This window comes from Diadema antillarum, unplaced genomic scaffold (assembly GCF_040938485.1).
Source record: "Diadema antillarum isolate AM-2024a unplaced genomic scaffold, OU_Dant_1.0 scf00000137, whole genome shotgun sequence".
NCBI lineage: Eukaryota > Metazoa > Echinodermata > Echinoidea > Diadematoida > Diadematidae > Diadema > Diadema antillarum.
In genome coordinates this window covers 2,301,703-2,445,881 of record NW_027271026.1, presented here as the reverse complement: position 1 = coordinate 2,445,881, position 144,179 = coordinate 2,301,703, and the positions used below count along the sequence as shown (strand labels likewise).

The window sequence follows — 144,179 nt, the reverse complement described above, 5'->3', positions numbered from 1 at the left end:
CTCTAAAAGAGGGTTTAAGTATTATTTACTGTTCTATGAGCGTAGTGCCATCACCATTAAAACAGATAACAATTATGAATGTATTGGGGCCGATAATACTCTCATTTTTGTCGTTCTCGTTACAGGTGTATTAACTTTAAATATTAGATGATAATACCACGCGAGTCTAATCAAAATTGTTAGTCAGACTGTAGTTGTTGCAGCCAGCTTAAATACGTACAACTATCAAGCACTGAACCTGGAGTTACGATCCCCTTTTCTGGATGAAAAAGACATATACGAACAATGTATAAGATTTTACACTCTCACAAATTTTACAAATAAGTACAATATGCTCGACATCTATTTCTGGTGGTCTGGGCCAGTAGCCATCGCTAGTATCGGGCCTTGCCTTAACCAACCCAACACCCCCCCCCCCCCCCCTCCATCGATCGTCTCTGATATTTTATCAACAGCTGATCAATATTTGTCGAAAAGTATTGGCTACCACATCGCCGTCCCCATTATACTCTGGCTCTTGATGGTTTATATTCGGCTGAGCTCTGGATGACTTAGAGTAATGACCCGCATCTATTTTCTGGGAGTGGTAGTCCTGGGCCAACGGGCCATCTCTAATGTCGAGTCCTGCCTTGCCCCCCCCCCCCCCCCCTCGATCTCTTATCCTCTATACCTCCTTACTACATTGCCTATCCCGTCGCCTTCCTCTTCATATTACATATGGCTCTCTGCTCTGTTGAGCTCTGGATGACTTGAGGACTGACCCGGCAGCTATTTTCTGGTGGCCATGAGCCAGCGGGCCATCGGTAATGTCAAGCCCTGCCTTGTCCCTTCTCCCCCCCCCCCCCCCCCCTCGATCTCTTATCCTCTATACCTCCTTACTACATTGCCTATCCCACCGCCTTCCCCTTGATACTATGGCTCTCTGGCTTCCATTCGGCTGAGCTCTGCGATGACTTGTGCGGAAGCAAGTCATTAGGCGTTCACGGTCTGTTGTTTCTCGTCAACCGCACGAAAGGGGGTCCCGGCAAGATTGGTGAACGGACAGGGCCATCCGGACGGGACGGAACTAGGACTCTATTAACGATTCATTGTTTTAGCAATCAACGTATCAAGGGAACTTTGGCCTGACACAATGCCGTTCTTTCATGTAAACAACATGAATATAACAAAAGAACAGACCCCCCCCCCCCAAAAAAAAAAAAAAATGATGAAAAATATGAGCTGAAGCAGACGAAATCGATCATTTAGAAAATTGTGATGAAGGTACAGTACCCTGAATTTATTTACAGTCAAATACAAGTTATATAAACAGTCACTCATCACGTAAACATTTCCAGAATAACTTTCCGTTGGTATGAGCTCATATAAGTATTATAGCTATTTTATGGTCGGTAATCTTAATATCAAAAAATATTAAATAGGTGCATGAGATATCATGTTTAGAGGTCCCCAATTGAGCTTACAAGCCAGTTCAAATTTTGCCCATGTGCACATCTGTACAAACTGTACAAAATAATGGCCCTTTTTCCTCTCTCTCTCGGCGTTGTTGGTAGGCACTACATTACTGATTTGTTAGCAATTCATAAAGCGTACTCAACCATGTCGACGTTACAATTTATGGAATGCGTAGACCAGGTGACCAGAATGGTTCGGCAATATACGGTTGAAGATCGACATCCACTTTCGTCGCATCCTTGATTGCAGAGGCCAAGTGTGTGTGTGTGTGTGTGTGTGTGTGTGCGCGCGCGTGTGTGTGCGTGTGTGTGCGTGTGTGCGTGTGTGTGTGTGTGTGTGTGTGTGTGTGTGTGTGTGTGTGTGTGTGTGTGTGTTGGGGAGGAGACGGGGGTGAGGGCTGCAGGCGGGGAAAGGGTTTGGGTCAGGGGATCAATGCTAACCCCTCGACAGGAATCTCCGCAAGGAGGCACGTACTCTCGAAAAGTCATGGGTCTCAGTTGCTATTGTTTTCGGCGATTCTGATCCTTGTTTTTGTTTTTATTTTCGATTTTTTTTTCTTTTAGCTGTGGAGGGCTGCAAGCTCCACACCCCCACCCTGGCTCCAATGTACATGTACTAAACTCTATCTATTGACATGGCCAAACTATACTTTGATAACCACTTTGTTAATGCGTGACGGCAAGAGCCAGATATAATATTCTTAGGGTTGAATAATTTCATCACAGATGCTAGATCTCAGTGATTAAGAAAAAACCGCCCCTAAAAACAACAACAAAACCACAACAACAACACGTGCCTGTTAGTTGAAATGATTTACTTCTGCTCATGCGCAAAAGGGTGAAAATATGAACTGGCCTTTTATCTGGGGTGTAAGTTCGGCTGCTGTGTTAGTTTCTATATGTGTGTTTGTCTTTTTTGCATCATTGTTTATATGTTTATTTATTTGGTTGGTTGTTTGATTTTCATCGGTGTTGGCCCAGATATTTTCTTGACGTCCACAGAGTCCGCAAACTCTTTTATCATTCATTTCTTAACGACAGGTGAACGTCAATGGAATACATTTTTATACAAGTGTGAAAATATCTAGGCGAGTTCGACGCAATTCATTTGATTTTTTCCCCTAACATTTTTTGCTCACTCCGCTAGCTGGGTTGATGCGGACCCTCTTCTGTCCTTCCTCCGCCCCCATTCATAACTAGAAATCAAAGTTAACAAGAATATGTCTTTAAGACCTCTGCTCATGCATTTTGATATCCCCTGATCCCTTCGGTGCGTGGAAATGAGTAACAGAATGGTCGAATGCCGTAATGCTTACTTTGAATAGGATTATATCGATTTGCTGAAGATGACCCAATATGGAGAGAGCGGAAGTTAACCCAAAATATGGTACTGAATGGGAGCGTGAATGATAATTATACACAAAATGAAGTTCAATACTTTAATAACGCATTATCTCTCCTCGAGCAGTCCATGACTCGTCTTAGGATCAACCGCCGTTTTGAATCATCCATTACACTTCCACGATATCTTTATCATTCACTTCAACCGTCGGCAAAATTTTGTCATTCAATAGTTCATTATGCCGTAAGGTCATTCGTGATTTGCCGTATTATGCCCAAAATTTCTCATTTCCTCCACAAATATTATCAGATGCATCACATCCATTCCGCTGGGGAGACAATCTCTTTCTAGCTTTTCTATTATACGTGTAACTCCTTTTGAAGTTCAAAGAGCACATCCAGTCATCCGAAATTTTGTCAGAAATGTACTTTTTGCATATGATATTGATCGCGTCAGTCCCCGTTTCGAATTAGCTCAATGCCTATAGCTGACAATATAGGCCTATGTAGATGTCAACAACTCGTAATGTAAACAAAACATAATTGTGTATACAAATTAAACAAACATAATGTGAGCAAAAAGACGAGAACGAAGATAATTGAAGATTCTGTTCTAGATAATTATATGCATGTTATATGTAACTTGAATATTGATGTGAAATCACCTCAAATCCGTTAATGCCGAGCTGCTATAAATAAAGATTTTAATATGATTTCCAATGCATATATACACTGACATTTATAGTATATTCGTAATGATTATGGTGATAATTGTTATGTGTTTTCATGAGATGTCTAATTTTGTTCATTGTGTGTATGTGTGTTGCATGTCATCACATAAAACTGTGCGATGCCTGGGCCAGCCGCACACACATACACACACACACATACACACACACACACACACACACACACACACACACACAAACACACAACGAAAGTCATGTACACATACATACCCATAATACCCGACGACTGTATAACTAAATTATTTCTCCCAAAGAACGAGTATATTATATAGCAGAATAATAATAATCATGTTCCTATACAGCCATTATACAACATGATGATCGCAAGATGATTATGACGCTAAATCGACAGAGTAAACGAGGAGACACGGTATCGTTGAGTCACTCTCCGTACTGACCTTCTAGACGGTATGATTCAGATGATGTGGCGAAAAAGATTATGATTGGTTCTTTATTAGATTAAGATCATGGAATTAAGATGATCTCGAAGAATACACAGTATAAAGAAGAAAACTTCGGATTTGGTTGTAGTCATGCCAAAATCACACGGCGTTTCATAATCTGTCTGTGGCATGATGCTATTAAAAAGAATTGTGGGCCGTTAAAAGAGCACGTGTAAATGACTCGAGCTCATCCAAAATTATTACCACCTATCATACCTATGGACACAGTAGTGATTTGAGACAAGTTATTATTCACTGAGTCAATACCAGTCGTCCATCTTTAGTTTTATGAGAGACGATCTGTTTCGTTTCAGTAAGGAAAAGCGCCCAGAAAACGCCGACAAATAATATACCTCAATGCTTAGATAAATGTGAGTGTTTTTTTCAGTATAGCAAATTCGAGGATCAGATAAATCTTGATCAATCATAATCCGTGTGCCGACTGCGGTCTAAATTATGATAACGAAAGTCATGCAGACAGATAGAAATGGAGACGATGGAACACGCGATGATGCCACACAAGTTTCACTTTTGTCTTCTGGCATTTTTTGGTATTGAGTTTATTCAGCTCGATTACACTGAAGTACGCCATACAGAAGAATAAGCAAGGAAAGTATAAATTACAGACTCGTACAGCGTGGCTCACGGAAGTGATACAACGATGAAACATTATAGCATTACTTAATACAAAACGCATATAGAAATATAGTTTAGTCCAATATTAACGGTGTTGTAAGAAATACACATAATTATATACATTCTGAATTATCCGTTAACATTATATACATTTACATCAACTAGACGCTCCTTCTTTGACTATCAAGTTAAGAAATTATTTCACAATCTGTCTGACAGGCTTCATGACAAGGATATAACTCGGAAAGACAAAATAGGCTTATATCCATGTGCAAGTGAAAATGAATTCCATGATGGTGAAAACAAAAATCCAAATATTTTGGTTTTGATAATGGTATAGAATACTGTACTTGCAAGAGACTGGGGACACTATAAGCTATAGGATATAACTCGGAAAGACAAAATAGGCTTATATCCATGTGCAAGTGAAAATGAATTCCATGATGGTGAAAACAAATATCCAAATATTTGGGTTTTGATAATGGTATAGAATACTGTACTTGCAAGAGACTGGGGACACTATAAGCTATAACTCGGAAAGACAAAATAGGCTTATATCCATGTGTAAGTGAAAATGAATTCCATGGTGGTGAAAACTAAAATCCAAATATTTGGGTTTTGATAATGGTATAGTGTACTTGTAAGAGACTGGGGACACTATAAGCTATAGGATATAACTCGGAAAGACAAAATAGGCTTATATCCATGTGTAAGTGAAAGTGAATTCCATGATGGTGAAAACTAAAATCCAAATATTTGGGTTTTGATAATGGTATAGAATACTGTACTTGCAAGAGACTGGGGACACTATAAACTTTGAGAAATATCACCGTAGAACAAGGGCGAAATAGAATGTGTAGGACAAACCTGATGACACGGCCGCTTGAAGTTGAAGCAAATTGTGTTCGCCGTTATGCAAGAAGCACTGTTGAAATACGATATAAAGTATTTCTAATACAATGTATCCTAATAGATGTTTGAAATGTATTTAATAACCAGTTGTTTATAGGCACCAACCAATGGCGTAAATCCGTACTGAGGAGTTGGGGGGGGGGGATGATCGGCGATAGGGGGGGGGGGGGGAGAGAAGCTTGATGGGGGGCTACCCCCCCCCCACACACACACACACACAAACACACACACTTTACAGGGATCGAATGTTTGCATCCCCCATTCTTTTGCATGAAATATATAAAGTGGAAGGGAAGTGGTAGCAAAAGTACGAAGACTTTTTGTTCTTGTTTTTGTTCGCTTGTTTATTTGTTTTGTTTTGTTTTTTGCTTGTCAGCCAACTTTCGGCGGAAAATCAGACCTTAAAAGTATTAAGACTTTTGTTGTTGTTGTTGTTTCTCTTGCATTTTGATTTCTTTCTTCTTGACTGACAGGCGATTTGGACCCCCCCCCCCTTTCAAAAACGTAGCGTCGCCCTGAATAATGCCCAAATAAAATCGATAAAAAGGTAATATGGATCTCCATTTCTTTGTATGTATGGATGTAGTACATATTTTCTTGTAGCTATTGTATATTTCAAATTTCTTGATTTAAGTCAACAAAGCAATCATTCCCAGGGGTATCGTTCCGTTTTAATGATGGTTGGTGGGGGAGGGACTTGGAGTTGGAATATCTGTGCGAGGGAGCGGAGCAACCGAGCGGGGGGAGTATCCCCCCTCCCATACGAGGAAGATTTTGCATTTTCAGACCTGAAATTCAGCGATCTGGTTCACACTTTTGGTGATTTTTTTTTTCCTGTCAAAAAACAAGTAAGAAAAAAGAAATATTCATAGATAATTGAATGACCAAATCGTGGTATCTCAGCTCTTGCTCCGCCTGTGCGACATCACTGTGTAGGCCTACTAAATAGTGGGGCCTATCACCGGCGTAGCCAGGATTTGATTTTGGAGTTGGGGCGGTTAGATGCGAGGAAGCGAAGCGACCGAGCCCGAGCGAGTGGAGCGAGAGAGGAGGGGGGGGGGGGGGGGGTTAGTAGGGGGTGTGGGAGGGGTTTCCCCCTCCCACGGTGAGAACTTTTTGCATTTTGATGTTGTAAAAGGTGCAATTTGATGCTTTTTTGCGTGTTCTATCGACTTGAAACAGTCCCACATGTTTAAGGTAGCAGTACAATTTGATGTAGATTATTATTGAACAATTTTGCCTATAAGATTGTATCATTTAAATAAGCGTCTTGTATTATTTATTACACTGAAATTATCACGAACGCGACCGAGCCCGAGCGAGCGGAGCGAGCGGGGGGGGGGGGGGTGGGAGGGGGTTGTCCCCCCTCCCACCGTGAGAACTTGTTGCATATTGATGTTGTACATGGTGCAATTTGATGCATTTTTTGCGCGTTTTGTTGACTTGAAACAGTCCCACTTGTTTAAGGTACGTAGCAATATAAATTGATGTCGATTATTATCAAACAATTTGGTTATAAAATGATATCATTTAAAAAAACTTGTTGTATTAATTCTACACTGAATTATTATGAACGTGACAGAACCCGAGCGAGCGGAGCGAGCGGGTGGGGGGGGGGGGGAGTTTGGAAGGGCGTGTCCCCCCTCCCACGGTGAGAATGATTTTGATGTTGTAAATGGTGCAATCTTATGCATGTTTACGTGTTTTATCGATTTGAAACAGTCCCTCTTGTTTAAGGTAGCAGTATGTTTTGATGTAGATTACATTGAACAATTTGCCTATAAAATGGTATCATTTAAATAAACTTTTTGTATTAATTCTTACAATGAATATATCATGAACGCTGTCTGTTAAGCAATCAAACAGAGAAAGCAAGCACACGAGGGTGTAGATAAGAGGCATTTCTCCTCCCACACGAAGGTGATTTGGCATTTTAAGACCTGAAATTCAGTGATCTGGTACAAACTTCTGATTGCATTTAAACGTTTTGGTGCACACATTTTGTGGCATATTTGGAAAACTGTCTATGTTCAAAATGTAGTCTAGATTTTATATTTTCAGACTTGAAATTCAGCCATCATATGGGTGAAATATTTAGACAGTTTTCTATCACAAGAGTAAGAAAATTTCCACATCTCGGGAGTAACGAGGAGGAGCAATTAATGATATGTTTATCCCCAATATTTTTTATAGGGGAACCATCCCCCCCCCCCTTCGACGCCTCTGCATTTGAGGGAACTTTTGTAATTGAAAGCTCTGCTGCACACTCTTTGATAAAATATTAGGAAATACGTCAATCTCAAAAGTGTACAAAGTCTATCGAAAGGGACCCAGTAGTGGAGCTTTTGCAAGTTTATGATAGCAATTCAACGATCTGGTGCATAGTTCTGGCGGTATTTGGACAATTTTCCTTAAAGAAAGTTCGAGATTTGTCCTCATCTCGGAAATTGCTTGGGGGACAAATGATTTTTCTGCCCCCAATATTTCAGTAGGGGCGGGGCAAATGCCCCTTTGCCCCCCCCCCCCCCCCCCCCCCCCCGAGATAGAATCGACGCCCCTGATCATCCCTGTGTATGCCATAGATGTATCCTGACTGAGTCATCAGAGTCATCATCGTTTCAGGAATGATTCAGGTAATGGAGGGGGGTTCAATTATGGCGGTATAGTTTTTTGTTATTGTTCTTTTGGTTGTTTGTTTGTTTGTTTGTTTGTATTCGTACATAATTTGCAGATGGTCCCGAGTTGCTCGCGTCATAGCATGTTTACATGTAGGCCTATACTATTTGACGTTGTCAACGTCTGGACCATACCTTATGTCGATATTACTTTCTTCGCGAGCGAGCGAAGCGAGCGAGCGCTTGAGAAAACTATGTATACATTATCCTATAAGATAGAATACTGTTCAGCTCTGTTACCTCTCTGAAGGCGGGCGTACGAACGTCATGCAATATGCCAAAATTGATACAATCACATTTCTGCTTCCTTCATATTTTTTTCAAATTTCAGGGGGGGGGGGGATTGTACAGGCCATCCCCCCTCCTCCATTTCAGGGGGATGCATCCCCCCCCCCCCCCCGGCATTTACGCCCATGGCACCAATAAAGAGTCAAAGCGAGTGTAAATGGTGTGACTTCACATTATATCCTTACTTGTTGGATTAAAAACAAAAGTTTTGAAGAAGAATCTCATAAGCTTTACAGAAATTCCAGGTGCGGTTTTCTACCGTCATAATCATCTGAACCCTTCTTCATGAATAACCCAGAAAGCCATGAGCATTGGTTGGCGTAAAGGAGGTACTTTACAGATAAGACAGTTCCGTATGATCGTAACTTCTCCAGCATCTAGGCGACTCTGCGACCATTACTGAAAGGGACTTTAAATAATAATGTTGTAATAATAATTATTCATAATAATAATTATTCATGTACTTTATTTCACGGATCCATCAATAAAGGGGACTATTGCTAGCGAGTAGAGTACCAAAGCTTTACGTTCAACTCACAAGTAATTCAGGGCGTTTGAGGACTTTTTTCTGTTCACATAATAGAGAGGACATGCAAAACCAACAATACTCGAAAATACGAGTGATTTCCTATTTATTTATGCAAGTCCGACACTTTCTTATAAAGTGTTAGAATACCACTGAGAATTAAAAAAAACAAAAAGAATTATATTTTTACACTAACATAAATGAGCACCTGTGCGTGATTTTCATAGTGTTGACATTTCCCGTACTTGCAATATAATAACCCTTTCATTATCCCGTCGGTGCACTGGTTCTATCACTTTTATACTTGATAAATAGGCCTACACAACTTCACTCAAGACACAGAAAGGAGTCTGACTTCCCGGGAATCACTTCCACAATAAGAAAACATCTACATTTAGTAAGATCATCTTCACATTAATATCAAATTATGAGGGATTTCAAGCAAATAAGAAATACAATAATAGTACCATTTGCGAATTTAAAAGCTTATGATTGTCATTATTTCCATACGTTTGATGCACCTTACATGGTGGATGACGTCATAAACGACCTCAGTGACAAGACAACCAAGCACGTACCGGATTTCGTAATAGAAATACTGCAGATACTGTAATCTCATTGACGTAACTTTCTCTGTTGTTTTTATCATTTCGAACATTATATACGTGATCAGACTTTGATTTTGTCCATTGTACAAAGTTCACGTTACGAAAATATCTCGTGAGTATCTCAGTATTTTTCATCTATTTCAACCTATTATTTCAAGATATCCTGCACTATCTGGTCTTGTGACGTCATAAAACATCGCCTTTCCGTTGTTCATGCTTCCATTTACTTGCACATGTGCCTTATGCTTTTCTTCCAGTTTATCACAGCCCTGAATATTTGGCGAAACGTAACCGTATGTCTCGCAGCGGGCGATACTTCTCGACGTTCTGATGAAAGGTGATTTTGGCTCAACTTTCTCCCGACACGACCGGGTGACAATCCTTTGCGCGGATGTGCCTGTAAGCCCCCCGTTCATATTGTTGTTCCCAATTCCACCATTCATGGGGTATCCATTTTCTCTCGTCTTGAGCAAAGCGCCGATTGCGTAGGCATTTGTAGTGATCGATTTCGAGTTCGCGATTGGCACCTCCGCGTATGCATACGCGTACGTTTCGTCAGATGGCATTGATTTTCGAGAGATCCTAGCTGCCAGGGATAGTAGTCCATGACCAACCTTAGGCCGAATGTTGACCAAGGGTGCTGATTGCGCCTTCTTTCTCCGGAGCCTGTAGATAACAGCGGCAATAGCTGCGCACACTAATATTATTGCAAAAGTAGTCACGACAGCAACGTAGATCGATGCGTTGCTTTGATGATCGTGATCGAGTTCGTCGTCCACGTTGAGTTGCACAACACTCCAGGAGCTTGAACCATCAATGTTTCGTACCGAGCAGATGTACAACCCAGCATCCTTCTGCTTCACCTGACTGAGGAAAAGAGTTCCATTAGGGAGCAACGTATAACGCCGATCGGACGGAACGGCTCCTTCAGATGACCTAACGGGTGTTGAAGACAGATAAGTGGGCGTTGGCGTGTACCATGCAAGCTGGCTTTCGTTTACTCTAGAAATGGGACAGTCGAACTGAATTTCAGATCCAGAGTCCACTGTGGACTTATGTACTCGCGAAACCAAAGCGTTGACGCAATTTTCCATAATCGTTTTTACGGGCACTGACCAAAGTTCCTGGCCACGAATGGCTTCCGGTGAGTCACACACGATACCCGATTCCGCGATATATGCCGGTCGCTCCTCCATGTAAGCCATTCTCACATTCAGGAGACTGCAGTCGCAATGCCATTCATTCGGACTCAGATTCACTTTTGGAATGCGGCTTAGATGTTGCAACGAAAGCTCATGAAGAGCCGACATAGAATTTTTCGTCAGTGAAACATACCGCACGGAAGGCGGCATGTGAGCAAACACATCCCAATTCATCGTGTCGGAAAACGAATTGCCGTCAAGGTATACCTGTCTTAATCTCGTTAATCCTTTGAAGGCATTCAAGTGCATACTGGTTAAGCCACATCCATCTAGCGTTAGCTTTGTGAGATTTGTGAGGTCACCGAAGACGCCTTCGGCAATATTCGTAATATGATGATTCTCACTCATGTTCAGGTACGACAGTCTATGGAGTCCCTTCAGCAACGTCCGAGGAATACTTTCCAAGTCGCACATACCCATATTCAAAACATTCAGTCTTCTGTTATTGTGGAACACGGCTGGTGGCAAGTTTCGGAGCTGGTTGTCATAGAGGTCTAGTTGTACGAGGGCAGTCAGTGACACAAAGGTCAGTTGATCTACAGTTGTAATCCGGTTTCCCTCCAGCTGCAAATGAGTTAATTGCGAAAGGCCATAAAATGCACCTCTCGCCAACACCTTAATTCGGTTGTACCTCAAATCCAATATCAGAAGTCTGCTGAGCAATAAGAACGTGTTGTCATTTAACACACTGAGTGCATTACGATCAACGTGCAGTTCTTCGAGGGACGTGAGATCGCTGAAATGGTCCTTGTTGAGCACGTGGATAAGGTTTGTGCTGAGACTGAGTACTTTTGAACTAGCTGGAAGATCTGCCGGAAACTCCCAGAGGTTCGACGATGTGCAGTCGACCCTCGCCTGGGAGAGACACCGGCACTGCGACGGACAGGCCGCGCGCGCTGGTACTGTTCTGCATAATAAAATGAAGACTATGCACACGTTTACTGCACAATAACGCGTTGCGTATGATCCTAAGAGGTCCTCCATTTCCGCTCTCGCTGTCTATCATCAGTAGTCAGTTTAGGGACCATGTGATTACTCTGCAGGTGGCGCCTTATACAGCATTGCCCATCATCGTATGCTTCTAGATTGTTCCCTGTGAAACACATAGGCACTGATGATATCGGTATATCCTTGAATCACCTAGTCCTCGGCTCCATACTCCAACAACGAACCTGCAAAACAGATATGAAAATGAGAGTTATTGTTAAGATAATGTATGCGTATTCTTATGATCAACAGAAGAAAAACATAACGTCGAGGTTTTTGAGCCTTTAATCCCTACTCTCCATGATGATGGCATGGGTTCATTCACACCGATTTCCCATTTAGAAAGGCCACTTAAGATACCCAGTCATTTGAGTGCACGGCCCCTGTGAACGAAATTTGATCAGGAAACAAGTTGAAACTGTATGCTTTGTTTTCGTTGCCTTGACAACGAAATCCTGAGTAATGTCCACTGAGTCTGACGAATCTTCCATGAAGACAATACAGTCACAGGTCTATCCCATGATGATAGCTCGAATCCAATGTCTTACTTACAATGAGCTTAAATGAAACTATAAGTGTGACGTCATCCTATCAAGGGAGGAAAGTATCTGACTGACACTGCATGGCATAACGACAATAAAATGGTTCTTATATCTCCATTCTATGATTTGACAATGGCAAACAGTTGTGTGGGGTTTTTTTTTTTTTTGGATAAAGCAGAAGGAGTTTAAGCGCTCAGCTCTAATGGTGAGTCTACACAGAGCAGGAAAGAGATTATATTTCTCCTTGAACGAGAGGAGGCAGTAAACGCTGTACCGCTGCATGACGCTTGAGGGCGTTTTGATTTGGAGTGCATCCAAGTAGGAGGAGGAGGAGGAGGTGTACAGGGGGAGGGGGCTACAGGAGACGAGCGACGTATTCCGCAAACAGGCCATGAAGGCCTTCTCGTTGCATAGTCAGGCAGTTGACAGACTGGATATTAAAGGGGGTGAATCGCTGCCTCCCCAGTCAATTCCAAGAAGTCGAACGTACATCCCCCACAGTTACTTCAGTCAATTCCGAGAAGTCAAACGTACATCCCCCATAGTTATGATAAGATATCAGGTTAGCAGCCAGATAGTATTTAACCTGACATACCTGCGTAGTCCTTTCGGACAGGTGACATTATTCTGTTACAGTATGTATGTATGTATGTATGTATGTATTAATAAATATCATAATATTCATGTATACATTGTGCGTGTGCTTCTGTGTTTAAGAGTGTATTCTTTTAAATATCATTGTTCTTCGTCTTCGACAGGCCAAAAAATGTGTCATATTTTATCTTTAGTCTGCTGAAACCGCTATCTATGATAGGCCTACATTTTGTGCATTTCTTGCCTTCGCTAAAAGTATGACCAGAATCGATGAATCGCTGTTCTGATCATGACAAATGAAGATGACGTGAATGTATGAATATCCGTCGATAGATAGACCAACGAACAATGTGCACTGTAAGCTAGTGCTCTACGTAGACACAGACATCGCTGAAATAGCAGGATACAACGCTAACACTGCGTTTTTGTGACAGTTTCTTGAAGATAAGTCAACCACGGTGAATGACTCGTAGTAAATGGAGAAAAACATGAAAAGTTTGAGAGTGCGATAAGAGATAAACGTCATTTTCAAAGTTTTTTTTTTTCAAAGAAGTTCATCGTCAAATAGAGAACAATTAAATCTTTTCAATTCTGCACTCGACACACAAATATTTTGAAGATATTATTGAAATCATCACATAGATCATATTATTTTGATTACTTTCTTTGATTTTTAGCAGCTTCAATTTCAGATATCTCAACTTGAGAAAATGGATATACACATGTATCGGTTTTTGCATTTAAACTCTTCAAACGTATATGAGCCGAAGGTATCGCTCACTTCTTTTTTCTTTTTCTTGTGACACGTGATAATCTATTTAGATTTGAAATACAGTGCGTTGCTTTCCTTAAACGATTAAAACTTACGTCAAGAGCCAAAACAAACGTTATAACCGTGGTAACCAATTCGTTGCTCATTAATTTCGCCTTCATGAAAAGTTTTCGACGTATCTTCCTGGTTTCCGTTGTAGAAATTCGAATATGGCAAACAGCCCGGAAAAAAATCCTCTCAATACTGCACATCATCACCTACAAAGGATAGGCGTTTGAAACACGTTCACACCATAGAAGATATACAAACAATCTCAAACAAGGGATAAACAAAATTAAAATCGTTAGCTCTTCTCTCAGTAACTGGCGAATTCTTGTTTCATTTTCAAGTACACTCCAACCAGCACAATGACAAGTGTTTCTCTAGCTGTCCAGTCATTCTCTCAAGGGTAGATTATTACTTCAGCTGCAAAACAAGGATTGTCCATGTAACATAGGTAACGTCATGTTTGTAAGCCTGTATTCGACTTCCGTGAATATACTCGCTAACATGAGTACATCAAAGAAGCTATTACTTTCTCTTGATCATGGCATACAAGGTAGGGCCTACTTCAGGCTTCTAACAGTCTAAGTAGGCTATACTCTCCGAACTGCCCATCCAAAGTCTTTTGAAAATAAAAATTCAAGTACATTTGTAATGCAGGAAAGATGTGATTCCAGACACAAACTTTGAATGCTTATACTTCCTCATTGTTCAATGTACAACTGACACAGTTGCATGAACTCACCAGCCGTGACACCGTTTATTAGACCAACGCAGACTTCATGTGCTGTGTAGCAGGTGCGAGAACTCACCAAAATAGCACGATCAATCAGTACACATCCAATAAGTTCTCCTCGGCACAGCTTTGAGTATGTCATGCATTATGTCCAACTAGAATCACTGAAAGTTCTCACCCCTATACGAGATGACACACACGAAACTTCCAACTACCTGTGGTGTTGTACACAAATCCCTGTGCCCTCCATTGGTTAAACTGTTGCTGGGACTGCGTCGACAACGCGCTTATAGTCCTGCGTGTACCCATCGGTGGCGCCTTTACGTGGCTCAATCATACTTCGTATCCTAAGATGTCACATCTCGAGAGACCCGGTTACCTTGTGTGTGTGCTTTATACTTTCTAACGGACGAAATGATCTGCGTGAGGGGGGAGATGAGGCACACGTTTGGACAGCTGTGAATGCACTTCCACAGTCTCTTACACTACTCTTCTCGCCGAAGGCCCACAGTCATAACGGTCCACGGGAGAGACTTCCCTCCTCTCTTTTCCGCACCCCCTTTCCTGTGCGGAGAGAGAACTCGGCAGTACACTCTACCTATAGTAACACGTTATACACACATACACACAAACGCGCACACACATACACACACACGCACATGCTGTGCGTCAGTTTATGAAATGATATTGATATATACGAGTACATCCGATTCTCTTTCTGTTGTTCTTTTTATCACTATGTTTACTTTTTGTAACCAATGGGTCTAGACGTCTAGCCACGAGGTTCACGTGACGAGATTTTGTACCTTTCATCTATATCTACGGTATTTACCTTTTTACATAAATGTTTCTATAATATGAAAGGGTCTCATCTCATTTTTCTGCCCCGCCTTTCCTCCGTCTGAGCTTTTTTCTTAAGTCGTGTTGATTTATTTTGTAGAATAGAAGAAAAGAAAACAAATTCGATGTCTATCACAGTCAGTGAAACGATTCGATAAAACTAGGAACAGTGCCTGTCGTGGGAACATCTGTGCGTGCGTGGTGCATGGATAGCTGCCAATACTTATGGGAGTCCCGCGTTGCGTGCGTTGGAGACTCAGTGTGGGTGGTACGGTGAAGTACGCAGGAAGGCAAGGCGGAAACTGAATTTTTCCTGCCATAGAAATGCCATGTCGGGAAAGTGTCCCCAAAGTTTTGAAAGGCGTCAACCCAAATTTCAAGGAGGTCCGAGATGATCCAGCTTTGCACAAGGTGAATTTGCCAACGTCTGCCCCACTACCATGCAGGCACGTTTAGATAACTGCAGTCTTTGTATGAATTGTAAAGGGTTTATTGCCATGTACTCTGTGACGATAATGGTTAAGATACGGGTATATAATGTTAATTTTTGAAAAATATTTGCTATTCTGAAGGTTCGATAATATTCCGAAACACAAATATTTCGTACACCTATTTAGATGTTCGTCTATCGCTAAACAAACTAATGCTTGAAATTATTATGAATGCATTACGATAAAGAAGATAAGTGCCTTGTATCAAGCATGGTTTGCAACCTGTATGGGAACAGGAATTCATGACTCGTGTATTTTAGGTTACTGTTCGTTATTCCTAAGGTTCGTAAATTCCGAAAATGACATAAGGTTCGTTATTCCCAAGGTCTAGATCGTTATACCGAAACACACAAACTCCGTATACTTAGATGTTCGTTAATCCGAGAATTCGTGGCATTATTCCTAAGGAATGTTTCTGAAGGTTCGTTAATCCGGAAATGAAACATGGTTTCTTTTTTCCAAATTAAGCTTCATTCATCCTAAATGAAACAATTAAGCTTTGTTATTTCGAAGGTTCGTTAACCCGAAAATGAACTTGGGTTCGATATTCCGAAAATGGAAACAAAACAAAACATGAGTGTTGTGTACTAAAGAACCTTCGAAATTAATCAGCTTGTTTCGTTTTCGGATAAACGAAACCTTCGGAATGATGAACCTTATTTCATTTGAGGAATATACGAACCTTCGGTATATCGAACCACTTTAACCTAAAATACACGAGCTTCAATTCATGCTCCCATACAACTTGCAAAGCATGTCTGCTACAAGGAACAGTATTTTCCTCTTCATGGTGCATTCATAATGGATTACATTAATTACTATCATATTATGCTGTGGATCACTGAGTATACCACTAAAGTTTGATATCGGGGATAATATAAAGTTCACTGTTCAAAGCAGTTAATCTTAATCGAGGTAAATATTGAGAAATTACGTTTTAGTGTTAAAATTCGGCACGTAACAGTCATAATTACTTTTCTGTTGCAATATCGTTTGATATACATGATAATGGTCACTCTTAACGTAGAAGACATTTTCTCGCTCCTATCATTTGTCCACCAGTGGACTCGAAGGTAATTTCATTGCGACTTTACATTATGTTATGTGACGAAGATGCTCATGTTTGCATTATTTTGGTAACATTGATAATGATATCATATTCAGTGGTTTTGTGTTCGAACTAACTTCGAGTTATTACCAGACAGCTGCATTAAAACTCAACATTTAAAGCTACCTCTGTTGAAGATGTGCATAATTTAGAAATCGGAAAAATTATTACAGGTCAAAGGATCATTTACTCAACTCCCTGGAAAACATGTTCCATCTGAGGCATGTGTATATCATTATGCACTTTCGTCGCATTTTGTCCCACTTACACGAAATGGGTCTGCTCTAAACTAAACAAGAGATTCGCGTCGATTTGACGCATGGATTCAGCCCAACCCAATTCGAACGTTTGCCGCTCCTTGAAGTTTGAGAGGACAGCCAAAAGTTAAACCGAGACGAGATGAGTCACGACTCCGAAACACTCGGCTGAATGTCAGGCAGCGCCCGACAGCCCTCGCTGCCTGGCTCATGTTTCTAGGAGTGAAATAAGAAATCATTTATTATCGCGGGGTATGTGCTAAAAGCGTGTTGATATGTGCAATCAATGCGAATTATGAAATATGCAAAGCTCTTGGGGCCGGTGCGAAGGAAGTGTGACGGAAGCCATGCTCTGCTGAGGTTTCCTTGCCAACTATGCGATGGAGACTACAAGAAGAAATAATAAGGACAAGGGATCGAGGATCGACGAAATTTGGGTTAAAGCACTGACCCTCACAATTAGCACACTATTTAAATGAAACAGCCTTACGTGCAATGGCTTAATTACCTCGTTTACGTGTAGCTTCTGGTGATCAATATGTTTTTGATCCTCGTTTTAGAATTATATAAAAAGGATAATACAGATGCAAACAAGCGCTAGTTAACCTCATTGATCGCTTGTCTTGATATTCTTGACAGATGAAGTGCAACAGTGCATTACATTGATTACCATTTCACTACTGAAATTATCATTGTTGGCACTCTTACAGACATATATCTCACTTTGAGCATCAGTCTGTAAAATACGTGAGCGGAAGTTTGTTTGTCATACTGATTTGGATAGGTCAACTGCTTTCAACAAATTCTACCTGGTATGGGAATATGTTAGCAGAGAAACAGAAAGTATAAGAGCGGTTAACTTTATTTCCACAGCTAAAATGAAACAACCAAAAAAAAAAAACAAACAAACAAACACATCACTACCGCTTCTCTACAACAGCATTTTATGAGCGCGTGCACACGAACACACATAGACACAAACAAATTGTTCCTTTAATATAAAATTATACTCCCACGTCCATCTTGTGTCGGCATTGATCACAAAAAATAGTATAATCATAGAGCATTATTCATCTTTCGACAAGATTTCGGCATATAAATAATGGTATGTTTTCTTCTTATGCCTTTCACTATACAATGAATAATTGCGAAATTTCGTTATAACTGTGTTCGTTATAACGGGAGTTCACTGTATATTAGTAGCAGCAGCAGTAGTATAGTAGTAGCAATAGTTAACAATAAAAGTAGTAATGGTGCATGTTCGAAGTAGGCAAATTACATGCGGAACAAAACCATATGCAAGAAAGGAAATCAGGCACACACAAAAAGAGGAGGAGGAGGAGGAGGAGGAGGAACAGAGAGATACCGTTGTCAGGGAAGAAGTTGTGACTCACAAAGCTAGCAACGTGTTTCCGGGGACATGTCGGATTCATAGTGTTCATGACTTGGGAGAGATGTAACTTGAAGCGAGACCTATGGGTGGCTCCGGATAGTATGACAACCCTTGGCTGCGTTACTCGATTGCTGCCAGTGATTTGCTTCCTGAGACAACAATGTTTAACTCCTCGTATCAGCTTAGACTGCAAAAATATGCACTTTCATCGATGATTTCGTGAAGACATCTACATTTCAGTAGGTTGAATAACACAAGATTACACGATCATAGATTGATTAATATTCCTGAACTTATGTACTGTTTGTCAGCACACTGGTTATCACGCTGGCGATTATCCAGAAAGACAAGAACACTTGTTTGGTTTAATTTAGCCATTTCAACTCTTTAAAAGGAGTGATAGCAGGGCCGCGTAAAAAGGATAAAACATTACTAGCCAGCATAGGCTGTCCCGTTATAAAAGCAATCTTCGACTTTTGCGTGGGTATACTATGTCGAGAGACATAAAACACGTTCAGGATACATTATGCCAAAAGAGAAATCTAGAAACGCATCTCAGTCACTCATAATACAAATAACACACACTACACGCACGCACATAATTATGCACTCACATAAACTAACAAAAGACACACAAAAATAATCATATCTTCCATTGGTTGGCCTGGCTCAATTCTTCGACATTATTCCTGGAGAGGGAGGTATTCCTTCCAGATAAATGAAGGGGTACTCAAGAGGTAGATTACTCTGTTTCATTTCCTTTCTATTGAGATTCGAGTTCTGTGAAAGAAATACAAATTCTCAAAAGCTGGCAAGGTGAAGTACATAGGTGTACTCTGACTCGGCTGTCTGTATACGCCCTGGCACCAAAGATGCGTGTGTTATACGCTATAGGAGATTTCTTGGAGGTAAAGTGTGAGGCACAATGATGCTGCCAGGTCGTCAAATGTCATTTGGTTCATTTGCAAGAAGAAAGCCCGAGTTTCAATTGTTATCTTGAGTCTGAATTCGAAAAAAAAATCGAGTTACACCGAGGGAAGTGCACTAGGGGAATGCAGACATCCTGTGGCAGTCAGCGCGATGATAGGTAAGTCCTATAATGTCATATAGAAGCATGAATTATTACTCCAATGTCGCTCTGTGCGTTGTGGAGGGGTGTATCAGCAAATCGCCTTGTCATTTGGCAACAAACCGCAGGTTTCCGGATTACAGAGAAGTGCAAAACCCCGCCTCTGGCCCCCCTCTCTCGGGTCATGAACGAACTAAATGATATTAGGGGGCTAAGGTCTATTAGGTACTCTGGACTTGCATTCGACATTTTCCAGTGCCGAGCCGAAATTTACCAGCGAGTTTGGGGGCCCAGGAGAGCTCACGTAAATTTGCGAGGATATCTTCAGGGGATTGGGATTCTTTTCCTTCCTGGACTGCAATGATGTCTCACGACCTAGTCCTTCCTCCCTCTACAGGTGCACATTCCTAGTTGGAGTGGCGGAAAGACTTTCAACTGACTGCCAACTCAACTTTTCTTACAATCCAGACCATTTGTGTATGGTCTTTTTTATCTTCTTCAATTTGGATAGGTTCATTGGCTTGATTCTTTGTTTGTTTGTCTGTTTATTTGCTTGTTTGTATATTTATTTATTTGCTTGTTTGTATGTATGTTTGTTTGTTTGTTTTTTGTTGTATTTTCCGTAAGTCGTGAACAGTACAACTATAAATATATGACATCTGGGAGAAGTGTGTTCAACAGATGAGCAGGGCCTACAATAGCTGACCAATACCGTGCACTTCAAGAAGAATTCCTTACAAGCCGCACACGGAAAGACACACACACACATACACACATATACCCTTATACATACTTAACATTCTTAATAAAAAAAAAGTAAGCAGCAACAGAGCTGCTGCTAACTATAAAGTCAAACTCGATGAGATCTATGTCATCGCAACCAGACTAATACTTTCACCTTCAACGCGCGAGATTACAGGGACTTTAGTTCTGTATCTTTCTTGCCCTCCTCCAAGACAATATGTGTCGTAATGTATTACATCAACCTCAGTAACAAGACAGTATGCAACTACGGTTTTTGTTTCGGCTAAAATGAAAATGTCGCTGTAACGAGAAGCATATAGTCACAGTGATGGAAATAAGATGTGATCGTTTATCGATGACTTCTCCGCGTTCAAATTCACGTGGTGACTTTGGGAATTGTTTTTTCGAACAATGCCGTCATCTGCGTTTGAACACAATCGTGATTGCGCGTCTTGTTTGCGTCACTTTGTACATGTTGTACTAAAACATTACGTACGTGACATAGACATAAAGATCTTCGGCAAATCTTCCTTGAGCCGCTGTTTCCTGCGCCTGACCTGTGCACAACGCAGAATCTGGGGGCGAGGTCATCGATGGCTATGACGTCAGAGTGAATAGAGCAATCGCAGTGGACCTATAGGGGGAGCAGTCGATTAACTTTCATGTTGCTTGTGCCTTACGACATACCTGTATCTGAATTGGTGTAGAAATTCTCTGGAGAATAAACAGAAATTAAACTGAAATTTGTGCTAATTTCAATAAATTACTATAATCTCTGATTAAGAGAAGCGTAGCATATCACACGGAATGACATGATCAAAGCTGCACCTGCTCACAATTATTTATTTGACTTATGCTGATGTCAAAATGTGTTTAAGTTCTGAGATGTGCAATAGTTATATTTGAGGTTAACAAAGATGAGTGACAGAATTTTGGTTAGGTGCTCGATTTTTTCATGCATAGTATCTTGTATGTTACCTTTCAAATGATTTGTGGTATAATTTTGAGATTTGTGATTATACCATTTGAATGTTTTATGTAGGCAATGAATTTCCTTATTGACAATAATTAAAGTGGAAATTAGAATTTTAAAATTGGCCGTAAAAGAATAAACCTCATAATGAAACCTTCAAATTTTGTTTTGGAGTTATGATTGTATAGATCTAAGGCGATCAAAACGCAAATTTTCGATATGATATTGTACTCGTGAGGTATGTTTATTCATTGAGAAACTTCACGCACATTTAAAAGGGTCACTTGATTTGATGATTCTTTTTAAATAAAAACGGTTTTCTGCATTTAATTGTTGTTATATTTGTATTGATTAATAATCACATTATCTAATTTTGATTTGTCCAAGTTCGTTAGATAAGGGTAGACCGTGGGCTTTTTTGTTAGCCACTGGTAGCGTTTAAACCAGTTTATGAATTACCTCTCGTAGTATATTTAAGTGCGACAGGTGTGGTTCAGGTTTTTATTGGTCGGTTGACAATATGCTTTTAATGGTGACATAAAGTGTTGCCCCCATATAGACGAAACTAAGCATGGACATTTCGAGTAGAATTATGAAGTCAACCTATACTTAGGATCTAGTTGAGGAAAATTAATTCAATATTCAAAATTCATAATTTAAAAAAAAAATCAATACTTTGTCTCCCCCCCCCCCCCATTCCATATAATTGATATTTCGTTACAATTTCATTTCATTGTTTTTATGAACTTCTGCCCTTGCGGGCTTACCTTGTTCATGTTTGATAAACGATGCTAAGATTAAAATCTTTACACGGCTGATAGCGAAATAAACTACGTACATAGTGGAAGAGCAAGTATAGATTGATACTGGCTATCACGTCTTTCTCTAAAGGAATTAGTTGCATGATAAATTAAGTGAAATTAGATGCATTATGTTACTTTGATATTCTTCATCGGTATACTTATTCGTCATAAAACAACAAGTATGGGTTAGTATTCCTATCGGCTATTACATGAGAAAACAGGTAAACACAAAGTTTTCACAAAACAGAGCAAACATTTCCAAAATTGACAAATAAACGTAAAATGGTACAAAACAATAAAATTCAACAAGATTATATACAAAATATAATTTAATTAGATACATTGATATCTGTATATTTCGAAATATCACCAGGGATGATGGATTTTAGGTAGAAATGAGGTTTTGAAGGCTGAATCATTCAGCCATTGTTCATGACCTGATTGAATTAATTACTTTCATTCTGCCGTAGAATGTAGATGTCTAAAGCTTGATCTTCTGTTCAAAGGCTGACCCTATACCGCGTGATTGCTCATTCAGTCGAACGCGTCTTTGAACAAATCTTGTTTTTGATAAATACCATTGCTGCCCAAGGTTCAAAGACACTTCTGTGAAACAATTTTAATACAACATTTAGTTCGCCATCATTATGTTAGCTTACTATCAACCCGATTAATCGGTGGCTGCGTATTTTGGAGAATAAACAACTCTCGAGCACTGAGGAACAGAAAAAAAACCCATCAATGTACCACCATAAACACACACACACACACACACACACACACACACACACACACATATATATATATATATATATTTATATTTATATATATATACATATATATATATATATATATATATATATATATATAACAAAACTTTGTTTCGTCGGCAAACATCCATGTTGATTCAGATGGAGTCATGCACACAGACTTAATATCTAAAGTGGGTTTCTTAGATGGCATTGGTTGAAATTGTGGGGGACTACACAAAGAAGCACTGCCTACATAACTGCCGGCAACATCACAGACGCGCGACCCATGTTTCGTGAGTTGATAGATTTTCTCCTTATCCGATTTCTGCAGCCGGGATTTTATATAGCATCGTTTTAGGTTATCACCTCCATTTGAAGATTAGGGGATACTTTCGAGGACTTATTTGATACGATCCCTTTGCTATTTTTAGTCATGAATATTGATACACCTATCAGTTAAAGGTAGATGACTTCATGTTGGGCCATTCAGAAGCGTAATCAAAAGAAATGTTTTCTTAAAAAAAAACTTGATAGACACATTTACCCAATATTTCGCTTTGAAACTTTGGTATGTTTAAGGTTTATATTAGTTTTATGAGAACTTCTCGAGGCAAGAAACAATTTGCATAAGCCGGAATGATATACACAACGACAGATTCTAAATAATAATTAGGCGTACCTTAGGCCAAGCTTGATTAGCATTTCAGAAAACTAAAACTCAGTATACTTGCAACTGTGATAGTTATTATGTTTGAAGAGCAGTTAACCACTGAGACAGAAATTTACAAGTCCTGTTTATACATAACAAAAACTTGGAAATATTATAAATATTCGGTGATGCGAGCATTGTGCGTTAGTTATGTACATTGTACAGCGCGTGTGTGAATGGTGAGTACAATATGTGTTCTACGGAGACCTACGTGCTTTTGTGCACCCTATACACTATGTCGGATCCAAAAGCATACTGACAGTATACCTGTTTGATATACCATGGACCTAGGTTTCATGCTTGGTTCAAGAACCCCGGTACACTGTATTTCTAAGCGATAATATTATGTCCATACATATACCCCCACACACACATGCAGCTAAAAATTCATGCACTCACATGAACGCAATCTCAGTATGAAGCATGCATATCTCAGACCCTTATTCTATTTATTTCTTTGTGAACGTTGCCAACTCGTAGCACCACGTCTAGCAAGGTGCCAAGTGATGCTTTTCACCAAGGAGTTAACAGGCAAGCAAAAACTGTTTGGTTTCACTGGCAAGGTAGGACAAAAACAACAGCGGAATGCACAGATTGCCAGAGATAACCGTCGCAACAGCAACGACAACAAGGGAACTATCTGTCATCTCGCGGAGGGTGATGTCCGTTTCGTCGTTTGTCGCTCAAATGAATTCTTCCTACCGTGACGAATATCCTTCCGAGGAGGGTGGTGAAAAGGATTGTTAAGTGGCAAGTATTTCAAAAGACTTCTTCAAGTTATAAAAACATAGTCTAAAGTTTGATCGGCAGTCTCGATAAATAAACCCAACAGCAGTGCCCCGTCTTAAAGTTCGTTTGCTTAGCACATCATTTCAAAGCTTATCATTGCAATATGTACCGCAACGGAATAAATAGATACTATGAATTACTATGAACATGGCATTAAATGCTTCCTCTCTTGTCACCATGTTCTTATCTTTTTCCCCTGAATTGATTAAGAGAAAAACAAACTCTCTTGACTATTTTTATGAATGAATAATACAATTCAAGCATAAGTGTCTTTAAAAATTAATAGAGGGATCATTTCATCGCCTACGTTCACCAGAAATGAATCGTCGGTAACTATGAAATTTAAGCGCAATATCACGAGGAAAATGGGCCTGAGGAATCCGGCAGATCGAGAAGCAGGGATCTGGGCACCGTTTCACGAAAGTTGTCTGCCCTGACAAGTTGTCAATCTCTGACAATTTCAGTAAAATCCTCGATTTCGATTGGCTAAGAAGCTCTGGTCACTGACTGTATAATACTCCAGTGCTTCCAGCGCATATCACTACCGATGTGTCTCTATGCGCTTTAAGGGAGAGGGCTGAAAATTGAAATGTACTGTATGTAACGTAGATGTTGCAGTTTGCAAGACCAAAACTCATTCAAAATACTTTTTGAACAGAAATGTCTTGAGAAGGGTTTTGAACTGTAACACTGTGGAAGCTTCCTTGCTACAATATGGTGATTATCAGAGACTGACGACTGGTCAGGGGCTGACAACTTTCATGAAACGGTGTCTAAAAGTACCAAGACGGATCGACTTCATCTAAAAAAGATCTATACAGCTTTCACCCTGATCCCAATGTACTGATAATTAAATCTGAAAGTCACGACTGGCAAGCTGACTTTTCCAGTAGACAAGACCATCTTAAACATGTGAGCCTTCGCAGCGGCAGCCGGGTAAAATAAAAATGATGATGATGATGATAATGATGATGATGATGATAATAATAATAATAATGATAATGATAATACTGATAATAATAATAATAATAATAATAACAATAATAATAATAATTTTACATATTTTTGACAATACATTCAAGTAACCAGTAACTTTTGATATCAAGATTTGGGGTTTTTGTGTTGAGGACAAAATATCGCATTCTTCTTCGACTTGTGCAATATTTCACGCCGTCAGAACAATCATGTCAGCTCATCTGATATTTCTTATCACCTGTTGTCAAAATACAGAACTAGAAACTTAAAGAGGGGTGGATAATGTCACACGGCAAAGCAAAATAAATGACTGCTAAATGTATGCGAACGAAATAGGGGAGGGGGGAGGTGCTGTAGCCGTATCATGTTCCTTGGTTTGTTTGTTTGTTTGTTTGTTTGTGTGTGTGTGTGTGTGTGTATGTGTGTATGTTTATAAATTTGTTTGCTTCTATCTTTAAAGTGTTTGATAATTTGTTTTTATTTTTCTGTGTTTTTTTTTTGTTTTGTTAGTCAGTTAATCGCTTGGATGGTTTAAACGTTTAGTATAAATGTGAAAGTAAACAGAGAACACGGATGGCGCGGTTATCTATAGCGTGCTATTGCCATTCATGGTTGCGGTGCTGGTACTGATGGGGGAAATCACTCTAACACTGTTCCAAAGTGAAATGAGCCAAAGAGTTGAATTAGATTGTACTTTGAGAGATCATCGCCAGATGTTGAGCAAAAGGATGGGAAGGATTGAATTATACCTGTGCCACGACGCGACTGTTCAAACCCAATACGCCTGTTCAGCTCTAAGTGGTTTGGACAATTGAATGATCAAGCACTCCATTGTTGAACCCACAGGAGGAAGGATGAGTTGACATGGTTTCTGTGCTCGCACCACAATGCCTCAGCTGGATAGTTTGGAGCTGTGTGAAGTTAAAGGAGACCTCCGGAAGATTTTCAGGATTTTTCATTTGAATAACTATAAATTAGTTATACCGAGTACAGAGTTTCAGAATTTATAGTGATTGGGTTTAGGAATAAGAATGTTTTCAAAATTAAAAACAAATTGCAATGAACGAGGATGATGACATGACAGCCTCACCATAAGAATGCATGAGTTGGGGCTCAAGGAAGCAGAACAAAAGAAGATGGCGTGCATACATTCTACACAGGTGATCTTGTTAAGCAAGTGGTATTGTAATGGATTACACTTCTGAAATATGTGAGGCTCTATGTCAGCAACACTGTTCAGTATAATTTGCTTAAGATTTTTCAGAGTATTGTTTCTCTGCTCAATGACCACAATGAATTCCACAAATCTTCACATGGAGCTGTCGATTTATGTGCTACATGATGTGAAATTATGAAAATTGTCTGGAATGCCCCTTTAACGACTCGTCATTTTCCCACCACGGTCAATTCTTTTATCAAAGGTGGAAAATTATCTCCTTCGACATCGTTCGAGTTGGGTTGTAACTACCTTGACTTTATAGGGACGTTAGTAAACATCCAAATTTAATCTAGAATGGGCATACTCTGTCATGAGCCGGATGATCAAGGACTAATTTAAATTGGTCCAGAGCGAATATGAGTGGCGTATAAATTCCGCTTCACAATGATTGCGCTGTGGATGGGAGTAATAATTGGCACGAAACAGAATATCGCTTGTTGGGAACGCCTTTTAAAGGGGCATTCCAGACGATTTTCATAATTTCACATCATGTAATTCATAAATCGACAGCTCCATGTATAGATTTGTGGAATTTATTGTGACCTTGAGCAGAAAAACCAATACTCTAATAAATCTTAAACAAATTACACTGAACAGTTCTTATGGTGAGGCAGCCATGTCATCGTCCTTGTTCATTGCAATTTATTATAAATTTTGAATACATTCTTGTTCCTTATCCCAATGACTGTAAAATCTGAAACTCTGTACTCAGTATAAGTAATAATTGTTCAAATGTAAAAATCTGAAAATTATTCGGAGGTCTCCTTTAAAGTATCACGAATTTTTGCCGTCCGCGTGTTTATACAGGACTAAACAAGACACACGCAATTATGTTCATCAAGTTTAGTTTCCGTTATAAATTCATAAAACCACTGTTAAACAAGACAAACGAAAATGGGAAAATTCGTCCGGCAGGCAGATGCGACAGATCTACAAAGAAGAATAAGTGGTCTGATTGTGCTATATAAAATTGCGTGTGTCGAAATGTGTTTTTGTAATGAAACAAGGCCATGCGCAATTGCTGTCTGTATATAGTGGAGTGTGAATTCTGCATCACTAACCCTTAAAAAAGAAACATTCTCAGAATATCAAACTCCATCGATTTTCCTTCCCACGCCCGACTTAAACATCACCCCCTTTCAAGGTTGCAGTTACGGTCTCTTAGTACATGGTACATCTCGTCTTCCTTAGAACCACACACCTATACCCATAATATGAGCAAGCCATTGCCAGCTTGGTTTGTCCCCGCCGTCTGTGATGGGGGGTAAAACGCCCACGAAGCATGACGGAACTGTCCCGTCTCCCTTCGATCTTCCACCGAAACTGTCGTTGATTCCTGCTGAAGGAAAGGAATAGTTGAACCGACTCTGCCAGGACAAAATGTCATTCCCCCCATTAAACAAGAATATGCCTTGCTCGTGATCTGAACATGTTATCACATGTCTTGGTTCCTCTTTGTTTCCAAGGTTGCTGTTTGTTTGTTTGTTTGTATCTTTGTTTATTTGTTTGGGGTGAGAGTGATTATCAGAGAAGATAACGTACTTCTCAGTTTTGGCATGTGCATGATGTGTACTTATCGATATGTGCTTGAGTGTTTTAACCATGATTCCTATAAGCAAAATGTAACCATGGCAACAACCTAAAGATTATCTCCTCCTCCCCCCCCCCCTTGAAGATCAATGATATAAAGTCATAGTTCTGAAATTATGCTGCATTTTGGTAGAATGTGGTACAGTGGACTACCGTTATAACGAAGTTTTCGGGACCAGCAAATTTCTTTCGTTTTATCGAAATGTCGTTATAACCGAACAAAAAATAAAAATCAAAGAGCGGGTACGGTTGCAGCCCGAATTTTTACTTCGCTTTAACCGGAATTTCGTTATAAACGTGTTCGTTATAACGGGAGTGCACCGTATATAGGGGAAGACGTACTTCACGGTTTACTTGCTTTGCTGACTCGACTTCTTTCCCGTAATTGTCTTTCAATGCGATGTCGTTTTTGTTTTTATTTCTGCGTTTTGTAGCGGAGTGATCTACCAAACTATCTACCTGTGATGCACCTATACCGCTAAAGGGAAGTAAATGGTTAAGTCAAAGCCCTACACACTGCGGAAGATACAGAGCTGATGGGATTCTGCATGGTCCTTGGTCGAAGCTGATTAACTTATTCATGCTAGGTCTTTGTTCTACGGGATTACTGACGATGCAAAAGCGTGGTTTAATGAAGTGATCTGCCTCAGGCCGCCAGACAATCTAAAACATGGCGTGTATGAGTAATCCTTTGTTTAAACCCTCTTGACTATATAGGCAACTCTGGCTTGATGTTGCTTTGTTTGAGCCCGTTTTTTCAGACCGCTATTATTAACGTTGAAATGCAAACGGAACTACAATCTAAAGCGTGCCAAAGCCCGAGGGTACCCTTGTTCTTGTTTAATTCCTGTTCCATCTTGTTGACTAACATTGTTATGCAATTTACTTATGTTTCTCTAGGGTGACATCGGAAGAACTTTCTCAGGTTAGATTTCATCTCACTCACTGAGAAGATTTTGAAGAATTTTTGGAGAAGCGCTTGTCAGAAACTTTCGAAATGGAAAGACAATATTGTACGTAAAGTCACATTTAGTAACGCGATGAACCAACTGTTTACTGTATGCATCAGTAAAATTGCTATATTCAAAAGTTCGTTTGGACACCTCATAATATTAGGGACAGTTATCATATGATTTTTTTTAGGAACCTTTGTGACATTCATCTCGAGGTGTTTGTTTTTTCCGGGGGGGGGGGAGGTACATGAATTATATATTTTTTTCTTTCTCTTTTGTCTGCCATATAGAGTGAATGTTCAAGTCGTTCCTTACGGCATCCTCAAATTCCCGTCGACTTTGTACAACCCCCACCAATGTTCAATATGCAATTTGTCAAATTTCAAATTACCACATATTATTCATAATTTGACAGAGGCAAAAGTGAGTCGATCCCTTCACACAAGGGAAGGGCAGAACGCTTTTTGTGTATCCATGTAGGCCTATAATATCATGAGCATTTTCAAAATAGTGACGTTACAATCACGTGATCAGAATGGATATTTCGGCATGCTTCTATGATGAGCTACAGACACTGAAACTGATCTTGGCTTTCTTCGTATTGTCATACTTTGAATATCTTAGCATCTAGTTGGTGTTCCACGTGTATTATATTTACTCCGATCTCGGCGATTCCAATATTCAGAAAACGTTTAGCACAAGTCGTCGAAAAATTTTGTTTTGCTCTTTGCAGTGATGTGATGATAGGAGGGTTTATAAGGGATATTAACAATGTCTCGAAAAAAAAAGATGACAACATTGTACAGTTCCTTTAGACATGCGGGTCTATATCATTCACGGTCTGTGGAATCACTGTCACAGGGGGTCTGCGGCGGCGCCGTACTCTCTGACTTTCGTTCGCTATCCCGCGTTTCCGGATTGAAGAGATAACGCTTGGAAAAGGTGCGGGGAATTATACGTGGATTAGCAATGGCGGGACCGAGCGGCGGGAGAACCCTCCGGCAGATGTCGGCAGACGATCAAGTCTTTCGTTCACGCTAAGACATGTAAGACAATGAGGAACGATGCCGCATAACAATGGATGAAGCAACAGCTGCACTATAAGCTGTATTGATGCAATGCGACTATGACTTGCGGCAGAAAATATTTGTATAAGTTGCGATGGAAACATTACTTTATGAAAGAGTAGACCATTAAAATGTATGCGTAAAAAGTATATAATGTCGAATTTTGTGGGCATAGTATGATATTAGAGGCATGTCTTACCGCAGGAGTAGCAGAAGATGCGAGTAATGCATTTTAATGGTAGCAAAATGTCTTCTTCTGAAGACTAAATGTGAATGTACGTGGGGAAAGTAGGATCTATATTATTATTATACGCTGCAAAGCATAAAACCATTACTCATGCTTCAACATGTAAAACAAAATCAATCATTGTATTCAAAGATCCGCGTCATGAAGGTATCAGAACCCTGTAATTCATTTGGGCAACACATTCTCATTCTTTGACGCACACACACACACACACACACACACACACACAAAGTATTATAAGAATAAGTTCTTGGAAGGAGAGATTTGAAGTTATGTAGTAAATTGTCCATTATGTCTTAACACAAATAGAGACGTTCCTATACTATCTTTTCTTCTATTTTGTCATTTGTTGTACTACAAAGCTTTTCATGAATTATCTCCATTGGATTGCCGCTCTCCATACAGGAAATAAACAAAAGCGCAAATAAGGTGGGGGAGGAAGTCACGAAAATGCGCTCAATCTTATCGTCGCGCTCAGGTCTGTCGGAAGTTTTAAAGAAATAATCCATCGTGTTACGAAAATATTGCATGAGTAATGCAGATGCATCGTTGAGCAATGCTGCTATTTTGGTTCATCTGAACGCAACCAGTGATGCTGTACGCTGTATCATACCCGCAATGTCGTAAAAATAGAATGATTTTGGTCATGTAACAAAAACAAGCTAATACTGTATCTTTCTCCAATCTCAGTGGTATAGAGTGCCAACTGGCGAGAGAGCAAAAGTAGCGGCATGACAACGTGTAAAAATTTGTCCAAACGAAAATTCGGGAAAGTCTGATACTTCTCAGTGCTTTTTAGCTTCAGTCAATATGTTATATGCACACATAGTGAAATCAAAACAACGACACACAGGAACATTGAATTCCGCAAGTCACTTTCTTATGGATTGTTCAGTGTAACACGCAGTTACTCGATGATGTCTAGACATTCAATTTCGCAGGAACTATCGATCGGAAATACAGTTTCGAAAAGTGCTCGTTTGTTAAAAAGCTGTATTTAAGGGTCCTGGTGTAACCATTGCATGAATTTTTCGTTGTTTTGGTACAAGACGGGCGAATGCTCTCCCGTCAAACTAAACTGCAATCTAGGGAATATATCAGGGAACGCCGTTGCTTCTGAGTTTTGTGAAGGGTTGAAGCAAGTGTCTCAGTTTAACGTACTTACACTATAAAGTACGGCGGATCTAAACATTCTTAAGACGTCGTGATGTCGATCCCTGTTCCGTTCTTACCTCTTTTGGCAAGATTTTTTAAAAACAAACAAATTGCAATTCCTCTTCACTTTCCACTCATAAGTCCTAATTCATAGCCCTGATATTTGAATGAAAAGACTACCACCACACGGTGGAACCGCAAATCTTCGACATTCACGATTATAGATTCTGATCTCTGTAAGTAACAATCGTTTAACTGAGTTATAAACCCTTTTTTGTCTGCAAAGTAGTCATGAGATTCGTTACAACGCAACAGCTGTACTCTCACCGTAAAGGTTCATGACGCTGTTGTGGGTCTTGTTATAGTAACCATGGTAACCTAATAAAACACTATGGGGAAAACACGACGGATGGGTTGGTGCATGAAAACGGTAGAACTCGAAGGACATGCCCTTCCTCGGAAATCGACTGTTTAGTTCAAAATATCTCATACTATACGTAATTTCACTATGAAGGCCTTTTCCGGTAATGTTACTTTTAGGAAAGTAAAATGGACCTGACTGTTTCCAATTTCTTTGACTTCAGACTAGCTCATTAATTGCGTGTTTGTGTGTGAGGGTGTGTGTGCGTGTGTGAAATTATAGAAATCAAATAAAGATTGAAGAAAAACAAAAATAGTGTGTGTGCTTGCTTGTGTGTGTGTGTGTGTGCGCGTGCGTGCGCATGAATGATACTATCAACCAAGATATCAAAATAAGCAGTCTTCATTGTGACACGATTACGTTGTGATAATAAAGTATGAACCGTCCATCGCAATACATGGCGCGTATGGCGTATGTCCCTTTGTACAGGTAGAAAATGAAGAAGTCATAACAGAGCATCAATTAGTCAGGCGTTGTTAAGACAAGATCAATATATCACGCTTTTTTCTGTAAAGGTAAACCGTAATGTTTACTTTTTGACAGCAGAGTTTGCAAACGTAAAAATCTGTTACGAGCCTATATGGGCCTAGTTGAACAAAACTCTGTTCTTTACCAACAACATACATCAGTGTACATGACTGCCTTGGGCGCTTGGATCAGAGAGCCAACGCCCTCTCTGCTCAATCCCGTGGCAGCCAAAAAGTTGATACGGAATTGGTGGTGAGCATTTTCCTACTCCTCAATTTGTCACCCTGAGTTGACTGTCTGCGTGGTCTAGTGGCCAGAAGAGGCTTTTCATCGCTCAAATTAGACCGGGTCGTTTGATAAATCGACTAAACAACTACAAACCAACAACTCATGTTGTGGCGAGCGAAGCTGCATCCATCTTGAATCTCATAATCCCTGAACACGGAAATTATAGGGAAATATAAACACTTGGTGTACAACGTATAACCCATAGGAAAGTTACTCATCAATACAAGACAAAGGCAGTATAGATTAGTGCAAAACCACACGTGTTTTTAACAGAACTTCCCATCCTATACTTTATAAACAAGACTCGAAGACATAAAATCTGACCTTTAGTGAAGAGAAGGCGACGCATATACGGGTGGTTTACAAGACGTCTGTCTGTCTGTTGGTCATCGGTGGGGACACTGACCACTCACTCACTCATAACACCCATCTTACCACAAATCCTGCATCCAGGGACTAAGAACAGACAACGGACTCGAGTTTACCACCGTAGCATGAAGGACGGAGTCCGAGCCGCGACCCGCCCTTATGACGCAAGACGCTCCACCAAGTCCCCCTTACATCTTGCACTGCCCTACTCAAACCATCGTCACTAAGGTCTTCTCGAAGAGAAGGGACCCGGGGAAATTATAGAGATCGTTAGAATCATCATGATTTGGGAACCGCCGACAGCCATCTAGTCAAATTCACACAATAAATGCCTAAACCCTTTACTTTCGATTGCAAGCTAAGAGTTTGTGATTTAACCCCCGACAGTTTTTTGTTTGGTTTTTGTTTTAATTTGTTGTTGTTTTTTGTTATCTCTTTTTTTTATGTGTTTCGGGGTTGTTTTTTCTTGTTTGTTTGTTTGTTTGTTGTGCTTGACATGTTGATCTTTTGATTCACGGTATAGATATTCACTTGTACCCACTAGCCAAACACAACAGTGGTTTTTAATATATTATTGCCTACCCACTATAGGTCGTTCACTGCTCCTGCTCGTCAAGTTAAAGAAGACGGGTTAACTGTCTTAATTCAATAAGGATCTGGTTTGTTACGATATTACGTGGTAATTATCGTCCAGTTACCGTCTGCCTCGCTCCCACGGAATATATTATAACGAGCTCGCAAAGGTAACTTTCTTTCTCTCTCCTTCTTCTCTCGTTATCTCTCTCTTTCTCTCTCTCTCTCTCTCTCCTTATCAATCAATCAATCTATCTATCTATCTATCAATCAATCAATTTATCTATCTATATATCTATCTACCTATCTATCTATCTATCAATCAATCAATTTATCTATCTATATATCTATCTACCTATCTATCTATCTACATATCTATCTATCTATCTATCTATGTATCTATCCATCTGTCTACCTATCTACCTATACCTACCTATCTATCTATCTATCCATGTACCCCTGTTAAGTACTGGATCTGTACTGGGATACACCTTCCATTAGGTCTTTCAGGCAGGAAGTAAGCAGGAACCCGAAACAGGTGTAGATGTGTGCCAGGGGGAGAAGGCCGGACAACAAACGCGACGGTCAGTTTAGCGGTCATAATAGCGGACTATCACAGTGGACTGACCCAATCCACCTGATGACCAACAGGTCTCAAGGCACGTCTATAGATTACCAGGGGCTTTACACCATGTATGATATACGAATAGAGGGACCCAAGTGACAAAATGCCTGCAAAGGGTGATAATATAGGATGAACGGATGAGCGTGTATAGCTTTAGCAAAACTACAACTGATACCGCTACTGATGACGACAATAGGAATGACAATTTAGGAATATTGATTATAATGATTATGATGATGATGATGATGATGATGATGATCATCATCATCATCATCATCATCATCATCTTTATCCAGGGTAGAGTCTTTAGCGTTGACAGTTATATTTGCAAGCGTACTACTATACATCTTTGGAGGCTTTATGTCAAAATATTGAAAGTCGAAGGCTATGCTTAACAACAGGTTGACTCGTCATTCGATAATACAACCTATTTTTTTTGGGGGGGGGGGGGGGTGGGGGAGGGGGAGGAGGAGGGGGACAGAAATCGCGAAGAGGTCAGCGCGACACCAATTTCTACAGATACATCTGGCATGCTGGCCTTGACCGCAATGGCAGTGATGCGGTATAGAAGCTAATGCGCAGGTGCCTCAGAGGATGACAACAAGAATTACCGAGTGAAATAAAAATAAGAAAATAATTGAATCACAGCGTAAATCTTTGTCAATACTGCGAGTATATTAAAGCTATAAGCGAACATTCCACGTATTCTAGCCTGCCGTGTTATAATTTAATGTGGAAAATGTCTACGAGTGTCAGCAGGCTTTGAATGAAGATGTGATGAGGGAGTCGCACAAGGATGATGAGATCAGCTTGTGTGCACATACTTACAGGTTTTAGGTGGTACACGACCTTTTACTTCCCCAGCACAATCTTCGATATGGTTTGAAATGGGAGGGATTGATACACAGGTAGCGTTGTGTGTTTACGCTCACTCTTAATATAGTGGGAGGGAGGTATTTTCCAGCGGTACCAACTGTGTAACAGAAATTGCATGAGTCCTTGGTTCAGTAAAAACCTATCCATGTCACTACGAATATTTTGAGGAACAATCAATTTGTTTTCATACTACGTAATGCTCTCCAACGATAGAGGTAAAAAGAAAGAGAAACACGAACCTGATAATGAAAAAAAAAATCTTGAAGTTACTTGAACGAACGAGTTATTACTGTTTTAGGAATAAAACCGCGCTCACTTTGGAAGAAGACGAGTGAAACTGACAGTGTATATTTTGGATGCGTGTCTTCTTCTGTTATTGTTAGTAATTGAGTTGATGTTGAAGTGTTATAGTTTGTCTAGTTTTCAACCTTGCGCGTCCGCTTTGCTTTCCATCAAACTGAGTGATGTGCATGATGTGAGTTGATGCAGCATCATGCGTAGATCGGAAGTTAGTTATTAACGCAAGCCAGTGGAATAACAGGTACGGACTGTGGGAGTAGGCCATGAAAAATATACCTTTCAACGTGAACAAAGACTTATAAGTAATAGTGCCGATATGACGGAGCAAATTCATTAAGAAAAGATGGATTCATATCACCAGATCGAGGAGAAAATCGAATATTTTCATTTCATCCAAATAGTGCATGTTGCCATGGCAGCATAAAGTGAGACCGTCGCGATGTGAAATTGCGTGTATCCTGTGCGGGGCCCCGCGGGCTGGCCAGTCTCCCAGCATCACACACTATTTTGTATTTCGCCTGAGCAAAGCGCGTATGTATTATGGCACTGAGATTCGGCTGGTCCAATTTACTTTCAGACTTACAAAATCACTACTCGATTAGAATGAAATGAGTTTCTTATTTCTTTTGCCGGTATGAAGGGGGCAATGATTAGTAGCATTTTGTAGAGCAACTATTCCGCTTCCTGTGCATTAAGACATGCATGCACTCCATGAAAAGATTTAGCGAACCTACAAATTCTACTTAGAATCACTTATGAGAATCATGAAATTGGCACATCTTAATGAGATGGTATAATAAAAGTTGAAGTGAGAATTCAGCTTTTAACTTTCTTCGAGATATACTTAAAAACCACCGTATGAATTCTAAGAGGAATTCAAAGATACTTTGATGAAAATCGGTTTTGAGATATCCAAAAACAAAGTAAAACAAAGCCACACTAATAAAAGGTGGGTTCCACCTTTTATCAGGATCGCCTTGTTTTAGATTTCTGAGCCATTTCAAAAACAATTTTCATCAAATAAACTTTGAATTCCTCTCAGAATTATAATGCTCTTTCATATTTCTTAAGAGGGTTCTGATTATCTCCAAAAATCATCATAAAAAAGTTCAAAACCTCAAACCCATCTCAACCGAAACTCTACCATCCCTTTCTATAAGTTCACATACCTCTCGAACTTTTGTCAAAGGCGGCTGGTCTGCACTTTTTGGTTTTTGTTGTTTTTTAATGAATACAGTGAACGACAGTAATTAGCAATGGAAGAGACGACGAACATATACATGTAGGGGTATGACTATAACGGGATTTTTTTCTTTAATGCGTGCGTGTGTGTGTGTGTGTGTGGGGGGGGGGATGGAATGGTCAAGGGTATAGGTTCGTAGCTGAGTCACAGGTCGATGCCCCCCCCCCCGGGTCGGAGTGAATGGCACGTCGTTTCGAAAGCCCTACACTGTACTATTATGTTGTTTTTCACCATGTGCAGAATAATAATAAATAATAATAAATAATTTTGCATTAGTGATACCGTTCCTGGAGTCGCATGAGTTTTTATTATTTTTTTAGCACAGACAGAAGATAGCTAAAGGTATTTTTTTACTATGTGCAAAATCTGTTATCTAAGTCATCCTGTAGAAAAGGAAGTTAATGTTGTGTGCTGTCATTCTCTACATACATACTGTAACATTACCAATAATTATCTATAACATTAAAAATGATATTTTATTGCCAAAAGCCCTGCGCCACAGGACGTGATTCGTTACAAGCAATTAGCGTGAAGGTAAACTGTTTTAAGGACAAGTTCACCCAAATACATGACTGTGTGCATGGATTGATTGAATGCAGCTATATTAGTTGAACGCATCAGTGAAAGTTTGAGGAAATTGGACAATCTGTTCAAAAGTTATGAATTTTTTAATTTTCTGTACAGCCATCGATCGCTGGACGAGAAGACTCCTACTGTTTTTAATGTCACGAATGTGCAACGATATAAAGAAAAACACAACAACAAAGAGAATTCAACATAATTATGTTCATATTTCTAGCAAAATGAAAGAGCGCTTGAACAGTGGGAATAAAATTACCCTTAACATGTGTCAGAATACAAGTTGAGAAAATGTGTACTTTTCCTAAGAAATTGAATTTTGTGGAACTCTCTTTATATTTTCTTTTAAACTTTAAGAATTCATAACTTTCGAACGGATTGTCCGATTTTCCTCAAAAACTTTTACTGATGTGTTCTACTGTTATTGCTTTATTCACAATCCATGCACATGATATTAGATGCACTTGTCCTGTAAGAGCATAATACTTCAGAATGTATAAAAATCAACTAGACTGCTGTGAGTCTTAGTATACTTGCAAGTAGTTTGAATGATAATCATGTCCCATCTTCATGCATGTGCATGGTGTACATGTCTTATACCACTGTATGATTATAAATCTAGAATGATGTACTGAAATCATAGGGGATTCAGTGATCCACAAACTGCCATGAATGCCTTGCGAAATGCAGGGGAGTCTGCAAAGTCTGCAACTAAATCGTAAGGTTTTAAATAAAATGTTCTATTGTATAGATACCTGTTTTAGGCTTGCCATCTATACATGTACTGTAGTAACTTTGGGCAGCGCTACGCAGTATATGCAGGATGTGCGAGCAACATAAATTATGACGGAGATTGGCTGTGAGAAAAGTTCATCACGATCAGAGATTATCCTATTAAAATGTGGTGTTCACTTCCTTCCCCGCATGAGACTAGGAGGAAAAAGATTGTTTTTTTATTTTATCTTCTCAATAAAAAAGAGAAAATGGCAAGAAATTGCGATAAGACCATGTTATCCAGCTTCCGTGAAATGGAAATCACATTTTAGTTTTTGTGCTGGTAAGAAACCTTTCCCCATGCAGTCATCACCCCCCTCCCTACTCCAGCGGGGGAACAGGGCTGCATGCAGCAGGCCTTGGCGAGTGGCCAAATTCATGTTCCTTCTCCGTGCTTTCGCCTCACAACAGAATGTTTTGTCAATGGGGTGCAACTTGAACAGTTTCCTCGTCGGCAATCGAGGAGGCCCTTCTAAATTAATTTCCGGTGCATCCAACTTAACTGGCTTCGAACACACACAATACACACACGCAGAGAGGAGGCCATAGCATGCCTGTCTATAGTCAACTGTGTTCGTTTCATGCAATCGGTATATGAAATAAAGGCCGCGACAGAAATAATTATGATGTATAGGTCGACACAGCTAATGTGTGCTTCTTCCTTACTTATTTGCGTTTTCTGTCTCGTAAATGACTTCAAATTAACCCACTACAGACAAAAACCTTGTGGATTGTGCGCAAATTCCAAGACGATTTCCTTAATAGAAAATATTGAAGGTCATTTTCAGTTACATTGCTATCATGTCTTGGTGTTCAGCCAGTCTGCGGCGTACTGAGCTATTCCATGTGCACTGCTTTGAGGGGCCAGTCAGAATCGATTTTTTTTTTTAAATCTTTTCTCATGGGCCTGCCCTGGTGGTTGATGGTCAAGCATAAAGTAAGTGTCCATCACCTCTTAATTTAGTTCTATCTGGTCGATTATGAGTTCAGCAAAAAGGCCATGAATTAATAGTAGGTTCTCGAGATAACGTAGGGCGGGCCTAATACATGTACATCTTATTCAGAAAGCTTGGGTGTACGAGCAAGACTGTTTAATCAAGTAGTTTTGAAGTAGAGAAAAGCTGTCTGAAATGAAAAACGTAAAGCGAAGTTTGATGTCTATGGATATAGCGAGTCGATGTACAGTTGTTGTCGATGCTCACTATCAGTTCAAACAGTGCACAGGTATATAGGAAATGAGAGGTTTGCATCCGAACATGGCAGAAATATCCGAGCAATAGAGGACATTCATGTCGTAAGAGAATCTCCACGAAGAGGATCACCTATTGCCTCATGTTTGCCAAGTTCAAGTCCAGTTTGGTCGAGTTATGATTTAATTCCTCTCTGACATCGAGAAAGATGGGCGTCCCTCGGTGACAGGCCTAATCAAATTCCGCCCTTAGTCACTGCCGTTTTAGCGGAGGCTCTGTTTGCGGAAACTTCGGGATCAAACAGAGTGATAACGTAAACACACGCACATTCATATTTACGCACACACGCATAGGCTATGTTCGATGCTCAATCAGAACATGCAGCTTGCTGTTCAACATGGCGCTAAGATTTTCTTTTTTAATTTGGCTGTGGTGAGCAACGTCTAGGGGATTGTCAAACCATGACCGAATCTGGGAATTGCTCAAGAATATATTAGGGACCTAAATTTCCTACGAGGAGCGTAATAGGAAGACCCTAACTACAACGCGACTTTCACCCTGGCGCCAAACAAAAATAAATGTCAAAAGTGCTTAAATGAGTAAGCCTATGCGCAAACTCCGCTTAAATTCGTCCTGCCCAGAGCAGTGGCCATGTATCCATGTATACAGGGACCATTTCCCCAGTGCAAAGTTCACTTTACACGATATTTTCCTATCTGTAGCGTTTGCAAAGAAATTTCACGGCACGTTATTTCGTCGAGAATTTTGTCTCATTGATAATGAGTAAACATAAATCTTGCTAGACAACAAGATGGAGTGATGAATTTGACCAGATTTCAGTTTAGCAGCAGCGTTAACGTTATCAGTAATATGTCCTTGTCGAAAATGTCAGTCCTAATTGTACGTCATTTCAAATCGTTTGTAGCTCCACTTTGGCAATTTAAAGATATCAGAATAAAGACAAGCATAGCCTCTTGCGATCTGCCGATAGCAAAATCAGGCGTTTCTCAGCGTGCTCTTTGTCACCAACAGTAACAACTGGAATTTCTTTTACCGGGGATGTTTGTGACTTTAATGTTGTGGCGTAAAGAGCAATGAGCACCAATTTCTTGGTGAAGACTTTGCATAACGTAAACGTGGCAGGGCTTTACAGGTAATAGTACCATACGTCAATGTCTTGCCATCGCAAGGTCTGTCTGAATATGTGTTGCAGATTTTCAGTGCGTTGCGCCATTGCTACATCCGCTGGACCTTAACCGGACAGTGACCAATGGACAATGAAAGTAGATAAAAAAATTTTTCCTTGAAGAATGTCAAAAGGACATCAGCCCTAAGGGAGAATACGACCTATGACTAACAATTGAGCAAAAGTCACGAATATGCACACTACATGTTTATGAGTCACATGTTATGACATAATTAAAAATTTCTACACCTCAAAATAGAATGTTTGTGAGGTAAATTGTGTCGTCACTTGCGTCAAATAATTATGTAAACCTCACTGCGTTTCTTTCGTATGTACCTGTGCTATAAGATATCACTAAATCAAACATCTCCCAAGAGATAAACCAGTGCCCTTGCAAATACTGGAGAAGATTCATTCTTTTTCAAAACAAAAAAGGACATCCTCGAAACACAAACATAATTTGCACTGTCACGTGACTTCAGGGGCCTCCCTATAATAGATGACATAGTTATGTATCAAAATCTCGAGTTTTTACTATTCCTTTTTTATATGGGTTTGATATCGTTCGGCACTTCTGATTCGATATTAACTATTAATGAAGCACAACAATTTTCTCTTAGAGCTGCACTTTCCGTTATTTTTTTATTTTCATTTGTTTATCATTGAGTTTTGTTTGTTTGTTTGTTTGTTTGTTTGTTTGTGTCTTTTTATGTCTTATATTCTATTTTGCATGTGTCTTTGCTGCCGTTTCTGCTATACTCTCTAAAAAAAATCGAGTGAAAATATTCACTCTTAAAGGAGTAAATTAAAAAAAGAGTGAATATAGAGTGAAATTGGAGTGAATTTTGAGTGAAAATGTTCATTTTCACTCATTTTGGAGTGACCTCAAGGATCACTCGAAGATTTTGGAGTGATCCCTGAGGTCACTCTAGAACTAAAAAATCACTCCAATTTCACTCTATATTCACTCTTTTTTTTTAATTCACTCCCTCAAGAGTGAATATTTTCACTAAATTTTTTTAGAGAGTACTGCTGCTGCTGCTGTTGAGGCGTTGGTATAAATATATCGATGCGCCGCTGTTGCTGCAATCGTTCCCCTTTGTTGCGAATAATATTCTTTAAAGACAATTGTTCAATTTGGCGCCATTTTATGATTTCTCTGCCAACTTAACAGACTGTGCATATTCGCGGCCAACAGTTGGGGCCAGAAGAGTCTTCGCAATTCTTTCCGACTCACGTCTAACTTATGGTACTTTGAATTTCACAATAATCATATTACCTGTTTCTGCGCGAGGAGAAAACGCAGGGATTATTCATTCCTTTGTGGATGAAGAGCCAAGAAATTGTCGCTGTCAATCCGACCATTTCGAAGTCTGAACTGTTGTGCGTAGGGGTACCCCTAGCGTAATATACATATTACGCGGCCATTCCTCTTGAGAATATTTCGGCAGGAAGTTTGGGGGTACACGCATACTGGCTTGGAATTTTCAGGGCCTTTTCCCCTTTGGCAGAGGACATGTGGTCGCAATTCACACAAAATGAATGCAGTGTGTCGTTCGGTCCCGAGTGATTACCATGTAACCACAGAATACTTTATCTCCTAAACTGAAATCTCGCATGCAGAGTTTAGGATACTTGTATGCAATGTTAAGATGGCCGTAAATAGAGATGATTGGAGCTTGCTCTGATCTGAAAGTGTATTAAAAGAGTCAAACCCAAAACACTCTTACACATGGTTAAAAAAAATAGTGAATATCAAAACACAATGGAAATCTGTGCAGACAGAGGACAACGGTTTAGGAGAAAAATTAACGGTATTCATACTGATTATAGTATATGATACTGACATTAAACACCAATTAAAGCGTCACATAACATATCCTGGAGAAAAAATAGCAAATCGCATTAAATTCCATTCTCGCATTAATCTTTGATTTTGAGTTGACTTGATTCATCTTCCAATCCCCTTCTCTTAAAGTACGTACACAGTGATATCCCATGTAAGTACACTATAGGCGCATATATATATATAATATATATATATATATATATATATATATATATATATATATATATATATCGGGGACACATCAGATGCTCTGATAGCATTTCAGAATGTCATTGATGTCTATCATAGTAGATCTATGTAGTGTTCAAAGAACCACCTTGATGTATTCTCTTTTCAAATTAAAGTACGAGTTATCAAAAATGATAATCCATTTCTCGGTAGGACCTCTCTTGGCTCTCTCAGCAAATCTTATTGTGTATAGATCACCCATAACATAATATACGAGCTTACAAGTTCATTAAAGAGATTCAAAATTACAGTTAGAATATCGATAATCCTTTTTCGTTTTAATTACTTATTGAAAATAGAATTTAAATACAAATTCTTTCATATCATGCAACATAACAGACTCGATAAAATCGAAATACGCGTTGAGTTTAACAAGATTTTAGTTCCTTACCTGGAGTTTGAAGTGAGGGATTTCACATTTTACTTTCTTTACACAATCCTCTGATTTGGGTTGACATGGAATAAACAGTGGTTGCGAACCAAATCCTTAATGACGCAGTGGTGACTCTTATGTCCAGTTACAGAGAGGGAGAGGGTGCTTCCTTAATGTGGAAGGTCTCGCGCCGTCTAGCGATGCATTATCGGCTGGCTAGCAAAGCTAAAATGGCATTGTCTTCGCCCAAAACAATCACAAACAGACCTGCCCAGACTCGGGCGCAGTGTTGCTAACGTTCCCGCTTACCATGCTCATGCACTCTCAGTTACTGCGTGCCCATCCGCGTTTTAAGTGAGCGCTTCCCATGCATACTTGGACAAGTTGCGCCGTTTGACGTGTACGACTGACTATCCTATACATATCCGTGAGAAGGGATGGGAGTTGGGAAGGGGGGGGGGGGTTCTGTATCAGAAAGCCTCTTTCCCCTAACCCATAGCTTTGTGCAGGGATCGGCTTGGATTCCACCATAAAGTGCAGTTGGCAAAACATCGCTTCACGAATACTGATCACATCAGCAATTAAGAGTAGTTTTTTGAGTTGACAAAGTGAAGCCAAAACAGCTCCTAATTTCGATATGATATATGGGACAGCATATTTCAAATTAGTCCCTGAAACATAAACCGCATCCAATAATCTGAATGATAAACTTGACTAGGATAATGATGATGATGGGTGACGACATGATGATATTACATAATATAAGTAACACAAAGTTTTGATTATGATTGGGATTGCTTATATGTTTATATCATTATTACTGTACAATGCCCTAATTTTGACAAGAATGACAACACCCGTGATAATGATAAAAAATACCATCAAAAATCAATATTTTCAAACTCATTATCATCAGCATCAGCATCGTGTTTCCGAAACAAACACAAGAAAATAAATCTGAAATAAGCGGGGTTATACATAGGCATGCGTACCTCGGTTGACTTGACTCGACGAGCTTTGTTATCATTTATGGCACATCATTTAATCAAACCACTTGTATGAATCGTAACATGGAAGTTCCCTTCAGGTCTAGACTGTGTGATTCATGGGACTTTTTCGCTAACCACATAGTTTTCTGCCTGATTTTGATGTTGACGTCCGGATTTTTAAGGACCTGAGGCGCAGGAAGAATTTCTGTGATTTTGTTCACCAATCTCCATTTAACAACATTATACGGCGTATCATGATACGAAACCCTGAAACTTTTTTGAAGACAAGCCGTATAGTGTTCTGATGTGTTATGTGCTAAATTCTTGTATTTTGAGGGGAAATGAATACTCTTATTTGTTATATTAATTCCTGCTGCCTCGATCACACAATTTACTATTGGTTACTTGTACATTTTAGAAGATTGAAAGTGACTGTAAAGTTCCGACAAGGTGAACAAACTCCCGACGGTTTTTACTAATCATCCAATCAAGGAAAGCCTAAAGCCCACCGCACACTATACGACTCACGACTATACGACTGATAGACATTGGATCCGAAATAAATGACAATAGCCTCAGAATAAACACGCTTATTTATTTCACATCCAAAATCTGTGAGTCGTATAGTTGTGAGTCGTTTAATGTGCGGCTGGAAACCGGAGAAAGCTTCCAACATTTTGGCCGGGCTGGAAAAAAAAATCGTATACGTATTCGGCGGAAATGACTGTTGTGTTGTACTTTGAGGCAAGAAATTCTTATCGCATTGCGATCTCAAGCCATGTCTCTCCAAGCTTGCCAAGTTTTGCATGCTTTTATCCTCGTCATCATTGATGCCGCCAGCGTCATCAATGTTGCAACGAGCCCGAAGATACACACGCCTCCCGGGGGCGGGAACGTCTCTACCTCAAGAACAGGCATGCTCCTATAATACAGCCGGGTCGGGGCCTGGAGTGGGATCGGCGGAGTATGCAGGAAGTGCGCCAGTCCCTGGCTACCTTAAACCTGTGGAGATACGTGGTGAGTCACACCTTGTGCTCTCGGCACACTCACTTCAAGGCGCGAGGGACGGTCACCCTGGTCGTGGCTTGATGGCCCATAACACCACAGTCAAGTCAGTGACTCGCAGGTCAGTGGGAATAGCCCGTCCAGGGGTGTACACTGATGTCACATAAACATTCCCGCATAGTTCTTAGTCAAAACCTTTTAAGGAGACACGGGATTCTGCCACAAAATTGCAGAGAGAATAGTGAAGGAAAAGAAATGTTACCAAGAGGATTAAGAGACGAAGTGATAAGAGATGGGACTATAGATGACGAGTTTCTTTTTTCCAATTCGATCGTTGTAATGTTGTGGTAGAGGAATGCGGGTGATGTAGCTAATATGCAATTCGTTGCAACTTTGTGCCACATTAAAGTCTAAAAATACGTTGACGTAAAGTGATTCATTATCAACAGTGTAGCTCAACAGGATATACAATGTGTCTTATGATTAATAGTATGATAAAGAATCAAATGAAATGCAGTAGCATATTCATTCTGATTACTTTGATTATGATGATGTCATTACATAACGTCAAAACTGAACTAAATATATTTCAATGAAATAATAGGCATTAATGTCACAGGAGACATAGTAATATGGTATTTTTGTTTTGTTTTGTGTTTTGTCGTGATGACAATGCTTCTACAGTACTCGATTTTCTGTCATTTTCAAACATTTACCAACTGCTAAAACAGATTTGCCTTCACAGTTAGTTAAAAACAGGAAACAAAGCGTTAATCCGATCACAGAGGTGCAAATTCAATTGGAAGAGTATCACTTTGCATCCAGAGCGTACTACTTTCTCCACTAAATTCTTGAAGATTAAGGTATATATAAAATATATACATGTTTTTTTCATGTGAAATACCCGTAAGAATCTGTATTTTTGCGTGTTTGATACTCGATAAAAGCAAGTTATTTTAGCTCACATCGTACCTCAGTCCTTTTGGTGAAATAATTCAGAGTTATGTTTATCACCACCCCTCCCCCCCCCCCCCCCCCCCCGATTCCCTACCTGGCTACGGTCACAACTCAGAGTGGCAACCGTCCGATATGTAGCCTGCTCGGTCGCCGCTGAAATTTGGCACCGCCCAGCAGTTTTTAGAGATGTCGAGCAGGCTATAAAACCTCAGCGATGCCCGAGCGATGCCCTGTCGATTTCCCGTCGGTCATCGGTCGATTTTAGGTTAAAATTTGCAAAATAAGAAGTATGGGGATCTTCTCCGCGCAGAGACTGAGCAGTCACCGAGCGATGCCCCATTGGCAACTGGACGACGTCCCACCGGCCACCGGCCGATTCTTACGAAATCTCTCAGCGGTCGACGGGTGATCGATAGGTCATCTACCGCTGTCCCGTAGGCGTAACTGCAGCCGCCCGCCGGTCTCTGCCGGAAATTTTTCACGAGCTACCTGGGTTTATTCATGTACCCATATATGTGATTTGTGATGTGATAAACAATTAATTAAATAAGATAAAACTCGAGGCTAAAAGAGATAAATTACCAACTACCAAACCTCATTTATGTGAAGCCACAGATAACTAGAATCAGGAAATCAAACAAAAGGGAGGAAAACCCAAGATGAAACGAAGATTAGAATAGATTAGAATTTTCCAAAATATCTCGGTTTGCTTCTATATTTAACAGTATTTTTCTATTCTTATTTAATTTCATATTTTCATTTCCCCATCTCTTGTGATTCGAGACTTCTTCATTCAATAGGCCTTAAATGAATAATAAGATAACCAAACCACATGTTACTAACTATATTACACTAACTTTTAGCTTTCATCTCTTTTGCCCCAAAGCGGCTGTCCCTATTTTCCATGTCGCTCATGTTGGTTGCCGTGATGTTGAGATGCTGAGATGTTGGTGGGGTTTCCTTACCTCTATCTCCTCCTCTGCTTCTTCCACGTTGCCCTGGCTTCTCTTCCCCATCTAGTCCCTGGTTTCCTTCAGTGCTTCTGTCATTTTTATCTTTATCATTTTTAGTCCCTAAATTGCTCGACGGCGACCGCTCGATCGATTCCCTTGGTTTTCTTCTGTGCTTTTGTCATTTTTGTCTCTATTATTTTTGTTCCCTAAATGGCTCGGCGGCGACCGCTCGATTAGGTCAGTGCCTGGGCGGTTGCCGCTCGGACACCGAGCGTATTTTGGGCAGCGAGTGAAACTGGTCGGTCGGCCGCTGAAATTTTAACTCCGCGTTCAAACTTCAGCGGCGACCGACCGATGCCCTAAGAATCAGTGGTGCCTGGTCGGTCACTAGTCGATCACCGGTCGTCCTCCGACCGAAATTGGCTAAAAATTCGTAGTTTAAGAGACTACTCGGCATTTTGCAGACAATGATTTGGTTAGGTGTGAGAAGCACCGTATGTAATCCTTTGAAAAAACTAAAAGACCAATACTCTGAAACGGTCAGGAAAACGTTTGGCATGATACCAAGGATCCCAGCCTCGATTTCTTGACAAAGCTACTATTAGCTCGCATCCAAGTCTTCACTAAATCCCTCCTATTCTTTTACGTGACTTTGAAGAGAAGAAATCTAATCCTTCGCACCAAAATATTGAACAAGATTTGTATATGGCAGAAAGATCAGTACATAATGATGGCTTTTCATATGGGGATTATAAATACTAGTTTTGCTCACAAGAATGACGTAAAGGTATTTCCATGCAAAGAAAGCAATAAATGTGATGCAGTAACCTCATCAGCTAGTTAACTTTGCATCCTACATGTGACTGTGACCAAAATCATCCTGCGCCATTGAAAATATTTGTGTAATATTGGAAAACAAAAACAAAACAAAAACAAAAGACACATTTACTATCTTGTTTGTTTGACGTGAATGCTGAAAGAGTTCACTTCAATCTATTAATTGCTCTGTCTCTTTGCACTTCAAAAATGAATGAATATGTACAATGTGAGCATTTGATAAATGAAACTGAAAATTCTGAGGAGATTATGTCTCTGAATACCAGAAGAAAAGAAAATGTGACCGAATGATTATCAGGGCATTATACTCATTCGTAACATTTGATGTTGTCCATTTTGTTGTCTTTGTCTCATACAGTGTCATATCATTGCCGATGAGTTGTAAAATGAACCGATCCTATAATTACGATACCATTCAAGGATTCCTGTGATTGTGTTAGAATGATTTATTTTAGTCATTTGTACATTTCTCTACAACCACATGACACGTTTACAACACGTGGCCGGGGGTTACGTCCAACAAGATAAACTCGTTTTCAAGCACTGTCATTCACTTGATGACAATGAGTATAATGACTGAATATACTTATTAACGAAACTAAAATGACTTATCCGCCTCTTACCAATCTTCAGGTAATGGCATCCGCCACAAGCCGTGATCGCTGGGAAGACCACCAAACACACTTAATGCCAAAGAGGTACTAGTATTACATGTGTGTGATTCTTTTACATCCCTGCTCGTGCTAAACACAACAGGAAACAGCAACGCGTGCGCCATTCTAGAGAGGTACATACGCGACAGACTCAAAAGCAAGCACAAACAGAAACAAATGCGGTGGCGTTAGATCAATACAAAACACAATTTTGGAAATAATCCAACTCATTACAAACAATCCACGCCAATCCGTAACAGCACAACACATTGGATAAATATCTAAAAAAATAAATGTATTATATCATTTTATGGTATACTGGTACCTTTGGATACGTTTTCCTCATGTTACCGTAAATCACAACTATGGCTGGGTTGCCGACGTAAATAGGTATCTAAAGTGTACAGGAAAACATCATATTTAAAATCATAAATTTTGTTGCAGACTTCGTGTTCCCCTTTACCCAGTAACGTGGGAGACACTTATCAGTTTGCATCACGATTGAAGAGACAGCCAGCCTGTTCCAACCAAAGTTGAATTACTGACACCCGATGACGCCATATACGCCCATGCCATTGATGGCGCAATTAAGCCGAGGCCACACCTGTCTGAGGCTAAGAATCCATGTTTGTCTGCTCTCCGTCCTCTGAACCAGAATTAGCCTCTCGTTATTTTGACGAGCATCCAACAGTTTAGCTAACTACTTTCGTCAAAAACGAGATGATAAAGAGACCTGTTTTAAGGGACCCACCCCCCCCCCACAGCGTCAGAGAACCCTATATGCATAAGCACACACACAATTTCAATATATGCCCACATCACCTACACACGTGCGTGCTCTCACACACACACGCACACACACATAGTAATAGCGGAAACAGTCTGTTTTCGTCAGAATAAAAGTAAAAATACAGTGATTATAAAAATTTCACATCAGTGAAATGCAGGCTTACTGAACAGTCTGGAAGTATCTCTAGGAAAATGATATATGTATATAATTAAACTGTATAATTATTATGTTCATATCAAACAAAATTTGATACACTGGTATTACATGTATTCGGATGTGTTCAGGTCTACTGAGTGTGTAATTTGTTGTTCTTTGTCTTTTTCTACTGTGGCTGGAGTTTCCAAAGAAATCTGACTTTTCATCGGTGTCTTCCTTAACTTGGTGGTATTTTTACCGCACCTTATATTCCCCCGTATATCATATGAGAAGAGGAGGCCATCAACCGAAGAACTTTTGTGAAAATAATGAGTGTAATGCTACACCACCGATACATTGTACAGTGATAGGAAAAAAAGACCCAAATAAACAAACAAAGCAAAACAATATAATACAATACAAAACAAATCTATGAAATATTTGTTTAAAAACACTACGACAAGAGCGTCTATGGTCACCGTATAATAGGAAAGAAAAAAACCCGCACCACTCTTTGATGTCTATACATTCATCAAAGGAAACGACTTCATGGCTATAGATTACTGTAGACGACTGGAATGGCGCCGAATATGGCCGGGTCACGTGATCCCAAAAAGTACTCGCGTTTTGGCAGACTTGCCTGAGAAATAGAAACTCCACGAGCAGACTAGCATTAGGCATGACATTGAAACATTGTTCACTCCATGTCCTTCCCCTTGTTATCCTCCTCCTCCACCTCTTCCCCCGCTTGACTTCCTCCTATTCTCCTCCCTTCCTTAACGTCACTCTCAATTTCTTTTGCTCTTCTCCCTACACCGTTCCGTCTTCTTTTTTCCTTGCATTTCTTCTCCCTCGTCTTCCAGTACAGCTGATTGGACTGGTCGTTATAGAGCGAGCCATTTTATAGCGAGGGGAAGAAAGCTGGATAGAATGTCATGATAATCAGGTCGCACTGAGAAAGTGCTTGGCAAATGCCATGCCCCTTGAGTGAGCTTGCTGAGGTTTAGTGACGCAAAGCTGCAGTTACGGATACACGTATTCTAGCATTCATCCTCAGAAATTTGTCGTCATGGCAACGATGTTTAATGGAAAATAAATGATTGGGAGTTCATAAAGTGGGGCTGCCGCGGGTATTAGGTAAACGTACGTTATTATTAGACATTTATCAACAATTATGTTCTGGCACTATCGACATGGTAAGTGTTCTGAGAATATAAGTTGTTTTTGACTAATCATCCATTAGATGGGTGGATGAATGCAAAATGCAAGGAAAGAATAAACCTCGGTGCTGACTAAATTAAGATAAGCTGTTGCAGATTTACCTCCTGAAAGCTGCTGATATTCTTACTATGATACAATTTAGATGGGTCAAGAATCAAAAGATGATTGACTTCATTTTTTTTTCAGACCAAGCTTGTCATTCAATGCGTACTTCTTTCTTTTGTTAACAAGAGAAAACTGGTTATATTGGAAATGAAATCGAACCAAGAAACAAAAACTTACTTTTAAGCCCTGAATGAAGACAGCATATACGTCGTGTAGAAGAGTGACACCTCGATGGAAAGTTTGTCATTGATGATGGTGCTTATTGCAAGCTTTCCATGATAGTGAGTGTTATAAAGAACATTTTATACGGTAACACACAGCGTTATTCTCTATCTAAAAATTTCACTGTCTTGAGAGATAATCAGAAAATTTATAACCCGTTTATTTCCTTCATTCATTCCACTTATTTCCTTTCCAACAAAAATGCAATTCCTAAAACATTGGAATACATATTACAGTGTATTATATACACAAAATCATAACAACTTTTATAGTCAAAGAAAATATTATGAATTGAAATGTTCTTAATGTTATTAGGTCTTGAATGACAAATACAAAATCAAAATGGATCTTGTAACGATTTATAGCTCCTTATTCTCTCCACCACCCCCCAAAAAAGTAAATACATCGTGTTATAGTATCATATACATTTAGATATGCAAGTAGTCATTACATCAAGTTTCCACGATTTTCATAAAATGAAAACAATTTACAATCGTATATCGCTTCAAGATCATTATTTGTATGCGGAGTCGGTAAGTCAGAACAAAATAGTTTGCATAGTCCTTTTTTCATATAAACTATATGAAAAATTCATACTCTATGAGAAAGTTTTATCCGAATTTACCACCTACTTGGGCTCTCGTTTAGGAATGCGACTGCTCAACTACTGGCAGTAATGTAAGTTGCAATATTCACATGCAGTTCTTATGGTAACATGATGTATGTATATATATATATATATATATATATATATATATATATATGTGTGTGTGTGTGTGTGTGTGTGTGTATGAAATAATATAACTTAATACTAAAATTAATAATATGCAACAGGTAATCAGTAATGTGAGGGCATATAAGTTTTTTTAAGCATAAGATCTGCTGTTAGATAAATATTTTAGTGAACGAGCTTCACGATAAATAGTGAGACCCTGACGCTATTTCTTTTTACTGTCAACATTACGTCGAATTTCATTGGAGGGGAAAAATGTTCAAAATCGCAAGAAGACAGCCTTCGCACTTTTTGAACAGTAGAACAGCTTTTGACTTTGGCTATAATATAAGAATTATAATAATTAGTTATTTCCGGAAATAATCTCTCTATCCGCAACTATCTTTTCATGAATATTATACGCAAGACATTTGTCACTTTCTTTTTCATAACTCACGATGGTGAAAGCGATTTTTCTTTTAAAAAGAAAAAGAGAGAAGATATACCTCATTTTCTGCCCTTGATGAGGATTTCCAGGCTTGGCTGCTAGGTTTCAAAACATTGCCAAAGTTTCTGACCTCGTTTTACTCATTGAGTGTGTTGTTATATATTTCTCTCCAAACTCGCCTGTATAGGTGTGATACAGTGGTTGTGGCGTGAAAGTCGCACCCAGTGCCAAGATAAGAAACGCGAACAGACGTCGCTGCATTGGCATATACACTCATTTAGCTAAACAATGATGCTGCGAAGGGGGAAGGGGGTAACGCTGTCCTTATTCTCACAAGGGGGGAAAATATCCTGAAAGACACCTGTCAAAGACAAACAAAGCAAATGGAGGACGAAGGCAAATCCCACGACACGCAACAGCAGTAATTGTAATTACGTTGAGTGATTAATGGTAGGATTGAATCGTGCGTCATTTTCGATTGTCTCGAGATTAAAGTAAGTGTTCAACGTTTCACTGGTGCAGGAACAACGCGGAAAATGTAGGCCTACAATCCAAGTGGAATCTCGCTCTAAAAGATGAAATAATATATTTAAATCAACATTGCCTTGCAAATGTTGTTGTATACTACTCCAACATATTTGTATATCTTAAATGTTAAGTTTAGGCCTAACACTCAAAATGTTGGATTTACCCGGCCATTCCTGAAATGGTAAGTTCAACATTTCAAGTGTTGATTTTCATAATTTAACTAAAGGTTGGAGGAGTGAAAATGTTTAAAATGTGGATTTACCTTCTTCTTTTTTTTTTTCATTTTTAAAGTGTTGAATCAGTGTTCACCCTGGTTAGTGTGAACGTAGTTAAGACGTCGCATTGTTATCTGCGTTCGTTTTCCTTGGCGGACATTGCAAACTTTTCGAATTTAGGCCTATAGTCCTTTGATCGTCTGTTCCACATATCAAGACTGCTAAAAATGTCCAAATTGAAATAAGCCTACTTGACTATCATGACATTCGGAATAATTACGTTCTGTTAGACCTCTCTAAAGCCCCCGTTCCACTATGCCGTTCTCGCTACGATTTGACAATTTTCTCAGGTCGGGAAGGATCGGGTAAAACCTGAGCCGATCTGGACACAGTACGATGTTAGAACGCTCTAAGTACGCTGCAGTTACGACTACCAAGTGCTTGCTTCGCTCTTACTACGATGATCGGGAATTAGACATAGCGATCTCTGCCGCTGCCGGTACGCTTTAGAACGATGTAGCTACGCTGTTAGTGCGATGTTGCCGATGTTATCCGATCAATGCACGCTGTATCTACGCTCTGAACGATCTATACGATCTTATCACGCTCTTACCCCGTTCAGAGAGCTGAAAAGTGCCCGATGTGCCCCGATGTACCCCGATTCGACTGTGGGTCAGCAGTCAGTCAACTTATTAGCATGCAGAACCGAAGAAATATACTGTGGACCTCGAAGATTCATTCTTCTTTTTTTACTTTTGATTTTCAAAGTTGTTGTTGCTTCCTTATTCTCACTACTCTTTCTTCATCAGTGAGCCCGTGCTTCTGTGCCTCCAGTGCCCGGGTTATGACCCACCATTTCCCTCTCCTCTCCCCTCCCCCCTTGTCCACCTCGGACTTACTACCTTCTTCACTACTATATCTTTCTATCCTCTCATCAATTTTTTCCTTACAAGAGAGCCGCCATGTGTTTGTTAATGTGCGTCCGTATGTGTGCATGTATGTGTGTATTACTCTGTCTGTCTTTTTTTTACTACCGCTTAGGGAAATTTGTTGCTGTTGTTTTTTGCAATTATGTATATTTCTCTATGAGGGGACTGCATTCTGATACTACAAGCTCTGCTTTTTAGCAGTCCCCTCCATTTCCAGCAATATTTTGTATGCATTTACCACAGTGACGTAACTGTTATTTGTATCTCTGTTGATGATTTGCCTGTATCTCTTTTACAATGTTATTCTGTTCATCGCATTGTGGTACTGATTTCATGACGTCTGTGTATATGAGTGTTTCTTTGTATTTTTTATTATTTGTTTGTTGGAAGACGTGAAGTGAAATAAATCAACTTGAACTTGAACTTGAAGAGCCTCCTCAACTCACGGTTCTTTTGCAGCAATGCATTGTATAAACAAAGACGTGCTGATTTTTCGAAGGATTTTTCTTGATGTCCTTGCTTTTATAGTCCGTCTTCCTCCAGTTGTAGATGATTTCATATTCTTCAAAATTCTGCTATGTCCTCTTCCTCCTCTTTCAGCATCACGTGCAGTCTCTCTTTCTTCGCCTTTTGGGTAGCTGCTTCGCTGCTTTCTTCTCTTCTTTTTCTTCATCTCTTCTTCTTCTTCGAAAATTACAGCTAAAATTGCTTCCCGTTCTTGTGCCGATGTTACTACGCTCAGAAAGACCTTGTTACGCTCTTCCCGCTGCGTTTACGTCGTCATTACGCTCTCCCCGCTGCGTTTACGCTGTCACTACGCTCTCCCCGCTTGCCGTACGATTAAAAATATGTCAATTTTGATCGGGGAGATCGGGAAGAAATTTTGAACCGGTTCAAAATTTCTTCCCGATCTGAAAAACTGCCCGCTCCAACCCCGACCTCCACACGCTGCTGCTACGATGCTTCCGATCCCCGTACGCTTTTGCCGCTCTCTCCCGATCTGCTAGATCGGGACAGATCGGGGTCCAAATCGTGATAGTGGAACGGGGGCTTTACACATTCAATTTAGCCTACAAAGGTGTAGCCTATAGGCCCTAATAGTCCCCCCCCCCCCCCAAGTACTGCTGTTAAATACAAATCAACGAACAGACAATAAATATCTCGATGTTGCAATCTCACCAAGTTTTATAGGCCTATTGATTGTTGATTTCCCAGGACCGTACCAACACAATTATCAGCCATACACAATTTTTCACTGACTAGAATGAAGCAGATACATCATTGTTAGTCCATGGGCCGAGACCCGAAAAATGGGTTGTTGGTACCATCTGAGGTGGCACAACCTTTTTGGTGTCATTTTGTTTGTCGGGCATAGATATGCTTATCAAGCTATGATAGCATTTCCAAATGAGTAGCTTAGTCATAATAAATGAATTTTTAACCAATTTGGTCTCGTATTTATATCCCTATACTTCTGAATCGAAACTAAACCGCTATACAAAGAAGAGCACTGCCTTCTGTATGTCCACAGGTGTTCTGTTGTAAACGCGGTGCGCTTAGTCTTTATTCAAGGCAGCGAAGGGAATATCCAAAGGGTTATGATGTCCACAGCTGTCACGCAGTGCGCTTAGTTCTTTATCTAGACCAATGTACCGTTATCATATCTAAAGTTCCTCATAAAAGGGATTATCTATACTGTTTTTATACTACCCTATCAACAAATACATCAGTTTTAAACAAAAATCACTCTGTTCATTTACAATATCATTCATTATAATGTATCGTAGTGTACCGGTACATTGTTTTTGCATTATCTTATATTGTTGGAGGGAAATAAAGCGACATTGGCGTGGTATCAGCATTTTCACCGTAGCGTTTTCACAGGAAAATGATAAATGATTGAAAAATACGGTAAAATTCACTAGGAATTGCTTTTGTTGTTGTTGTTGTTTTTAGATAAAAGGATATACACTGTATCATACGCTTTGGATATTCCCTTCGCCGTCTAGAATAAGGACTAAGCGCTGTGGACATCATAACCTTTGGATATTCCCTTCGCCGTCTAGAATAAGGACTAAGCGCTGTGGACATCATAACCTTTGGATATTCCCTTCGCTGCCTTGAATAAAGACTAAGCGCACCGCGTTTACAACAGAACACCTGTGAACATACCGTAGAGCTGCATTTTACAGCTCTATGGAACATACAGAAGACTGTGCTCTTCTTTGTATGGCGGTTAGTTTCGATTCAGAAGTATAGGGATATAACAACGAAACCAAATTGGTTAAAAATTCATTTACTATGACTAAGCTACTCATTTGGAAATGCTATCATAGCTTGATAAGCATATCTATGCCCGACAAACAAAATGACACCAAAAAGGTTTTGCCACCTCAGATGGTACCAATATCTGGCCTGGCCCATGGACTATGTAGCCGAGGCCTAGAATCTCCTTAGAAATTGGATAGAGCATGCAATTTAGTGAATGCATTTTTCATGCCATGTAGGGCCTTATATGTTCAGGTCTGAAGAATTACACAGCTTCAAACTTTTTGCAACTAGATTTTAATCTTTTTTGTGTATTGATTTATTTATTTCTTTTTGGTATGGCACCGTATGATATGTCAGTATTCTTGGAATTGTCGATAGGGTCTGAATAACCTTGTTTGACAATCGGTGATCACCGTAATTTTCTTCAGCTGTTCCCCCATAATTAAAGGGCTAGCTAGAAAGTACGAACGATGGAACAAGGGTTTTTTAATTGTAAGAGGCTGCTTATTTTACACTCTTTGTAGAATTTATTTGACGTTTGTACAGAAGTGTGTTATTCCGTGTTTATTGTTAACATATGTTGTTACTGTTGTTGTTGTTGTTGTTGTTGTTGTTGTTGATGTTGTTTTGCTTTGTTTTGTTTTTTGTTTTGTTTTGTTTTTTTTTTATCTTCGAATTTACGAGTAATCACGCACTTTCTGATCCTCTGAAATGCAGTTTGGTCATGTACACAGCTTAGATAATTGATAAGCAACACTTCGGCATTCCATACTTACGGTAACTCTTTCATGGGACCGTGACCTGGGACTGCGACCGAGGGATACTTGGTCTTCACCGGTATGTTTTCAGTGTTCGTAATTTATTCATAAGGATAATTATTCCACTCCCGTAGCTATCTAAGTATCGGGTAAGTATCTTTCAACGCAAAATAATGAAAATGTGCTGTGATGGGGGAACAGTTCATGCGATCAGTCGAGTCCATTTTGACAACGTGTAATCTGCTCCCATAACCGGGCGGATATTGGTCGACATCCCTGCCGAGGTGTCCGGGCGGGCGGCGCGGGCAAGCCAGTACTGTTCGACAGGTGGTTACTGCTTCGTAGAAGAGGGAGCTAGTTTAGCTCTCATTGAGTTTATAGCTATGGGAGGTTACGTTAACACGTTTATTACGCGTAAGATAGCTAGACTTTCGATATTTTGATTTGTAATAATCGAAGCGAATGATTACTAGTAAAATAGGAATCAGTGAACGCGAGGGGCATATAGGCCTATATAGCCGCATAGGGGATCTAACAGTTCGATTGGTCTATTTATTCTAGTTACTTTGTAGAAGTTAGAACCTAGTGTAGTAGTAGCAGGATCTAATTGTTAGTTCAACTGTAAATTTGATAACTTCCTGAAACTCAGTGGGCAATTAAGGGACTGACGTTCTAACGTTAGACTAGTTGCAGGAGAAATATTGGGCAAAGTATCACAAGTTTACATCTGATTTGCTTAATTGCTGCTTTATAGATATGTGAGAAGACTCAAAGAGAAATAGGTAAGATATTAAAAGCAGAATGGCATTATTAAACATCCATTATGGCATTTGATTATTCAAAACATCCAAACTGCCTGTAGGGGTGAGAGTGATGATTTAAATCTCTTTGTAATTTCCCCCAATGTAGATCGTGTTGAATGGAACCCACTTGCTGAGAGTGCACAAATGCAGCACCAAGGAGTAGAAGAAGAAGGCAGCCTGGAAGGCTGTCCTTCTGAAAGTGTAAGTAATGATTATGATTAACTAGATCTTATAAATGCTTAGCCCCGGAGACCCGCCGCTCTGCGGCGGGGTTCTGGCGGCTACCTCGCAGTTTCGTTAAAGTGAGAATCACGAACAACTCCCTATTGCCACATATACGGCAACTTCACAAATAAACCATGGCTAAATTTCTATCATAAAAACAGTGACAATAAAAAATGAAATATAAACTACCCCATTGCCGTGGTTCTTCTCACCAATTTATCTGGAAACTGCAAAATTTTCCACATTTTTAGGAGTAAGCGGCCTGCCCTAGTGGGGAGCTTTGCTGCTATTTTGAACGTGTATACCCATTAGTACGCATCTACGCATGTGTGATCAATGACGTCACCGTTACGAATGCTCAAGAATATGAATAATGCATCATCGCATGGTGCATATAAGGTAAAATGAATTTAATGCATCATGTAGCGAGCAATACAGCTGTCAATGGACTGCACTGAATGCATGCTGTACGCATGTGCAAGTGATTGTGAGTTTTAGTGAGCATCGTTGAGCTGAAGATATTTGCCCTATAAGACAGCATTTTCTGCATCATAAGCAATGAAATGCATCAAACAGTCACTGATGTGAATCATTTAGGTTTAATCTACCCATGTAAGTATTCCTAGTAGTTTTTGTTGAAAAATTAAGGAAATATAGCGCCGGAACGGCACCCATTTTGTACAACATTAAAATCTGAATGCGAAAACGGCGCAGCCCCAACACTGCGTGTTGGGGCTGGTCGCAGTTAATAAATGCTGAGATTGCTCCACACATTTGAGAAGTGGAAGTAGTATTAATTCTTGTCATAATACTTCCATGATATAACCCAGTATACTGATACAGGTTGTATACAATATTTATTTTTAGCTTGTATAATAATATGTTTTGCCAGTTTACAGAAATGCAATTTCATTTTAATAGGGTACACTACTGAAGTAAACTTTATGACTTAACTCATATACCTGACACATATGGCATTGCCAAATGTAATTGCTATGAGATTTAGAGCCAAAGGAATATTATATAGTTTATTTCTTTTTAATTCAGAGCATGAACATTTTCTAGTATTATCTATTCAATTCAATTCAATTCAGTTCAATTCAATTCAATTCAATTCATGGTTTATTCAATCATCTTTGCAACTGAGTAGCTGAATTGCAATTTTGTGTATACATACTAAAATGACATAAGAATAACAATTTCTTCAATTAAAACACAACATATAGAACATAAATATTGTACTATTCAAATACTACGTTGTTTTAAATATAAGATATAATGAATTCATATTGCATTTGTAGTAACAACCACAAAGTCAACAAATTTCAAAAGAACACAGCCCAAAACAGTGCTGGCAGCCTGTTAGGCGCTCAACCACAATTTCCTAGCTTCGTCATCTATGAAAACATTAGACTGTATTGGAGAGTTTGTATATGGAAAGTTTCAAAAATGCATTTACATGTTTTCTAGTGGAGTGTATGTTGAGATAGCATTCGCTTCTTGCACACAGGCCATGGCTGGGAGAGCATCAGTGTGTGAAGGATGTCCAGGGCAGGCTTTGTGTCAACAGCAAGGTCAGCTCAAATAATGCCTCCATCATGTTTAATCAAAGCATTGGACTTGTAACATAATGAGAAAACAGAAGTGGTGTGAATAAAAATAATGTGTGTGTGTGTGGGAGGGGGTCCCGAGGGAGTTTATAAGCACAAATCCATACCATTCAAACTCTCTATAATACCTTGGTACGTTTTACAGTATGTTGGCTGAATACAACTTAATTTGATACTAGCTAATCAGTAATATTTTTATGTCAATGTGTGTTCTTGCATTTAAGTATGTGAAGTTCTCTTACAGAAGGCTCAAATGCTCTCTGATGTGCACATCCATTGTCAGATAGATGTCTGTTTAATCTAATGGTTTGTAAAGAGCAGTATCTTTTGTGCTTGTGTATCCTGTAACCATTTATATTTCATGATCCAAATTTTTAGTTGTGCATATGTTTGTTTGTGTGTGTGTGTGTGTGTTTGGTTTTTTTTTTTAATGAGCATTTACCTTCTGTAGTACTGTGATATGTGGACCCAATCTTGGCTAGTGTGAAAATTCAGTCATCATTGAGGGCCATTGAATGACTGTCATAACGCAGTGTGCCAAGTCAAACTGCGAAAGTAAAAATAACATCTACTCATCAGCCAGAGGTACTTTAAAAAAAAACCCAAACAAACAAAAACAAAAACAAAACAAAACAAAAGTGTCAAGAAAGGATCAGTGTCTTTGCAACTAGGCATGGTGACATGATTAGTTAGATAAAGTGTCTGCCCTTTTTCTGACCACCAGGGGCTGTGGATCCCGACCAGGAATCCATTGATGTGAGGATGGGAGCAATCAGGCACAAACTACTGGTGGTATCTGGGAAAGGAGGTACGGTTTTGCCACATCATTCCACTACAGACACCCTCACAAGCCATGAAAGTTGATGATGTCATGCTCTCACAATTTCTTATTCATTTCGTATACAGAAATGACAAAAATCTCCTATTTCAGCTGTATAAATATAAAACCTGTCTTATAACCACCCAAAATATAAAAAAGAAATGTCAATGTTAACGCTGATATATCTTGGTATAGGACATACTTTCACTTGTATGAGCTAAAAATAGAAATTTTACTGAATTTCATATATAACATACATGAAAAATTGTGAGGGTATGACATTAACTCAAAACTCATTTGAATTAACTCACTCATTTGAATATTCATAAGGATTGGTCAAGAAATCTTTTCTGAAAAAATGTGAAATTTCAAAATGTTATTTCTTCCTTTATTCCTTATCCCATTTTTGTCATTTTTGTATCATTCTGCAGGGAATATTTTTCTCTTTCTTTTGAAGTTTCACTTATGTTGGGGGGCAGATTTCTTCTTCAAGAATGCAATGCTGGTGAACTGAGTATTCTGTAGGCTTCGTTGAGTTGCCTGTGATACATTGTGCAGCTGTTCTCTGAATCGTTTGATTAATTGCTGTTTTGGATGAGTTCTTGTGTTCGTTTTTGTAGTGAGGAGGATCTGCTGTGTCCTTCCATCAATTAGTGACACAAAGTGAAGATGGGATGTGCTGCTTCAGTTGATTCATCCCTTACCCATGTAGAAGTGTGCATATATTTCCTGATGTCCCTCTTTCCAGAAAAAGCAGTGTAAAACAGCTTTAAACACGTGATATATTTGGCAACAAGTTTCAAACATATGTATTCAACATGATATAGGCCCTACAAGTATGACAAACATGCTGTGTATTGAGTTAATAACTTTGTCACCAGTAATTAACTTGGCAATTGGATGATAAGATTGAACCATTTATTGTGGCCCATATTGTATGTAGGTCATACTGATTGGCTTTAACTCATACAGCATTGTATGCATTTTTTCAACAGGAGTGGGAAAATCAACTGTGACTGCCACACTGGCCATGGCACTAGCAAGGCAGGATAAGAAGGTAACATGGAATCTGCTGCCAAGAGTTAAATCAGAAATCAAGACTTATTTGTCAAGCCATCTGATTCAATTCCTTTGCCATGTAGTTGTGACTGAGTCATTAGACTGACCAGTTTTATTTTTTAGTTTTTTTGTACATTTTCTTTTGTGGGTTTCTCCTGCTCATGTAATACCTAAGATTTTAGATTTGTTTGTTTGTTTGTTTGTTTGTTGGGGGGGGGGGGGGGGGGGGAGGGGGTTATAGGCCAAAGAGCAGAGGGTCAATTTTTTTTTATGTGTGAGTCACAGCCGTTACAGTTTCTTCTCTAAGCTGGAGAATTACATAAAATGGATTGGATGGAACTTCAAGCTTATGTGACATTGTGTAGTGAGGGAAGGTGACAGTGTACAGTGCACTCCGGTTATTACAAACACAGTTATAACTACATTCTGGTTACAATGAAGTAAAAATTCAGGCCATAACATTATCCACTCTATGTTTTTATTGTTTATTTGTTCAGTTACAACGAAATTTTGATAAAACGAAAGAAAAGTGCCGGTCCCCGAGGACTTTGTTATAATGGGAGTCCACTGTAACTATCAAAGTAATTACATCTTATGTATTTCAGTTTACACGTTAAAGTTAGAATATTTGTTACTTGCTAGCAACTGTAAAATGTAGAGCCAAACATCTACATACATGCATCACTAGAGATGTGTCTTTCATTCATTTTTTTTTTCACTAACAAGAAGTAGAGCAGGCATTTTGCTGACCAACAGAAACAGATCATGTATGCTATTTCATAGTACACAATTAGTTTTCTTTGAGATTTGTATTCTATGAGACCTACTTACAGTATGACTATAAATGATAAATCGTAACTAACCTTTGTACAATGTATTTAGTGTAACTAAAAGTTTTTCACAATTACTAACAATTACCTTCTCTAACTTATAAATAGATTAGTTCAGTCAAAATATTCAAAGATGTTATCTGGAAGACTGGACAGTTTTATACCAATGATTGAATTCTGTAAGTTTAGTACAAACTTCATTTGGGCTTTTTTTTTTAAATTCGTCATTGCATCATCATCATTCATCATCATCATCATCATCATCATCATCATCATCATCATCATCATCTACAGATTTTTTATCTCATTCTCCACTCTATCTTCCCTACCTCCTTCTCTCCTTCTGGAAACAGGTTGGTGTCTTGGATGTCGATATCTGTGGTCCTAGCATTCCCCAGCTGCTGGCAGTCCAAGATGGCAAGGTCATCAGCACCCAGTGGGGATGGAAGCCCCTCCAGTAAGAGTGACATCCTTTATAGGCTCCACTATTTTTCTTTGACTATAATCACAATGTAGTGCAGTTTGAACCAATCTTCCTCCCTCCCTGATGTAAGGCAGTATTCCTGAAAAGATATCTACCAAACATCATATTGACACAACGACCAGTACTTTTACTATTCTCCTCCCGCTAAATGGACATCACATTCTTTACATTTGCCCACGTGACACCATAATGGCACATATCAGGACTACATATTAATATACAATGTATCTTTCTTACTACCTTACCTCCACTTGTAAAGCAGAGTGCTAAAACTCCATTGATCAATTAAAAAAGGCCCCACACTTTGAATGTTCAAATTTGTCATGAGAAACAATTTGTCACAATCTTACATGCCACTCCCCATCTTTGGTCCATGTTTGTGGTTTGATATCATACATGTATTGTAATATAACATTCATGTATATCATCTTGTAGCAAAGAATTTATGCCCAGCAAGGTTCACCTGTTATTAAATACCAAGTTTATAGAAGTTTGCTGCCTTTTCATACCAATGCCATCCATCTGTATCTAGGTCCAGTCACAGGGGTATTAAGGTGATGTCTGTTGCCTCACTACTGGACCAGGCTGACAGCGCTGTTGTGTGGAGAGGTCCGAGGAAGACACAGCTCATCAAACAGTTCCTGAAGAACACTTTCTGGGGAAAACTGGATTATCTAATTATAGGTACAATAAAGTTATTGTAGATACAATGATAGTCATTATTTGGATGATGATTAAGGTGATGCTGATGTTAAATATGATTGTGATTATGTTTGTGATGATAGCTGTGATTTTACTTTTGATTATGATTATGGTTATGGTAATGATTATGATTATGACTATGACTATGACTATGGCTATAACTATGACTGTGACTATGACTGACTATGACTGATTGTGAGTGCGACTGTAACTATGACTATGATGATGACTATGACTATGGCTATGACTGTGACTGTGACTATGACTGTGATTGTGACTATGACTATGACTATGACTATGACTATGACTATGACTATAACTATCACTATCACTATGACTACAAATAATGTACAATGTATGAACATGAACATATTTTTGGAATGGCAAATTCCACAATTTGCATGTCACTGAAAGTAAAACAACTGTTTCAAACAGCCAGCACTGTTATATCAACAAATCAAAGCATTTTGTGTCAAGTGATATTTTAATGGTCTCTTCCCAACAGATACTCCTCCAGGTACAAGCGATGAGCACCTGACAGTCCTCAAGGTGCTGAAGAATGCCAAGCCTGATGGCGCCCTCATCGTCACCACGCCCCAGCAGGTTGCCATGGACACCATCCGCAAGGAGGTCAGCTTCTGCCGCAAGATGGGGCTGCCCATCCTCGGCCTGGTGGAGAACATGAGTGGATTTGTTTGTCCTTGTTGCCAGGTGAGTCTCATCTCCCAATTGAGAGTAAGGTTAGGAGAACAGCAAGGAGGAGTTGGGACCTCTTTACAAGCCTAACTGACAAGTTTTGGCTATCATACTATGTTCACCATTTTATGAATTCTGGGTCCTGTTTCATAAATTTGTTCGTAAAGTTACTCAGGACTTTCCAAACGACTTGAATATGAAGTGTCAATGTGTGTGCCCATTTTTTTTCTTACGTTTCAACAAAGTACAACTGTATGTCAATGCTTCATTTACATTGGGGCAAAAATACACTTTCAACTAAAAATGTGTGTTAAATGTAAGAATAATCATTATCACATGCAAATTTCAACTTTAGCTATTGAATTTAACAGTACAGTTGAACCTCTCGTATCCGGACAAGTCGGGACCGGGGCTCATCCGGATAAGGGATTTGGCCGGATACGGGAGACTCAATGCTTTATACATGTACATATACATACACATGTACTGATGTAGCCCATTGTAGTACCATTTGTGGTAATGTGTATACTGCAACCTTTTCATTGTTACATTTGGGGATGTTTCGGGATGTTGAAATGTCTGAAAGTAAGCAATTTGGAAGGAAATTTGATGCAATGTATGTTAATCATATTGGAAGTAATATGTAATTCATGTGTGTTTGGGTAGGAGTTCTCAAGGAGTTGGGAATCCCCCTTTCTTCCCGTAATTATTTTAAAAAAATCACGGCGAGATTGCGTCCGGATAATAGAGAGATCCGGATAAAGGGAGGCCGGATAATAGAGGTTCAACTGTAATTTAGAAACCCACTTGGCTTGCCATATGTAAGTTGTTTGTAAAATCATGCATAACTTTATGAACAACTTTATGAAACAGAGCCCTGGACTTTTCAGGGAAAGCCAGTCCCACTACATTTCTTCTTTCTTTTTTTTTTCCAAACCCAAATTTGTTGTGCAGGAGTTACTATGTATGGATTCTCTGTACCCTTAAAAGCCAGCGTTCTCACATCTGATAATGTGATTATTATGCACATAGTAGTAGCTGTATCACAGAATGTTTCAAGGATGTGTCATGAAATCTATGATGAAGTAAGAACAAAAAGATAGTTGTCACAAAACTATAACTTTAAAACTTAGAGAATGATCAACAGAATGATACAGAAAACTGAAGATGCACTATCAGTCATTTGTTGCAAACATGAATTGACTGACTTCAAAAAAATTTTGTTCTTAGTTAAAAATGCATTTGTGTTACTTTACTGTCAGTTGTACAGAAAAAGAGCTTTCATCAATGCGCACATTTCTGTGGAATGACATTCTTGGTGCATTATGTGTCTCGGCATGTCCAATCTTGTCCAACTTTGCAGGAGGTGACAGATTTATTCCCCGGAGAAGGAGCAGAAAAGATGGCAGAGGACTGCAGTCTACAGATTGTGGGAAAACTCCCCATTGATCAGGTGTGTTTATGGGTGTGTGAAAGTCATTAATGATCTTTCATTGGCATCATCAGTTCTGTCTGCCTGTTGTACATGTAGCAAATTTTGCTTGTTCACACATCACGATTACCCTTAACATTAAACAGGCGGGGCTTTGTTGTTGTTGGTTTTTTGTTTTTTGTTTTTTTTTGGGGGGGGGGGAGGGGGGTAGAGGGGTGTAGGGGCTGACTTGATTTTTCTTTGTAATTATAAATTTCTAATTTTTATCAATTAATTATGCAAATTAAGTCCAACATCTTATTTCGAACTGTAGAACACTAATCAAAAGCACTGAGAGTCCATTTTTCCTTTGTATATCTGTTTTAACATATTCAACAATTGTACATCAGAAAATTTCCAAAAGTCATTTAAATTCTTATGTATGTTATTGTTTTCAAAATTTTTAATGTATTTCCTGTTTTTCTTTAAACTTTTTTTTCTTTGATTGTCTTGATTGAGAAATGGTAGTACTACACACTTTGTCCGCTATTGTTTTCACATGTCACTGAAAGACAGGGAAATGCATATAACTCACATTATATCCCTGAGCCACATGTGATATTAATTTCTTGTGAAAAAGTAAATAAAAAGAATATATAAAACAAATATGATGTGATATACAATGTGTACCATGTCAGAGATGCCAGTGTATCATGTTGATGTAACCATTATTTACCCAATTGCCCAATGTTGCTGCATATGGGCAACCAGATGTGCACCGCATTCTTTTTTATTCTTTAAATTGATACAGATGTATGAATTTGCTGTACCCCTCACCCGTCAGATGTTTCTGTAAAGATTACAGGTGTATGCACAAGGATGACTAGAAATAGACAAGAAATACATTTTTAAATGTACATGAAGTTTGACAAGTCACTTTACTCCTAGTCCCCACAAACAGGCATGGTCCGGTCAACACTAAACTATCATATTTTCCTCCTTTCTTTGTTCGTCACCTCTATCAATTCTCTGACATCAGGCCCTGACATTATGCTGTGAGGAAGGAGAAGACATCTTTGCACGCCTTCCCGAATCCAAAACTGTTGAGTCTTTCACAAACCTAGCTTTGGAGATTCTGAAGCTTCCCCGGAGGTGACAGTTGTGCAGGCTTTGAAGGTGGCAACAGAGGTCGTTTCCGACCAAAATGGCAAATGAGTGAGGTACGCAGCTAAGGATGCTGCAAGAATGGGATGTGGACTTACAGCACAGATGTGTTAACATTGTTGTGTGTTGACTAAGTGTGATCAAGTTGGTCATGCATGAACACTTGCCACTGAGTCCAAACCAGGTCAGCAAAGTATCTTGGTGCATTTCTTTGTAGACATACACACACAAGAAAGTTATGAACTGTTATAGTTTAGAGAGCAAGACAACTTGGTAACTCTGTGGTATGTAGATGTTAAGCAACCCTCTATTTGGCTTGTACACAAAAAGTCACAAATTTTCACTCTTCTCACAAGAAAAATTTTCTTTGAATCTGTTCTTGATATGTAATAAGAGTAATACGATTTTGTATGTAAGCCTCAGCGGATAAGTTCTGCCTGTGACAAAATATATGAAAAAAAAAGAAGAAAAGTAATGAAATTTTGTGTCCAATTTGGAAAAAAAAAATGGAGAGCTGCTCAACACCAATGTCATAGAGAGTTGCCAATTTTCAGTTCATGACTTTTTTTTTCTGACTTTTCTGTTTTCATACAAAGCAATATAATGTCAAGATAGACTTTTCCTTCAATGAAGTACATGTACTGTGATTCTGAATGATAGATCAGTCTCATGGATGCATGTGTTATGAAGAGAGATAAACAATATTTGTAGCAGTGATATATTTTACCATGTCCTAACTCCATTAAATTTTCAAGTTTTTTTTCCTTATTGTTTCAGAAGACTTTAGTGTACCATGCATACCCGTAGTTTGTATTTGATAAAACATCTTTATATGATACATATTCTTGTAGATTAAGAATTTGTACAAAGATAAAATGCCTATGATTTCATACAGTGTGCAAATATTTTGAGATAACCAAAGTATATTGATCATGTCATGCAATACATTGATGCGCAGTGAGCAAGGATATTGTGATGAATATTAATAGGCGTTAATCTACCTCAAGGCATTGTCAGTCAGTCTGCAGCACCCGATAATTCGCTCGTATTTATTCAACTCGTATGCAAGCCCGCTCGAGGCTCGCATATGTAATGAGCTGCGTAAGGGGATTTTGTCCTTTGGCTTTTGGCAACAAAAATATACTTCATATTCACAAATTTGGTATCAAATTCAAGGAAAATATGTAAACTATCGTCACATGTTACTCAAATTATTGTAAATGAAAAATATCATAGCGTAATATGATCTTGAAAAATGATGAAAAAAGTAATTCGTGCAGTACACGTTCAAGACGTCAAAAGAATACCAAATTCACCTTGCGTCTCAATGAAAATGCTGTATTTGGTAGTCCATCTCCTAATCTTTGTATCCATGTAAATATCTTGACAATTTGTTGCTTAATCCGGTCAGGAACCAGTAAAATATACATCAATGTCAGTGCTGATCAGCTTGAAACCGTGCAATCTCAAGAATAAGCTCTCTCATTGGACAGCGCTTGCATTCAGCGCTTGCATTACGTCATTACGCTGCCACATAACGGTTTCATTCCACTTGCGGTTTCTTGGCACGCGTGTAGTTCAAGCGCTGAATGCAAGCACTGTCCAATGAGAGAGCTCTTTCGCGCCACTGTACACTTTGTGTGGAGCATACTTCCGGCATAGGAGTGAATTTTACAGACATTTCAAAACGGAAAAACTAGTATAAATCATGCTTGCGTCTCCTTGACTCCAATATATGATGAGCATCTAAGTTTCCTCTCTACGAAAAAGCCAAAATCAGAAACAACAGTTTCTTAATCCGGTCAGGAATCAAAAACGAACTTTAGACAACAAAATCTTTCGTGAAAAGCAGGTAAAATTTACGCATATTCAACTGATTATATAGTCATGATAAGATCCGATATTATACGCAAATTTAGTATCAAAGTAAAGATCAAAGTCTGGAGAGCAATTTACCGTGACTTGTAGCCATGACGAATGTATGTACAAGTCGCTACACTGTGAAAACCATAGCCCTATCAAAGTCTCGCAAAATCTCGCACGACGAGACACCTTTCGAACGCAAAGATCATCAACGAGAGTGCTGAATAAATCTTGCCGGATCGGCTCATTGGCATACGTGCTGCGGACTGACTGTTGTGCACTTCATTGCTAACCTTAGGCAAGATTGCGTATGGAGCACATACAATATTTAAACTTGTGTCAAAATGCATTCCAATTGTTCTTTGCATGAGACTATAGTATCATTTTGTCTGTTAAATACGTAGTTTTGGCAAAGATGTACACATCTTGTCATATATACAGTAATGCAATATCTGTTTCCATTCCATTGCATTACTCCTAGTATGGTTTATAGAGACATGTAGACAGACATAGATATAAATAGATTTTTTTTTCTTTTCCAGTTGGTACATATTGATATTTCCATGTATGAAAATCACTAGAAAATTTTGAATTCCTGTTTTTTTTTTTAACCTTAATATCATCCCTGATATAAACTACTTTGTAAATATTCCTGTCAAAAATAACATGTGAAATGGATATATCATCCTTTACATTTGCGGTGTTATTGTTTTAACAGGAATGCAGGTACTTCCTTCCAGTTTTTCTTAACCATTCCATAATATGTGAAGATGAAAGATGATAACATTATTCTATGCAAGATACTTACCTCTATATATTCAATGATACATTACATAAGTCATGTTTGCAAATACCATATTTGGATATATATTTTTGGAATAAAAGAATTAAATCGGAAAAAGAATTAGTCTACTAGTGTTCCCTTTACTATCCTGTGATGAAGACAGAAATCTTCAGTACAGTGGAAACTCGATATGAAGAGATCTGATATAACAAATTACCTAATACACTGTATAACAAACTAATTACTCCGTGCCCAACGAATTTATTTCCTTTGTTTTGTATTATTCATTGACCTCCGATATAACAAAATATCTGATATAAAGAACAAATTGTCTTGGTCCCAAAGATCTCGCTATACTGAGTTTCCACTGTAGTACATTTCAGGGGCCATAGAATGTTTTTCCAGGCAATTTGGGGGTGGGGATGGGGCCAAGGTTAACCCCCACTTAGACAGGGAGAATGAAACCTTTGGAAATTCATCCCCCCAGTGTCAGTACATGTATAATAAAGCAAAATGAAGCTCATGCATAACCACCGCATACACACACACACACACACACACACACACACACACATACAAACAACAGACTTTACTACTGGAGTACAAATTTTGACATTAGTGTATTCAGTGGACACTGGTCAACAGAGGCATTACAAAAGGCAGCTCATGATAACTACACAATTCACACACTGGAAGAGAACTTTATGCTGATCACACCATCTATGGTAGGCATACTACGTGTATTGGTAGATCTATATTGTACACTGCAAAGGTGACTTTTGTGTGCTGATTTAATTTGTATTTTAACTTTTATACCATACATATTGTTGACAAAAACAACATTGAAGGTGTTTTAAGTGTATGTTGAGGACCCCTTTGAAAATATGCCCTAGCTATAACCCAATACGTTTGAAAGGGCACTCTGTCCCTTCAGTGGAGAATATATGAATATAAATAAAGATTCTTATTCAAGATCCAAGATTCAAATTTATACTTAAATTGCATGCCCAGATAGCACTCAGTTATGTCTACAATGTGGCATATATAGTATTCTTATGTCAGATGTTCATCTTGATAAAATTTTCGTGTTTGCAAGATCATTTGTTGACTTTCGCGATGTAGTATGTCAACGTAGGCGTATGCAAGGTTTACAATACCAATATTCCTGGAAAATTGCGACTTCGGGTCTATATTTTCAATGTTGACAGTTCTGGAGCAGTATACTCTTCTTTTTTTCTTTTTTTCTTTTTTTATTTCGTCCAGCCTAGCCTATCAGCATGCAGTTATATACCATGCAACTGGTATATTTTCTTTTGTCTTTGTATAAACTGCACATTTTGATACTGTTCGGTGCCGCCATCAGAAAATTAGGCCCTGCTCATCATTAGAAATCATGAAATAAAATCTAGCAGATATGCATTCTCTTGGCATAAAGGTGGTCATAGAATGGCCGACATTCATTCACACATTGTAGCCAGGCATCAGGTAATATGTCTTCTAATGTGTCAGCCTGACATGACGGTGCTTGAACTCCAGTGCTGCTAAGAGCTCTCTCATAGCTACCCACATCTTGGGTTTGCTTCTTAAGAATCACAGAGGCATGCCATTCCTCTGGAATGGTTTGCCGACTCTCCCACTTCAACATCGTGTCTCGAAATTTGATTTTGGTCTCGAAGCAGTATTGCCTCAGGATGGTTTCGGGCGACGTCGCGAAGTCGTCTGCGTCGATGACGAGTAAAGGTCGATTGTCCTCAGAGGCAGAGAAGAAGTCGTAGAGAGCGCACTGCTGTCTGAAGCTGTTCGATAATTTGTGCCTCAATTCTGCGCGGTACCTGTCATCAAAGGCACACCTGTTTAAGAGTTTGAGGTACGACCGCACCACCTTGGCGGGCGAACGTATCAGGAAAGTATGATGGAAAGTTGCAGGAATTTCCGCAAATCTTCCTTCCACCGCATATGCCATATCCTTGAGAAACACTGCTTCTTTGGTCCCGTAACTGCTGCGGAGCATCGCACCGACATTCTCGAACGTGAAGTCGTCGTCGATCTCATAGTTGCGACTCTCCCTGGCATGCTGGGGGCCATAACGGAAGGCGGCCAGGTAGACTTCATGAAAGACCTCCACGCCACCACCAGCCGCTACACACCTCTCAAAGAGTGTCGAAAGCGATCTCTGGCAGCACCACAGGGCAACACGCACACATGGAACTGGTAGGAGACATTCAAGGTTTGTACATGTATCTCCATGTTGTATTTCTAAAGACATGATCCTAGAGTCGAGAGTTAGTACCACTAAGGCTTGGGAATAGATCTGCTATTTCGAGCGGAGCTGGTGTTTGGCTTGGAGGTCCTTTACTATGTACAAGTCGGTTCTTCTATTGCCAGCTACATGTATAATGAGTGATCCTAACAGACATGCTCTTTGGACTTTGTACAGTACCGTGAAATCCAGTGGACTCAATGCTTCACCTATTCATTAAGTCAGAGTGATGGTTCTCAAGCTTGTGCAATTCAGTTATATGCCCTAAAAATCATGATGTAGGTCTCAGTGTAAATAATGGAGGGCAATATGGTATACCGGTCATTGTAAACACTTAATATACAAATGCAAAGTAAAGGGTATGGTGGAAAAAATAGAGTAGTGTGCAAACAATGTACAGATAAAATTATGGCACCTGAACTCCCACTACTCCTTAAAGTTCAGTCACCTCACAGCCCTAAAAAAAAAGAAGAAGAATCAAATTGTGGATATAATCATTGGTGCATAATACTGAATACCTGTACAACTGTATCGGAAATCTCACCAGGGAGAAATAAATCATATTCAACTGTAGGCCTACTGTACAATGTATTTGAATCTGAAGCCTTTTTTTTAAACACATACAACGTGTACTAAATCTTGTCATGATTGTGAATGCTCTTAAGTCATTATAATGTATTATGTCCATGGAACACATGAAAACCAACTAAAAACATTTCCTTCAGCTAATTCTGCATTAGGATGTTTAGCTTTGAAAAATAAAAATGAAAAGGAAACTTTGATTTTAAAACAATGTAAATTGTATTTTATGCTTATATTGTCCAGTACCCCTTTTTGGCATTTACAGTAATCATACATGCAACCACACTCAAAAGAAATACAGTACATGTACAGTAAGCACAGAAGAACAGACTAGTGCTGACTTACCCTTATAAATTTAATCTTGAATAAAATACATTGGACTTTGACAGTACATAATTGACTTGCTTTGAAAAGACAAAGTATGACAGTTGTCAAAATAAGGTATTGAAACTTTTCGTTCAGAAACATACAAATCAAAGCACTATACAAGCTACAGATATACAAAGAAAAATACTGTCTACACCTGTATGTGACATCTACTCTCAACAGAAATGAATTGCACATTAACTTCTACTCTAATCTCCAAAAGCCATAAAATATGTATGACTGGTATTGGATAAACCATAGGTCAGTTCATATATGGACGTACATAATTGACTATAATGTGTAGTGTGAAAGCTGTCAATGGCTCATAGCAAAATTACACATTTAGATATCACATACACGAATTGATCTCCATATCTCCACATGAGATATTGTACATAGTGTCTTGTAAAGGCAGCTCATTATTGATGAAAGTAAGTAAAGTGTACAGTATATCATAGATTATCAATTCCTCTTCTCAAGGAAAAGCTTTACTTCAGGGCCCTGTTCCATGAAACTTGTTGTCAATAACAAGTTACGATAGCTGTTACAAGCTACTGAAATCCTTGCATCTAATTAGCTGAGAGCAAATTTGTCATGGAAATGTGGCAGTCATTTCTGATAACAAGTTTTATGAAATGGGACCCAGATCTCTTTGCACAGCATCCAGTCAACCAAGTAAAACACTGAATCCTGTTTCAATGAAGAACACAAGTCCAGAATGAAGTAAATTTTGGCCAGTAGTGCTTGCTTGCATCACATATTGTACTACCGTACTGATTTAAAGCGCAGAGCACACTCCGCACTCTATGGCATATCTGACTATGCACCTGACGGCAGGCAAGTCCACACATCCAAGGCTATGTATGTATCTGAACTGTATGTAACAAAGATGAAATGTTGTATCCTTTTCAATGATAGACTCTAGCTTTTAATAAGGCAGTTTAGTTGAAGGTCGAATGACAGGCAGTTTCGGTGTTAGAGAAAGAACCAGATGTAACATTCAGTATATATTTCAGCAAGAACATTTTCCTTTAGTGGACTGTACATAGAGAGCTACCTGAAATTGTGTTCTTATGCTATTGGTTAGACTACTGGTAATCAAGATCTTGTGTCTACTCCACTCACAGAACCTCTGACTTCATGATTAGCTGCAGGCATAAGTTACCATGCTCAAATGGATTTTGAACTGCACAAAGAATATTGTGTAGGATGTTTTGGAAAACCCAAATGTGCTTCATTCTAAAGAATGAGGGGAGCGAGGGATTGTGCATGATTTACAGTCTTATAAAATACATCTATATCTTTATTTACTATTTAAAGACATGGAAACCAACAGGATGCAATGATAAATGCCCACAAGAATTCTTGATCCTGACTTTTCATCACTGGTTTAACAAGCATATAACATGCCAAAATGACAATGAGTGTATACAAGCACCTAAAAGTCTTAAGTGGGATACCCATCCCCTCAGGTATCAGCTATGACCTGATTTAGTTACCTCATAAGCAGGTGGATAAGACTGCACCCTTGTGTGAAAAAAAAAAAAACAGAAAGAGAGATGAAAACTCCATGTATCTCATACACAAGCATGGACTTACAGACTTATCTTGACTTGAAATCATACCACTGGCAGTCAATCATCAAATCGCAGAAGACCCTTGGCCCTCCAAGGTAGCCATCTAACCTATTCCATACTGGATTTTGAAATGCCCAAAGACTTAATATGCAGGCCACTAGGTTTCCGTATGGAACGGGTGAAGTATAAATGCACCAAAGAGTCTGCTCGTGTCTTTTGCTGGACTGCATTTGTACTTACTAATAAACTCAACTGCACACTATATTCTGCCATACTAGCTCAACAATATAACACTAGTATTTTAAATACTACAGTACAGAGAATTAGAGTCTGCCGTGAAACTGCAATCTCCTATGCCAATTACTGGCTCAAAACAAAACTGTACAGGTAGTCAAGTTATTTCTCTTCAAAGCAACAGGTAAACATGAACAAAGCAGAGAGTTTTCAGTATATATGAAAATACAGAATTTTGGTATGATTGATCTCCATTATTAACGACTTTCACATTAATATCACTTTTTACACATGCAAGACGAAAACTTTGGTCATTCTTGATCTCGCTCCCTTATAAATACACGTATCTCTCCCTCATTTTGCAGATGACGCCACTACAAAAATATGATTCCAAATTTACTGTCTCAAAAACAGACATTATATCATCCATAACTGTCTCTGCTGGAAAAGAAAAGAAAAATCAAAATATCTACAGATTACTAACACTGGCTAGATAACATGAAGCACACTGCTGGCTCACAAATAGATACATCGCAGATTTGCAGAGTTATTCAGTATTTATTCAACAATGTTTTGACTCCAAAAGTGGAGTTAAGATGTGACGAGATTTCAAACCTACTCGCATACTCACACACGTGTGCCACATCCCATCAGAGTCAACCGAAGTTCTTATTTCTCATGTAGTGCAATATCCTTTTATGCAGCATGTATAACAAACGTTATGCATCTAAATCACTTGACAAGCATTGGGCTACGTGGGAATAATTAATACGACAATATCACAGCAGCTGAAGGAGCAACAAAAGATATTATTGATAATAACGAATAAAGAGAAAAGAAAGGAATTAAGTACTCTGATATTTTTCCCACAAGAAAGTGGGTGTTTCTTTTAACCAACCAGGAAATAAAGGCTACTGGCAAGTGTTATTCTGTAGTGGTATTGTATATTTATGATGAAAATGTTGTGGCAGTCTAGTGATTTGCCACAAAGAGTGAGAAAGAGATCTTGATTGGAAGTGAATTTGCACACATAAGTCATAAAACATATGTTCATTTCATGAACTGCAAAATACTATTTTGTAGGCATGCATCTTTTCAAGTTTGACTATGTATCACTGCACTTTCTATTGTAACTGACAGCAACTACTGGTTTCTGCAAAACTGAGACTATATTGGAAGTAATTATTATAATATGTTAACCCACCACAAGATAATGTATTGACTTTATAATAACTTTTTCTAACATTGTAGAGAACGCTGATTATTACTGTTTTCCCTTTCACATTCTAGGAGTGCACTTATTTCCCCTAAAGCTAGGATTTCTATAAATGATAATGAAATCTTCACTTTAATTTACTCAGTTACTGAGAGTTGCTTTCAAATGATATCATTTTTTCTATCATGTATAATCATATATATGTGGATATATTTTACACTTTATTTACATCACATTAACCGAGAGAGAGACACACACACAATTTTTTTTTCTTCAAAATATTCAATTTCAGCATACAGTGTGCAACTAACTATCACTTCCAACTTACAGAGAAAAAGAGAAGTATTTCTTTGTTTCACAAAGGCACAATAGAAAGAAGAAAAAGTCTAATTACACTTTAAGTACAGATTGCCTGAGTCAAACTAACTCCCTAATCAATAAAATGTACCAGGTACATTGTTTCTAATGCATGGACAGTAAATGAAATGCCCTTTATCATTTGTACCTGCTGAAGAACAGTATTTCTTTATAAAAAATATATAAGAAATGTCATAGTTGGCAGCAAATTGTGTCAGATATGCAGAGAGCACTTTGCACACCAGGAAATTTGAAATAAAAACACAAATCAACTCTAGAAGAATCTCATAGTCATTAGGCAACACACATAATCTCAATTTGCTCTGTAAAGCAATTGCATATTTGTGCACTTTAAGTACAATCACCTACAAACAAATCAAAGTCTATAAATACAATCTGCTGTCAGAAACAGTGTCAACAAGACATCTCTTTTTAACAAGGAACCTATTCAAATATCTCCCTGAAATCACCTTTCCAACTTGCAACTTTTTGCACCATTCTGTTTTGATAAATTATCTCCCTTTTCTATGAGACTGCACCTCCTAACTCTCTCATTCCAGTCACTTTTTGAATGGGTTAGGATAGTCCAATTTTAACAAGTTGAATATAATTTTCAAGCTTAGAGCTTACTCTTTTAAACTATATAGTAAAGCAGAAATTCGTTTTGGCCTACTTTATGTGAGTTTAAGCTGAGCAGTCACATTTATCTTCAGCACAAAATACAAAGAATATAGGACAGTATTGATACCAAAAAACAACAACAGCAACAAGGATTGTTTTTATTACAAAAAAGAGAAAGTACCATGCTTCCTATTTTGACCAAGGACTGGTGATAACACGGAATAAAAAAAATTCATCAAGCTTGTGATTCCTTCCCTGTGGTTCCGCCCAAAGTCAGTACGATGTTTTGTGGAAAGTCTGCTGTCTGGCCGTCGTTGAGGCTAAGTCCACACACAGAGGGTACACCTTCGTTATCCAGTGAGATCGGGGGCGGGGGGCCCGTGTGAGTTGGTTGAGAAGATTCTACATCTGTTGACTCTGATGGCAGGCTACTATCATTGCTGTTTATAATGTCCTGAATGATGGATGGAGGATCAGAAGATGACATGTTGAAACAAAATATTTAATCAGGGTGGGGAGACAAGACAGAATGAAGAGAATTACAGGCTTTCAGAGTTTAGCATGCAATGAAGACATAATTTCACAATTTGAATTTTGGCTCCGAAAAAACTTGTACATCAGATTCCACAATCTCCTGTTCTATTTTCTCATTAAATCAAAAACAATTATTTCCCAACTTTTGTTCCTGTGAAATGGTTAACATTACATCCACCTGTAACATTAACAGTGTTATTTGCTTCTATAAAAAATTTACCTCGCGGTGTAATTCAAAGTCAGTTTAAAAATTGTAAAATAATAACAAAGCTGTATCAAGGCCTATCATCCCACAGCAAAGAATATGATTGTTTTGCTTTTACTTTTCATTATCAAAAAGATTTAGAACATAATCCCTCAAATACCTGACATTACAAAGGTTTAAAATCTAATCTCAGCTCAATGGAACTTGAAACAAGGACTTAAAATGATAATTACATCCTGGCAAAACTTGTAATATACGTATATAATCTCATATTTGAACTACACGACAGAATAAAGAGAAAATTTGGAGGCACACTAGTTGTCCTATTGCTGAACTATATAGGAAGCTGTTTGTTAGAAGATTTGAGAATTAATTTTTCATTTATCACTGTCTTGACGCTAAAGGCCTTCTACAGATATTTTCTAAACCAAAGTTTGGCTAAAGCGGGTTTTCATTTTTTAAGAACAAGAAGAGTGGTGCAAAAGTGTTTTAAAAAATGATAAAGCAGTCAACTTTAAGGGGAAAATACACAAATCATCTTTTGTAGGACATCTTGCAAGAATGCAGTGTAAAGTGATGCAAGACATGACTCCGCACAAAACAAGACAACAAAAATGAAAGAAAAGATGCAAAATTGGCAAAGAATAATCTTTAAAGGGACTGTACAGTACTGGTTGAGGTGGGGATTCATGCTTTGAACATTCCTCAGTGATATAATGAGAAATCTCCTATGAAATATGAAAGAGCATGCAATTTTAAGAAGAATTCAACATTTATTTGATGAAAATTGGTTTTCAAATGGCTGAGATATCAAAAAAAGTGATAATAATAAAAGGCCACAGGCCACGCCTTTTATTAGGATCTCTTTGTTTCACTTTGTTTTTGGATATCTTAGCCATTTCAAAACCGATTTTCATCAAATAAACTTTTGATACCCCTTAAAATTGCATGCTCTTTGACATCTCATCGAGTGGTTTCTGAATATCTCGCAAAATGTTAAAAGCTAAATCCTCACCTCAACCAGAACTGTAAACACCCTTTAAGAATTCATCAATATGCAGACGCCTTTTGGAAAGCTTAACCTAGTGTTTTATTGCTTCAGATGTTCTTTTTTTTAACAGTGGTGACTTAATAAATTTGCGGTACCCATTGTAGCAGCTAGTTACAATCAATAAACATGCTAGGGTAGCTGCGATTTTGTGAATCTGTTTAGAAATATTACCCTTATCAATTATGATAGATACGCTTTAATATTATGGATAGCCCTTTAGACCTTCGTGAAAAACCCATGGCATCTCACAATGCTCATAAAAGTTCTCTTTTCATAAAGAAAAAGGTACTCATGACCCGCTGAGATGATGATGGGACATAGGAATTGAAAAGAAAACAGAAACGTCTCAGAAACTGAAATGCGAAGAGAGATAAACCAACCCTACAGGTGATGAAAGCATATGGGATGTTTTGTGTAGAAAATAACAAATGAGCTTTCTGGAGCATTTCTTTTAAAGGCAATCAAAAGTTTTTCATTCATTTCCACAAAATCAAGAAAATTTCTGTCCTCTACCTCTACAGAGATAGGTATAAAATTTCTCCTATCTATCTCAAGCTATCTCTACATGTTGTACATGCAACCATCAGGTCGTAGCTAAGCCAGGTTCAGAAGAATGTGGGTTTGATCACTCAAAGCGCTACATGGTCAGTGAGTTCCTGCTGTGGCAGAGAAGTTCTTTCATGAGAAGTTCTTTCATGAGAATGTAAAAAACGAGGAATGACTTCAGAGCAGACGTTTGAGTCCCGTCACCATCTCTCAGACTGCCTGTCTGAGATGACCGCACATGACTGAGCAGGAGATGACCACTGGCCTTACAAGGAAACCCACTCCATGTCTGAGTTGACTTCCACGAGTAAAATCAGGCAAACAGTGCAGTAAAAGTTCATTTGCACAAGATATAAGATCACAAGTGCAAAACATATGAGATGATGGTGTTATAAGCCTTTAAGAAACACACTGGCTTTCACACACAAATCTGCGGTATGATATTTCCATTCTTAACCCGCTGAGGACGAGTCCCGAGTACACTCGGACAGGTGTCTATGGGAAATGTGCGTTGTTGTGACAAAATCAGCCCGTTCTCAATGGGTTAAAGGAATTTAGAAGAAGAAATTACAGCCTCTGCACCATATCATTTTGGGGAGCTGAAATGAAGTTGGTGCTGCCAAATAGCTGCCAAATACAACATCTATGAAATTTATCTGCACATATGTAGTGAAAAATGATTCTGCTTTTCATAAGAAGCTTCAAAATTTCATGTTTTCACCTTTTGTGGGAGTTTCCTGAAACCTTCAAAGTTAGTGTTCAATTTCTTTCTGTTCTCTTCAATTCGAGCATGGACTGAATTTCCTCTTTAAGCTATGATTCATATGGTTCAGGACCTACTTTCATAATGGTGCATTGAAATTTATGACATGCTCCAACACTCCAGGATTAACAAGAGCCAAAATTCTGATGACCCAAAATGGAAAGATGAACTTTTTGACATGCAGATGGGATGTAGAAACATCTTATGTGACATGTGTTGCTCGCCACAGCACACTACTTACACAAAATGTGTATATGTTTTTGTTTTGTTTTTCAATGAGTTGTTATGAATTGTGACTGAAAGTGTAGCAATAGAGGTGCATCTTCAGTGCTCATTCTTTGAGCATACAGTCCAACCTTGGCCAATTGGATAGTAAGATTTCTCACTGAAAATGTATGAAAATGCAATGACAATTGTGTGCTTGACAACTGAGGTCCGCTGACTTCACCTCCTTAACCTGTTGAGGACGAGTCCTGAGTATACTCCAGCAGGTGTCTATGGGAAATGTGTGTTATAGCAAAATCTGTCCATCCTCAACGGGTTAAAAGTGGTACCTCGGTGACACAAAGCTTGTTGTAACAGGGATCCCTAACACTTTCTGGAACTATCACTAATTTCGGCTTTGCACTTCTATACAATTTGGGAACACACTATACTGCAACCAAACGGCAGAAGATCAACATGTCAGAGAATTTTCCCTATTTAACAAATATATAAGAAAAATGGGTGTCTTTTCAATGGCTGTGTCATATCATATCTCAATAATCACTAAATACACATAATAACTCCGACTCAAAGTAATTTTTTTGAACTGCTTCAATAATTGACAAAGTAATTTGTGTTTCTAGACCTTTCACTTGTATAGAAAAAAAAAAGACAAGTCTATCTATTTAGCACTTGTGACAAAGAGAAAGCAAAAAGTATTTTGCTTAACAGTAATTCAATGCTAGCTCAAGACTTCTGCTATATGATAGCTACTGAATTGATATGTTGCTAAAACAGTGCAGTAGTACTAGCACATGGCTATGCACTCTGGAGTTGGAGTGTCAGTCCTTATCATCCCAATACGTGGTTTCCCTTCACATCGACTCTACTCTCACACCAAGTCCAAACCCCCGCCACCACCCCTCCCTGAAAAAGAGACAAAATGATGTATATAACTATGTGTTTCTTAAATCTCTACTGCATCTGCTGCAAGAAGATACAATATTAACAGTCATGTCTTCATTGCCTAGGTAACTTAATCTGCCACTGAGTGACTTTACTGCAGCACACAATGTCTCCATAACTTAGGGGGAAAATCAGTTCACCTTGACTTCAGCTCTTAACGTTGATACCTTGGTCAGGGTTTGGTCTTACCCAAAGTAAAACAAATAGAAGGTTGAAGGAATGAAACAAAAGGAGATTATAACTGAAGGATACAAACAATGCATACATAACCATACCAAAGGATCCATGTTTCAAGACGATGCTATTTACAAGTACATGCGAGCACAACATGGCTTTCTCACTAATGCAGATATGAGTTTTGATCATACCATTTGAAGAAATACGTAAAAATATTGAACATAGTCCTAAGTCTCCAATTCAATATGTTTTGATTCCAATATCTTTTACAATAAATGCTATAGTACATTTTCAGTTTGGCACAATGGGTAGAAATTGGACTTCCATCCAGATAATAAAATGATTACACACTGCATATTCAACATGGTTTTCATTCCCACAACTTGAAAGACAGAAGTAATAATGAACTCAAATCACTCTCAAGAGATGTCCTGTCCCCTGTACCTATATGATAATGCCATTATCAATGGACATGGAAGGACAATGATCAAAATTCAACACTGACCAGATCAGAAAGCCAACCAAACTTCACATTAAAATCAACGCTGTTGCGGTGAGTGCATCTCATTCGCAAAGCAATGCTGGAAGTTTCAAAAGGAAAACAAATGCTGTGCGACAGTGTATTAAAAGAAAATGACCTTCTTGACATAGATTCCACTTTCATAAATCAGTGGTCAATCCGTTGTGGCAATATCAAAGAATTTACATCTGCACTCTATAAAAGCACCTAAAAGACATCAGAAACATTAAGAGAAAGGTGTCCCCTATGTCTGCATTTCCCTCTGGTAGACAGACCACTAGTTTCATCTGTAATGTGGCACGTGCCCTTTAAATGTCAAACAACAATTGAAAGTCAAGTTTGGAAGATGGGTGTGCTTTTATTGGAAGGTTATCTATCATCTTTGACACCATTTAACAGTTTGGGATATCAAAAAACAAATTATGGCATAAAACACTCATTTGATTATCTCTATTTTCACTGTAATACCGTATTTATCAAGGCACACACTTGTGCACATGTACATATCAAGAAAAATATTGATACAAAACAGGTACTTCTAACAACCAATTTCCAACAACATACCTCTCTTCAACAAAAGATGATAGAACAGGAGTCAAACATATCTACTTGAATTAATTTTCTTACACTTAACAGTTTCTTGCAAATATTTCTTAGCTACATATTTATTGGTAAATGATCAGGACAAAGAAATTTGGAAAGTGCAATCATTCTCGATAAAGATGAGCTGAGTTTTTTCATGATAATTTTAGATAACAAACCCAGACTGAGGCCTTAAAGGTCGTATATCCCTTTTGCAAACATCACCAAATTTTGCACGGTTGCAGAATGTCTCCCAACATCGTTTATGAAATCTTACAGTTAGACACCCCAGAGTTTGTGTTTTTTTCAGTGAAAAACTAACCCCATTTTACTAAGGAATACGCTCCCCTCTTGTACCAAGAATATCAGCGGGAATATTTCCTAGGTCCACATAACTTTACTGGCAATCTATAGTATTGTTTCCCCCTCCACCAGAAAGGAGTTTTCAGTCCTATCATTCTGAAAAAAAGGACTGAATAACCTACACTTACAATATACCAGCTTATGAAAGCAATCTAAATTTAAGGGTTGCAAAAGGGATACACAAACTTAAAAGAACATTTTGTCGGCCTCATGCCAGAAGGGCCTTAACACCATAGACTTTGTACACTGTTAGGGCCCTTCTGGCATGAGGCCGACGATTTGTGAACATGAATTTTAAAAGAAATGAAAAACAGTGCTAACACGAGGCATCAAAATACAGACATGAAAATCAAATGTGTGAGAAGAGATGCACGACATGCTTACTAATTTGATCTAGCTTGCTCGGCACACTCATGCAGGCAATGCACAAGAAAAAGGAGGAAGAGGGAAGGAGGCAGCAGGAACCCGTCATGAGGCAAAGTAACCGTAACCACCGGCTACCTGACCGGTAGGCACACTCCCGGCACCACCACCACCGCCCCCACCACCCACCAAAGCGCCCCCTCCGCCGCTCCCGGCTCCGGCTCCGTCGACCACGCCCGTTCTGATCTTCAGCATCGCCTGGAAGGAGATCTCGGCTGCCAGGCTCAGCGACTGGCAGATCTCCTCGGCGGCGATGTCTGTCTCAAAGACGTGGCAGGTGTAGGTTGGGCGCCCCGAGCTGTCTGAAGGGCGGGAGATGGTGATGAATGCCAGTAACCTGATGAGATTGAAAGGAGGATGAGTTTCTAATTCACTGACAGTACAATAATAAACTTTTTTAGTGATTTATAGAAAGAAACATGAACATTTTAGAAGACAATCACCGAACCAGTAAAAATTATGTGCATTGTTTGTCTACACATAGCACCATACAAGCAGTCTTCATAGAAACAACCTGCATCACATGCAATCAAGGAGCAATTTATGAACATAAAATCAACACTTAGCATTAGCCAGCACAGAATTAAAATCAACAAATAAACAAATAATACTTTCAACACTTCACTGTACTGAGCACAGAATAGGGAGTTTTCGATTGGGTGAACGAGAAGGACGTGCCGCCCGAGCGCAACCGTTCGTCAAGGCGGCACGTCTGTACGTTGACCCGCTGCTAAAACACATTTCGATTTCGGGCGTCACGTCTCGTAGCGTGTGCAGGAGGCAACCTGTGCCTTGGGTGCATATACGCGGAATTTGTGACTTGTTTCTGTACTTGTAATATTTATTTTGTCTTTGACTAGATGCCGAAGAAGTATCCTGGGATGGATTTTGTGGATTTTAAAACATGATGCATGGTAAGACTACAAGGTAAATGCACTGCACCAGCCTATAAGCACCGAGATGTGATTGCGTACAACATTACATGTAAATGCATGTGTGGGACTACGGTATGCAGTTGCAAAGTGCGAAACAGTGAAAGCGGGCAAATGAATTGGGTAACAGAGGCTGTAGTTTGTATGTCAGCGCTGCTGATGTGACGTATCAAGATCATACGCTTTCATGTAATTAGGATATCCATATTCTCTCGAAAGAAAAAGGAAAACAGGCGAACTGAGCACGGATTTCCAGAGAGTCATCGTGCTCTTTCGTATGATTTTCGTCTATCGCGAGAGGAGTGTGACGTCATAGACAAGGTGGGTTGAGCGCGGCACAACCGATTTGTGCGATAAGCCGAGGGTCAACACTTGCGCATGCGCAGTACGTAAAAAACTACGTCATAACAGGGTGACGCCCGGCTCAACGTGCAAATCGAAAAGTCCCTAATAACTGCTCTGAGTATCCTTACACTGAAGTTCAGTGTTATACATGAAACATAAAGTAGACTCTGCATAAGTAAAAGTCACATACCAGCTAGGGTAAATATTGCCTAAGTTGAACATATTTTCCAAGACCCATTCCTCTACCATATTTTCTTTATGTTTTTCATCCTGCATAAGTCGAGCTTTCTCTAAGTCTAAAATTTTTCTTCATTCCCAGGAGATTCAACTTAAGCAGAGTTAACTGTATGTTGAAGTAATATAAAGTTTTCTGTCTACTTAATCCCCTTGTTATAACACAACATGTACACAACATTTAAAAAGTTTATCAAAGATATACAGATTTAAAGTGATCGTACAGTTTTGGTTGAGACCTAATTCCAGGTTTCTAAAATTTTTTGTTGAAATAATGAGAAACCTCTTATGAAATATGAAAGACCATGTAATTCTATGAGGAATTCAACGTTTATTTTATGAAAATTGGTTTTGAAATAGCTGAGATATCCAATAAAGAGCGATTCTAATAAAGTGTGGAACTCACACTTTATTACGATTGCTTTGTCTTACTTTGTTTTTGGATGATTCAGTCATTCGAAACCCAATTTTCATCAAATAAACTTTGAATTCCTCTAAAATGGTATGCTCTGTACTATATCTTAAGTATTTTCTTGGTATCTCGCCAAAAAGTTAAAAGTCCAATTCTCATCTCCACCAATACTGTACCATCCCTTTAATGCCTTTTGTGAGGTTTGGGTAATGACGTGTGAATCTCAGTTCCAGCAAAGAAAGTTGGTGATTGCAATATTCAGTCACTTATTCTACCTCTTGTTTTCTTGATGAGCAGCCCAAAACGAAATGTTCTTCAACTGGAAGTACGCCCTCAGGGTGTTGCTGCCTGGATCTTCAAGTCTACAAAAATAGCAGACAAACTAAAACTATCCAGCTGTGCATCAAATGAATTTGCTATCAACATGACAATATAAGGGAAAGATTGCATTTGAGATTGAAGTTATGTCATAGACATCAAAAGATTGAATTTTTCAACAATTTATAGGCTAATCCATGTAACTGTCAATTGATGTACAACTGCTTGCGAAACAAGTCATGTTAAGTTGCAAAAACAAAACATGCTAGGGTTCACAGAGACAGAAAAACCACACAGCGGCAACATCAAATATATGATAATCAGTAATTCAAATATCTATGACCCATGTGATCAATTAGCCTGATCTGTTGCTCTATTCTAGAAAGAACATAGAAGGCTGCACACAGTACATCTGTACAAATTGCAGAAGTCAAGATATAGCAATCAAGGAGCATTATTAATATTCTGCACCTTTGAGGTTGTATTAGCATCTGACATGGATTAAGATAAAAACAAAAACATATTGACTTCACCCTCAGATCAGCCACAACTTTCATTTTAAAAAAAATAGAAAAGGTCAAAAGTGTTTGTGAATCATAAAGAGTAATCAAGTAATAAATGAGGAATGGTAAACTAGGCATATTAAGTTGATGATGTATGAGAGAAAATGTACTGCAATTAAAGAAACGAGAATGTTTTCACTTTGCCCTTTCCCCTGACCTTATACTATCGCTTGTGATGATGAGGTTACACTCCGTCATTCTGAATACGTTGTGTATCGCCCTGGCAGCCATGATGTGTCGAATCGTCTGCATGATGATCTCCAGGCCCTTGTCGCGGTTGACCTCCATTGACCCAAGGAAGCGAACGTCATACTGCTGCATGAAGCCGGGAATATGGGACTTGCCTGAGCAATCAAGAACATACAATCATTACATTTGACTCTGTGTTTCTCTAATGAACATTAAGGCCCTGTCTGACTAGAAACTTTTGCCTTCATGTAAGGTAAAATGATTGCACTATACATAGTAGCAACTATTGAAATGCTCACTGCTGACTTATAACTGCCATAATGTTGCCACAGTGACTGAAATTATGTATTGTATTTAAACATGTAATATTAGCACACCTGTTTATGACAAGGGCCATGCACTGAAGTTCATTGGAATGCACATGTCATCCCACGCATATTTTGGCAATGCAATTCTACATTTCCTCTGGAAGTGTCCAATATTTGTTCTGCAGAGCTCATCACCCAGTAAATGTAAATATCTGTACATTTCAAACTGGACTGAAAACAATGGCTAAATTTGTAAAGGGCTGGTCTGGTCAGACTGGTCTGGCCAAGTGACCGGTACCCACTCACTCTGCTCCACTCTGATCTGTCCAGCTGGCTCACTGAACGGATTTATCCGCCTAGGTGGGGCGTCTCTCTGGGTGGGGCTAGCCTTGACGTGGGAGGTGGGAGGGGGCACCTCCCCCGGCGATATCATATCAAAGGAGATGGGAGTGTCTGGCAGCATGCTCTCAAACGGTGATGGGGGAGGGGTGGCTGGAACATCTTTGCTCCCCGATCGTGGTCTGTGGCCGTCCATTCCACTCATACCCTTGGAGCTACGTTGTGAAGTAATTCAAATGGAGACAGTATAAAGCATTGCTGAATTATACACACAGACATTTTCCCACATTCACAACTTTTTTGAAAACCGGATGAATGCAGTACAGTGGACTACTGTTATAACGAAGTCCTCGGGACTGGCAGTTTTCTTTCGTTATATCGAAATTTTATTATAACGGAACAAATAAACAATAGAAATACACAGAGCGGACAATATTGCGGCCTGAATTTTTACTTCGTTGTAACCGGAATTTCGTTATAACCATGTTCATTATAACAGGAGTGCACTGTATGGTGGTAGAAATGTTGAGTAATTTATGTTAGGAAAAAACAAAACAAACTGCATTCATGTATCTTTATCACAAAAACAAAAGGACCAGAAAATAAAATGTTTTAAAAGTGTAATGATAGACAAGATATACACTGATCAATAACTGCTTTCAGAACAGTGAAGTCAGTAAGACATTTATACTTGTTAAGTGATGTTGGTCTCTGGGCCTGTCCTGACTGCTTGGGTTTGGTCCCAGCAAAGCTGCCTGACGGGGAGCTACTTCCAGAGCCCGCTGTCTGGCCTGAGGCTGAGTCCTCACTGACGATGCTTCCCTGCACAGAAAAGAAACAAAGAAATATTCATCTGTTAAGATCTCTTTGTTAAGGACTTTCTATGGCCTGGCAGCTGATTGCATTTCTACTAACCAGCAATGACTATACAATTATGAATGGCAATAGATATAGCTTTACTACAGTGCTGCCAATTTTAGAGCAATTTGCTCCTTACATTTGCCATGGGAAAAGGTATGGCAGGTGTCAATTTAGACAAGCCTCAGGAGTGGAAAAGCTTTCTAAGTCCTTAGTTATTATCAGTCAATACAGAGCACCTCACATTTTCCTAAGACAGAGTATGATTCAAAATTTCAGGGCGCATTAAGTAAGCCAGAAAATTTGATAAACATTTTCAACTTCAAATTGCAGAGCAATCAAAATGAAAAATGCTGCCATCATGCACAGCCTTCAGCTTTCCTATCCACAGTCTTGACACAGCAGTGTATTTGACTGGCATGACGCAGTACTTCATTCTTTTCTACGTGCATGGAAGCAAGTACTAGAAGCAGCCACATAACATGCATATATGTAGACTTAACCAGCAGCACCCAAACACATTTAATAGGTGGTAGGACACAGAGATCCGGTCTTTTATATGATACATGTGTGTTCACTCACCCGATTACTTCCTGACCCACTGTAGTCTGAGTAGATGTTCCTGATGGTACAAATCCATTCCTCACGGTCCAGGGTACTCATGGCTTGCAGGATTACTATCCTGGGTTGGAAAATAAAACCAGACAAAGCAAAACAAAAACAGAACACACATTTAATGCAGTAGTGTACAAGCTGAAATTTTAGGATACAGATACATGTATTTTTTGCATGTTGTTTATTTTGTGGTTGCCAGGGGTTTAGTAATCATCTACCTTATCTTTCACAAAATTAACAGGAAATTGATAACAAGCAATGATACTCGTACTGAATGTTTTTACTCTGTGATTCCCTGTACACAAACAAGTAGTGTGCACCCAACATCATAGCCCTACAACATGTTAGACCTACAGTAGTTACAAGTCACTTTTGATCCCATGCAGGCATGGCCTGAATTTTTTGTTAAGATATTATATTTTTGCACATTGTTGTTTTATGGGGTGTTTTAATATTAGTGCATTGTTATTTTTCAAAGCTGATTCGTTAAATTTGCAAAAATAAAACCACCACAAAAATTTCAGCTCGTACATTACGTTTGATTACCTCTAAAGTCCTTATGAACAATGTTGTCTAATACTCATACTAAAAAAACAAAAACAAAACACACACATGACCTTGATGTTAGATGCCATCAAAAGTTGTTAACATTGTTACATATAACCTTCAATAATATTATATAGGAAGTCTGCTTTGAATTGGAAATATAAAAAACAGAAAAAAAAGCATGGTTCTCAAAAACAACATTGAAAGGTACTGCACTTCATACCATCCTATTTTCATATGCACACAAAAGAAAAGATCACTGGCAGTTTTGAAGAATAATGTAAATGGTTTAAAAGGATGGTACAGTATTGGTGGAGATGAGAATTGGGCTTTTAACTTTTTGCGAGATACCAAGAAAACACTTATGATATAGTACAGAGCATACCATTTTAAGAGGAATTCAAAGTTTATTTGATGAAAATCGGGTTTGGAATGACTGAAACATCCAAAAACAAAGTAAAACAAAGCGATTGTAATAAAGTGTGGGTCCCACACTTTGTTAGAATCGCTCTTTTTGAATATCTCAGCCATTTCAAAACCAATTTTCATCAAATAAACGTTGACTTCCTCATAGAATTACATGCTCTTTCATATTTTATAAGAGGTTTCTCATTATCTCACCAAAAAATGTTAGAAACCTGAAATTAGTTCTCAACCAAAACTATACAATCCCTTTAAAGCCCTGATACGGCATGAATGCTATGAATATGTCACAAACATGTTAGCTATCAGTGATGGATAAAAACAAAAACAAAAACTCAAAAATGTACTTTACATTTTGTTTCATGAATAACAAAAAAAAACAAACTCTACAATGAGCAGACTTTGTTCCTACCAAAGTAAATTCTGATGCACCTTGCTAAAGCCTGATAAAGACAATGAATGGGATGATAGATGAAAGCCACTCTCTTCATCAAGGAGTAGGAGAACTCACTTTTTGCTGTCCTTGATGTGTTGTATCTGGAAGACAAACCTTCTGTCATCGACATCAGCTGCCTGAACCATGCACCCTTCTAGGTCAACAACAAGACTTCCACCAATCTGTGCAAACAGACAGAAAAAAAAAGAAGCCAAATTTTACACAAAATCACAGAGCTTGATTTCCTAGCACCACCAAGTACCAAGATAAGACACACAAGAAACTCAAAACATGACAAAACTTCCAGCAATTTATGACCCCCAAATCATTGTGACATTCATCATTGCTGGTTCATTATTCCATTTTGTTGATAAAGCCATCAGCATATTTTGTCTGGAGCATTACTAATGGTTAAACCTGTTCCCTTCCTAAGATTGAAATAGACTTTGCCTGGGACTCATCAGATCCCTACTGGCAATGACTTAGATCTCCTCTCGTCCTATCAATCCAGAGTACACAGGAATACTCAGTGACCATGATCATCCATTCAATGCACAATTTGGATTCTGGTATTCTCTTCTCTGAAAAGCCACTGTCTTATGACTAAAGCTTCTATCCTGTGCATTTAATGAGTGGAAAGAAATTCACACTAACGTGTCATGGCTCATTAAATTGGATGCTTAACTTTTAACCTGAAAGTTACAAATTAAAGTTTATAGAAAGATTTTTTCCCTTTCTTGATATTATCATTCAGCAGATAATGGATCTTAATCCCTGACCTCTAACCAGGAATAGAAATTGGTACTAGAAAGATTACCAAGAATGTTTTATGAATACATGGGATGCTCTCCATGCAGAGAAACATTTTGTACGATGATTAGAGTACTCAAACTGTAGTCAATAACTAAACTAATTTTTCACTAAAGAAGAAACCCACAAAAAAAAAAAAAAACACAATACATCAGGTCCTTTAAATGTACATTACCAACATTATAACTGACCACACATCGATAATCAGATGAGGAATGTGTATTACACTATCATCAGAAAATAGAAAACAGTACAGACCACACCAACAGCTGGATCTAATTCACTGAAAGAGTCACTCAAAGGTTACCAAATAGTTTAAACATTGCGCCAAAGACGAACCACAGCGTCAAAACTTGAAGTGCTAATGGTTGGAAATGTAGACCAGAAATTAAACACAGCCTGTAACACACAACTATGTTTACTAAGCAACTTCACAGATGCACATTCAATATCAATGGTACCATGAAAAAGTTCAACTGCCAATGCAAGTAGTACATAATATACTCTCACTGCTCAGAGTAATGTATTCACTCACCAAAGAGTACACAGGCACACACAAAGCAGTCAAACTGATCAGATCAAACTGACGCACCACCAAACGTATGAGCAAGAAACAGGCATACCTGTCTGTGCCAGAAATGAACTCCAGTCTGCTGATTAAGTTTTCACTAACACCCACTTGGCACATCACATCCGTGTGAAACATCAGCAAAAAAAAACGTGCACTGCCTAACTCAAAACATCAACAGTCACTTTTTTTTTCTTTCTCTTTTTTTTTTCTTTTTGCAGCGTTCTAGTCTATTTACCATAAAATGGTCACCCCGACGGGTTCATGCCCTTGCCTTTGCATCCCCTCGACACCCGCTACTGGAAGTGGTTTCTGTGATTAGTGAGAGACGGGAGTTGGGAGCTCCGTCACTGCGGGGCGGTTGCCAGGGGTGACAGGAAGCGGGGATTAGCAGGATATCCACATTACGAAGGCCACGCTTCACGGTGATGTAAACACACACTGGTCACTTGTCACCTAGCCTCTCTCTCTCTCTATCTATCTATCTATCTATCTATCTATCTATCTCTTCCTCTTTTTCTCTCTTCATCTGCATGTATCTATCTTTCTATCTTTTTCTCTCTCTCCTCTCTTTCTCTATCTATCCATCTTTCAACTTTTTTCTTCATCTTTTTGTTATGCTTCTTAGCTTTTTTTATAGCCGATTCAGTTCCTCTTCTCTAATGAAGCATTTGAAAAGCTGGGTTAGTCAAAACTGCCACATTAAAAAAAATGATTCATACAATCACATTCAAATTCCACAAAGTCAGCAACCCATGAATAGGTAACTGACAAATACCTGTCAACATTCCACAGAAGTCCTGAGTATTTGTTTTCCTAGTCAGCAGCGAGTTTCTCAGAAATTGAATTCACACATGTCGGTGTACTTTTGCACCAAATCGTGGATAAACACACAATTTTAATACGCAGAACATGTGATTATACTGAGATGTCTCAACAGTATTGATACATCAGAAATCCAATAAGTGAAGTTACAGAAATCCAATAAGTGAAGAAAATGGCGAAAAGGGATGACATTTTAGAGCGCTTTGTATCCAGTGGAAAAGGCACTTTAAAAATATCAACTATTAATATTATTATTATTATCATTACATGAATACACCAGGGAGACTTCCATGGTTGTTTCAGTTGTAGTCATGTGCTTTGGCAGTTTGAATGCATGCATTCATGATACCTCTGGTAGTATTGTAATGATGACAAGGTGCCCTTTTTGGTATCGAGACCCTTCCTAAATTAATTTCCCAGCTATGACTGAAGGGTTGATTGCGACAAGAACTGACATACCACTGGATCTCCCAAGAACTGTAACTCCATACATACAGGGGCAAGGGTCACAAACACACACCATCAACACACACACACAGACACATCAATACATACACAATACAAACACAAAAGCAAGAACACATCATGCTTGCAAACATCAGAAAGAAAGAAAAGCATAAAAAGGTTTGATAATACTAACATCAGTTTTAGCCTGGCTCATCAAGTTGCTCCCTTGGATGAAAAAGTACTGTCTGTCCCATTTATGTGTCAGGCCCGATTTCCTAGAAATCAAAAACAGGGAAAAAAGGGAAAAGGTACAATGGGCCTAAAGTAGGAAAAATACTAGTAACTCATCCAAAACCATATCAAACCATTGTTCCTTTCTCCTTACTTTCCACTGCTGTATGCACAAAACTTGGCCCATGCTCTATTCTTTGCTTTCTTCCATGTTTTTCGACAAAGTAAAAACAAATACAACAAAAGGTAATGAAAACATACTAAAACATTTCAGAAAATGGTATAATTATCGGAGGTGTAAAGGCTTTTCCCACGTTCTGTATCACATAAAAAGATTGCATGGAAAGTAAGAGAAAAACAGTACAGCAGATGGTGAACAGTAAAAGAGGGAGTATGCAACAAGGTAGGCGAGTATTCTTTTGTAAAAGAGTACTAAAGATTTTAGCTCGTATTGCAGCAAGAAAAAAAAACAAAAACAAAAACAAACAAAAACACACACATACATGTACATACATGTACACAGACACTCAAACAAAGAGAACCCCTTCCAATGAGAGCTATTTAAGGGATTTGCATTCATACGTTCTGATCCACAGGTATCCACCAATCTGGTGCCGTCGCCTGTTGATGATGCGTGGAGGCATCTGGAGGTCGGGGGTTGGCTCGGGTACATAGTAGTGTGGGTTGTTGGCGTCCAGCTCTCGTACCCGCTCTCGTGCCCTCTCGCATGTGACGCCCATTTCTGTCATCACTCTTTAGGGAGATGGGACGGAAGAGAACAGGGCTGCACATAAACCAAGCTGCAACATCCAATCCCTCTTCCAAAACAATTTGGTTTAAGATGAAAACTACCGGGTAACTGTGCACAACTGAAGATGAAATTTACTATTATTACAGTTAATGTATAGCTTTCAATTATTTTGCTTCACACATTAGTATTCGAGAGCAGGAACACTCATTAAGACAGTTCCTAGCAACCTAGCAAAGTGTACAACGTAGGTTTCTTCAATTATGCAATACAATGCGTCTGTTGTATTTTCAGAAGTTTGGAGCCTTGTAATGTCAATACTCTGCTCTTTTAAGCTTAAAGAACAAAATCTTTCAACAAAATGTAAAATACCATGATACGTTTCAAACAATCAACCACAAACTACAGTGTATGTCCAGCAAATGTTATAAATGCTTACAGAAGACAACAGAGGGCAGCATACAGCAATATTGCCAGTCAGTGATCAACAAAGAGGTTATATACTCACAAGCTACAGAGGGCAGACTATGTAAAATGTCTGTGATCACATGGAGGGTTGGCGTGCCCTTGGTGGACTTTGCTCAGCACGCATTTGCCCCGCGCACTCACAGAACAGTTGTACCGGGAAAACTGAAACCTTTGAAATGCCATGCAACTTGCAAGTCCACATTCCTTGGTTGCTCCTTGGATGCTAGAATGCTAGCAAGGAGTACTGTCCATCATGAGGAACTAGCCTAGCATCTTGCTCCACCCACTCACAGAGCAATCATAAAGGGCATATTGCGAGTATGCACTCAAGTACTGTAAAACATTATATACTCTCGGCATGAGATTTTCATGAATTGGAGCCGATGGCCTTTTTCATGGCATAAAAATTTCACGAGTTGCCTCTAGCATTCAGTGCATATAGTGTAGATGAGAACTTTTGTGTGCATTTTAATTTCGTGAATCCTAACCCTCGCGAAATTCACGGAATTAAAATGCATGCCACATTCCTTGTTTTACAGTGCCCTACTCATATACAACCTCTTTGGTGATTAACCACTTGATTTCATCTTCACACACACACTACGGCACGTTTATTTCGTAAGAGCAATGCGTATGATGGCAAGTTTGGGTTTATTACCCCTGAACGCTGATGTTGATGTCAGAGAGGTACTCCTCCGTCTGCCGGGTGAACATCTGGGGTCCCATCTTGACGAAGGCCATGTGGGCCTGTAGGTAACCAATCATGGGCTCCAGCAGGCCCGTGGTCCGCTTGTATTGCAGCAGGTTGAGTGCCGTGTAGTAGTTCATTGCCGTCTATGGTGTGAGTTCCAAAATGCGCATATAATCATGAATATTCCATGCACAGTCTGCTCATGAAGTTCACTACCAATAATAGCGAAGCCTACCATTGGATTGCCTAACATGACAACACTACAGTACAAAAATGCACAGCCATCAATTAAGCGTAACGACCCGAAGGACTGGAAGCCTGAAGAACCCTTTGGACTTGATGAACAAACATCTGATAGATTTGAGTCTAAGACTGCACATCCATATTTTTCTAATGCGGTATATAAATCCCACTTTATCCATATAATGTAAGCCAACAAAGCAACTCGGAGTTTAATTGAAAACATAACTGATTGCTACTTACCATTACCTAGAAATGAATGCATACATGTCTAAAAATCTTATCATATTCCAAACTAAACAGCAATAGTTATATTTGAGGCCATCCTGAAAAAGAAACAAAAGTTAAACCATCAGGAAAAACGTGCACATCTTGCGCTCTCATTAAGAAAGCCTCTGGGCTTGATAAGATGCAGGTCTGGAACCAAGGCTAGAGTGAGTTGGCTTTGAGTAACGCTCTATAGTATCCCTGTATGCATTAGTCATAGCATGTCATTCAGACACAAGGGCACTATGCTTCCAGACTTGTGGGATTAATTTGCATGACGAGTGAAAGCCACAAGCAAACAATAGGTTTTGTGTCATGATTAAATATAAACAAACGAGATATGAAACTCGTCACGCTGACGAGTTAGGTGATACGCTTGGGGTCATCAGGTGTCCGTCATCTGTGATCGACAAAGAAAAGAATGTGATATAGGCACCTTGAAGTTATATTGAGCGTGCATGCAAAACCGTTTCTCTAACCACTCGGCCACGGGACATCCCCGGAAATGGTAAGGCAAAAAAGAAATGTATAGATATTACAGGGGGAAAAAGTCAATGCCCACTCAACAATCGTGGCCGCGTGAACATGTATTGCATTGCTAGACGGAAAAGCGGCCTTGTAACGACTGAGGTCGCTATGCCATTTCTGGCAACTTGGGAAAAATACGTCCCGCAGACATAAAACCTATAATCGGCTGGTTTTGATACCTTGCCTTTAATCACAATTTTCAGTGTAATGACGTCATCAAATTACAAAACAATGACATCGTCTTGAAAGACAATTGTTCAAAGTACAACACCTCAGTCGTCGTCATTACATACTATGATCGGTTTGACAAAGTCAACCTGCAAAATTTGCTGCAGTCGAAGCAATGTGGTCTCCAACACACAAAAAAAGAGGGATATGGCGTGTGTGTGTGTCTGTGTGTGTGTATAGGTGCGTTTATATACGAACGTGATTTCTACATGGACGAATATGTAATACAAAATTGAAGAAAAAAAACAGTAAAGTAGCTAAGTATTTTGTTTCGTGATCTTGTGGGGTTCGAACCCGCAACCTCACGTCTCTGAGACGTCGCCTTTAACTACTCGGCCACACGTCTCGACGGGAAAATATGAGGAACGTTATGGACTTGAAAGACAGTTGTTCAATGTATAACACATTCATCGTACGTTGTCAGTTTGCTATTGACATGACAATCTATCACACGAATATGAGGCAGGCATTAGTACCTGTATGAAATTATTATAGGCATGGTTATCAAATTGCCCTAAAATTTCCTTATAGTTGCCTTATTTTTACACACAGTTATGCTATCCCTTTAAACTCGTCACAGTTTAATTAGAATCATTAACATCATACATTAGTACCATATTCAATTCCATAGCTGATAACGTTTGCTAATCAATTAAGATTAATTGTCTAGAATGTGTCATATGGCCAACCTGTATACACACGTATATATACACACACAATGCTAAATGTATGTATCAAACATCTGTAACACAACTTTGAACTAACTGTAGGAAGTATCGCTGCACTTATCATCCATACTTTTTATCACTATCTGAAACTCCACAAAAACCACTAATTGACAAATAATCATCAATACAGAAGACTGAATACCTTTTTTACAATGTATAGCTTGTTACATGTATAAATCAGCACAAAGTAACCACGACTACATTGTGTTACTGAATTGATATGAACAAATTTCATTTTATTACAATATACTATATCAGTTTGAAAGCCCAGCCTGCAAAGTTTTGCAGCAGTCGAAGTAATGCAGTCTCCAACGCAAAACAAAGGTATACTGTGTGAGTGTGTGCGTATAGGTGTGTTTACATGCAAACGTGATTTCTACATGGACGAAGGTGTGGTACTCCATTGAAGAAAAAAAGTAAAAATAAAAATTATATTCTTTCGTGCTCTTGTGAGGATCGAACCCGTACGTGTGCAACCTCACGTTTCTAAGACGACGCCTCTAACCACTCGGCCATACGTCTCGACGAGAAAATTAGAGGAACGTAAACTTATGTACGTGAAAGATGAATCAGGAATCGTTTGGTCCGCATTCCATTCTCATTTTCAGTTTTAAATTGCAAAATTGTCAACCTCATGAGGAGATTTCAAAGAATAAAATGCATGATTACTGCAGCTTATTGTCACATCTACAACATACTTAAGTTTCAAAGGAAATGAAGCAAAATCAGCTGAGATAAAGGTGCTTAAACGTTGTCAAGTCAATGCATGGTTTCTAAAAAAATCACCTCCCATAGACATAACACGTAAACTTGTACGATTTTGCATCTTTACCTTTAAACACAATTTAAAGCATGATGACGTCATCAAATTTCAAAACTATGACATGGACTTGAAAGGCAAATGTTCAAAGTACAACATATCTGAATTTGGGATAATATTTAGCTTAAACAACAGAGATACGAGCAAATGAATCTCAGAAACAGTACCTTAAAAAAATTAATTCCACTTTTTTGATTTCAGATGACGATGTGATGACGTCATAATGTTTTATGGAAATAATGATACTTGAAACGTTATGTCCAATTTATATGCTTTTGTAATATGCAATAAAAACATAGGGTAACCAGACGTTTTAAAGAGCTATGGCGAAATAAACAAAGACATGTTTTTTCACTATATTTGCACATAGACGCGCAGGCGAAATTTGAACTTTGACGCAAGTGCAATGCTTTGTTATTTGTCAGAAACGATCAGAAATCAATGGATATTGTTACTCAAAGTATCAGGAATCCAAATCAGTCAAAAAAAGTGCATTTTCATGTTACTGACGCGCTGTGCACGCGAAAACGCGCGGACGGACGCGCACGCGCAAAATCGTTTGAAACGCTTAAATTTGTCTGAAACTTCGAGATTTCCCACTGGAAAGTTGTTTTGAGCCTTTTAAAAGTTTGACGCGCGCTTACGCGTCCTAGATGACGTCCTAGGTAATTAGGATCAGAGAAAGAAAGATAGAACGTGACCTGAACTTTATGTCCACCGAAAATGATACAGAAATGACCTTTAGTTATGAAGTTATGATCGATCATGTAACATGGTCCGAAAATCACAAAATGGCGCCTAGATGACGTCATAGATATGTTACTGTCATGAAAACCTTATTGTGGCTAGATATTGTCATGAGACATGTTCCCTGAAAATGTCATGTTATTCCGTAATGTCATTCTTGAGATATTGATGACACAAAATTGTCCAGAAAGAAAGAAGAATAAAAAGAAATAAAGAGAGATTTTGACAATCACAATAGGTGATACGCTGATAGCGTATCACCTAATAATACACATCAGTGGGGGCATTAGCAAAAAAAAAAAAATGCTTACACAAGGTACCTTTGGAAGAGTCTAACCCGCTTGCAGCGATAGCTGAGGGTGTTTGAGGATGTTGCTCTTTACTGAGTGCAGATAATTATACTAATGTCGGAACAAAATGTGTATCATTGTATATACCAATAAATCATTTGTTTTATAGAATCATGAAGCAAATCGTTGTGATTTGATAAATCACCCTCATCTTTCAAAAAAAGGTCAATATGTTACTAGATCTACATCTAACTTAGATCTATCATTAATGACCAGTCATTAGACTCTACTTATGACTGCTCAGAAGCAAAATTTAACGTGTTTAATAGGCAAATGTCTGGTCAGGTGTATGCTCTGACATAATCATTTGATTAGGATTTGCTTAATCACTTCATATATCTTACTAGTTGTATGTGTAAATAGCCCTTGCAAAGTATGTTGTTGCTGTGTGATGTTCTCTTTCGTTAATACATACATGGCAAAAATATGACAAAAAGTGAAAGTTTGGGCATTGCGCACAATGCCACGCTAAACTACATACCTGTTGAAGCTTCTTCCGACATGAGTAGAGTTCGTCGTTGACTTCAATACACTGTTTTGTGTCATGCTCCCTCTTCTTAGAAACTTTACTGTACTTTGATAGAACATTTTCATGATCTGCAATGTAGGAGAGAGAAAGGGATGTGGCAACAGACTATGACTGCAAAGTAAGTTTCAAGGCATACTCTGCTTCCCTGTTATCCTGCATACCCAATATATTTTGCAAGTATATATCTAGTGAATTGGAACTTGGTGGATGACGTCGTGAGTGGTGGAACTTGTGATCAAACCACTTGACAGAATGAGAAAGAAGTTAATCACTTTCTACGAGGAAAAGTAGGGATTTCCTATGATGCAGATGATATGAAATACACTTCTGTTACATGGAGTGATACATTGTAATTTTTCAACTTGTTAATGTCACCAATATCTGTCCACATGTGAAATTTGCAAAAACAAGAACCCTATGAAATACACCATGTATACAGTATCTCCAGCATAGTGTAAGACCAAGAGCATCAGTAATTCCTGGTGTACAATTCACCCATCTTCATTTTTTCGTGTTTAATTTTTGTTTTTATATAACCAGCACAAAGCAATTTAAGTTGCTAAAGGAAGTCTTCTCATTCCTTTTCAACACTTCTTGCTGGAACAGACCCTGTACGTGTGTTCTGACTTGGAAAAAAAATCCAACTTGAAAGAACTGTTGGTGAACATGTCATAATTGTAAAAGTTACTTCTGACATATTCAATTTAAAGTTGTAAGATTTGGTCATTTCTAATTTGTATTACACAAGTTATCAAATTTTGCTGTCTGTTTCATGATTTTTCATCCTACTAAAGTCCATTAACACATAACTTATCTATACCTGGGGTGATATCTCAGAAGTTTTCATCAAATTTTCAATAATATGAAATTCTTACAGTTACATGTACATGTACCTATAAGTATATACACTTCTTCACATCCAGAACTGCAATATTACCCCTGCAAGTTTGCTTACAGACATACACACATTATCAAGGCATTTCACCCTTCTTAAATATCATTGGAAAGCATCAAGAGATCAAAACAAAATACTGTGTCAGTAATCCATCTCACATAGAGCCCCACATACTGTATATTGACCCATGTGCAAGCATTTAGTGGGTCTTCTAAAATATCAGGCCTCACACACAATCTCTAAATATGCTAGTACAGTATTTGCCCTTCTGCTGGCAAACCTGAGCAAATATCAGCCAAAAAAAAAAAGGAAAGAAAAAAAAATCTTGTTAACACGAAGTTATTTTTCCTTCCTGATGTGACATCCCTTGAATTCAAAATAGCACTTCCTTTCACCAGAAATCTCGGGATATAAGGATTTGCAGTGAAACTTTGCATTCATATTTCATTGAATTTGACTGGGCAGTTCAGTTGACACAGTCCAACATTTCTTCCAAAAGACACACCATGCACATTTTGCCACAAATGCTACAAAGGTGACTGGCTGAATCATTGCAGTATCATTGGCTGAGTGATCAAGATATGTTGCAAACAAGACTGGAAAGTTTATAATAACCCTCATAATAGATACTCAAAAGAGATATCCAAAAACTCTCGAGTATATGAAGTAAATACAGATCCTAACAATGACGGCATTAAACTTGTTGCATAAAAAAATGAAATCACTGTCCCTGGTATAACAATGATCTGCATGAACAGAGAAATGTGAATCACAATTTCAATAGTTGCGGACATGATCTCTTTGTATTACTGGACAAGATGTCCAAGACAGATCCTTTCATGTAGAAAACAATTTATAAGCTCTATATTCTAGACATGAATGAAATTTTGGTGGATATGTATCCATATGTCTGGGCTTTCGTGTGGACTTGTATCCGTATGTCTGTGGGCCCACATAGTCTGTGCGAGTGTCTTCTAGGTGTGGAGATGACATTATATTATTCATTATTTTATATATCTATTAGTCAGTATGAACCCTTGGAGTTCATATCAAAGGTCTATTTGACTTTGAATTCTTTATCAGTAACACAGTGTCCATATTCGTGTAATTACAACCTACACATATGTTTGGGTTTCCTTTTTTTTTTTTTTCTGGCACCCGTTATCAAACCAATTCATCACAATGTCAATACTTCACGTGGTATTTTGAAACTCTCTCAGTCTTGTCTAGACAAATACAGACTGGACCCACTCTTTTATGACGGCAATTCCCTGAAAGTTGTTCTACATTGTATTTATACTTATTTAAGCAGTTAATATGAAATAGTAATAAAAATTGGGACAGGCATTCAAGAGGTTACATCTTGAATGCCTACAATGCACAGTGAGTCATCAGCCAACAAAAAAGCACACCATTACATAAATGATTATTCTTTAAACTATCTTACTAATGATGAAGTTGTGAGGTGTTTTTTTTTTCACACATCTTGATTGAATTGGCACAGCAGTGTGCTTCTCAAACATTGGAACCAAAGGGACACTGAGAATTTCTCCATTTGTGTAGAACTGGACCAAAACATTCTAACTTTATACAGTCTTTTAAAAAAAAATGACATCAAGAGAATTGACATAACTCTGGCAGTGTGAGCTACAAAAGTACCTGTGTGATTGTAGGGTTCAAGGTCTGGAAGGGAGATAAAACTTAATTTCTAGCCATATGACTAGCAGTAAAAGTTTATTACCTCCGCCAAGGGAGGAGGTTATGTTTTCATTATCGTTGGTTTGTTAATTTGTTTGTCTGTGTGCAAAATAACTCAAAAAGCTGTGCATGGATTTTTAGATCAAACTTGCAGGAAAGGTTGAGAATGACACAAGGAACAGATGATTAAAATTTGGTAGTGATCAAGAAGTTTTAAATGGATTTTATGAAGGGTTTTCTATATTTGGGCAGGTAGGGTCAATGAACTTGGGAGTTCAAGTCGCGCATTTTTAGGTTTTTAAACGCACACTAAAAAGCGTGCTCTAGTTTCTGTTAGGGTGAGGTGTGCGGCACAGCTGAAGGTTGATGACGTAACAAAAGTCTTCTATACTGGGAAATGGGGCGATTTTCAGCATGCATACGTATGGGTGGAAATCACTGATCTCTATAGGAGAACAAGATCTTTGGTGGAAATTGATATAGCTGCTTGGCAGAGGTCTGTGCTCTCAGAGTGCTTCTCTAGTTATGCATGCAAATACCAACATAAAGTCAAAATAGTTAACTTTGACCACCACAGGATCAATTCTGTTTTCTTTCTCTTTTTTTGAAAGTCAACCATTTTGCTGCTTCTTTACCATACAAAGTGAATATTGCAGCAAGCCATTTTCTTCCAATTTTCTTTTATTCTTTATTTCTTTCTTTCTTTCTTTTTAAAGCCAGGCTTACCTTGTTCATTGGCCTTATACAGGGCCTGCATGCTCATAATTTCGGCCAGGTCTCCGTTGACAAACCTGGACAGTGGCTGGAGCAATGTGTCTTCCAGTGAACTGGCCAAAGTTGTGTGCATGGTGCTGACCTGGATTTCAGCAAGCCAACAAAGGAAATAAATTCAAGGTTGACTTACCTTGGTAGTTACAGGACCTGAAACACTGGGAATGCCCATTCAGAACAGGGTCATATGTTACAGCTCGATCAAAGTAAAACATTAACAGTTGTTCTTTAGGCTGGCAATATCATGTTTTCTTGAATAATCTAGACCTGAATGATCCAGACTTGAATAATTCTGACTGCATTCATTCTTTGTTCCCAACTTTGTAATATGCCATGGAACTAATTAGAGCACTGAGATGTTCTAGTGAGTATCCAATAATTCCCCCATATTCTACATAAGATTCTACTAGTTTTTTTTTTCAAATTTATGTTTAGATGATTAATTCTTGATGTCAGAATGTATCATTTTCATAGTTATGTTTATCTGTCTCTACATGAAAAGAATAGTATTGAAAATAGAAAGTCTACATGAAATTCAACATCAAGTAAATATATCCAATGATATCACATATTTGGAACAAAGGCCTTTTGGGCCATTCATACAAGGCCTTGATTAGATAATTTACTAAGCCTCATATCATCATGTAACATAACTTTCTTAGTATCAATCCACCTCTCAAAAATTTCAACAAGTCTGCTCTTGAGTTTGGTTGCTGTTATTGTTATGTTCTCTCTCTCTCTCTCTTCTTTCTTTCATTCTTTTTTTTTTTTTTTTTTTTTTTTTGGGGGGGGGGGGGGAGTTGTGGAACTTCAAAGTATCTCCAGTTGTGGACGATTCATTCCTGACACTTTGAACTTCACACCTGAATAGCAATGCATTTTGTGTATCAAATATGAACAGAACTCTGTATTGAAACATGACCAGTATCTATACCTGATCGACGTTGCCTGCAAACTGCCTGAGGGTGGACACCAGGATGCTGTCATCTCTTCCAAGCTCAAACCTCTGAACAAAAAAAAAAGAAAGATACACCCAAAGAATGAAAAGAAGGCAGGGCATTATGGAAGATATTTCCCTTTACAAAACGCTAACATTGAGAATACAAGAATGAATTGAAAAGCATTTGTAGTTGACACATCATAAATTGTTAAAGGATTGCCGGCTTGACAGGTCTTGACATGACAGGTGAAAAGGAATACCTACAGAAAGAATTTACCTAAAGACCTATTATTTAAGAATCATATCTCTGACATGCAATGTTCGCACAGCATGTTTAAATGACGATATGGAGAGATTCTCAATCACTAATCTTTGCCAGACGATGACGGATGAATCCAATCATTACTGCACATGCAGTCATCACTGATTTCTAGATACATCTTGTATGTCATTTTGATCATTTTCAAAGACTTTGAAGTGTTCATAATAGTCTGAATATGCAACCCAAAATGAATGTGAGCATTTGTACTCACTCTGAATAATCAATTCACCTTCATCAGGGCTGCACACTAACTCATTTTTTTTTCTCCTACTGGTCCAAACTGTCTGTCAGACCAGTAATTACCCTGTTTTTCCAGTTCTCACTGGTCCATTCCTGAAAAAGTTACTGGTCCGACAGTGATTTGTACTGGTCCTGGACCGTTGGACCAGTGCTAGTGTGCAGCATTGCCTACATGTAAAGGTTGTGGAAATGACTTTCTCACACAGCTCCACATCACCATTATGACAATAGAAGCTCATTACTAAAAACAAAAAGAGAAGGGGGGGGGGGGACAGGTGTAGATACAAGAAAACCATCCCCACCCCTACCCCCTGAGTGCTAGGCAACCGCCTTATGATGACACAGCCAGACACATACTAGTCACCGCAGCCTGCCTTGCCTGTTCAAATACTTCAATAAAAAACATCAATACATTCCTCTCTGCCACACATTGCTAAACCCTCTTTTAAAATCGACTGCGCTTCATGCACTGCATGGCACATACACTTGTACAATGTAAATTATGCCACTTACTGCTTTCCTCGCCAAGTGACAAATACAATTATCTTGAAATTAACTGTTCATGAAAATAGATTATCTAATTCCCCCAATCCCTATTGCGTGACCATGGCCTTCCTGTTGGACAGAGGGCAGTGTTACACCCAAATGGGCTGGCTACATGTACCTAACAAGAAGGTCAGGTTTGAGTGGTGAATTAACTATCAAACGCTAATAAAAATGCTCTGCCAGTTGCAACTACCTTGTAGACTACAGTTGTATCATGTGCCTAGGCATGTAAAGGATTACGGTTGCAATACTTGCATCCATAAAGTAGTATTAGAACTTGGACAATTTTACAATCTTTGTTATTCCTGGCACTTTCTTCCATGTATGTAATGTCATGAGCTACACCATCAAACAATATCTTTAGGAAATGCTTTGTGTACAATCTGTATGTCTGTGGATGAATTGGAAGTATTCCTGATAATCTCAGATTATCAGGAATACTTCCATAAGGCTTATGACTTTATGACAAGAAATTGTTTCATATGTTGACACTAAGAATCTAAAGCTAAGACATCATTGTCTGACTACAAAAATATAATTTTAATGTGATACACTAGGTTTCATTATAAAATTTTATACAAAACAGCAAAACTACTTCCACGAAAAAAAAAAAAAGGAGCGGAATGCTCATCTCCTTACAAATTTATCTGTATGCACTAAATACACTCTTTAAGACTATTCTAGTACAATTGTAAATTAGAGAAAATTGGACACAGAGCTATTAGTCAGGCAGCTTAATACATTCTTGAGAATTCTCTTAATCTCTGCTCCCCATTTGGGGTGTAAATGTACCCATTATCAATTACAACAGCATCCTATCTGCTCAGGTTCATTTCAGCTCCTCTCAAACCCTGGTATGACATAGATACACTGGGCCTCATTTCACTCAGCACATAAATAGCAACAGCTCCATTCCTTGCAGAAGATACACCAAATGACAAAGTCTGCAGGCACAGTTTAAAGTGATCACACACTTTCCTTGAAATTCCCAGTTTGTAGTATCCTACAGTTTCACTTCGTCAAAGGATCTGTAGTACACATTATACCTTGAATATAAGAACAAACAGGGGATACTTGATAACAACAAAGGAAGTACTGTAAAACGATAAATTTTCGCGAATTTCGCGAGCGGCAAGATTCGCGAAATTAAAATGCACGCGAAAGTTCTTGTCTACGCTATATGCATTGAATGCCAGTGGCAGTTCGCGAAAATTTCATGCCGCAAAAAAGGTCATCGGCTCCAATTCGCGAAAAATTCATGCCGCGAATATATCATGTTTTACAGTATACACTACTTTACAAATGTAGCAGCCACACTATATTACATCTACAACTATTTCCACTTCATAAAATCTGTGCTTAATAATTTCTTATCTTTTTCCCTGCACAAATTTTTTTACCTACAGTGTACATGTAATTTTCATTTTCACATTATGATGGGTGATGACAAATATTGTATGTATAATAGATCTTCATTTCACACAAAGTAATCAAAGCAAAAATTTGTGTGATTGTTGGTGATTTTCAACAAACATCACAGAGATTTCACAGCCATTCACTGCATATCCACTCATCCAAGGAGCTGTAATCCCACAAAGGGGTTCTATGTCTCCCTGTGCATTTGGCTAATCCCCCGTGTGACTACTGCATTCTTTACAGAACACACTTCATACCCATGTGGTCTGAGATTAAGCCACAAGATGCTTGTTAGGACTTAACACTAACCCTGCACCAGTTGACAGAAGTGAGACAGATTACATATTACTCAATTGTGCATATAGGGTTTTTACGTTTTATAATTTAAAAAAAAAAGAGCCTAACAAAAATGAATATGGAGGCTACTACACACTGATGATCAAGTAAAACACACACACACACACACAAACACACAAAGGAAAGACAGAAAATACAACCACGGCCTACACGGAATCATATATGTTTCCAGATTTTAAACACTAATATCTGATTCATGTTAAAATACACATGTACAATCTTTCAAACTTGGAAAGTTACAGATAAGAGTAGCATGCAACTTCTTTTGTCATTTCACACACTCAGGAGCTTTACATGGGCTGAAATATTCTCTGATTGAAACATTTTTGATTATCATTTTTCCATTAATGTCTTAACATCTTAAAGGAAAATAAAACAGAAATGCAACATTTGTCACTGATGCTTTTGTGATATGAATTTATTTTTGTTTTTAATCTAAATGATAAAAAAACACTTTTATTCACTACCAATGAGCAGTACTTATTTCCTGGGTATGTTATTCATATGCTCTTGTGATTTTCTATCACTTCTTTTATAATTGGTTTGTTTGGCAATCTCTACAAAGTTAATCCCTACAATTCTTCACCACTCCCAACCTTCCCTCACTATGATGGATGTAGATGATAAAAGTATTGCACAGCAATGCGTAACATTTTTCTTTCTTTGCAAGAATGTGATGTGAAGTGTGCAGCACTTTGGCACTGTAAAATACCTTGAATCGACCTATATCGTAAAAGTCTGCATGTGTATCCAAAAGGAACTATACAACAAATAATTGGTAGTTCTGCCGTGTTGCCAATAATTAAGCTGAATGCAAGTATCATGTGGAAATATCACACACCACTTACCCAATTTTCAAACTCTCCAAGTTTCTCTGAAAGAGATTGTGTAGCTTTTGTCAGTGCATTCTGTGGAACAGAGAAGGGACAAAAAACACATTCAATGATTACCAGTGATTAAAAATTTACCACATAACTACATGTATTTTACATTTATGTCTGAACTGGTATAAAAGTACATTGCTTATGAAAATAATCAGACCATCCATCAATTCTCAACTACTCACTGAGTCAATCAATCAATCCATATATCCGTCTTGCACATATCTAACCTAATATGAGTTCAAATATGCTGCAGTAATGGATTTTTGTAGTCTTGCTTTACAGAAAAATAAAAGAAATACAGTACAGAAGTATTGGAGAACCTCATTTTTTACATTAATGTGTCAATTCTGTTCCCTAAATACATTCATATGTCCTTGGTAGGTGACATGCTAAATACTCTTGATATTGGTGAATGGGACAATCTGTTCTTTTCTTTCTTTCTTTCTTTCTTTCTTTTTTGGAGGAGGGTGGCAAGTTAGGCATGGACTTGGCATCCACTGGTTATACATTACATTGTGCATCAATAATTCAAAGAAAGCTTTGATATGATTTTAAAAATGAATGTTATACAAGTGATAATTCCTTTTCCTTAATTTTCCTGTATCAATCATGTTCTATTAAAACAAGTTTGACATTTTCGAAGTGCATACAAGGCATTTGAATGGGTAAGAATTTCATAAAAGTGCAATGATTATTATGGTGGCATAAGGGACCATGTTCAACAATTCTGTTGTGTGTCTATTAAGTCACAAACCCCAAAGTTATCTTTGATATAACAGTACTCAGACCATTGTACAGCTTACCTCACAGTCAACAACATTCTTGCAGACTTCTAGAAGACTCTGCATGTACTTGTTTAGCTGGAGAGCATCTGTTTCAAAAATATTCAGCAGAGATCTTGCCTGAAAAAAAAAAAAGAAACAAATATTGAAACAGAAATATCAGGTAAGCGTGGTTGTCCATATTATACCGCATGTCAAAAAAAAACCAAAACACAAAAAATACAATGGGAACCATTGCAATGATAACTTTAAAAATAGAAAATCAATCTGAATAAAATTTCAGGGTATTTAACTACATTGTATAACTTATTACCCACATCTTACATGAAGTTTAGGACACGTATGTACACGAATCAATAAGTACCAGTTCCTTACAGTATACAGCAAACAACATCAAAGGCATAATTTACCATTTGCAGATGAAACAAAAACTCAGCATTAGTGCTTTAAAATAGTTCTAAAATGTGAGTTAGGGGTAGAAACAACCACTGTGAAAATTTGAATTACTACAATGGATGCTAAGTATTGTTAAGTATAGAAAATGTGAACAATAGCTATAATAAAAAATGTTTCCAGATTAAACCGTATACTGCTACGGTTTATAGAGAAAAATACTGACATCTCGTGATATCTTAGGCTTTATTGCAAAACTTTTATATGGGAGGGTGTTTTGTGGTACAACAGACCTACACATATGCATGAAAGGCGATATCTTGAACATTCTTCAAATGACTGAAAGTCCCAAAGGTAAACTGGACCTTTAAAGCAGGTATTCATAGTAAAGCTCAGTTCTAACCTCAAACATGGTCAAACACCTGACTATGATAAAGACAACATGTACTTTACCCCGAGTACAGAAAGAACCGACCCACAACTTTCCCCTATAATAAGATTCCAACTATTTTTGGTTACCTTTACCAGCAAAGAATTATACGACTACATGGATCTGAATATTATACAGGTATACATGTACATGTAAGCATTTATTGTAACTTGAATATTAAAGGGTGTGTACAGTTCTGGTCGGGGTGAGGATTTAGCTTTTAACGTTTTGTGAGATATTCAGAAACCACTCTATGAGATGTCAAAGAGCATGCAATTCTAGGGGTATCGAAAGTTTATTTGATGAAAATCGGTTTTGAAATGTCTGAGATATCCAAAAACAAGGTGAAACAAAGAGATCCTAATAAAGGTGGGGCATGTCGCCTTTTATCATTATCACTTTTAGGGATATCTCAGCCATTTGAAAAAAAAATTTTCGTCAAATAAACGTTGAATTCGTCTTAAAATCACATGCTCTTTCATATTTCATAAGAGGTTTCTCATTATCTCACTTAGGAATGTTCAAAACATGAATCCCCACCTCAACCACTAATTCTATAGTACCTTTAAGCTACATCATTGTAACTTCATAGTTAATAGTGCAGGTCTGTTTCACATACGGGATGGATGCCCTGTGGTTCAATAACCAACAAGATGCACCAAACTACTGCATTTAAAAACATTCTTATCCTACATGTATGTCTTTCACATGGGGCATCAAAAAGATGTCCTACTTATGGGAGATACAACATCCTACACTATTCTGATTCATACAATTTACCACTACACCTTCTTCTAAAAGCAGAGTATTAACTCAACAGAAATGGTCATTCTAACATTTATTGATACAAAGATGCTTCCCTCAGACTGGCTACAGTGAACACAGTTGAGCTCAATAGAGCAAAATCTAACTGGGCAGTATCAACAGGCCCAGTTTGCTGGTTTAGTAGACCCCTATTAACTGCAATTGTACAATATGTTTGTAATCATTGCAAGTTGAAGGTATTGTGGCAACATTATCAATAAACTTTAGATTTTTACAAAAATACAAAAAGAAAGATAAAATTACATTCAACAGTTTTAAGGACACACACACAAGGGGCAGATATTATCCAAAGAAATATGCCACAGAGCAAAGCCCTTCTACTCCAGCCTCCTTTTTTGTGTTTGTGTCAATCATGAGGAGCTATACAATAAAGCAATGGTCAGCGGGTGCTAAGAGTGCTCACTGCTATAGTCAAATAGTACACCTTTACAGCTTTAGTAATCAGCGTTCTACCAATAATCCCACATACAGAATGTATGACGTGTGCCTGTACACTACTGTGATGTGTCTAGGAAGACATTTTGCAGGTGAAATACATATACAGGTAAAGGATTTATACCATCTTTCACTGAAGAAGAGAAGTATCATGTGTACGCTCAATAAAACATTCAAACCTTCTTGCTTGAAAAGTGGCTAAAGAAAGTGATTCATCATTACTTAGACCTGGAATTTTATAATTATTCCACTTTGTCTAACGTGTGGTGTCTGTAACCATAAGGGGAAGAGTTATTCAGCTTTGGGACTTGTTTTATACTTATATACAAATTATACACTCTTGAGGCTATCATAGAGTACACTTCCCATGCACCCATCATCTTTCTTAATTGATCCTGACTTATTAAACATATAAATATGATAAAGCCTGTTAATCTACATGTATGATGAAAAAAAGAAACATACCTTCATATGAGGCATAATGAATCTTCTCATGTCATGATCTCTTTTAAAATTGAAAATAGAAGGAAATCCCAGAAGGTATGAAACAAACATGGCCCATACTTGCTTATAATATAAATTGGATTGGTTGGCACCATCATTTAATGAATAGTACTCACTAAGGGAATATAAAAACAAAGTACAAAAAAAAAACAACTTACAAGCTGGAATTGCACTATCAAATCTACAATATACAATAAACAATACAACTAGAGAAGCGCTCTGAGAGCGCAGACCTCCGCCAAGCATGCAAATCATTTTCACCACTGATCTTGTTCTTCCATAGAGATGCAGTGATTTCCACTCATAAATAGCATTGTGTGCTGAAAGTAGCCCAATTCCCCAATATAGAAGCCTTTGTTACGTCATAAACCCTCAGCTGCGGGGTGCGCCTCGCCCTAGCAGAATTAGAGCACGCACTTTAGTGCGCGCATGCAAACCTCAAATACGCGCAGCCTGAACTTCCAAGTTCATTGACCCTACCTGCCAGAATATAAAAAATCCTTCATAAGTTCCCCCAAAATTCTTGGATCACCACCAAAAGTTAATCGTTTGTTACTTGTGTCATTTTCAACCTTTCCTGCAAGTTTCATCACGATCTGTTAACTATTTTTTTAGTTATTTTGCACACGGACATACAGTCTGTACAAACAAGCAAACGAACAAACAATCACACAAACCAACGGTAACGAAAACATAACCTCCTCCCTTGGTGGAGGTAATAAACACAATAAAAATCGTCACAACACAGTACAACACACAAACAAATGAACCTAACCTATTCATTCATGAACAAAGAATTCCCTGATGGCACTTACAAAGTAAATAGTAATAAACAACCTTTGATAAATACATTGGACTCACCAGCTGTTTGACATATCAAAAATTTTGATAATTTTCATGGAAAGACACAGCTACCAGCTTGTTGACATGCTATTGTATGCTGGTGATAACTGATCACCGATAAATGCAGCCATTAATAGGCAATTACATTGTTTCTGTGCTACAACAGCATCGCATTTATCAGAGCCTTCAGTCTGTATAGGAAAGGGATTCCATGAAGACATAGATAGTCTCTATAGATAGAACATATCCCTGGCTATAAAATACAGACTGATCTTTCAGTCTCAAATTTACTGTTAGTATGTCATTAGACTGCTGGTGAAAATGTCAAAAACTGTGTTGTGAAAGCGATAGAAAAAAAAAATTGGAAAAATAATATTAATGCTGCACGCATAAAAATGTTCAAGAAACTTGAACATTTTTTTGGTTTGGACATTGGTGTGAAGCCAGATAACAGGTATTATATGCTAGCATTTGCAAGTCAAACTCATACATCACTGACATATGGAATGGATGGACCCCCGGCCTGTGGCTGCCGGCTGTGCGCTACATATGTATGTGCCATGCGTGCATAGATGCCAAGTTCAAAACATTTTTATGAGTAAGATTTTCATGACTCAGCATCCCGGCGCGCGCGCATGTGTGTGAGCGAGGGAGCGAAGCGACTGAGCGAGGGGAGGGTGTGGGAGTTGGGTGTCCGCCCTCCCACGGTAGGGAGCTTTTTCAATTTTTAGCTCTTAATGGTGCAAGCTGGTGCATGTACTTAAGTACCCATAACTATTTATTACTTATTTTGAAAGACAAAAGGGAAATACGCCTTCAATTTTAACTCTCACTTTAATCCTTTAAGCTATGCTCCTAATGCGTGAGAAAAATGGGTGTCATGTGTGAGATCGTGAGACAGACCCTAAATGCTTGAGTCTCACTCACAATGTGTGAGACTTGGTAGCTCTGTGCGTGGTTGGCAGTGTGGGGGTACGCATGAACACGCACAAAGACTAAATGTCTTAATGAACTGATAATGATATAAAGCAAGCCGCCCATGATTCAACCATAAATATAATGGCATCCAAAATTCAATTGCCTGCTACATTATGTATTAAAAAAACGTAAAGTAGTATGATGGGGGGTTGTGTACCCAGTTACAGCTCGTTATTCCGAATGTTCGTTATTCCGAAGGCTCTTTAGTCCGAAGATTCGTTATTCCGAAGGTTCATTGTTCCGAATTTCATTTTCAGATTAACGATTCTTCGGAATAACGAACCTTCGGAATAACGCCACAAATGTTCGGATTAACGAACCTCTAGGTACAGGGAATTTGTGTGTTTCGGATTAACGACCCTTCGGAATAACGACCCTTCGGAATAGCGAACCTTCGGAATAACGAACAGCACCCGTGTACCCGGACACTTAAGAAGTTGAGATTTAGATGAATTTTTCACATTGCCATTCTCAATAAAAATATTCCAATACACAATGATGAGGTTCTGAAAATGATACTTAAAGATAATGTAAAGTTTTGGTACCTCAAAAGTTTCCCTGAATTTCCTTGTCTTAGTTTGTGTTTCAGGTTAAAGTACCTTTCATATAACTAACACTGTGAGACTAAGGCTGTGTTTATCTAACTTTAGAGAGAGAATCAAGTTTTAACTTTAGAGAGAGAATCAAGTTTCCAAACGCATTTGGAAAGGTGTTTGCAAACGTGGTTTGAAACGCGATTCTCGGGGTGCCGTGTTTATCTAACCATCATACAATCGCGATTCAAGTGTTGTCACTGGGCAGCTACTTTGTGCCGTTCGACCCAGGAAGTAAAGGTCAACTGCATACCACCAAACCTGCCTCATCAGTCACACACAAATAATGGGTTGAGAGCACAACCGGAAACAGCTGGGATTTGACCTTGAGATATAAACGCGTTTCAAAACGGCATTGCGTTTATCTACTCACAGAACGGCGATCGTGGTCTCAAACGTGTTTCAAAACGCCCTTTGAAAGGCGTTTCAAAACGGCGTTCCTAAATGCGTTTGAAAACACGGTTGCCTTTATCTAACCCTGAAAATTCCCCAAATGCGTTTAGGATCGTGATTCTGCCTCAGAAAATTTTTAGATAAACGCAGCCTTACTCGCCCCAAAGTGCTCTCATGTCTTAGTAATCATGCAATAATGGTTTCGTACCAGAGCCGCCGCTGTTCGACGGCGAGGTAGTACACGTATTGTACGAAACCATTATTGCATGATAACTGCGACCAGCAGCGTGCAGCCCCATACGCATAGCTAACTGCGACCAGCAGCCCAATACGCATAGCGTAATGGGGCTTCGCATTGTAGCATTCAGGATCATGACAGATTTATTATCGTGGGTAAATATCCCCAATACTACGGCCAGCGCATGCGCACACAAACATCTTATCCGTTCATGGATTTGAAATTTGTGCGCATGTGATGTGTGCACATGCGCTGGCCGTAGTATTCAGTGTATGTAGCTCTCCCAAGGTCCTCTCGACCGAGTCACATTCAGTCATCAATTCGAACAGAAAGGGACTATTGGCAGAACCAAACGTTGCCCGAAGCCTGTTTTCAATACTTCAACCTAATTGGTAAGTCTTCAAAGTGAAGAAATTTTTGAATTTTAAGTTGATATTTACCCGCGATACTAAATCTGTCATGATCCTGAAAGCTACAATGCGAAGCCCCATTACGTTATGCGTATGGGGCTGCTGGTCGCAGTTAATTGCATGATTACTAAGACATGAGAGCACTTTGGGGCGAGTAAGTCTCACAGTGTTAGTTACAAGCTGTATATGAAAGGGTTCCATGACATTTGCTCCCGCGACAAATGCTCCCACGAAGTATCTGCACGTTAAGCCAAACATAAAACCTACCCACAAATATAACTCTTACCATAATCCTAATCCTAACATCAAACTAGACCTACAAAATAAGACAGGAGCAATTTTCACAGGAGCAAATGTCATGTCACCATATGAAAGGTACTTTAACCTGAAACACAAACTAAGAGAAGGAAATTCAGGGAAACTTTTGAGGTACCAAAACTTTATATTATCTTTAACAGTTCTTCCAAAGCAAAGCGAACAAAATCAATTTATGTCATAATTAGAGAACATAACTGAAACCCTTGCAAATATATTTTGAACGTTGTAGCCAGCCTCCGTGTATTGTCTATGGGAATGGATTACTGGTAACACTGAAGTTTGTTGTTTCTGACTTAAACACGCGCACAAGTTTCACATCGCCCGGCGCGTGTGATAGAATATTGCGCACTTCTTCTGGTTGACAAATCGTGAAACAAATTGCCGAATTCTGCTTTGAGAAGTAACCTCAAAAATTGGTATAAAATATTTATTCAAAAGCCATTGTATTTTATGCTTATTTTATGGGATTTTATTGTGGTTGTGGAAGAAATTTTTTAGTCCGGTCCCACAACTTGTCCAGTCCAACCACGTACGGCATTACTAACTGTTTAGTGTGGTTTAGTAGCCCAACCAGACGATGTTAGTACGCTGTGCAACTGGGCTGCCTAGTTACATGTAGGCCCTACCTATCCGTATCCTAGCTTGTTCGATGCATTTGCGTGTGGTCAAATTTTGGCATGGGAGGTCTAACCTTGGCACTTTAGTTCTATAGTTTTGCTTTCAATAGTTAACAACTGTCTCAGAGAATTTCATTGTGTGTGACTGTGAACCATCAATGCAATGCAATGTAAGCAGCTTCAACATCTGAACCTCATTGGATCTGATGAAATCTGCAGACATTGCGATTGGTCTGTGCATTGACAACTGCACTCCCGCTCGCGTGTTTTTTTTAGACGGCACAGATTGGGGAAACTACAAATTTATCGGGGACCCTATGCCTAAACCTAACCCTAATCCTAATCCTAACCCTAACCATCAAACCCTAACCCTAACCCTAACCCTAACCCCAACCCTAACCCTAACCCTAACCCTAACCATAACCAAAAACCCTAACCCAACGTTTTTCCCATAGGTTTAACACGCGCCATGCCCCAATCTGTGCCGTCTTTAAAAAAAACGCCTCCCGCTCCCAGAGTTTAAGCAGTACCAACTAACAAATGTTTCAATGCATGGGCCTACAAGTAGGAAGCACCAACACTCTTGTAAATTCTTCTAGCACGTATCTACACAGTACAGCAGTTAGTAGCAAGGAACAACAGTCAAGGCAAAACAACACTCCAGTTGTAAACAACCCCGATTAATTTTACACTGGTATCGTTGACTGTCACTCACCTGAGGGGAGTCATCTTGGGCGTCTTCTAAGCGAAGAAGCTGAATTCCCGGCATTTTTGTCCCCTTCGATCCACTATCTTCCAAATGGCGAGTTGATAGTCTAAACACTACTGAGACGCGACGTCAACTCTGGTGACTGTGTCATTCATCGGCCACTCCTCCCTGCCTTCGAGCTTCCAATCCGTTCCGATGGCTTCATCAACGAACACCACCGCGGCGAGTTAGGCCTAGATCTAGTGTAGAACAAACGGTGCTGATTAACCGATCCCACTGCGTGTGTGGAGTGAACTAAACACCATTTGACATTCCCCCGAGTTTTGTTTGCTTGAGTGTTGGTTTCGTGTAGTGCACTTGAAATGTTATGGCACTTACGTACATTTACTGGGTGTGTGTGTGGGTATGTTCGTGTATATCATAAGCACTCACTGAAAAGTTCGTTCCTATCTCCTACTGGTGTAATCAGTGTAATCGATGATAGACTCGATCGGGTACGGGTAGGTACAGGTGCAAGCGCTCGCAGTACAGTGTGTACCGGAGTCAGTGGTCCTTTTTAGGTACACACACACACACAGGGTACTGTACCTGTAACAGTTAAGGGCCGTTCACATTGGAGCGGTTTTGCGGCAGCGGCAGCGGCGGCGGTTTGCCGCTAAACTCTGCCGCAGCGGCACGCTGTGCACACTGGAGCGGTTTGCCGCGCGTAATATGCAAATTAGATTGTTGCCCTTGGGCACCTGCAGTTTACTAGTAATCAATTACATAATTATCATGCACATGGATACCGTGAATACATTCCCCGTGGATCTGAGAATTTACAAAATCACTTTTCCAAAACGAAACAAACAATAAAGGAAATCAAGGATGCGTAACATGAAAGGAGACTATTGGACAATCAGTACTGGAATCTCAGCTTTTCAACTTTTTGCTTAAAAAAAAAAAAAACACTTTCAACACAGACTGTTCAATGAAACTGCAAAATATTCCTTGTGTTACTGGTATTTGTATGCACGCAGAAATTGTTGCATCGGACCACTGCCATATATACTGAGAAGGCGGTACATACAATGTGTACATCTAGCACCCCAATATCTCAAATATGATCTGCGGATGTCACATTTTCCTTGTTTTTGTTTTATTGTTTGTTGTTTTTTTGTGTGTTTTTTTACAAAATTAGTCAGCATCCAAAGTAATGATATCTTATCTTGTTTCATGTTAATAAGAAAATGACTAGTATTTTGTTTTTTCTGTTGTCGGCAAAGTAGTCAATTGTATGAAAGATGAGCTCTTTAAAAAAAAAGAAAAACCAGCAACATACTTCTTTACTTGTCATTCCAATCTTTTACTATAGAATAGTATACCGGTATTATGATATATATATATATATATATATATATATATATATATATATATATATATATATATATATAAATCATCATGACTGTGTCATTCATTTTCATGTGCATGTTTGTGTAATGATTTTTGTACTTCATAACTCACTTTTCCTACTGCGCCTTGAGTACGTTAGTCATGTGGAATTGGCACATTAAATGTATACTGTATTATTATTATTATTTACGATGAACTCTATATGGATGAAATGTAATGTTTGATTTGATTTCTGTCACAGTTCACGCTCTTTCTGGAAGTGTAATTAAAAAGGTGAGGGGATGTTTTAGGGAATATGCCTACCATTCACTCGCCTACTCAAATCTACTAGATCTACGTATGTAGAGTATAATGTAATCCAAAGGCCCATAATAAACTCACTCACATACTGTACTCCCAGCTATGGAAAAACAAGAGTAGCATTTTCACTCTCCACAACATGTGTTTTATATCATGCATGGGGAAGAAATTAATGGCAGCTTTGCATCCTCTTAGAAAAAGCAAACAAACAAACAAACAAAAACAAAAACTACACACAAACACACACACACGCACGATCTCAGTTTGGATTTCAAATTCATACATCTGTATTACACCATCAAATCTACGCTTTCAGAAATCTGGATAGCATTTTAACAGACAGTCGATTTCCAGGTGAACCACACAACTGTTGAGTAAAGTGATTATCAAAAGCCAACTGAGGTCGGTTTTATCTTAAGCAAGTTTTGTGGAATTGCACTAAATCTTTTCTTTGAAATTTAACCACCGAATGAAAATATTAGTTAACAGGAATTTTAACCAACTTATGTCGGTAAATGACAAACATCACTCGAAATACACATCAAGCAATGTACATACACTAATACAAACCACACATGTCAAATTTAGCACTTGAGACACTAATTCAGGACAATTGTTGAAACATACAATCTCATTTGATGTGATCTAATATGGCAGTCTGTTGCAGAAATAAAGTACAGTGTATACATATACTGTTAACATTTGCGAAGGGAAGTAATATAGCACATTCACATGTACATGTAAAATGAAAATTCACGAGATCTGACACTGTATGAGCAACTTTTAAATCTGAATGGATAGACATGAGTTGTCAAAACAATACAGTAATGGTAGTATGGTACTGGATTTTATGAATGATTGAAGTACATGTATGATAATTAACACCAATTTAATTTGTATCTTGGACCAATTTTCTATAAGCATATTATTCTCATCTCCTAAATCTGAAAAAAAGAAATAATTCAGTGCAAATTCCTAGCAGAAATGCATACTTGACAACATAAAACAAATCAGTCGTTTACATTTCACTTTCAAACCTCATAAGGACCAATCTTTCTCAGTAATAAGAAACAAAAAGTAGTTGTATTACATGTACATGGGTCTAGGGCAATTACCCCCTGGGCAATTACCCCGGACCCATCCCCTGGTTCTAATCCTAATCCTGAACCTAATCCCAACCCTAACCCAAACTCCTAACCCTTGACCTAATCCTAACCCTAATCTTTACTCTTACCTTACCACTAACCAGTATTTAGCCAGGGGGTAATTGCCCTCTGGGGCAATTGCTCAGATATGCATGTACATACATGTAGGACAGGAAAAATATAGGAGAGAATAGGATTGAGAGAAAAGAGCAGTACAGAGTTCATCAAATGAAGTGAGCAAGAAAGAGCGGATACATAGGGGTGGATGAGGCTTGAGATTTACAATGATATGGACATGTATTGAAGTTACAAACACAAGAAAATCAGGATAAGTAAAGGAATACAACAAAAATGGGCACCTAGGTGCTTACATGGTTCAATTTAGCTAGTCCGATAACAAATCAAGTAGCAAACAGAATAGCAACATATTACGCATATAATGCAATGACCTGTTATGAGTTATCTGACATCAAATACTAATTTAATGCAAGGAAAGTACAAACTGAGTATTCAAGATTATACATGTAATGAAAATAATATTCGATGCCATGTCAACATTTATAGATTTGGGTTTCAAGATAAATTTGAAGCTTTCAAAAATCTGTAGTAACATGCTTCAGGTACACTATAAAGTGCTTGGTCTACTGCTGATTATTTTAGTCATTGCCATGCAGCATAATACAATATTGCATCCATACTCCAAAGTCAAATACACACATGTGACAGGTACTATGTAGGTACATAGTGACAAAGGTGGAATTTCATCACATTTTTGAATAGTATGTTTGCTACTGGCCTACCTGGGAGCAATGCAAAGAATTCTTGTGTTGTGGACCTGTACATGTATTATGCTATCACATTTCTCCTGAGTCGAGTTCTAACTGCGAAGTGATACACAATAGCCTGCCTTGTATGATAATCATGAAGAACTTGATCACTTCTTACGAACATAGTAGATGAAATTGCTTGGGGTACATCTTCACTACTCAAGTGATACATGAAGGATGCCAGTTGAAGACAAGTATATCTTGTGTTTTCAAATTACCATTCACATTATAAAGACTGAAAGTACAATGTAGTTTGATCCACAGTATCTTGGTTAAATTTTCTATAGATTTTTTTTTTCATTACCATGGCAACACATTAATTAAATACCACATAATGCCAAGTTCTAGGTCAACTCCTAAAAAAGTAAGAGAGTTGTTGTAACTTGGGTTGGAACCAGGTGCAAGCATGGTTAGCAACAATAGTGTTGACAGATATTTAGGCCAGGTGAGGTCATTTAGAACTAGTCTCCATGGCAATGTCACAGTTTGGTGCTCTATACATCCCTTGTCAACTTGTACACACTATGTGTGGGCGTGGTGTGTAATAATGGAATTAGCAGCTTTTCACATATTCGATACTTGTCTACATAATCATATAAAGTAAAACTAACTCCTTGAAAAGTGAATACATGTTTCAAAGAAGCATTGACCACTAATAGTATCAATATAAAGGTACCTTATCATTCATACATGGTACTGGCCAGGTGTATAGTCAAAATACAATATCCAAATGGCAAATGGCTTGTGAAATATTAAACATGGTCACTGTTATGAGGAGATCACAATTAATGGGTCAGTGCCTATTTCCCTATAACATTGTATGTACTTCTCAAGCAAATGCTGTTTTATTATGCAGACTTGATACGGGAAGGGTGGAGATGATAAATAAATGGTTTCATTATGGTTGACTCGGCAAATTTAGAAAATAAGTGATGGATGCAAAAGTTTCAAATCCTCCTTGTTTGTACAGGAGTCCCTTTTAAAATTGTCTCACCGCCAAGCAATGTGGCCAGTAGTTGCAATTTAGAACGAAGATCAACTTGAAGACAATATCACCTGCACCCACAATGCCTTGAGGACTGTGCCCTGTGCTCCACAACTGCAGATACATGTACCTGAAGAGGGTATAATTTGCTTTCTCCAATAAGAAGGATGAAGGGCTGTGACTGCGGATGTTCTGTGTTGACCACATATGAGTATTTAAAACAGTCCTTCCTGGACGAACGAAAAAGGCAGACATATATGGAAACAGTGTAAAAATTTTGAAGACATATTGATGTGCACTATTTTCTTACGCCTTTATACACATGATATTTCCAGTACTTTTGTATCATGTTATGATGTATTTACTAGCAACTGCAGTAAACTAGGAGCAAGAGTGACCAAGATCAGAAGGTCATTCTTTAAAGCTGAAGATCTACTATATGCACATGCAGGAGTGAGTCAAACATGATATCTGGAAACAGGGGGGCAAAATTGTTTCAGAAGGGAATGGGGAGGTATTACAGGCCTGTAAGAAAGCTATACAGATCACAACAGAACAATTCACACAATTCTGGCCTTCATGGTGCTATTTGTGTGTTTGTTTGTTTTTTCCCATGTCTAGCTTAACAGAACTATCTTTGCAAAGAAGTGTAACTTTGTCTTAAGTCATTTTTTTTTTGGACCACCCCCCCCCCCCCACCCCCCACCCCAAAAAAAAAAAATGAATAAATAAAATAAAAATGACAGACAATTTTACATTCAAAGTTACATTTGACTTGCATGTTCATGTCCTCTCAAACTGATTAAATTGGTATGGGCCAATTACTAGACCTAGGCACCTATGGTACACCATAATATACACTATTAAAATGATGATTGGTCCACGCTGCATATTGTCATACCTGTCAAATGTATGGGATGTTGCCATATCCATTATAAAGAAAGAGAAGAATCTACATACATACATTTCCTTGAATGAAGGGGCAGGGTAAAGATTAAAAGATGTGCCTTCACAGAAATTTCATTCTTAAGTTAAGTTCACTCTTTAGTTCTAGGTGACATACAAAATAATGTACCTGTGTTGTCATTAGAATTATCTGGTACGGTACAATACATGTACCATCACTTCCAAAATAAAGTTGTTGTTTTTTTCCTCCCACATGTACCTAGAATGTCAATCTTTTGAATAATGCACTTTCAGTAAATCCTGAAAGCTGAAACTCACAGCTTTCCAGTCAATGAGTGAGCTTGCATCAAAGCCTGGTCAGGGATGCAGCCTCCTTTGCATGGTCTTTCCGCATTCGCTGAATAGGAGGGAAGCAGATTCAATCACTGTTTACCTGAGGGTAAATGATATTCATACAAGTGAGGTGTTATACAAATGATGTGTTATACATGTACAATTCATTATAACATTATTTCCTTACATAAATATGGGGAACTTTTTACTCAGCACAAAGAAAATGTAATATAAACAGGTCTCTCTTAAAAAGCACCTTAGCCCTTCACTCCCATAACCAACACCACATGCAGGAATTGATTGTCTGAACTTTTGATATCTGATTTTTGCTCTTAAATTGCTCATTTTGCAGTACAGTGTAAGTGCTACTAAAATGCCAAGTGCTTATATCAATGAAACTATTCATGAAAATATACATTTGGTATTGTTACCAACATGAATTAACGCACTGAATTACCTGCAGAACACAATACAGAGGGTCGTCTTTCCTACCGAGGAACACAAAGGACTAGCACAGCCTCCCAGAAGAAGTAGTGGCTGCTTCAATCCTTGATACAATCTGTCAAGGGTCAGCAATTAACTAACCACTGCATCACTGGCATTTAAATTGTATGAATGAGGGTACCACCTATCGGCACCCTATGAATTTGCAGCTCGTTTATTGCAAAAGCATAAAACAAATTCACCCAAGTTTTTCCTCAAATAAGCTGTAAATACTGCAGTTTCAAATCTTGTGACCGTTCTGTTGATTCCGAATCTCTGTTGTAAAATTATGCAATTTTACTGCGTGCGATGCATTTTCTTCGCGTGGCTGAAAAGGGGTACCTCACGATCTGCACCCCTTCCCTCCATAGTTAATACATGTGAATTTCATAGTCATGCGTTCTTATCGAGTGGATGTGTAACTGAAACGTGTTTAATTTGTTTTGTTGGCTTGATTTTCGTTTCTTTGTTACTGTTTTCATAGCTATAAAATGGCACTTAATCCCACGCGTATCTTTTTGTTCTATACGCAAACAGACATGATACGCATGGTGTTGATGTACCCTGCCGATAACTGGTACCCTTACCATACATTGAAGAAACCGTCCAAGTCTATTCATTGTGGGAAATGTGGGCATCTTTGGAAAGGCAAGACAAGATAATGGATACGTATGCTTACCAGCTACAGTACAGTTTCCCCAGTTAAAGTGATTTTAAAACATTATCCTTAACTTGGTCAGACTCAGCCTGAGAGGATTTGATTCACTTTCTAACAAGACAAATCAGTCCTCCTTCACTGCCTGTCTGATGATGCGACTCACTGCAAGACTGAACGCAAGTAAATTCAAGTAGGGTGGTCTAGATCGTCTTTGTCATGCCAATGCCAATGGACAAAGTTGTGGTTATGTGTATGCATTTATACCAGTGCGGGGGCAGTATGGCAGTACAGAAACACTTACATAGTAGGTGACCTAGATCTAGGCCTGTATAGAGGCAGAGTCAATACCCAGAACATACCTTTTTTAGGGCCTAATGCACGTTAGGTCTAGAAACTTTAGACTAGAGTCTAGAACTATGTCTACCGTTAACAATAATAATAATAATAATAATAATTAGACAAATTTGTATAGCGCAGCTAGGTATGTAAATATACTCTACTGTGCTGTGATGTAACAGAGCTCCTGTCACTGATTAGACACACGAAAAATAAATAACAAATTAATCAAAGGCTTCTGAAAAAAGATATGTCTTCAATAAAGATTTGAAGACAACAACTGATGATGCCTTCCTCAGTTTCTCAGGTAATTTATTCCAAAGTTTTGGAGCAGCACAGCTGAAGGCACAATCCCCTAAAGTTACTTTAGTTTTTAAGTGAAATTGCTTTAGAAGCAACTTATCCTGTGTACTTCGTAAATTATGAGAATATGAGTGTGATTTCATTGATATTAATTCTGATAAATAACCAGGTGCTTGACCATGCAATACTTTGTAAACGAGTATCAAAATTTTAAATACAATTAAATATTACAGTATAGTATGAGGCCTAGAGGCTAGGTGTTTCTGTTGAGTGTTGTTTTTATTTGAATTTATTTGCCGTTTATGGACCATTTTTTCCCAGTATTAGCTCTAATTAATGCCAAATTTTTACTTATGAATTTACCAGGGGGTACCAGTACTTTCTATTTCAAAAAAAAAAAAAATCCCAAGGTATAGGACCTAGATTTTCTACATTATTTTAATTTTATTAGAAACAATTCAAAATGTATCAAATATATCTCACGTTAGAGTGTCTGGTCTACTAAGAAGCATATTGTAACGTTAAATAGGTTGTATACGTCTACGTAACCTGTTCTTTTTTTATGAGGATGTTAGGGCCAGGCCTAACTGCGACCAGCCCCAACACCCACAGTGTGTAACTGTGTATACGGAGCGTCCCGGGGTTAGGCCAGGCCCTACCGCCTGCCTATACCGGTATACAATCGACCATATTGTGGTCCATTTATCATATGAGAAGCCCTTCCCATCTATCATGGACCCCATACATTACTGATCATTAGTAGGTCAGATGTGGGACTAGTCGGATAGTAGGAGTGCTCCTACTGGACCTAGTAGTTCTAGATCTACTCTAGACTTCAAGGTTTCAGTACCACGTTGGCAGAATACTAGACTATATATCAGACATAGATAGGCGTATATGGGACTGTGACATTGATAGACTGCTTTCTTTCGCAGGCGAGTCTGCGTCTATGGCAAAATACGTGGAAAGTTACAATCTGCAATGTAGCCTCTGCAAGAGAGTGACCGCTGTCAAGGGTCGAAACAAATGGCAAAACCTTGAGAAAACAAAATGAGCAACTTACCATTTAGCCCGATTTCATCATCAATGGTCTCCAATTCGATATTTTCCTCAGGAGTGTTTTTGTGAACATAATTGAGTTTATTGTACAAAAGTTGTCTTTTCTGGACGTCTTCGTTCCGCTCTTCGACCGACGAGTTGCACCTTCGCGAGACTCTGATCTTTTTCAAGCTAAAGTTTATGACCCCACACACATAATAACGTCACGAACTGTACTCTATTATGATTGGTCAATAGCAACCTCGCCGCAGCGGCAGACTAGCGCTCAGCAGAGCGATTCGAGAAAACCGCTTGCGGTTGCCGCTCTGAAAAGTCGCCGCTACCGCTCCAGTGTGAACGGTTGTACAGGTACAACACGTGAGTGATTTTTGCGGCGCACCGCTGCCGCTGCCGCTGCCGCAAAACCGCTCCAGTGTGAACGGCCCTTTAGACTGTATGGGAGGAGGAGCTAGGGATCGGGCAGGTCATGCAAGGTCAAACGTATTTGCATTTTCAGGAAAACAACAATGCTAACCTCGACTGCAGAGTTTAGTTGTTGTCGATCGCCGCGTGTAAAATTGTATTCGTGGCATGAAGTGAAGAGCAGTTACTGACGAACAGTCGTACATGTACAACAAAAAACTTTACTCTCTAACAGTTAGTAGTACCGGTAGTCCAAGGACAAAAAATACAGGTACGGTACTCCTCGAAATTGTGAATTACCACTAACACTGCATTGGCTGATGCGATCTGCTCCCGCTCCCGAGGCAGGTCCCACCTTCGAGGCGTGCGACAGGACAGGGCAGGGCCTGGCTGGCTGGCTAGGGCGGCTGTGATGCACGCACCGTCGACGGGACGTTCTCTCACCAAAGCTCACTGAGTCTAAGGAGTGCTCGAGAGATTTCTAACAGTTAGTGGCTGTCGTTAAATGTTCCGTGGTATTGCTAATTTTGTCATTTGCCATGACTGTAGAATCTTGTAATTTAATGTGGTAATCGATGTGCAGTCTCTAATTTATATAGACATCTAACTAAACAAAAACAAAATTATCACTTGTGCCTCTTGCACCTTGCAAGAAATAAAATTTTTATGCATCTTTGCATGGGCATGGCACGAAATTTTCACGAATTGGTGCTGATAGCCTTTTTAGTGGCATTAATTTTTCGAGAACTGCCACTTGTACATCCAATGCAATGCGGCAGTGTAACTGTTCCCTCACTGTTAGTTTTTAGACCCTAGTCATATTTATAGACAAGAATTTTCATGTGCATCTTAATTTCACAAATCTATTTAGGCTCTTGCAAAATTGATGAAATAAACATTGTGCATGTGAACATTTCTGATTTTACAGAAACATTAGACCATAAATTGTGATATACCATGAAGTGATAAAGTAGCAACAGTGGTTACTAAAATACTATGCAAAATCTATCAACATCTTTAAGATTTTGTTGTCGTTGTATATACTTGTGTGGTCGGTCACCTTTTCAGTTCTCACTGTCCTTTTGCTCATCCCATGTTCCAAATTTAATAGCACCACTCGCCACAAACAGGATACCTGACTACCTGATTTGAGTTGCCATACCCCTTGACCTGTCATACCACTGGACAGACACCATGACAAGCCAGGCAGTAGCTGACCAGCTGGAACACTACCTAGAGAAGTGCGAGTCCGAGCTGGTCAGAGTGATGGATTTCTGGCTGAAGCATTCCCATGATGAAGAGTTTGGGTGAGTGCACTTCCAATGCCTGGGTAACGTGGGCTAAGGGGTTGAAGGAGGGCACTAGTGGAGCACTCTATTGCATCTGTGCTCTCCCAGCCTCTCTCCCCCACCCCCCCCCCCCCCTCCCAAGACTTCTACACTTTGATATGTCATTGTTCAACCCATTTATAACATTTTTTCTTTTACTTTTTGTCATTTTTTCCAGTAGAACAATATTGCAAGAATCAAAGTCACGCATTGTCTTCAAGATTGGGAATGAATTCTTCAGCTTTATTATCAATTCTGTCTTGAAACTACAACATCTCCTGATCGATATTGTAGATGAGACCAGAGAGTCTTTATTGTTGCAATAAATGCTGCATAAGTCATGAGCAAGTCAGCCAGTGTTGGCATTTCTTTCTCAGGAATTGAATTGGAGATTTGGTCAGATCCCTTTATCCCAGTGATTAAAAGTAAAGCATTCATCATTGTTTAACAGGTTTTTTCCTCTTTTTTTTTTAAATAGCATGCTATCTCACTTCAGAGATAGCTGTTTTGATCCATCATACAATTTTAAATTTAATTCAACCTTTGACCTTACAGCCAACCCCTGTATAACTTTCATTAATGGCATCTACACTGTAAATGCAAAGTCTGAAGTATCATAGATTATAAGCACATAGGCTTTTGATGTCATCACATTAAGAAACAAGTATCTTCTTCCTTTCCTTTTTCTGAAGTCTAATAAACAATTCAGTGCCCCCTTTTAAACATTGTATTTGCATAGCGGCTTCTTCGTTTGCCTGGGACAAGATGGAAAGGTATACGATGAAACAAAGTATTGCTGGCTTCAGGGAAGACAAGTAAGTTCTTTCACATCTGTAGCTAGGAGGTTATGTTTTTACGAACAGTTGTTTCTTTGTTGTCTGCTGGTCACTTTATGCAAAGAGATTGGAATGGAGATATCTATGAAATATTCAGGGATGGTTTGAAATTGGCTAGCTCAAAACCCACAAAATAGTCCAAATTTTTTTTTTTTACTTTTCCACATAGTTTAAAAGAGTAAGCTCTGTTAGCTTAAGAATGATATGTGACTGGTTAAAATTGGACTATCCTAACCCATTCACAAAGTGATTGAAATAAGAGAGAGTTAGGAGATACAGTTTCAAAGAGAAGGAGAGGGGGGGGGGGGGAGAGAAGATTAAAGATTGGGTCACTCAGGCATTCTGTGAAGAAGTATCAGTAAAAATACATTCTACAGTGGAAACTCGATATAACGAGATGGTCGGGACCGAGTCATTTTCCTCGTTATAGCCGATATCTCGTTATATCAGTAGGCATAAAAGAAGGCATAAAATAATGACATTAATTTGCACATGTGGGACTACCCATCATATTTCAATCAATACTGATAGCTTGATATTGTGTGTGAGGGAATTACTCACCTTTATGGGTAAGAAGATGTTTTTCGCCAAGGATATCCAATATCAAGAATGTGTTTCTTATTAATTGTAGATGTTTGAATTTGTAAATTTGTATAGCTTGCGATTGTATCAAGATCGTCTGTGGATTGGTATGTGGTTATCGTATGGGTGTGTGTTGTGTGGAAAGCTTGAATATGGTCTGCACAATGCTGTGTGTGTATGTGACACATTCTGTATAGTACATTATGACTGCGTGTGTGTGAAGACGGTGAATTCCCTAAGTAGAAGGCCAATCACAGCATCAGATTGCCTCACACCTGCTAAACGTCATGATGATGTCATGTATGGCCGTCCCACCACATTTTCTGCATGTATCAGTGTGCGTGCACACACACACTTCACACGTACAACATGCAGTGCTAGCTGGAGTGCACTGAAGAAAATGATTATGTGTGTACAAGACAGTTTTTGGCGCATCAAGCTTTACAATCTCGGAAGATGATAGCACAGGCGAAGTAAAGCTTTACCGAAGGCATTTTGCTTTACCTCGCTATAGCAGGTTTGATTTACTATGTTTTTCTTTGTTTGGAAGTCACAAAATTTATCTCGTTATAGCAGTTATTTCGTTATAGCCGATCTCGCTATAAGAGTAGCATTTTACATAGACTTGTGTGGAAGGAAATTTGGGACCGGGAAAATTTCTTCGTTATAACCGATATCTCGTTATAGCAGTGTTCGTTATACCGAGTTTCCCCTGTATTTCCCAGTGAGAGCAGCACCTGTCCCGTTGGAAAAAAAAATGTGATCTCACATTTCGGTTTTGTTTTACACTGCCACATTTTGACAGTAGAGAGAGATAAGATTATTCTCCCAGGTAAGACAAACATCTTCACAATTTGAGTCGGTAAACCGAAATGACATTTTGATCCATTACAGAGAATTTTTTGTGGGTTTGGTGCCAGGCGTAACAAATTACAAGATTTTATTGGTGGTCTTGATCACTGGCTGGATGCAGGGAGTTTTTAGATTGATTTTGTATCATTGCACAAAAGGGGGCAGTTCATGGAGAACCTGTGGAGTGCAGACTGTATCAAATCAATGTGCCATTGTAGAACATGGGACCCCATTTCAGAGATTAGCAAATGAACCACCTCATCAAGAAAAGTGTGAGCATTAGCTATTTCTGCTCTCGACATCTAAAAAGAATTATTACAATATTTCAGCAACTGATTTGTCATCTGCAGGTATGGACCTACTCAAAGATGTACAACAGTATTCCCAGATACCACACAGACCAAGTCTTGAATGCTGCAAAAAAGGGTAAGTACTGGCAGGATTGTTTTCACGCATTATAAAATGAGAGTCTCTGACTTCAGTTAACGTAATAAAAGGATAAAGTGTCTTCCCACCCAACCCCTTCCCCCTTTTGTATCAGAAAGATATTAATCTATGTCAGGGAAAACTTGATGATAGTGTATTTAACTCTCTGTAATCTTATTTGTTTTTAGATCTCAGCACATAATGTCAATGATATCAGAAGCAATTCAAGAATACAATGCACTTTTCAGCCAGACAAAATTTCTTCTGACCTTCATTCCTCTGTAATTGCAGTAAAAAATAGTGTTTGACTGAAGCAAATGGTTGTTGGTGAAAGTAGTTGGATATTTTTTTCTTGCCTGTCATTTTCCTGTTCCCTGTATCCTGTTGTGGTACAAGGATATCCTGTCTTCCTCTGCTGTGCTCTCTCCCACTCTCTCTGTCTCTTTCTCTGATCATTAAACTCTTTTTCTTTCAGTGTTTAAAGGGAAATTTACCCAAAAAGATATGCGGATTCAGTAAATGCAGAAATAGTTATGAAGTTTCAGAAAAATCATACAGTCCATTCAAAAGTTATGAATTTTCCAATTTTTATCAAATCCTTCTGCCAGCATCTCTGAAAGGCTGAAATGATTTATAATATCACAGTAGTGGAACAATAAAATGAAAATCTCTCCTTTTTTTTTTTTTTTTTTTTTGGGGGGGGGGGGGGTACTTGCCCTCAACTTATCATTGCCATACATGTGGCGTTAAAATTCCCAGTGCCTTTTGAAGGAGGAAAGTCAAATGCTCTTTCATTATGATAGAAAATCCAAAATAAATTGAAATCTTTTTACCTGGTAATATTTTATTGCTCCACTACTGTGACTTTAAATGTTGTACATTTCTTATCCTCTTATTGTCTACTTCCTTCTATGATACAAATGTTACAAATGTTTAAAGTATGCAATTTCCTTCAAGTTTTGGCTTTGTTGGTTTCCAGTGACTACAAAATGTACTTAATCAAATTTCATACTGTACAGTATGTCCCAAAAAAATTACAATCAAATTTTGGCATTGATAACACCCAATCTGATCAAACTGTCTAAATGCTAGTTCAGGGTCTTAAAATATAACATCTTAGCTCTATTTTGCAGAAAACCCCATTTAATTTGGTTAAGCGGTCGCAGAGAAATGTGAAAAGTTGTAAAGCATGTCATGAGTCTGATTCTTCCAAGTTTAGCAAGCTTCGTTAATTTTGTGTGTGAATACAATAGACAGAACTTGAAGGGAAGAGAATCTTGACATCCTCTACAAAATTCCTCATTTCTCTTTGAGCACTGGAGCAAATCGAATGGGGTTTTTTGTAAGATGTGGGCAATGAGTTATAGTTTCATACCCTGAATTTGTATTTCGATTGATTCACTATTTTCAAAGATATCATTGCGGAGGGTCCCATTGTAATTTTTTTTTTTTGGACATTAGGTATATAATCATTTAAATCAACTTCCTGATCAAACACACCTTTAGCTGTTCTGCTTCAAGTATTTCCACATTCCCAAAGCTATGGCTGTAGGATTGCAATTCTTTATTGATATAGTATAGTAAATTTTGTGAAATGATAAGATGTAAACCAGTACACACTTTGATATCATATGTTATCTTTACAGCTCAGTGTCGGGCAAGTCTGCTGCTTTATATGCCAAATATTTCATGAGGTTTTTATTTTTATGAGTTTTGCAAGTCAGGTTCTATTCGCAAATTTAAAGACATATATGAAAATATTGACTGATCCCAAAATGAATGTGACATGCATGCATACATTTGTCCATTCGGTACTGTACTCCACAATCACGTATTTAACCACTTGCAAAATCGTCGGTTTTTGTTCTTGTTTTTTTCTGACTTGTCTCCATCTCGTTTAATATCTTAATCATGAGTATATTTTTTTAGGTGGAAGGAGTCTATCATTATTGATATCATTTCCATGCTCATGTGCATTACGACCCATACCACTCATATCATCATGCATGAACATTTGACGCTATTTTCCTCTCTCTCTCTCTCTCTCTCTCTCTCTTTCTTAATCTGTATATCGATCTATTTCTATCTCTGTCTTTTGTTCATAAATATGTTCACATACAATGTATGTTATGAATGGTCAGGATATAAAGTGACAGTAATATGCCCCGGATTTGATGTGACGTGAAGTGATTTGGCCTTTCTTGCATGTGTGTTTTGCTGATAAGGTGGTGAGTTTCTCATGAAGCATGTCAAGAATCCGGCAAACAACAAGTGCCACTTTGCTGTGACCAGGTCGGGGGAGCCCATCAAGATCCAGAGGACGATATTCAGCGAGTGCTTTTACGCTATAGCCATGGCGGAGTTGGCCAGAGCCACGGGGGATACAAAATACAAGGTTTGGATCAGTATCTGAAACCTGTTAGAATTTAGATGTAATGACGGAAATGAAAAAAGTCTTTTAGTTGCTCTCCTCATGGTGGTAATGGTAGTGGTGTTAGAGTGATAGTTGCCAGTATTGTTGATGTTATGTGGATGATGGTTGTGGTTTTGGAGGGGATTACAGTGATGATTACATGAACGCTGTCTATGAAGGAAAGCAAGAACTTAAAATTCAAATCATTCTGAAGTATACACTAATTCAGTGGACCCAAATTTTGTGTATTTCTTCACATCTTTTATACAGAGTTTGAAGTTGTTGTTTTTTTTTCTGTACAGACCAGATTGATGAGGACTATGCTGATAAACATAATTACATCACTTTTTCATCCAGTTTTGATCAGAAGAAGAAAAAAAAAATGTGATCACACATTGTGTGTGGTGTGACTTGGGAGCAATGAGAATCAAACCTCCAGGATGAAACAGTGGTTGAATGAAAATGGAAAAAAAAGAAGGATTGCTTATATGACCAGATCAAACCTACAAAGTTATTTAAGTTTTATTTCATGCTCTTTGACCCTGTTGCTTTGCAATTTGGTATAGCAGACAATGGCTTCAATCCTCTGATGGACAGCAAAAGTGTGTTGACTTTTAAGTTTTGATGGTTAGTTGTCAGATAAAGATCTTGCCATAAAGGCAATAGTTTTTAGAGGAGACTATAATAGTCTTAAGTCATTAGTCAATAATTTGATCAAGGTAACTATGCCCCTTCTCACACTGATGAAATAAGTATGGCTAATGCTTTTACCCAAGGACTATGCTAAATGACTTTTGCAACAGTAAGTTTTGCTATTTGTTATTATATCCCTCATGTAAAGCTTCTTGCCATAGGATTGTACAGAGCACGAACATGGTGTAGTTTTACTAGCTAGCTACGAGCAGCTGGATGCGGTGCAATTGGTTACTAGCCAGCGGGATATAGTACTTTTGGGAATCCACGATTTGCACCCAATTGTGATCGTGTGATCGATATCTACATTTCTCACTTAAGAATGTACGCAGTGCGCGTAGTAGCGATACTTTTGAGCGACAGTCCTGTAGCTTGCAGCTAGCTAGCTAGCGAGCGCTAAGAGAGCGCGGAGCGCTCGGTGTGCGACAGCATTTAAAACAGAAATCTGTGGTGCGATGGCGCAATGGCGTGGGTGTGTAACGTTAGTGGACGTGTGATCAATGCATTCAGCTCAATTGACAAAGTGACTGCTTCTAGTAACGGAAGAATGATCGCAGGAGGACACCATATCAGGTACGAATTAGGAATAAACTAAAACCGATTTTGAAGATGATCTGGGTAACGAAGCCGCTTTAGGCCTAGCCTACTTCTAACATAGTCCTGGACCTCCTCGATCTTTCGGAGTTTTGCACGCTGTGTAGCTCTGTGTAGGAATCAACAACAGCGCAGCGGTGTCGTTCGCTACGCACTGCTGCTGCATGCACTGCTACGGCCTAACGTTAGATTTATCGTTCACAAAACCTGCACACTTTTCCAACAGGGAACCGTCGTTACTCTAGTAAAATGCTCGAGAGGGATATAAAACAAATATCGACTGCTTTCTTTCGGGCCATGGTAAAACTATTTGACCTCGGTGATGTCTCAACAGTGCCATGTCCCTCGACTTCGTCTCGGGACATAGCACTGTTGAGGCATCACCTCGGTGCAAATAGTTTTACCATCTCCCTCTGCAGCAGTCGATATTTGTATACTATTGTATCCAGGGAGGCAGCTATTTACAATGTTCTCCACTTTTTCCATCTTTCCTTCCTCCATGCCTTCAGACAGAGGCAGTGGCCATGATGGACCAGCTCCAACACTGGGTGATGGTGGACGACTCGGCGTTGGGGCGCCCTCAACTGGTGGGGTCGCCACCCGTCAACTCATTGGCCGTGGCCATGATCTTCATCATCCTCGTGGAAGAGCTGGCTCATGATGACGATGCCCTCCGGGCAAAGTACGCCCCCCTGGAAGAGTGGAGCTTGAAACAGTCAATGCAGCATCTACAGGCATGTACCTTTGCACACCCAACTCACTTCTGTCTGCCAAATATGGCTATGATAAGGATGACTTTATAGATTTATAATTTTGTTCTTGACAGTCTAGGTAAATAAGCTTGTGATTTATCTCTTCTCATGAGATGGCATTTGTTGAATTATAGTCCTTGCATAGTCTAATATAGATCAGCACAAATCTTGTCAATAAGGGAATGATGTGCGATTGAAGTAGAAATTATTAAGATTACCTTAGTTTCTTCGTGAACAAAATGTCCTTAATGCAAAGATATTCATTCAGCTTCTGATACTTGTCACAATCTTCTTCTTTTTTTTAAATTCAAATTCCTCTCCTGATTTTATTTCCATCAGTAGATGGCAAACTTGCTGCAGTTCTGTTTCAAGAAATTCAAATCTTCCCTGAGAACTATGGTATTGTACTGAATGCCTGGGTTAACTTGCTTGCCAAAAAAAAAAGAAAAAAGACATAACTTATTTTCCATCATCCATCACAATTAAACAGACTTATTGTAAGAATCATCCAATGACACCACATTATACAGCGGGCCTGTATGTTTTAACAATTGCCAAAATGTTTGGAAATAAGAACTGTAATCACTAGCGGTTTGCTCAATTAATCTTTTATCAAGAAAGATGTTTTACTTTTGTGTGTTTGGTTTTTTTAACTCCTTTCTTCAGAGGAATGGCAAAGCTGTGCTGGAAATTGTCAGCGCTGATGGAAAAGAATTACCAGGCTCTCAAGGACGACTTATGAATCCAGGTAAATAGCTGCACAGTAGCTTCTTCTGTCTGAAGCATTGCTTGTGTTCTTCATTGCCAAATGGAAAAATAGTCCATCATAAAAGAGAGCTGAATATGCTCTGTGTACTGTGTACACTGAATATTTCTCAGTTTTTTTGTGTGTGCAAATTTCACGAGTCAGGGGCTATTCGTGAAGTTAAAGACGTGTGAAACTATTGACTCTAATACCAATATGAATGTGAGGTGCACACATGCATTTCTCAGTTCGGTACGGTAGTGCACGATCGTGAATGTAATCACTCGCGAAATCGTCAGAAAGTCCTGATTCGTGAAAAATTAGACTCACTAAATATATTGTGTATACAGTGTATGAGCACCAACAGCAGAATAATATAAGTCTAATTGATCAGTTCGAGGTGATTTGTGAAGCTAGTTAGATTCTTTGTACATTTCTATTGTCTCATTTTCAAAGTGCTTTTTATGTGGTGTGAGGTGATGAATGTGAATATCATGCCAGTTCTATTTTATTGTCCCCGCCGAACGAGTTCGAGCAGGGGACTATGAAACGGGCTCCGTACGTGTGTGTGTCCGTCCGTGTGTCCGTCCGTGTGTGCGTCCGTGTGTGATCAAAATGTTCAAAATGCTACTCCTTCGCCATTTCTAACCCGATTTTGATTCTGTTTGCTTTATATGATAGCACTACATGGGAGCTTTGAAACTTCTATACAGAATTTCAATTGTGACCTTTGACCTTGACCTTTGACCTATATTGTACATTTTGCTTCAAAATGCTACTCCTTCGCCATTTCTAACCCGATTTTGATTCCGTTTGCTTTATCACGGCACTAGGTGAGGGCTTCAAAACTTGTACACAGAATTTTGACCTTTGACTTCTTTGACCTTTGACCTTGATTTTTGACCTATATTGTACATTTTGCTACAAAATGCTACTCCTTCGCCATTTGTAACCCGATTTCAATTCCGTTTGCTTTAAGTGATGGCACTAGGTGAGGGCTTCAAAACTTCTACACAGAATTTTGACCTTTGACTTCTTTGACCTTTGACCTTGATTTTTGACCTATATTGTACATTGCCTACAAAATGCTACTCCTTCGCCATTTCTAACCCGATTTTGATTCCGTTTGCTTTATGTGATGGCACTAGGTGAGGGCTTCAAAACTTCTACACAGAATTTTGACCTTTGACTTCTTTGACCTTTGACCTTGATTTTTGACCTATATTGTACATTTTGCTACAAAATGCTACTCCTTTGCCATTTGTAACCCGATTTCAATTCCGTTTGCTTTAAGTGATGGCACTAGGTGAGGGCTTCAAAACTTCTACACAGAATTTTGACCTTTGACTTCTTTGACCTTTGACCTTGATTTTTGACCTATATTGTACATTGCCTACAAAATGCTACTCCTTCGCCATTTCTAACCCGATTTTGATTCCGTTTGCTTTATGTGATGGCACTAGGTGAGGGCTTCAAAACTTCTACACAGAATTTTGACCTTTGACTTCTTTGACCTTTGACCTTGATTTTTGACCTATATTGTACATTTTGCTACAAAATGCTACTCCTTTGCCATTTGTAACCCGATTTCAATTCCGTTTGCTTTAAGTGATGGCACTAGGTGAGGGCTTCAAAACTTCTACACAGAATTTTGACCTTTGACTTCTTTGACCTTTGACCTTGATTTTTTTACCTATATTGTACATTGGCTACAAAATGCTACTCCTTCGCCATTTCTAACCCGATTTCGATTCCGTTTGCTTTATGTGATGGCACTAGGTGAGGGCTTCAAAACTTCTACATAGAATTTTGACCTTTGACTTCTTTGACCTTTGACCTTCATCTTTTTACCTATATTGTACATTTTGCTACTAAATGCTACTTCCGGCGGGGACATATATTACGCACCGCGTAATTTCTACTTTTCCTTGTTTTCAAAGAGTTGACTACTGAAAAGGTTGACTCAAAAATGTCTGATATCAATTTCTCATTTGTGTAAGTGTGTACAAATGTATCTCTCCGAAAATGCAAAATAATGCTAATATGTCTTAGCACTGAGATAAAGGTACTTCAAAAATTGGGTTCACTCTCTGACTAATCAGCTGATTGTATTCCTCATTCTCACTCATTTCTACAGAAATGTGACAAATGCAAGTTTATTTATACAAGTAAGACAGCACAGACCTGCTGTTTATACTTCTGCTAGTATGAAAACAATTTTGCTCAATTAAAATATTGTATGACTCACAGTGTAACTTGCCTGTGTGATGCAATTGTAATAATATGATGTTATTCTAGAAATACTGTCCCCTTGTACAATATCTGTTGTATTCATAGTTTGAAAATTGTTCGCAGGTCATGCAATCGAGACAGGCTGGTTCCTGCTGCAGTATGCCAAGAGACATGACCGACGCGACCTTTATGACACGATCATCCAGGGCTTCATCGTCGACCCCTTCCAGATCGGCTGGGACAAGGAGCACGGAGGCATCTTCTACTTCTTGGACGCAGACGGCTTGTCGCCCACGCAGCTGGAATGGGACATGAAGTTGTGGTGGCCCCACTGCGAGGCCCTCATAGCGTTTATCATGGTATACCGAGAGACCAAAGAAGAGAGATACCTGGATTTCTTCAAGCAAGTGTGGGACTATACCTTCAAGCATGTGAGATATTCAAACTTATTCACTCTATCCCTTCTTCATTTACCCATTAGGGGTACAGTGATTCTTAGTGCCTGTGGTGGCCTTAAAGTGTACCAATACCCTGGAGATCAAATTTGTGTACAGCTAGAATACACACACACACAAAAAACAAAAAAAAACCAGCTATAATTCACCTGTTATAGTCCCTGAAAGAATACCTATTTCAATAAATCAGATCATATCTCTATAACAATATGGCACTTGTGCTCCGCGCATTTAAGTTCTGCTCCGTAAGCACTGGTACTGATGTGTGCGCATTCTAGCTATACATGTACATTTTTACAAATAATATTGAGATTCCATGTCGATCAGATGGATTTATCGCTCACAGACATTGCATATTGGGGGAAAAAAATATTGATAAAGTCATTTTTGTTTTTGTTTTGTTTGATTACATTTAAACCACAATAAATGAAAATCTGAGTGACAAAAAAAAACACAATATATTGCAGAGGGCATGTCTCAAATATGTTCTACAAAATGATATAGCAAACATAATACTCAGGGTATTGGTACACTTTAAAAGCAATTCAATATGATATGAACATGTTCCAAAATCTCTTCTTCTGTTACATTCTATTGTCATGTGTGCTCATACATGATTTAGATTTATGCCAGATTTTAAAGTCCAGTAGAACCATCAAAAAGGGACATACTGGTTTTGTTGAAAGTAATCACCTACTCTGAATATCTTGCATTAGATGGTAATCAACAGTTATTTTTCATCAGAACTATTTGAATTATGCTTCACCTTTACATTCAAGTGTAAGGATTGTGTATGCATTGTAAAATTCTGAAGCAGAAATAGGTCATAATACAAAATAAAGTCAAGAAGCATTTTCACAATTTCTCGTTGGATTTTCACCTCCTTCATAGCAGAATTGAATTTAGTTCATGAAAAACATGAAGTGATGTGTAAATCCTAACAACATTTTATCATTGCTTTAAATTGTTTTGCATTATTTTACCACAATTTTTGAAGAACTCAGAAGACTTATGTGTCAAATCTATCTATCAAAGTAAGTTTTCAATTCTGATGAAGGTGAGCCTTTCTCAGTGACCAATCAACTTCTTTCTGTGGTTCTTACTGCTGATAGTTTGTTGACCCCAAACATGGTGAGTGGTTTGGCTATCTGACGCAGGAAGGCAGAGTCAAGCAGAACTTCAAAGGAGGTCCTTTCAAAGGTGGGTTGAGGAAAGTGTGGAGAGCTGTATTTGCTCTATTTTATGAATTTTATGTGTGATATGAAAATCTGTTTTGTCCAAGCAATTTTTGTTGTTGTTGTTGTTGTTGTTGTTGTTTGTTTGTTTTTTAATACAATAATGATCATTTCTAAGAATTGCAACCTCTCGCCATAAACCATTAAAGTTACTCATCCATTGATATGAATTGGAACTGTCAGAAGCTTTGTCACTCACCAATATCTTAAGTGTACCCACCAGCTCCAAAGTGGGAAATGAGAATCTAAAGTTTCCATGGCCATGTGTGCTCTTGATCTTACTCTTCAATGGACAAGATTGAGCCACATATGTCATACTGTGCTTTTCTCCATGGTTTGTGTAACATGTTAGTCCTTTAACCACCCACAGTCACATCATTGAAAAATAATTGAATCACCAGTTGTTGCACTTGTGATCATGTGTGTTTGTGTTTGTGTTTGTGTAGGTTAGAGAGTGTGTATGGGATGCTGAGTGTAAAAAATGTATGGGGATCTTGGGCTGGTTCGTATATCATCTGTGTATCAACCTTCTTTACACTGTAATCTTTGAATTAATTATATGTCTACCCCATACAAAATTGTGTGGTGTTTGCTGCTTACTACACTGAATAGATTTCAACACTGCCCCCCCCCCCAAAAAAAAAAAAAAAATGATAATAATAATAAATAAATAAAAATAAATAAATAGATAAATAAATAAATGTTTTGCTTCTAAAGGGTAAGTATAGTAATGCTGTATTGAGAAATCTAGAATTCTGTTCATACAAGTTAGCGGTTAAGTGATGAAATATTTCCTAACCGAAAAAATAAAAGAATACTGTCTCTCTCAGATTGCAAATAATGTGTTCCAATTCCACATGTTGTGTTACAGGCTGTTTTCACGTTCCACGATGCCTATTGATGTGTGCTGAGATCATCCGGGAGATTTTGGAGCAGTGACTATAGTTTACCTCACACAAGTGTGCATACATGGGACCAGGGAAAATCTGCTAGCTTGTGCAAATGTGGACCTCCGAGAAGAATTCATGAGAAGTATCATTCAAAAAGAAACACACACACACACACAAAGAAAAAAAATCAGGACCTTTTGTTAGTGTTGACCTGTGCAATTTGTTAATTAGGCATTGTCGACATGGGGAAGGTGTACCATTCTAACATGATGGCCAATGCTTATCGTTTAATAGATCTTTTGATTACACAATCACTTCAAGAGAATGGATTTACATTCATTATTTTTACCCAAATGACAAGCTATGAAGTAGTTTTCATAGTTATTTTTTTGTGTCACATTTGAGAAAACAATGAATGATAGTGTGTAAGTACACACATGTAATTTACTGCACATGAGCATTTTATAATTCAATTTTTGATCATTTTTGTGCAGTGAAAGCATTTGTGTACTTCTTAGAAATTGCATTCTAATCTACTCTTTATCATGGGCTAAATTTATAAAGGTGTTCTAAGTTTCGTCAGATTGATAATAAAGTGAGGTGAACCACAATGTGCACTGTCATTTTATGATTTCGTTTATATGTATCGCCCTTTACCATAGTCCAATTGCAATTGTCACAGCAACAACAAAAAATCTCTAGTTGATTGTTTTGACATGTTCCTTATTACAAATACAAATATTTTTCAGCCCAGAGAGCAAAAGTTTTAAAATCCTTGAATGTGAGACTGAATTTTGATGTGGCTGAAGTCTAATTCTGTGTTGATATATATACACATGCAGATGGTCTGAATATACACATTTCTCCTGGAAATATGTGGATAATGTGAATTGTATTTTCATGCCTTGTATTTTGTGACTTAAAATGTCACCGAGGTGTGGCATTGGTACAACTGTTTAAGTTTAGGGAATATTTAGAATATTTGATCACGAGGCTGGGATATTCAGAACATCAATGAACAGCACTATGCAACCGTGAGTACTACATTTGTGCGATGTTGCTCAAAATATTTGATACTTTACTGTATTGTTAAAACAATTATAATGAGATCATGTCATCCCCTTCTGAAGTGCATTCTGTTCTGTACTTTAAGTCTGGCAAAGGCTGTGCAGATTTCAAGGAAGGATCAGTAACAAAAATTTTCTCATTTGAAGAGGATTTATTGTTTGAAATGGTCTTTCTGTACCTTTACCGTACCAAGATATTTTTATTTGGCAATTTGTAATTTAGTCCTGTGCTGTGCATAGAGTATGGTTACAATAATGTCCATTGTGTTACATTTAGTGTGCATGCTTTTTTGTTTTCTTTTCCTTTCTTTTCTGTAGTCATGGCAAGGTACTTTAATGGTATGTATTTTATGTAACATGAAGGTAAGATTGCAAGTCATCATTCTCTTACAGGGTATGTGGTACTTTCTTTCAGAGAGGGGGAGAGAGATGCATATTTAGTAACACCACTAGTTGTGAGTGGCAAATTTCACTTGAGACTTTCCAGCTCTTTATGAATTGATGGAAAGCAGCATACACGGTATCTGTAATTTTGTTCTGTTTATGATTTTTTTTTTCTGCATTTTTCTACAGACAGGGGAAACTAGTTGAAAGAAGGACCTAAAAACCATGGCAGTTACCTTGTTATATCAGGTTTCTCACTATGTCAGGGTGTACAAAAACAAAGCAATATAAAGAGTTTGAACATGCAGATTCACTTTGTTATAGGAGGATTCTGTTCTATTAGACCTCTTTATAATGAGGTTCCACTTTAGTAGATGTTAATCTTTACCGTACATGCATTAAGCCATTCTGTGGTGGGTCAACTTTGTGGGTTGGTGGTTGTTGAAAGGTTGTTGGTGCGGATATCCATGTTGCTAGGCTGTCTGTAAGTGTTACAGTGTACTACAGGTCAGCTACAGGTGAACCTCATTATAACCGACATGGATGTGAGATTCCATTAGTAAAAGAGGATATTCTGGTAAAACTATCATTATTCCTCTTTTTTACTTTGTCCGTTTAACTGAGATTTTATTACATTACAAAGAGAAAATTCTTGCGGTCTTGGCTATCTTGTCATGACGGGATTCACCTGTATTATTATATAAGTCTTTTACTGGGTTTAAAAAAACAAAAACAAAATGGAATACACCCTGCTTTGATTCTACGCAAGTAGCAAATGTAGTATGCTGTTAAACATCATTATATTTTTACTGAAATTGTCATGACATGTACATCACATTGATTCACAGAGTGGAGTGCGTTCTTGTCCGTCTTTCAATTGTCATGAAAGGATGAAATAGTTTCTGATTATAACTGTGAAGAAGAGGCAATTTAGTGATTATGTGTGTATAGCAAAGTACTTGTAATTTGTTTTTACAATAACCAGTTGATTAAGAATATTAATATGTATATTTGTTTTTCACTTAGTGGTGCAGTAGTTTGTACTTACATGTATTATATTGGGAGCTAATCATTTTCAAATACTCTACACATACATGTACTGAAAGTCGATTCCAGTGTATGGATCAGTAGATACAGTGAGGTCTAATGGGAAGATGTGGAAATACTGTGCTTGAAAGTTCAACGATGAACCAATCATTGACCTCTAACATATGACCCAGGTTGTAATTCATATAGTGTAGCGTATAAACAAGTTTTGATATTTACTCATGGTGACTGGAAACTTAGCAAAGATTGTTATGTCTGTGTGAGCAGAAATCAGACAAACTGTATTTGGCTTTGACATTGTACAAGTCAACTGTGCAGTTCACTTTTAATAAGACTTTAATACAGACTTTACTTTGCACCCATTTGGTGATGTTTTTATGTTGTGTAACAGTAATATGTTACATTCCATGAAAGATGAAAAGTGAGAATCTATTTAGGTAATGGGTAATAGTTGTGACAGAAGGCTGCGAGGTTGTTCGATTTTTAACACTTTCATCACACTGCTTGCCTGCAATAACCTGTGAAATTTCTATACATTTACTGTTATGACATAAAAAAAGAAGAAGTTAATATCGAAATAGATGAACATTCCAAAGTGCTGATGGCTGATTATGCATGCTCAAAGGACATCATACCCCTTTGAGTGTGATCATTCCATTTTTATTCTTAGTGCCTAAAAGACTGCCCTATCTTATTGCAGACATGTAAGCCTTTAGGTACATAGAGCCAGGATTCAAGAGAGCACTGTTGGATGATGTGATAATCACTGTCATATTCATTACGAAGATCAATCAAAGTAGCTCGCATATTCACACACAAGTTTCCGTGGCTAGCTAGAAAGCAAACTTTTGTCTTTAAAGGATCCGTATCCGGTACGAAGTGGGCAGAACCAGCCGGGAACAATGACCGAATCAAGATACGATCTGAGCTTGACATTGTTTTGACGATTTTGGTATCGTCAACGCAAAAATGGTTTTATTATGACATTCATAACATATAGCAGGTGCGTAGGCTTAAGGATGGATCCATGCAATAGCGCCCTCTTGAATCCTTGGTCCATTTCCCTTTAAGATTTTCAAAATTGTTGCTGTCATCACTCCACTGTTGTATTTTTCCAAAATTATTTGACAGGAATGTACAAGTCCATGTGCATAGCTTCTGTGAAGATGCTGCCTTGTACTGTACTGGAAGTGCCAACACCATTTGAGTTTAGTACAGTGTGTACATACGACCTACTAGTACATGTACATCACTTAATGTCAGTGCATCATGAGGAAGTTTAACAACTGCCAATGTGGATGTGAAGAGAAAGAAGAGAAAACATGCGTATATACAATCAGCACAACGTATATCTATATATTGTGAGAAAAATAATGTTTTCAGTAGAATGCTCTATCTAGAACAGACAACTCCATTGAGTCCCTAGGAGGCATGATATTAAGTACATTATGGACCACAGAACTTGCCATGTAATGGTAGAATTGGGGATTTTGGGCTGTAGGATCCATGTTTCCTTTCAAATAGGCTCATGTGCTGATGTATTCATATCTGAATAACTTTCCCTTTTTTCAGTTCTAAGACCAAACAAGAAGCCATTTGATTTATTTTGTTCCTACTTGCCACTAAATCTCCAGTTTGTGAGTACATTGTATTACCCTTTCTTGCGAATGGTTTTCCAATAGCTTTACACAGGGCTTATACTGTACTGGCCTATTGCCTTGTGACCACAGTGCCTTTCTACCTAGTTCTTGGAGCAGATTTAATTAATACTTAGACCGAGTGACATGGATGTTGACTTGTAAAATGTATATCTGTGACACTGACTCAATAAATGACTGACACAAAGAAGTGAAAAAAAAAGACATGTTACTGTGTAATATTTTCCTCACCTTTGTTATGCTGGATGGTTGTTTACAACTTATCAGTTAAAAAGCAGAGTTCAAAAGTTTCACTACTCTTTCCTTCACTCAAATATGAACTAGTTTTTTTTTTTTGTCTGGTTGGCAAAAATCATACGTGCCCAAGGACACAACTTGGCTAGAATCATTCTTCCATGTGACGGTCGTGACAAGAATCCTCAACTTGGAATCATTGGTGTGACCCCATCCCCCCACTCCCTTCAAACACAAGAACTTGAGATAATCTCAAATGGTACACTGCATCTTGTAGCTGGCGCAACCTGGCCCGATTCGAAAACTCAAAAGGGATTTCCAATCAAATTTTAGCCACATTTTAGTGGACTCTGATTATAGCTGCAATTCAGAAGTATGTACAAATTAATTCGCTTTAATAGATCAAGTAGAATCAGACAAATTCATGTACAAATGGGAAGTTCATGTGAACCGGACAAGAAATAAAGAAATTGATGGAATTGTAAAGTTTGACCCGTTTTCACCAAATACAATGTTGTGGTATTGGTTGCAACCACACAGGAAAATTTGGCAGAGATGATGTTGATCACTTGTAACTCTCCAATAGCTTTTCACACAAATATGTACATATTATGATCAATGATTTAGCAGCTACAACCCCTTTCCCCAAGTCGACATAGAAAATGATTTCATGTCTGAATATAAAAATGTAGTGGAGATCTACGTACAGGCCAATTGGAGCCCAGTGAGGTGATATCATGACTGTGACAATAACAATAGCAATGATGATGATGATGATGATAGTAGTGATGATAATACTGTTATTGTTATCATTATCATTACTATTTTTATCACCACCATCATTACAAAGCTAGTAATTACCACCACATAACTTCTACTACTACTGTTACCATTTTCATCATTACTACTATTACCACATGTAGTATTACACATATACTGATTACAGAAATGACTGCTCATACCTCAAGAACATTTGGCATTACACTCTTACATATACCTGGCAAAACTAGAACTATCACTTATTGTGATTAATATACCCCCACCCACAACTGAGGAAATTAGCTCAACCAGGATTTTTTTTTTTTACTTTTTAATGAAAAAAAAAAAATTACCAAGGCAATGCACTGTCCAACAGTAAATAAATGTATTGTTCACAGTTAGTCAAATGTCCCACATCTCAAGTCGAGTGCTCAAAACCTGAGTGAGCAAGATAAATAAACTGACAATTTCTATGGTTTTTACTAAAAATTGTATAACCATGGCGCAACACATATGTTCGATATTAACAAAAAAATGAAGTTTTGCACAACTAATCATAGCCATCACATGTGCCAAATTTCAAGCCAAATGCGAACAGGATGAGGGGCTTAGTTGAATTCACAATATTAGTGTATTATTTTCATTCAAAATATACTGTTACCATGGCAACACATTTTCAACACTGACAAAAGAGTTTTTGCACATCTAGGTAATGTAGAGGTAACACGTGCCAAATATGAAGCCAAAATGCTGTAAACATAGAGAGTTAGGATCTAATTGAAATGTTTGTATGATTTTCATTCAAAATGCACTGTTACCATGGCAACACATTGTTCAACAATGATGAGATATAAAGTTTGCATATCTCTGTACTACAAT

At 38.5% G+C, this 144,179-nt stretch overlaps 5 protein-coding genes across 5 annotated transcripts; 2 read left to right on the top strand and 3 right to left on the bottom strand.

The window, feature by feature from the left end:
• Nucleotides 1–9,772: 9,772 nt before the first annotated feature.
• LOC139721086 (uncharacterized) lies at nucleotides 9,773–12,756 on the bottom strand. Its single transcript, XM_071632415.1, has 2 exons — nucleotides 12,638–12,756; nucleotides 9,773–11,741 (listed from the first exon to the last, which is right to left on the bottom strand). The coding sequence occupies exons 1-2, from the start codon at nucleotides 12,754–12,756 to the stop codon at nucleotides 9,773–9,775; spliced, it is 2,088 nt and encodes a 695-aa protein (XP_071488516.1).
• A 44,869-nt stretch (nucleotides 12,757–57,625) lies between these two features.
• LOC139721048 (cytosolic Fe-S cluster assembly factor NUBP2-like) lies at nucleotides 57,626–66,507 on the top strand. Its single transcript, XM_071632377.1, has 9 exons — nucleotides 57,626–57,715; nucleotides 59,250–59,313; nucleotides 60,074–60,157; nucleotides 61,165–61,226; nucleotides 62,412–62,515; nucleotides 63,075–63,226; nucleotides 63,750–63,955; nucleotides 65,304–65,393; nucleotides 66,391–66,507. Exons 1-9 carry the CDS (start codon nucleotides 57,659–57,661, stop codon nucleotides 66,505–66,507), a joined length of 936 nt encoding a protein of 311 aa, XP_071488478.1. The 5' UTR covers nucleotides 57,626–57,658.
• Nucleotides 66,508–70,567: 4,060 nt separating this feature from the next.
• On the bottom strand, nucleotides 70,568–71,671 carry LOC139721084 (uncharacterized). The gene has a single exon (XM_071632414.1). It carries the CDS (start codon nucleotides 71,426–71,428, stop codon nucleotides 70,568–70,570), a length of 861 nt encoding a protein of 286 aa, XP_071488515.1. The 5' UTR covers nucleotides 71,429–71,671.
• A 4,890-nt stretch (nucleotides 71,672–76,561) lies between these two features.
• LOC139721047 (DCC-interacting protein 13-alpha-like) lies at nucleotides 76,562–115,098 on the bottom strand. Its single transcript, XM_071632376.1, has 17 exons — nucleotides 114,996–115,098; nucleotides 107,325–107,423; nucleotides 106,486–106,545; nucleotides 102,751–102,822; nucleotides 101,772–101,901; nucleotides 98,405–98,520; nucleotides 93,983–94,158; nucleotides 92,691–92,861; nucleotides 92,071–92,152; nucleotides 89,303–89,409; nucleotides 87,790–87,889; nucleotides 87,041–87,171; nucleotides 86,317–86,564; nucleotides 85,671–85,857; nucleotides 84,908–84,994; nucleotides 82,839–83,046; nucleotides 76,562–76,829 (listed from the first exon to the last, which is right to left on the bottom strand). Exons 1-17 carry the CDS (start codon nucleotides 115,047–115,049, stop codon nucleotides 76,611–76,613), a joined length of 2,247 nt encoding a protein of 748 aa, XP_071488477.1. The 5' UTR covers nucleotides 115,050–115,098; the 3' UTR covers nucleotides 76,562–76,610.
• A 9,453-nt stretch (nucleotides 115,099–124,551) lies between these two features.
• On the top strand, nucleotides 124,552–138,603 carry LOC139721046 (N-acylglucosamine 2-epimerase-like). The gene is made up of 10 exons (XM_071632375.1): nucleotides 124,552–124,605; nucleotides 125,230–125,425; nucleotides 126,186–126,261; nucleotides 128,067–128,142; nucleotides 130,368–130,537; nucleotides 132,352–132,576; nucleotides 133,261–133,342; nucleotides 135,695–136,002; nucleotides 137,139–137,226; nucleotides 138,133–138,603. Exons 2-10 carry the CDS (start codon nucleotides 125,313–125,315, stop codon nucleotides 138,198–138,200), a joined length of 1,206 nt encoding a protein of 401 aa, XP_071488476.1. The 5' UTR covers nucleotides 124,552–124,605; nucleotides 125,230–125,312; the 3' UTR covers nucleotides 138,201–138,603.
• The last annotated feature ends 5,576 nt before the right edge of the window (nucleotides 138,604–144,179 follow it).

Bases quoted from the DNA above. Each gene is read 5' to 3' on its own strand.
- LOC139721048 (XM_071632377.1), top strand. From the start codon at position 57,659: ATGCAGCACCAAGGAGTAGAAGAAGAAGGCAGCCTGGAAGGCTGTCCT. The intron at 57,716-59,249 runs GTAAGTAATGAT...TCTTGCACACAG, and splicing joins AAGGCTGTCCTTCTGAAAGT to GCCATGGCTGGGAGAGCATC. The intron at 62,516-63,074 runs GTAAGAGTGACA...ATCTGTATCTAG, and splicing joins TGGGGATGGAAGCCCCTCCA to GTCCAGTCACAGGGGTATTA.
- LOC139721046 (XM_071632375.1), top strand. From the start codon at position 125,313: ATGACAAGCCAGGCAGTAGCTGACCAGCTGGAACACTACCTAGAGAAG. The intron at 130,538-132,351 runs GTTTGGATCAGT...CCATGCCTTCAG, and splicing joins CGGGGGATACAAAATACAAG to ACAGAGGCAGTGGCCATGAT. The intron at 132,577-133,260 runs GCATGTACCTTT...TCCTTTCTTCAG, and splicing joins AGTCAATGCAGCATCTACAG to AGGAATGGCAAAGCTGTGCT.
- LOC139721086 (XM_071632415.1), bottom strand. From the start codon at position 12,756: ATGGCCTGTTTGCGGAATACGTCGCTCGTCTCCTGTAGCCCCCTCCCC. The intron at 11,742-12,637 runs GTACAGCGTTTA...TTTATTATGCAG, and splicing joins CCCTCAAGCGTCATGCAGCG to AACAGTACCAGCGCGCGCGG.
- LOC139721084 (XM_071632414.1), bottom strand. From the start codon at position 71,428: ATGTCTTTAGAAATACAACATGGAGATACATGTACAAACCTTGAATGT.
- LOC139721047 (XM_071632376.1), bottom strand. From the start codon at position 115,049: ATGCCGGGAATTCAGCTTCTTCGCTTAGAAGACGCCCAAGATGACTCC. The intron at 106,546-107,324 runs GTAAGCTGTACA...TCTGTTCCACAG, and splicing joins AGAATGTTGTTGACTGTGAG to AATGCACTGACAAAAGCTAC. The intron at 85,858-86,316 runs GTGAGTGGGTAC...TTGATTGCTCAG, and splicing joins ACAGATCAGAGTGGAGCAGA to GCAAGTCCCATATTCCCGGC.